The sequence below is a fragment of the Musa acuminata genome, chromosome BXJ3-10, assembly GCF_036884655.1.
Source record: "Musa acuminata AAA Group cultivar baxijiao chromosome BXJ3-10, Cavendish_Baxijiao_AAA, whole genome shotgun sequence".
Lineage (NCBI taxonomy): Eukaryota > Viridiplantae > Streptophyta > Magnoliopsida > Zingiberales > Musaceae > Musa > Musa acuminata.
The window spans coordinates 17,349,051-17,477,500 of record NC_088358.1 but is presented as its reverse complement, the minus strand read 5'-3'; the positions used below and the strand labels follow the sequence as shown (position 1 = coordinate 17,477,500).

At 40.2% G+C, this 128,450-nt stretch overlaps 7 protein-coding genes and 1 long non-coding RNA gene across 13 annotated transcripts; 6 read left to right on the top strand and 2 right to left on the bottom strand.

Annotated features, from left to right (window-relative positions):
* The first annotated feature begins 40,559 nt into the window (after window positions 1-40,559).
* LOC103999666 (cysteine-rich repeat secretory protein 55) lies at window positions 40,560-41,532 on the top strand. The gene has a single exon (XM_009421476.3). The coding sequence runs from the start codon at window positions 40,652-40,654 to the stop codon at window positions 41,420-41,422; it is 771 nt and encodes a 256-aa protein (XP_009419751.2). The 5' UTR covers window positions 40,560-40,651; the 3' UTR covers window positions 41,423-41,532.
* A 544-nt stretch (window positions 41,533-42,076) lies between these two features.
* LOC103999665 (heat shock cognate 70 kDa protein 2) lies at window positions 42,077-45,667 on the top strand. The gene is made up of 2 exons (XM_009421475.3): window positions 42,077-42,390; window positions 43,801-45,667. Exons 1-2 carry the CDS (start codon window positions 42,177-42,179, stop codon window positions 45,531-45,533), a joined length of 1,947 nt encoding a protein of 648 aa, XP_009419750.2. The 5' UTR covers window positions 42,077-42,176; the 3' UTR covers window positions 45,534-45,667.
* Window positions 45,668-54,841: 9,174 nt separating this feature from the next.
* On the top strand, window positions 54,842-57,311 carry LOC103999664 (glucan endo-1,3-beta-glucosidase). The gene is made up of 3 exons (XM_065171937.1): window positions 54,842-55,998; window positions 56,783-57,050; window positions 57,134-57,311. Exons 1-3 carry the CDS (start codon window positions 54,904-54,906, stop codon window positions 57,157-57,159), a joined length of 1,389 nt encoding a protein of 462 aa, XP_065028009.1. The 5' UTR covers window positions 54,842-54,903; the 3' UTR covers window positions 57,160-57,311.
* Window positions 57,312-63,097: 5,786 nt separating this feature from the next.
* On the top strand, window positions 63,098-64,316 carry LOC135651109 (uncharacterized). Of its 3 annotated transcripts, XR_010501735.1 has the most exons (4): window positions 63,098-63,172; window positions 63,541-63,858; window positions 64,008-64,064; window positions 64,128-64,316. It is a non-coding gene; the product is annotated as an uncharacterized LOC135651109 (long non-coding RNA). The 3 variants fall into 3 exon arrangements; XR_010501733.1 differs by lacking the exon at window positions 63,098-63,172 and having other exon boundaries at window positions 63,468-63,858; XR_010501734.1 differs by lacking the exon at window positions 63,098-63,172 and having other exon boundaries at window positions 63,469-63,858; window positions 64,142-64,316.
* Window positions 64,317-65,707: 1,391 nt separating this feature from the next.
* LOC135650866 (receptor-like cytoplasmic kinase 176) lies at window positions 65,708-68,778 on the top strand. Of its 3 annotated transcripts, none has more exons than XM_065170511.1 (6): window positions 65,708-66,057; window positions 66,566-66,888; window positions 66,978-67,113; window positions 67,216-67,358; window positions 67,440-67,563; window positions 68,206-68,778. In XM_065170511.1, exons 1-6 carry the CDS (start codon window positions 65,994-65,996, stop codon window positions 68,652-68,654), a joined length of 1,239 nt encoding a protein of 412 aa, XP_065026583.1. In that variant the 5' UTR covers window positions 65,708-65,993; the 3' UTR covers window positions 68,655-68,778. The 3 variants fall into 3 exon arrangements, with proteins under 3 accessions (XP_065026583.1, XP_065026584.1, XP_065026582.1); XM_065170512.1 differs by having other exon boundaries at window positions 66,563-66,888; window positions 67,216-67,343; XM_065170510.1 differs by having other exon boundaries at window positions 65,709-66,057; window positions 66,563-66,888.
* A 957-nt stretch (window positions 68,779-69,735) lies between these two features.
* On the top strand, window positions 69,736-76,256 carry LOC103999661 (kinetochore protein SPC25 homolog). Its single transcript, XM_009421470.3, has 8 exons — window positions 69,736-69,991; window positions 70,826-70,891; window positions 72,391-72,537; window positions 73,184-73,297; window positions 73,366-73,455; window positions 73,553-73,675; window positions 74,703-74,932; window positions 75,853-76,256. The coding sequence occupies exons 1-8, from the start codon at window positions 69,823-69,825 to the stop codon at window positions 75,868-75,870; spliced, it is 957 nt and encodes a 318-aa protein (XP_009419745.2). The 5' UTR covers window positions 69,736-69,822; the 3' UTR covers window positions 75,871-76,256.
* Window positions 76,257-80,126: 3,870 nt separating this feature from the next.
* Window positions 80,127-82,095, bottom strand: LOC103999659 (phosphate metabolism protein 8). 2 transcript variants are annotated; one of them, XM_009421468.3, is made up of 8 exons: window positions 81,956-82,095; window positions 81,702-81,768; window positions 81,537-81,602; window positions 81,319-81,416; window positions 81,102-81,227; window positions 80,731-81,006; window positions 80,580-80,645; window positions 80,127-80,482 (listed from the first exon to the last, which is right to left on the bottom strand). In XM_009421468.3, the coding sequence occupies exons 2-8, from the start codon at window positions 81,760-81,762 to the stop codon at window positions 80,327-80,329; spliced, it is 849 nt and encodes a 282-aa protein (XP_009419743.1). In that variant the 5' UTR covers window positions 81,763-81,768; window positions 81,956-82,095; the 3' UTR covers window positions 80,127-80,326. The 2 variants fall into 2 exon arrangements, with proteins under 2 accessions (XP_009419743.1, XP_018674305.1); XM_018818760.2 differs by lacking the exon at window positions 81,956-82,095 and adding an exon at window positions 81,861-81,933.
* Window positions 82,096-92,991: 10,896 nt separating this feature from the next.
* Window positions 92,992-94,622, bottom strand: LOC135651028 (probable WRKY transcription factor 49). The gene is made up of 3 exons (XM_065170796.1): window positions 94,295-94,622; window positions 94,062-94,205; window positions 92,992-93,514 (listed from the first exon to the last, which is right to left on the bottom strand). Exons 1-3 carry the CDS (start codon window positions 94,561-94,563, stop codon window positions 92,992-92,994), a joined length of 936 nt encoding a protein of 311 aa, XP_065026868.1. The 5' UTR covers window positions 94,564-94,622.
* Window positions 94,623-128,450: the final 33,828 nt, after the last annotated feature.

Sequence of the window (128,450 nt, the reverse complement as noted above, 5' to 3'; positions counted from 1 at the left end):
TATCGAGGAAAAGATAGCCGAGGAGTAGGATCCTTTCTTTTTTAATTAGCTTTGATTTATATTTTGAAATATTGATGTTGAGATTTTGATAATTTAATAATGCATGATGATGTCTTTGTTGAATCTTGAATTTTGATGATTGATTCAAATGATACTGTTTATGATTTGATCTACATTTTGAGTGACGCAGGAAGCTTCGATCAAGGAAAGATAATTAAAAACAAGAAGAATCATGTTGGGCCAAAGTGGAACATGTCAGAAGATTAGATGTCAAGTCGGAGGATAGGTCAACGTATCGGTAGAAAGCTTCGGGCCATAGGTTCGAGTATCGAGCCAAGAAGAGCAGAAGTTGTACCAAAGAAATCGGAGTTGCGAAGGTCAACTGGCCGATTGGGCAATAAGCCGCAAGAGAGGACGATACACCGAAGAATCGGACGATGCGTCGATGAACCAATGACATGTCGAACAACATTTGATTCAAGCTTTGTAATAATTGTTTAGATCGAATTAGGTTTTAAGTGTGCAGGATTAACTATGATAATGACCAAGTCATAAACCAAAATGAAGTCCCGGAGTTAAGAACGAGATTTCATTGGGAGTTCGAGAGTTTGTCGGAAGTTCTATCGGAATTGACCAAGAAGTCTAGGGGCTTGCCAAATAAGCTCATCGAAACTCACCAAGAAGATCGTCGTGAAGTCTAGGAGCTTGCCGGGAGTCCACTGGAACACTGCTGAGAGATCGTCGGAAGTTTGTCGGAAGATCGTTGGAAGCTCGCTGGAAGAAACCTAGACTTACCAGACTTATTTAGCTTAGTGTATGCCTTAAAATTCATATTTAACACATAATTGGGTTGAAATTAGGCCAACTTAATTATGGGCCAATTGGGCCCAAGTTTGGGCTGTGTTGGGCCAAGTGAAAAGGTCCAAATAATGACCCAACAAGTAGAACCGTTGTGGCACAATCTTCGAGACTATGTCAAGTGGTGGTATTACCGGTCTGGGCGGTGGTACCACTCAGACATAGTCTCCGAGAGACTGTAAGGTGGTGGTACTGCCAAACTGGGTGTTGGTACCGGCCAACGTCAGTGCTACAGGCGATGGTACCACCCAACATAGGCGGTGGTACCGCCAGGACCCGAGAAACCCGGGATGAGACCTTTTTTGGCTCCAATTTTAAAGCTATTTGAGGTCTATAAATACCCCAGCTATTCTTGCATGGATTAGTAAGAATTGAGCACAAAATTGATTTAAAAAAAGAGGGAAAGAATATTTAAAAAATTAGAAAACTCTCTTAGGATTTAGGATCACTTTTCCCTAGTATTTAGAAGTTTGTCTAAAGGGAGAAGTGAGGTCTAAGAAAGAGAGGCTTGTAAGGGTTGTCTCCTAAACCTGTGAAAAGGAGAAAGAGAATAAAAGGGTAGTTGATCTTCGCTCGTTCAAAGAAGATCATTAGCGGATGCCGGTGGCCTCGATAGAAGAGGAATCAGGAGTGGATGTAGGTCACGATGACCGAACTAGTATAAAATATAGTTTGCATTTCTGCTTTACTATTTGTATTTATTGCAAACTATTATACTTCCTCGTTACTTTAGCTGCATACTCTTACGAATGTGTTTCATTTTAATATCTTTCTGAAATCGATTTTAATCGTACGAAGTTTTTTGAACCGATGTAATTTTATCCGCTACACTAATATACACCCCCCCCCCCCCTCTTAGTGTCGATTTGATCCTAATAGTTGGTATCAGAGCTACGTCTTTCTCATTTGGTTTAATACCCCAGAGAAATGATTCTTTTCGGCTTTAAAGAGGGTCACTGTATCATTCGTCCTCCTATGTTCAATAGGACGGACTACACATATTGAAAAACTTGAATGAGAGTTTTCTTATTTTCCTTGGATTTAAATTTATAGAGTATTGTGTAAAATAACTTTCAAAAGTATTCTCATTGAATGAATGATTGGAATGAGTTGGAGAAGAAAACTTTCTCTTTAAATGTCAAGGCTATTAATGCCTTGTTTTATGCTTTAGATAAAAATGAGTTCAATCAAGTGTCTATTTATAAAACAGTTTTCGATATTTTTCATACTCTTGAAATCACATACGAAGGCACTAGTAGAGTTAAAGATTCAAAGATTAATATTTTGATGCATGATTTTGAATTATTTCGAATAAAGCCAAGTGAAACTATCATTGACATGTACACCCATTTTTCAGATGTCATTAATAGTTTAAAATCTCTTGGTAAAAGTTTTTCAAATTTTAAACTTGTGAATAATGTTTTATGTTCTCTTTCTAAAAATCAGGAATCAAAAGTAACTATCATACAAGAGGTAAAGACTTAAATAATATACCACTGAAAGAATTTATTGGGTCTTTAATGACCTATAAAATGACTTATATGACACTTGACAAACTTGAGAACAACATTTCAAAGAACATGAAGGATTTGACACTTAGAACAAATGAAGACCACTTGAGCGAAAACTCAAGTGATGATGACTTTGAACTCTTAACTATAAAGCTTAAAAAATTTATAAAATAAGAATCAAAGAATAAAAATGAACCTAAAAAAAAGAAGCTACAAAAGAAGAAGAAAACATTCAAGGTGGCTTGGGATGAATCGAGTTCATCCGAAAATGAAGAAAAAACCAACAAAGGCGATGTGGTAAACTATGCCTTAATGGCTTTCGACAACGAGGTAACCAAAACCCCTTTGCTTTATTTTAAAATTACTTAATACATTTCATGAGTTATTTTTAAATCAGTTTAGAAAAATTATATATAAATTATTAATAAAAATAAAAAATAAAAAAATTGGGATCATGCTGATAATTTTGAAAATGATAATGACAATTGAATGTTTTATGAAAATACAATAAAATGTCATATTTAAATATAATAATTAATCCTATGTATGTTTTTCTAAAAAAATAATGTGTATCTAAATTGATGATTTTTTATTTTGATTGAAAATGCTTTATGAAATCATGTTTGTTGATTATACTTAATGAATTTATATTTTGAAATTATGCATGATGATTATTATTGTGATTAATGGCTTATCGATCTTTGCCATAATGAAAGTTCTTTTTCATTTTTAAACATTGATGCATGTTTTGATTTGACATAAAAAATTTTGGGCATGCTTGTAAGAAAGTAAACTGCATAAATTGAGACAACTAAAAAGGGAATGCATTTTCAAAATTTCTCTATCACTCTCTTATCGATTTTTTAAAAAGAGATTAATGAATCTATTTATATTTTGAATTTCTGAAAGTGATTTTGATTATTTGAATTTGAATAAGTTTTTACCTATATCGTAATTTTGATTCCTTGGAATTATAGGTTGAAATCTTTTATGAATCAAGATGTCTTATTATGTGTTCTCATATCATTTAAGAGAAGATTTTTTTTATGAATCATGATTTTTTGAGTTATAACTTGAGATCTTTCATTAATATATAAATCATGATCTTGACAACTTGAGATTCTCATGAATCAAGATTGTTTAATATGTTTCTTTTTTTTTTTGCTATCTAAAAGAATCATAATTTATCTCTTGATATTCATAATTTATCTTTATGAATTGTATACCTCATCACCAAGTTAATTTTTCTCGATATATTTCATGTGATAATTTGAAAATAATGTAATGGGAAAAGTTTTGCACATTAAGGGAGATAGTTTTGCTAGCTTGGATAAATTGGTGTAAAACTTACTTAATATGCTTTCAAACACTTGCATTGTTGAATGATTCTCCTTTTTGCCTATGACAAAGGGGGAGAAAATAAATGATGCATGTTTGGTACTAACAATCATGAAGCAATAAATGCTTAAAAAAATTAATTTAATGTTTGGTATCATAAATGCTTTAGTATCATGCATAAGAGAAATGATGAATGTTTGGTATCATGATCAAAATGTTGATTTAATACATAAAGTGATAAATGCTTAAAAATTTTAATTTCTTAATATCATGTATGATATGCTCATAGTGGTGATTGATTTATTTTTGGTATCATACATGAAGCAATGATGAAAAGTAATGGTTTGAAGTTATACATGCTATATATTGAAAACTTGAAACCATGTTTTAGTATCATGCATACCCAAGTAATATTGATTTAAAAATTTATTGATTTAGTATCATGCCCAACGTGATAATGATGATGACTTGACATTTCTTACTAGAACACTTTATGGGTTAAGATTTATTTTTTTTATCCAAATCATGATCTTGATTTCTTGATATTTGATACATGAGATTTTTTTATGAATCAAGATCTTATTTTTGAACTCCCATGTTTCTTTTTGTTATTTACTAAAAGGGAAAAGAATTATAGCATTGTATTCTTCCCTTCTATTTCATAATGACATAGAGGGAGCAAATCTTGCTAGCTTGCTAGCTTGCTATCTTGCATTCTTTTTCAAAAACTTGCCAGCCTTTATACTTCAAAGAGAAGTAAAACTTGACAATTCGTTATCCTACGAAATGATGAAAATTTACTAAATTGTAAATTTTTGTTGATGACAAAGGGGGAGAAGGTATGATAATGATTTAAATCATGCATGATATGATGCACTTTGATATTTTGAAATTATGATTATATATGCAATACTCATGATTTTAGTATGATGTATTACATATGATGTGAATCATGATTGCTTTGACTTGAATTCAACTTGATTCTATTAATATGACATATTGATAGGGGGAGTTAAAGTTAACTCCATAATTAATTGGTTATCATCATTAAAAAAGGGGAGATTATTGAATCTCAGATTTTAATGATGAAACCAATTGATATTGTTTATGATTTGATCTATATTTTGAGTGACGCAGGAAGTTTCGATCAAGGAGAGACCATTAAAATTAGGAAGAATTATATTGGGCCGGAGTGGAACATGTCAGAAGATTGAACGTCAAGCTGGAGGGCCGGTCGATATATCGGTAAAAGACTTCGGGTCATTAGTTCAGGCATTGGGCTAAGAAGAGTGAAAATTACGCTAAGGAAATTGGAGTTATGGAGGTCAACTGGTCGATTGGGCAATAGGCCGCAAGAGAGGATGATGCGCCGAAGAATTGCACGAAGCATCGATGAACCAATGACATGTCGGACAACATTTGATTCAAGCTTTGTAATAATTTTCTAGATTGAAATAGGTTTTAAGTGTGTAGGATTAACTATGATAGCGATCAAGGCATAAAGCAAAATGAAGTCCCAAAGTCAAGAACGAGATTTCGTTGGGAGTTCGAGAGTTCGTCGGAAGTCCGAACGTTCATCGAAAGTTCTATCGGAATTGACTGAGAAGTCCAGGAGCTTGCCAAAGAAGCTTATCAAAACTCACTAAGAAGATCGTTGTGAAGTCTAGGAGCTTGCCGGGAGTCCGTTGGAACACTACCGAGAGATCATCGGAAGTTCGCCGGAAGTTCACCGAAAGAAACCTAGACTTACCAGACTTTTTTAGCTTAGTATATGCCTTAAAATTCATAGTTAACCATAATTGAGTTCGAATTGGGCCAACTCAATTAGGGGTCAATTGGACCCAAGTTTCGACTATGTTGGGCTAAGTGAAAAGACTCAAACAGTGACCCAATAGGTGGAACCATCGTGGCATAGTCTCCGAGACTGTGTCAGGCGGTAGTACTACCTAGACACAGTCTCCGAGAGACTGTCAGGCGGTGGTACCGCCTAGTGGCAAGGTGCCAAGCTATCACGACCTTAGCTGGTTTTGCCTAAGGCGTGCGGCACCCTCGCGCGTCCGTCCGCAAAGGTTAGCCTCCCCGAAGCCTCCCATTGTCCCTTAGGACCAACAAAAGAGAGAACAGGTTAAAGAGAACGCCTCAATCGGGATCCACAAGCAAACATGTCCGGAAAACACTTCATAGACTATGCAAATTACAAACAGACTTTACAAGCTCTGAACAGTGGCACAACAAAGGGTAAAATGGTCCATTACAGACCGAAAAGCTCTCGCACGTGTCCACATGACACAACCTTTATTTACAAGCCTAAAGAGGCCACCAACCCAACTAACATGGGACTATTTAGCCTTCGGCCGCCCCTCTACCTGCTATACAAGGCATGAACATGCCAAAAGACAACGGACAGACATAAGCATTATATCCAACATCTTGTTTAGAAGTTTGTCCGTTACATTCTCCCCCACTTATCCCTTCGACGTCCTCGTCAAAGCCTTTGTGAACACTGCAACTCTTCGCCTTTGTTGAGTCTTCAATCTTCCGCTCCAGCTGCAATGCGCCTCCTGGCTCCCAGCTGTTCTCCGCTGCTGTTTCTGAGTAGTCGAACCTTTGATCCGCCATGCTGCTTCAACTCGCCAATGACTCTGACTCTGGTGTGGGGTTGGCTGAGTTGTATTGATCCTCGTTGATTCTTGCGAATCCACCAAATGAAGGAAAAGACCATCCTTACTGCGCCAGTCTCTCAAAATTTCCACATGCTGCTTGAACTGGGTGGATGCTTGTTGGAGCTTTAACGAGCATCGCCTCGCAAACTTCTGAAGTTTTGGGTCCTTCCTCCACAAAATCTGCTCATTGACTCTTCTTTCAGTTAGTTGTCACATCCAAGTAGGTTCGCATCACTTCCGCTTTCGATTGACATTTCGTTGGGAAATGAGGCGGACAATCTACTCTCAGTAGCACTGATCACCGTTGGTGAGGATTTGACAACTATTGTCTTCCATTATCTTCGAAGGGTCTTTGAACTTGTGCAGCGCTCCTCTGCTGGATAGATAAGAGAATTGGGGTACTCGGTTTCGCCCATTCTCTTAAGAGTTGAGAAGGCAAAAGTTACTTGACTTCGCCCGCCTCCTCGAGGTTGTACTTCATGCATCGAGCTGGTTACTGGCCTTCTCCTGCTCTTTGCTCACACTTCTGAAGCACTTGAAGTGTTTACACTCCTTGCGTTGAGTTAGCTACTATGATTCACCTTCTCAATGCCATCGAACTTCTGGAATGCGGGAAGTTTTCACCCCAACTTGGAGTAATTCTCTGATAGATGAGGTCACATCTGGGATTGTACCGTCTTCTCCATCAACCCTACCGCCTACTCTACTGAGTAACAAAGGTACAGCACCATATACTGCCTGCTTCGTTCCTTGGTCGTGCACTCTTGCATGACCCGAAGTCCTTCACTTACGGCTATCTTGATGAGAAACTTGTTGACACCGGTCTTACGAAGTTTCTTGGCCTCTGCCCTTCAGCCTTGTCTCGGTACTTGGAGATTGCCTCTGCATGCTCCACCTCCTCGGCCCCTTTCACGACCAAGTGCTCTCCCTCCGTGAGAGTAAGGGATCAATGACTTGCACGGAAGTCCCGCCTCTGCGGTACCATGGCGCTGCCATGCCCATGGCCCTACTATCCGTCGCCTCGCCTCTGTATCCCTTTTCTTCACAATCAGTAGAGATGTCTCCGTGGCACTCCTCTGAGTCCACCTCCATTCTAACTGATGCTTGATTTTAGGTAGCTAAGTCCCTTTGGACTCGTCGTCGCTTCCTCGCCCCTTTCGACCCCCTGCTTCAATACCTCTATGTTCTCCAAGCAGTCTGTTTGGTCGATGGAAAGACAGACTGCAACTCCCATGCATGGCCTCTGCCATCACGTTGTAGAGTTTGCACCGATTCTGTTCTCCTTAGCTTCCTTGGTAGCAACGTTCGCTTACTTGACCTTGTCCTCTGACTTGTCGGGCTCCCTTAAGCGAATATGAGCTCTGGAGCAGTCCAACTCTCCAGCTGCTTCGATCATACCTCTGCATGATCAAGTCCCTCTCATGGAACTCACTAGTACTTGCATTCGAACTTTTCCCTTGGTGGAACCCAGCCCCCATATGCTGATGACCAAGGTTTTCATCCGATGCAAAATTCGGTGCACGCCCGGAAGACCCGCCTCTGTGGTACCATAGCCTTCACTCCTTGAATCCATAGCCCTTCCTGCCGTCGTGTTGTTCACCAAAGCGGAGCTCCCAGTAGCTCCCGATCATACCTCCATATGATCTCATCCCTCACGAGACAATGTCGTGTGTGTCGCATTGCCACGAACTGTTCCACCACGATCCGCTGCACCATGTCGCCTCCTGGTGACATCTCCATTGCATTCTGATCTTTGTGGAATAAACTCGAATTGTGAACCCTCCATGTGTGGCCTCTGCCAATACATCGTAGGGTCTCCTCCACCTTCGATTTTGTTCGTTCCTTTGGCAATCGACCTTCATCCACCCACTCTTGGGTCACACCTAGATGAAGCACCGCTCTAGGACAGTCCGTCGCCTAGTAGCTCTCGAAGTCCACCGACTTCACTGTAATCTGTGCACCATTGTCTGGATCCTGGGCCTCTGCCCCTACCAGCACAATCTCCACTGCGCACTGCTTCCTTCATAGCAACTCAAATGGCAACACTGTGCCATATTCTTCAAGAGTACCCGCCTCTGCGTCCTCTTGCCCCATGCTAAGGCCCTTCTGAACCCAACTTCGCCTCCGCAAATTGAGTCGCCTTAGTTCCTCCATCAAATGCTTCTCCGAGTTAAGGTGCATGTGCCGTGAAGCTCCCTTCGTCTTTGGCACCATGCAAGATGAGTTCGCTCCGTCAGAAAGAAGGACCCATGGAACAACATGATCCTACTCTTGCCTCTGCAAGAGTTCATGTCCTTGACCTCTGTCTAAGGAAAGCACTGTGCCTCAGCTCCATGTTCCAACTTCTATGCTGGCTCCCTTCATGCGGCTTGGGTACTTCGCCAAGTTACACCCAAGTTGCTCCGCTCCTCGTTTTTGCATTGAGTCGATGGTGGCCCTCGCGCCCACCATTCCACGGGTCAGCCCTCCCTTGAGTCCGATCTCCACATCGACTCCAAGTGTACCTTCATAAGTTGCTTTAGGTCGCACCCCCACTTGATCTCGCAATGCATCCACCAATGCATTCTCTCGATGAGATCATGCGACAACTCCTCGCCGCTTGCTCAGTCCACCGAGCTTCGTGGAGTTGTTGTTTGTTGAGGTACTCCTCCTTAACATGTGAGGTCCGTCTCACATGATTCTCCCTCTGGAGAGCCGGGACTTATCCCTCCTGGATAACTACCCCGTTGGAGCAACATCTCTCTTCGTTTTTGGAGACCACCATCCCCTTGGACTACTCCGATCTGCTGAACAAACTGTGCATTGTTCTGGCTCCTGCAAACGCACTTGCTAGATTGCGACTCCACGTCCATACAGCCCCCGCTGCACCCCTCAAGGCCTAGCAACATGCTGAACTCATTGCACACTTCAGCCTCCTACGGACGTATCCTTCACATGCCGAAGAGAAAGTTTCAATGGTCCATGGCACCGAGTCTCGGTTGCCTTGGGATGGCCACGAACATTCCATCGTCCGCATACAAGCCCATGCATGAGTACCAAATTCTTCGAGTTAGCAATTCCCCTCACCTCTGTGAGCTTTGCATAACTCTTTTGGTCGTTGAGCACCTCATTCCACCTTGGATGGTCTCATTCTTGCCAAGCGCCTCGCTTGCCTAGAGCACCATCAAGTATAGTTGTCAACGTTGAGCCGTAGCTCAAACTCAGCCATCCCAACCTTTGTGCGCTCCACATTCTTCCAAGCTTGCCTGTTCTCGTGGTGCCTCTTGCGCGAAGGGTTGGCCATTCCTCTGAATGCCAATCTCAAATGCCCGCTCCTCTGAGCGACTCCTTTTCCCTACATCACCATGCCCGTTTTCCCCCAAACGGTCGCGCATGTGCTGACTGCCCTCAACGCAGCCCAGCTAGGTCCCCCACGTTTGCATGTCAAGTGTTTCTATGAGTGCTTGTCCCGCTCTGATACCATAATGTCACGACCTTAGTTGGTTTTGCCTAAGGCGTGCGGCACCCTCGCGCGTCCGTCCGCAAAGGTCAGCCTCCCCGAAGCCTCCCATTGTCCCTTAGGACCAACAAAAGAGAGAACGGGTTAAAGAGAACGCCTCAATCAGGATCCACAAGCAAACATGTCCGGAAAACACTTCATAGACTATGCAAATTACAAACAGACTTTACAAGCTCTGAACAGTGGCACAACAAAGGGTAAAATGGTCCATTACAGACCGAAAAGCTCTCGCACGTGTCCACATGACACAACCTTTATTTACAAGCCTAAAGAGGCCACCAACCCAACTAACATGGGACTATTTAGCCTTCGGCTGCCCCTCTACCTGCTGTACAAGGCATGAACATGCCAAAAGACAACAGACAGACATATGCATTATATCCAACATCTTGTTTAGAAGTTTGTCCGTTACAAGGCGGTGGTACCGTCTAGTGTTAATGCTACAAGCGGTGATACCGCCAAGACCTGGGAAACCTAGGATGAGACTTTTTTTGGCTCCAATTTTGAAATAATTTTGGGTCTATAAATACCCCAACTATTCTTGTATAGATTAGCAAGAATTGAGCACAAAATTGAGTTAAAAAAGGGGGAAAGAATACTTCAAAATTTGAGAAACTCTCTTAAGATTTAGGATCATTTCTTCCTAGTATTTAGAAGTTTGTCTAAAGGGAGAAGTGAGGTCTAAGAAAGAGAGGCTTATAAGGGTTATCTCTTAAACCCGTGAAAAGAAGAAAGAGTGTAAAAGGGTAGTTAATCTTCGCCCGATGAAAAAAGTTTGTTAGTGGATGCCCGTGGCCTCGACGGAAGATGAATCGAGAGTGGATGTAGGTCACGACGACCGAACCACTATAAAATCTAGTTTGCATTTTTGCTTTGCTATTTACATTTATTGTAAACTGTTATATTTCCCTATTACTTAAGTTGCACAATCTTATGAACTTGTTTCATGTTAACATCTTTTTGAAATAGGTTTTAATCATATGAAGTTTTTTGAACTACCGTAATTTTATCCACTATACTAATTCACACCCCCCCCCCCCTCCCCTCTTAGTGCTAACTCGATCCTAACAATTTAAATTTCGAAATTTCATGATTAGGAAATAATAATAATTGATTTGTGATGTTAGAATGATTATTTGATTTATATTGATCTCTTAAGCTTAAGTGAATTTTAATATTGATTTAATTATTAAAAATTTTTATTTTTGAATTAGCATAATAGTTCTAATTTATTTAATTAGATATATCTATGTTCTTACAAGTATATGTGAAATTCTATAATGTAATTAGTTTTAAATTTAAGATCATGAATTTAAATTTTTATTTAATGGATTTGAGTCATTCTTTAATAATTTTAAATATTAAAATTTAATTTGATTAGAAGAGTCTAATTAGGGTCCGACTTGAGTTAGGTCAATCTATCATATCAGATCGACTCAGCCCATGTGGTCATGCACGACCTAGCCCATGTGGCTAAGGATAACTTAGCTCGTGTGACTTGGCATGACCCAACCCATTTGGCAAGGTACAACCCAACCACGTGGTCAGGCATTAGCCAGCTCATGCAGCTAGGTACGACCCAATCCATGTTATCATATACGACCTCAACTCATATGTCTAGGTACGGCCAACTCGCGAGCCAAGCATGACCTAGTTTAGTGGTAAGGCTCAACCTAACTTATAAGTGAGGCTTAGCCTAGTCCATGAAGTTAAGCCTACCTAACTATGCGATTGGAATTAGACACATCGTTGCTCATCTATCTAGCCCGTTGTACCTCAACTCAACCTATTACTTAGAACATGCATGTGCAGCACTTGAGACCCGTCCAAGACTCAAGTGGGCTGGTTCAGTCTAGGCTAGCACTATACGATATAGTCTAATTTCTTTTTTCTTTATTGGTTCAAGCTCGTTAATTAACTAAATCAGACAGGTTTGATCGGTAAAGTCGGTTTAGGGTGATTACAAACTAACTCGACTAGTTCAAACCTACTTAACTTAATCCAGATCAATCAAATCTAAGTTAGACTATGATTCCAGATTTGTTCTATAAAGATTTGAGATTATTAGGATCAGGAGTCGGCACTAAGAGGGGGGGTGAATTAGTGCAACGATAAAATATCATCGATTTAAAAACTTTCGTATGATAAAAACTAATTTCGACGTAAACCGATTTCGAAAGTTTAATAACTTGGAAGCGTATGAAAGCATAGTGACTAAGTAAAGTAGTTTGCAGTTTGTAAATGATAAGAATAAAATGCAAACCAGAGAACACAATAATTTTAGAGTAGTTCGGTCAATGTGACCTACATCCACTTTCGGCGAACTCCTCCGATGAGATCACCGGCGTCCACTAGAGGCCTTCCTTCAATAGGCGAAGGCCAATCATCTTATATATCCCTCTTCTCCTTTTACCGGGTTTAGGAGATAACCCTTACAAGAACTCACTTACTCCTCTCTCAAACTAGTCTAACACTTAGAAGAGGGAGAGGAGATCACACAAGATTTTAGCAGTATTTTTTTCTTTTTAAACTCTTTGTGCTTGTGTGCTTTATCCAGGGATAAGAGGGGTATTTATAGGCTTCAAGTTGATTCAAACTTAGAACTTAAAACTTTCCCATCCTGGGTTCCCCGGGCACAGGCGGTACTACCGCTTGTGCTGGGCGGTACCACCGCCCAGTATCAGTCGACACTGACAATGTTCTAGGTGATACCACCACCCAGGTTTGGTGGTACCATCGCTTGGGGGGCAGTTCTAGGTGGTACCACTACCCAGACTGGCAGTACCACCACCTGGCACCCTACTAGGGGTGGTAAAATCGCCCAAATTGGCGGTATCACCGCCTGACACAGTCCCGAAGACTGTGCCACGACGGTGAGACTTCTTGGGGCACTATTTGGGTTTCTTATTGGACCCAACACTGTTCTTACATGGGTCTAGCTAGCCCCTAATTGGGTTGGCCCAAATCCAAGCCCAATTACGTGCTAACTACGAAATCCTAAGACATTTGCTAAACAAAACAAGTCCCTATGTCTATTCTTCCGATGAGCTTTCGATGAACTTCCGGCGAACTCCTGGACTTTACAATGATCTTCTTGGCAAGTTCCGACGAGCTTCTCTGGCAAGCTCCGAGACTTCTCATATGGTTCCTTTAGAACTTCCGACGAATGTCCGGACTTCCGACAAACTCTCGAACCCCCAACGTAATCACGTCCTTGACTCCGAGACTTCATTTTGCTTCATGCCTTGCTATCGTAGTTAATCCTACACATGTAAAAACACACTTCGATCTAGACAATTAATATTAATCATTAATCAAGTTGTCCGGCATGTCATTGGTCCCTGACGCTTCGTCCGATTCTTCGGCGCATCGTCCTCTCTTGTGGCCTATTGCCCAATCGGCCAGTTGACTCCACAACTCCGATATCCTTAGCGTAATATCCACTCTTCTTGGCCCGATGCCCGAATCCACAGCTCGAAGCCTTCTATCGATACGTCGACCGATCCACCGGCCCGACGTCCAATCTTCTGACATGTTCCTCTAGCTTAACATGATTTTTCCTGCATTAATTGTCTCATTATGATCGAAGCATCCTGCATCACTCAAAATGCAGATTAAAACATAAATACATATCAATTGGTGTAATCATCAAAATACGACTTTCAATAATCTCTCACTTTTTGATGATGATAACCTTAACTCCTGTAGTTTAAACAAACTTCCCCTATCAATATGCCTTATTGATAGAAACTCTTGGATTCAAAAATCCAAGCAAACATGTCATGATCAAATCATGCATGACATCAACATACTTCTCCCCCAACAAAAAGGAGAAGTTCCAACTATTATGTGTTTGAGATATAAATTCAAATCATTGCATGAAAAACATAATATCAAGTTTTATCATCATGCAATTTGAAGCTAAAAAATTTAGCAAGTATTACATCATGCTTAGAACATTCAAACTATCAAGTTTTAGATATGCAAGTTTTACAACATACAAGCTAGCAAATTTAAAGATATGCAAATTGACATATTTGCTTTTCTTTGCGATGTGCAAGATAGCATTTCTTTATAATGTTCAAGATAGCAAGTTCTACATCATGCTAGCTAGCAAATTAGAGATGTTCAAGAAAGCAACTCTTGCTTCTTGAAATGTGCAAGTTGCAAGCTAGCAAATTTTTGCTTCCTTTATAATATTTGAGCTAGCAATTTTGCTTCCATTGTAAAGTGCAAGTTAGCATGTTTTACATCTTGATATATGTAAAATAGCACTTTTGGTATACACATTTATAATATGCAAGCTATCAAATTTTGCACATAAAAAATTTAGCAAAATTTTACATCTTTTGAGATGTGTAAGATGGTCTATTTTGCCTCTTTTTGAAATGTGTAACTTGGCAAACATTGCTTCTCTTGAGATTTGCAAAATAGCACTTCTTGCTTCCTTTTTGAGATTAGCAAGCTAGCAAGTTTGCCTCTTTTCGAATTGTGCAAGCTGGCAAATTTACTTTCTAGCAAGTTTTGCTCCCCTTTTATCATTGTCAAAAAGAAGAGAAGACTCTTTATATTAATTTTTAAATTATGATAAAGGTAAATAGCATAGATGAAAATTTAAGTCATTAATGTCAAAACAATTATTTTATCATGAATATTTCATCATTGCATGCATCATTATCATACGTTAAAGTATTGCATGCATAATACCAAATCATCATTTATAATTACATCAATATTCCAATCATTATTTCAATCTACACATCATGAGAACAATAAATTTGCACTATAGACAATCTCATGTTTTATCATTCAAGCTAGCATATATTTTTGTTCTCTTTTGCAATGTGCGAGCTAACAATTTCATTTTTCTTTTATAACAGTGATTCAATCATATCATGCGATAAACAAATCATAATTACAAAGGAGTATTAAATCATAAAAAAAATTAATTTATGCATAAAATGTTCCAATCATCAAGGTACATTTTCTCAAATTGTGGGTATCGAAATATCAAGAGAAAACAACTTACGATTCATTTTGAAAAATATTCACTTTGATAAAACGAGAGAATCATGATTAACAATCTTGATTTACATAAAGTTTCAAAAACATAATTATCAAAATCAAGAATACTAAAAGACCATGAACCATTCCCACAAATCTCCTTTTAAATAGAAAACAATCTTGAATCATTCAATAGAAAATTTAAATTATAATTGCAAGAAATCAAGATAAAACTCATTAAAATTCAAATCATCAAAATCTCAACATTACTTTCAAGAGATTCAAAAAGACACAAACAACTTTATCAATCTCTTAGTAAAAAATTGATAAGATAGAGAAAAATAAAATTTCTAGAAAAATACGTTTCTCTTTTTACTTGTTTCAATTCATGTGATTTGTTTCATATAAGCAGGCTTAAGTTTTTCATATAAAAACAATGTATCATGGTTTAAAATCAAAAGATAAAATCTCATAATAAAAATCATCAAGATCAATAAATCACAAAAATCATCATGTATAACTTTAAAATCTCATGCATAAAATCATCAATCATGGTATCAAACATTTAATATTTTCATTACATCATTATGCATCATTAAATACACAATCGCCAAGACTTACACTATTTTATATGAGCATGCCTTTTTCATCAAAACATGCATCCTTTTTCAAAACCAAAATATCCACTTTCATTATCGTAAAAGTCAATAATCCATAAATTGTAAAATTCATCATACATAATTTTAAATTATAAAACCATTAAGCATGATATCAAATCTTCGTTACATTATTTCATCAAGCATGATTTCATAAAATATTTTTAATCAAAATTATTTTATTTATTTTATTAAGCATGTAATTTTTATTATCATTTTCGAAATTACTAGCATGATCCCAATTTTTCTATTTTTATTATATTTTTAAACATGTAATTTTTAAGAAAATTAATTCTAAACTAAGTTTAAAAAAATGCATCATGAAAAGTATTATGTAATTTCGAAATAAATCAAAGGGGTTTCGATTACCTCATCGTTGAAAGCGGTTAAGGCGTAGTTTATCATCTTGCCTTTGTTGATTTTCTCCTTACCTTCAGAGGAGCTTGATTCATCTCAATTTGTGTTCTTCTTGCGTTCAAAGCAAGTAGTTGCGATTTTTTTATTTTTTTATTTTTGTTTCATTAGCTTTTTAAATTTCTTTGTAAGTTCAAGTTTACCATCACTTGAGCTTATGCTCGAGTGCTCTTCATGTGTTCTATGTCTCAAATCATTCCTGTTCTTTGAAAGGTGGTTCTCAAGTTCTTCACATGCATTGCACATCATTTCATAGGCCATTAATGACCCGATAAGTTCTTCGAGAGGGAAATGGTTCAAATCTTTTGATTTTTGTAAAGCCGTTACTTTTGAATCCAAGTTTTAGAAAGTGAGCGTAAAACTTTACTAATAAGTATAAAATTTGAAAAATATTTGCCAAGAGCTTTTAAACCATTGACGACATCCGTAAAATGGGTGTACATGTCAACAATGGTTTCACTCGGCTTCATTTGAAAAAGCTCAAAATCATGTATTAAAAAATTAATTTTTGAATATTTAACTTTGCTAGTCCCTTCATGTGTGACTTCTAATGTGTGCCAAATCTCGAAAGTCATTTCGCAATTAGAAACCTGATTAAACTCGTTTTTGTCTAATGTACAAAATAGGGCATTCATAGCCTTTGCATTTAGAGAAAAAACATTCTTCTCTAAATCATTCCAATCGTTCATTGGAATAGAAGACCTTCAAAAACCAAATTCGACTATGTGCTATAAATCGAGCTTCAATTAAAGCAAGAAAACTCTCATTCAAGTTTTCCAATAAGTGTAGTCCATCCTATTGAAAAAGGGAGGACAAATAAGAGAGTGACTCTTTTGGAAGCCGTAAAAAGCTATTTCTCTTGGGTGTTAAACCAATTGAGAAATCACGAGGCTCTGATAACAATTGTTAAGATCAAGAGTCGACATTAAGAGGGGGGGTAAATTAGTGCAGCGGTAAAATATCGTCGGTTTAAAAATTTTCGTAGGATAAAATTGATTTCGATGTAAACTAATTTCGAAAGCTTAATAACTTAGAAGCATATAAAAGCGTAGTGACTAAGTAAAGTAGTTTGCAGTATGTAAATAGCAAGAATAAAATACAAACTAGAGAACACAGCAATTTTAGAGTGGTTCGGTCAATGTGACCTACATCCACTTTCGGCGAACTCCTTCGACGAGATCACCGGCGTCCACTAGAGGCCTTCCTTCAATAGGCGAAGGCCAATCATCTTATACATCCCTCTTCTCCTTTTACCGGGTTTAGGAGACAACCCTTACAAACACTCACTTACTCCTCTCTTAAACTAGTCTAATACTTAGAAGAGGGAGAGGAGATCACATAAGATTTTAGCAGTGTTTCTTTCTTTTTAAACTCTCTGTGCTTGTGTGCTTTATCCAGGGATAAGAGGGGTCTTTATAGGCTTCAAGTTGATTCAAACTTAGAACTTAAAACTTTCCCATCCTGGGTTCCCCGGGCACGAGCGGCACTACCGCTTGTGCTGGGTGGTACCACCGCCTAGTGTTAGTCGACACTGACAATGTTCTAGGTGGTACCACCACCCAGGTCTGGTGGTACCATCGCCTGGGGGGCAGTTCTGGGTGGTACCACTACCCAGACTGGCAGTACCACCACCTGGCACCCTACTAGGGGCGGTACAATCGCCCAAACTGGCGGTATCACTGCCTCACACAGTCCCGAAGACTGTGCCATGACGGTGAGACTTCTTGGGGCACTGTTTCGGCTTCTTATTGGGCCCAACACAGTTCTTACATGGGCCTAGCTAGCCCCTAATTGGGTTGGCCCAAATCTAAGCCCAATTATGTGCTAACTATGAAATCCTAAGACATTTACTAAGCAAAACAAGTCCCTATGTCTATTCTTCCGGGGAGCTTCCAGCGAACTTTCGGTGAACTCCTGGACTTCACGATGATCTTCTTGGTGAGTTTCGATGAGCGTCTCTAGCAAGCTCTGAGACTTCTTGGCTGGTTCCTCCAGAACTTCCGACGAACTTCCGACAAACTTCCAACGAACTTCCGACGAATGTCCGGACTTCCGACGAACTCTTGAACTCCCAACGTAATCGCGTCCTTGGCTCTGGGACTTCATTTTGCTTCATGCCTTGCTATCATAGTTAATCCTGCACATGTAAAAACATACTTCGATCTAGACAATTAATACTAAGCATTAATCAAGTTGTTCGGCATGTTATTGGTCCCTCGACGCTTCGTCCGATTCTTCGACGCATCCTCCTCTCTTGCAGCATATTGTCCAATCGGCCAGTTGACTCCACAACTCTGATATCCTTGGCTAATATCTGCTTTTCTTGGCTCAAAGCCCGAATCCATGGCCCGAAGCTTTCTGTTGATATGTCGACCGATCCATCGGCCCGACGTCCGATCTTCTGACATGTTCCTCTTACCCAACATGATTTTTTCTGCTTTAATTGTCTCATTCTGATCGAAGCATCCTACGTCACTCAAAACACTGATTAAAACATAAACACATATCAATTGGTTTCATCATCAAAATACGATTTTCAATAAAGGTTAGTTTCATTAGTCATAATCAAATTGAGTTTGGTTTAAGTTAATTGAGCTATTCCAATTAGAGTTTTGGTTGATTGAGGACTATTGAGAGATTGATGTTTCATGCCTTTATGATTTGATGAATTTAAAGGATTTATCTGGAGATATCATTTGAAAATGATTATTAGTTTTCTATTTTTCTCAATTTTATGATATTGATATGATTGTTATCATGTAGTAGATATAACTATACTAGTAGTTCATATTGGAAGTGTAACATGTGAAAGGAGCTGCGGGCCCATCACAGTGTGGAGCCACCAATGAACACAGTCTAATAGATTTACATCAAGTATGGTCTCTCATAATATTTAATTGTATTGATTTCTTGATGCATGCATGAGTGAATGAATGAGTATAAATAAATAATCATAGATGTTTTTATATCCCTGCCGAGGGCAAGTATGACGATTCCCTTCTGTGATTAGCGGGCTATCAGACGTGATGGTTAGACGGTTCCTCCATCCGTTGTTGGGAGGAACATGCCCCCACTTAGGCGGGTGAGGGATACTACTCCATCCGCTATTGAAAGTGCGATATGGATTATCTCCATCTGTTATTAGGAGGAATCCATCCCATGGAATATGCCTCTCCATCCGTTATTGGGAGAGTGATGTTGACTCTCGTATTTTGATGATGAAACTACTTGATATATGTTTATGATTTAATCTGCGTTTTGAGTGATGCAGGATGCTTTGATTAGGATGAGATAATTAAAGCAGGAAAATCATGTTGTGCCGGAGGAACATGTCAGAAGATTGGACGTCGGGCCGGTAGATCGGTCGACGTATCGACAGAAGGCTTCGGGCCGTGGACTTGGGCATCGGGCCAAGAAGAGCAGGTATTGTACCAAGGATATCGGAGTTACGGAGTCAACTGGCCGATTGGGCAATAGGCTGCAGGAGAGGACGATGCGCCGAAGAATCGGATGAAGCGTCGAGGGACCAATGACATGCCGGACAACTCAGCAAAGGTAAGGAGTTGCAGTGTCAGCAACATAGCCAGCCGCCGCTCCCCCTAGCTCGGGCGAGAACGATCGCCGCCACTCCCCCTTGCTCTGCCCCCTTTTGATCGAGAAACAGGGCAATCCTCTTGCTGTTGCGAACGCCGGTTGCCACCACCGTCGCCACTGCTGCCCAGCCAGCGACAACGCCACTCGCCGCCCAGCCTGCCACGACTGCTGCTGCCATCCACTGCAGCCTTCACCTCAACCCCCTCGATCTGCACAGTTGCTGCAGCCCCCTTGCTCTGCATCTTTGCTGCAGCCGCCGGTTGCCACCACTGCAGCCTCAACCCCGGCCGCTTCAACGCCACCTCCCTCTTGTTCTGCCTCCGCTGCTGCAGTTGTTGGTTGGCATCACCGCAGCCTCAACCCGGCTACTCGGCGATTGCTTCCTTGGGTCACAGCAGTCACAACCGTCGCCTTTCAGCCTCGGCACTCTCATCTCACATAGTGACAAAAACACAGGGCAGCAACTCTTCCTCCATCACAGCCACTACAGCGGCGAGTCCTTGCCGGCGTTGCCCCCAACCACATCACCATCACTACCTCCCAGCCCTCAGCAGCAGCGATCCCTCCACGCAGCGACTGCAACAAGCATCGTTGCCTCTCACCAGCGCCTCCTTCCGCAGTGTGACAGAAACAGAGCAACGCTGCATTCCATCCGCGCCGTCGTAGCCATCGCAGCGGTGAGCCCTTAGCGGTGCTGCCCTAGCCGCACCACCATCGCTGCCTCCAAGCCCTCAGCAACAGCGATCCCTCTACGCAGCGACCGCAACAAGCATCGCTGCTTCCCTCGCTGTCACGGACAAACTTCGAAACAGGATGTTTGATGTAATGCTTATGTATGTCTGTGTCTTTTGGCATGTTCATGCCTTGTACAACATATAGAGGGGCGGCCGAAGGCTTAATAGTCCCATTTTAGTTGGGTTGGTGGTTTCTTTAGGCTTGTAAATAAAGGTTGTGTTATGTGGACACATGCGAGAGCTTTTTCATTCTGTAATGGACCATTTTACCCTTTGTTGTGCCACTGTTCAGAGCTTGTAAAGTCTGATTGTAATTTGCATTGTCTATGAAGTGTTTTTCGGAGATGTTTGCTTGTGGATCCCGATTGAGGCGTTCTCTCTAACCCGTTCTCTCTTTTGGTGGTCCTAAGGGACAATGGGAGGCTTCGGGGAGGCTGACCTTTGCGGACGGACACGCAAGGGTGCCGCACGACTTAGGCAAATCCAGCTAAGTCCGTGACAGATGGTATCAGAGCGGGACAAGCACTGATAGAAACACTTGACATGCAAACGTGGGGGACCTAGCGGGGCTGCGTTGAGGGCAGTCAGCACACGCGCGACCGTTTGGGGGGAAAACGGGCATGGAGATGTAGGGAAAAGGAGTCGCTCGGAGGAGCGAGCATCTGAGATTGACATTCAGAGGAATGGCCAACCCTTCGCGCAAGAGGCACCACGAGAACAGACAAGCTTGGAAGAATATGGAGCGCACAAAGGTTGGGATGGTTGAGTTTGAGCTATGGCTCAACGTTGACAACTATACTTGATGGTGCTCAAGGCAAGCAAGGCGCTTGGTAAAGGATGAGACCATCCAAGGTGGAATGAGTTGCTCAACGACCAAAAGAGTTATGCAAAGCTCACAAAGGTGAGGGGAATTGCTAACTCGAAGAATTTGGTACTCATGTATGGGCTTGTATGCGGACGATGGAATGTTCGTGGCCATCCCAAGGCGATCGAAACTCGGCGCCATGGAGCATTGATACTTTCTCTTCGGCATGTGAAGGATACGTCCGTAGGAGGCTGAAGTGTGCAATGAGTTCAGCATATTGCTAGGCCTTGAAGGGTGCAGTGGGGGCTGTATTGACGGGGAGTCGCAATCTAGCAAGTGCGTTTGCAGAAGGCAGAACAATGCACAGTTTGTTCAGCAGATCGGAGTAGTCCAAGGGGATGGTGGTCTCCGAAACGAAGAGAGATATTGCTCCAATGGGACAGTTATCCAGGAGGGATAAGTCCCGGCTCTCCAGAGGGAGAATCATGTGAGATGAACCTCACATGTTGAGGAGGAGTACCTCAACAAACAACAACTCCACGAAGCTCGATGGACTGAGCAAGCGGCGAGGAGTCGTCGCATGATCTCGCTTGAGAGAATGCATTAGTGGATGCATTGCGAGATCAAGTGGGGGAGCGACCCAAAGCAACTTAAATGAAGGCACACTTGGAGTCGATGTGGAGATCGGACTCAAGGGAGGGCTGACCCGTGGAATGGTGGGCGTGAGGGCCACCATCGACTCAATGCAAAAACGAGGAGCGGAGCAACTTGGGTGTAACTTGGCGAAGTACCCAAGCCGCATGAAGGGAGCCAGCATAGAAGTTGGAACATGGAGCAGAGACACAATGCTTTCCTTAGACAGAGGTCAAAGACATGAACTCTTGTAGAGGCAAGAGTATGATCATATTGTTCCATGGGTCCTTCATTCTGACGGAGCGGACTCATCTTGCATGGTGCCAAAGACGAAGGGAGCTTCTGGGCACATGCACCTTATCTCGGAGGAGCATTTGATGGAGGAACTAAGGCGACTCAATTTGCGGAGGCGAAGTTGGGTTCAGAAGGCCTTAGCACGAGGCAAGAGGACACAGAGGCGGGTACTCTTGAAGAATATGCCACAGTATTGCCATTCAAGTTGCCATGAAGGAAGCAGTGTGCAGCGGAGATTGTGCTGGTAGGGGCAGAGGCCCAGGATCCAGACAATGGTGCACAAATTATAGTGAAGTCGGTGGACTTCGGGAGCTACTAGGTGACGGACTGTCCTAGAGCGGTGCTTCATCTAGGTGTGACCCAAGAGTGAGGGGATGAAGGTCGATTGCCAAAGGAGCGAACAAAATCGAATGTGGAAGAGACCCTGTGATGTATTGGCAGAGGCAACACATGGAGGGTTCACAATTCGAGTTTATTCCACAAGGATTAGAATGCAATGGAGATGTCACCAGGAGGCGACAGGGTGCAGCGGATCGTGGTGGAACAGTTCATGGCAATGCGATACACACGACATAGTCCCGGGAGGGACTAGATCATATGAAGGTATGATCGGGAGCTACTGGGAGCTCCACTTCGGTGAACAACACGATGGCAAGAAGGGCTATGGATTCAAGGAGTGAAGGCCATGGTACTGTAGAGGCGGGTCTTCCGTGCGTGCATCGAATTTTGCATCGGATGAAAACCTTGGTCATCAGCATATGGGGGCTGGGTTCCACCAAGGGAAAAGTTCGAATGCAAGTACCAGTGAGTTCCATGGGAGGAACTTGATCATGCAGAGGTATGATCGAAGCAGCTGGAGAGTTGGACTGCTCCAGAGCTCATATTCGCTTAAGGGAGCCCGGCAAGTCAGAGGACAAGACCGAGTAAGCGAACGTTGCTACCAAGGAAGCTAAGGAGAACAGAATTGGTGCAAACCCTACAACGTGATGGCGGAGGCCATGCATGGGAGTTGCAATCTGTCTTTCCATCGACCAAACAGACTGCTTGGAGAACACAGAGGTGTTGAAGCAGGGGGTCGAAAGGGGCAAGGAAGCGACGACGAGTCCAGAGGGACTTAGCTACCCAAAATCAAGCATCAGTTAGAATGGAGGTGGACTCAGAGGAGTGCCACAGAGATATATCTACTAATCATGAAGAAAATGGATGCAGATGCGAGGCGACGGATAGTAGGGCCATGGGCATGGTAGCGCCATGGTACCGTAGAGGCGGGACTTCCGTGAAAGTCATTGATCCCTTGCTCTATGGAGGGAGAGTGCTTGGTCGTGAAAGGGGCCGAGGAGGTGGAGAATACAGAGGCAATCTCCAAATACCGAGACAAGGCTGAAGGGCAGAGGCCGAAGAACTTCGTAAGATCGGTGTCAATGTGCTTCTCATCAAAGATAGCCGAAAGTGAAGGACTTCGGGTCATGCAAGAGTGCATAACCAAGGAATGAAGCAGGCAGTATGCGGTGCTGTACCTTTGCTACTCAGAGGAGTAGGCGGCAGGGTTGATGGATAAGACGGTACAATCCCAGAGGCGACCAAACCTATGAGAGAATTACTCCAAGTTGGGGTGAAAACTTTTCGCATTCCAGAAGTTCGATGGCATTGAGAAGGTGAATCACAATAGCTAACTCAACGCAAAGAGTGCAAACACTTCAAAGTGCTTCAGAAGTGTGAGCAAAGAGCAGGCGAAGTCCAGTAACCAGCTCGATGCATGAAGTACAACCTCGAGGAGGCGGGCGAAGTCAAGTAACCTTTGCCTTCTCAACTCTCAAGAGAATAGGTGAAACCGAGTACCCCAATTCTTTTATCTATCCAGCAGAGGAGCTCTGCATATGTTCAAAGACCCTTCGAAGATAATGGAAGACAATAGTTGTCAAATCCTCACCGATGGTGATCAGTGTTACTGAGAGTAGATTGTCCGCTTCATTTCCCAACGAAATGCTAATCGAAAGCAGAAGTGATGCGAACCTACTTGGATATGACAACTAAGTGAAAGAAGAGTCAATGAGCAAATTTTGTGGAGGAAGGACCCAAAACTTCAGAAGTTTACGAGACGATGCTCGTTAAAGCTCCAACAAGCATCCACCCAATTCAAGCAACATGTGGAATTTTGAGAGACTGGCGCAGTAAGGATGGTCTTTTCCTTCATCTGGCGGATCCGCAGGAATCAACATGGATCAACACAACTCAGCCAACCTCACGCCAGAGTTAAGAGTCATTGGTGAGTTGAAGCAGCATGGCAGATTAAATGTTCGACTACTCAAAAATAACAGCGGAGAGCAGCTGGGAGCCAGGAGGCGCATTGCAGCTGGAGCAGAAGATTGAAGACTCAGCACGACTTAGGCAAATCCAGCTAAGTCCGTGACAACGCGGCGACCGCAGCTACATCCCCGCATCCTCGCAGCAACCCTTCATTCCCATAGTGTTGCCACTGACTGCATTACAACAGCAGCACCGAATAGGGCAGTGATTGATGCCCTTGACCAACACCAAAAATAGGAGTTGAGATTACAGATTTGCAGTCTTACAAAATGGCCATCGATAACTCAGTGAAAGCACAAATGGAAGCATTGGAAATTAGAATTGAGAACCAGTTACAAAAAGTACTTAATGATTTCAAAAAGGACTTTCTGGGGAGCCTTAGTAAATTTCAACAAGGTGAGAGCTCAAGTTCTACATTGCACAGATCTGGAAATACTAGAAAAGGGCCCCAAGATTGTGACACAATCTACTCATACATGAAGGTGGATGGACAGCTCTCAAAAATTTGTCAAACTTCTATAGTGTTGGAATATCAGAGTAGGTTTGAAATATTATCAAATCAAGCTAGAGATTGGTCGGAACGATAACTTTTGGATACATTTATTGAAGGTCTTATTCCAGAGATCCGGTGTGAAGTTAAGGCTCATTAACCTCGCACTATGATAGCTGTGATCTCATTCGCACATCTACATAAGAAAAAAATCAACAGGGAAAATCATGGAAACAGAAGTGACAACCACCAGATGATCAATATGCCACCCACCATATCTATTCCCAACCAAAGCCTTGGCACCCGAGGACTAACCCAAGAAGAACTCAAGAAAAATTCAGCAAAGGGTTTGTACTATGATGAAAAGTGGAGTATGGAGCACCAATGTAATCAAGGGTAGCATATGATGATTGAGCCAATTGGAGAGGAACCGAAAGCAGAAGAGTTGGACTCCGATCATGAAGGTATAAATTCTAATGAAGACGTTGAACCTACCGTACATACAATGCATATATTAGCCGACTACTCTAACCCGCAAACTATGGAAGTTGCCGGAACTCTAGAGCATCAGCCTATTATAGTTTTGATTGATACTGGTAGCACTAACAATTCTATGGACAGTGAGACTGTTGACCGATTGGCCCACCACATTGAAGACTATGATAGATTCGAAGTAAAGATCATTGATGGATAGATTTTCACTTGTGATAGCAAAGGTTCAAAGATAAAATTGATTATACAGGGCCAGAAGTTTCATGCAACGATTACTATACTGAAAGATCAACCTGTTGCTTACACTCTCAAAAAGTGGAGACCATACTTACTTGATCAACAAGTTGTGATGCGTTGCAGATAGTTTATGGCTAAAGTGCTGAAAGAGAAGCTCCCCGAGATTGATGCTGCTTAGCCTTGAGGACAAGGCTGATTTGAAGAGGGAGGAACTGTTAGGAACCTTTTTCTGAGCTTTTGAATAATGTTTATTGAGTTTGTTTAGTCCAGTTGTTTATTGAGTCAGTTTAGTTCAGTTAGAGTCAAGTAGAGGTTTATTTAATATTTATTTATTATTAGAGTTCAAGTCCTGATGGACCTTGGGTGGAACTCTATAAATAGGGATGTAACTACTTCTTTTCGGTAATCTATGAAAAATACTATTGTCTTTGGACAAACCCTAGGAGGCCGATCCCCTTGAAGTGATCAAGGAGGGCCGATCCCCTCGAAGAGATTAAGGAGGGCTGATCCTCTCGAAGCGATCAAGGAGGGCCGATCCCCTCGAAGTGATCATTATCATTCCCTTTTCTCTCATTTCTTCCACGATAAGACCTTAGGGTCTTATCATTTGGTATCAGAGCATTCTCATTTCTTCCATTTCTTCTACGATAAGATCTTAGGGTCTTATCAGAGAGTTTTCTTAATTTCTATGAATTTGGATTTATGGAATATCATTGAAAACGATTTTTAACTTCCCTCTAAACCGATGAACGAATGGTCAGATTTTGAGAAGAAGTATTTTTCTTTAAACGCAAAGGCTATGAATGCCTTATTTTGCGCTTTGGACAAAAATGAGTTCAATCAGATTTCTACGTGCGAAACGGCTTTTGATATTTGGCGAACACTTGAAATCACGCACGAGGGAACTAGTAGAGTCAAAGACTCGAAAGTTAACATTTTATTGCATGATTTTGAGCTTTTTCGAATACAACCAAGCGAGATTATAGGCGACATGTACACCCGTTTCATGGACGTCGTCAATAGTTTAAGAGCTCTTGGAAAATGTTTTTCGGATTTTAAACTTGTAAACAAGATTTTGCGTTCTCTTTCTAAGAAGTGGGATTCAAAAGTAATTGCAATACAAGAAGCTAAAAACCTAAACAACTTACCACTTGAAGAACTAATTGGTTCATTGATGACATATGAAATGGTGCACAATGCACATGATGAACATGATGAACAAAATCACCTTCCAAAGAACAGGAAGGATTTGGAACTCCGAACAAATGAATACCACTTGAGCGATGACTCAAGTGATGAGGACAATGATGAACTTGAACTTCGAACACTAAATCTTACTAAGTTTATTAAACAAAAATCTAAAATAAACAATAAACTTGAACGAAGGAAGAGGCCAAAGAAGAAGAACACAAAGTGGGATGAATCGAGCTCCTCCGAAGACGAGGAGAAAATCAAGAAAGGCGAGGTGGCAAACTACGCCTTAACCACTTTCAATGATGAGGTAATCGAAATCCCCTTAATTTATTTTGAAATTACTTGATGCTTTCATGATGTATTTTCTTTTTTAGTTTAGAATTAATGTTTAAGAAAAAAAAATTATGATCATGCTAGTAATTTCGAAAATGATAATATTGCATATTTTATAAACAAACAAAATGATTTTGATTGAAAATATGAAATCATGGTTAAAAAGTAATAATGTGTATCACGTTGATGTCCATTGTTATTTCTCGATTTTGAGTATATTAAATCATGTTTAATTTGAAGTTATGATTAATGAGTATATATTTTTGAAATTATGTATGATGATTCTTGATAATTATGGATTATCAATTTTCATGATAATAACAGTGGCTTTAAAATTTGATGCACGTTTTGATTTGACATAAATGAAAAGGCATGCTAACATAAAATCGATCACGTAAGATGAAACATTAAAAAAGGGGGAAAAATATATTATCAATGAAATCATGAATCTCTTTATATTATAAATTTTGTGAGCCATAAAAATGATTTTGATGATTTAAATTTGAAATGAGTTTTATCAAAATCATGATCATGATTTGTCAAATTGAATGAATTGAAAATGAATGATGATTTTTCTCTTGAAAGATTGTGACCTGTATTCCTTATATTCATGATATGATGCAATTCTTTGTATTCATGAAAGGTTTATCTCATCACCCAATTATTTTCTTCTTCATATTCCTTATGTGATGATATGAATACATGAAATATTCATTAATTTATTTTGATGTATACAAATGAAAGGTTATGATCATGCATGGTAGGATATAATTTAACAAAATTGATACCATCATGATATGAAACATTTATGATTTGCAATGATGCACGCAATACTTGAGCTTTTTAATTATGATGTAATGTATTGCATATGATGTGAGTCATGATTTAAAATGCTATGAGTTGTTGCTAAAATGAAATATTATAAATGTTGATTTAATGTCATGAATGCTGTAAATGATGAATGTTTGGTATCATGATCAAAATGAAGTGATAAATATTTTGAAAATAAATGTTTGTATCATGTTAGATGGTTTGACATATTATGCACGATAAGCTATAAATATGATTGAAACAATAATTGAAATAATAGGAATGATGATTTGGAATCATATAATAATGAGTTTGCATGTTCGAATTTGAAAATATAATGATGCACAAATAAGATTGAAACCTACCTTTGTCATGATTTAGAAATTAATGTAAAGGGTCTTCTCTTCTTTTTGCCAATGACATAGGGGGAGAAAGAGTTGCTAATGTGCATATCTCAAAGAGAAAATTGCCAGCTTGCGTGTCTTAAAATGTTAAAAAAATTTTGCTAGTTTGTATATTGTAAACTTGCTATCGTACTACCATGATGATGAGCATGTCTTATCTTCATGATTGTATTTGAAAATCAATAGCACAGCCTTGTTCGAATGCATGAAAGTGTTAATTTCATTTTCGGATTCTCTTAACAATTGGATTTTCGAATTATCCTCTTCCAGACTTAATAAGCATATGTCATATCAAGTTTAATTCATATCATTGATTTTTGACATATGGAATCAACTAGCAAATACATCTCTCATACACTTATTATGTGAATAATATTTTGTTTTGAGAAATGGATTTGATGAAATGATTCCTGCTTATAAATTCCTTCTTGAAAAAGGAAGTCATTTTTACGTACAAAGATTTGATTCACATACATATCTTGATACTTGTAAAAATGAAGCGTGCTTTAATATCTTATCAATTTTAACTTCATTCGAGTAAGCTCAGAAATAGCTTTCCTCCTTCATGCAAAAAGATTATAACAAATAAAAAGAAAGAAGTATTCAAAGCAATCTACGTATCATGCCTTCCTTTATATGCTTGATTTCCTATCACTTACTATTGGAAAATAACATGAACCCAGTAAAGGCATGAACAATTATCGTACTTATGCTCAAAATTTGCTTATATTATTCTCCTGGTATCACAACTACCATGCTTTTTGTTGATGACAAAGGGGGAGAAATATATGAATTGATGCTATGAACACTGATGCTATGATTATGCCAAGCTTGTATTATCAAGAGATATATGAATTAATATGATTGCCATATTTGCAATGCTTGCATCATCAAGAGATATATGAATTGATGTTATGATTGCCAAATTTGCATTATGCCATGTTTGCATCATGCGTTAAGATATTAAGAACTTGTATCGTAATTTTACGCGTTGATATCTTACCATGTGATGAAATGCTACAATTGATAAACACTTGAAATGTTCGCGTTATGATATCAAAAGCTTACATCGCAATTTTACATGTTGATATTTGATAATAGCAAACTTGCATGATGATAAAACTTGATATTATGTTTTTCATGCAATGAGTTGAACCAATATCACAAACACTTGATTGTGGTACTTCTCCTTTTTGTTGATGACAAAGGGGGAGAAGTATGCTGATGACATGAAATGTTATGCATAAGTTCATGATGATGTGTTGCAAGTATTCATGATGAATATTGCAATGACTTGAATTTAGTTTGAATTCAAGGTTCTATCAATGTGGCATATTGATAGGGGGAGTTTGTTTAAACTCCGGGAGTTAAGTTTAACTCCGTCATCAAGTGGTTGTCATCATCAAAAAGGGAGAGATTGTTGAATCTCGTATTTTGATGATGAAACTACTTGATATATGTTTATGATTTAATCTACATTTTGAGTGACGCAGGATGCTTTGATCAGGATGAGATAATTAAAGCAGGAAAATCATGTTGTGCCGGAGGAACATGTCAGAAGATTGGACGTAGGGCCGGTGGATCGATCGACGTATCGACAGAAGGCTTCGGGTCGTGGACTCGAGCATCGGGCCAAGAAGAGCGAGTATTGTACCAAGGATATCGGAGTTGTGGAGTCAACTGGCCGATTGGGCAATAGGCTGCAGGAGAGGACGATGCGCTGAAGAATTAGACGAAGCGTCGAGGGACCAATGACATGCCGGACAACTTGGTTAATTGCTTAGGATTAATTATCTCGATCGAAGTTTTATTTTAAGTGTGTAGGATTAACTAAGATAGAAGAAAGACATGCAGCAAGAGTTGCGCTGGAGTCAAGACAATGATCACGTTGGGAGTTCGAGAGTTCGACGGAAGTTCGGACAGTCGTCGGAGGTTCTACGGGAACAAATCCGAGAAGTCCATGAGATTGCCAAAGAAGCTCGTCGGAACTTGCCAAGTGGATCGTCGCAAGTCCAGGAGTTTGCCGGAAGTCCGCAGGAGCATCACCGAGGGTTCATCGGATGATCGACGAAAGTTCGCCGGAAGCTCACCGGAAGAAGCGATTGACGCACCGAAGCAAGTTGCAGTAAATGTCTTAGGAAAAATCGTAGTTAGCACTTTGATTAAGTTGGAAATGGGAGGTGATCCCATTAACTTAATCTTGGGGCAATTGGGCCCCTGAAAAACCCGAATTGGGCCGAATGGATCAACCCATTCGGACCCTAATTTCTGTCAGGCGGTTTAACCGCCCAAGGCAGGAGGTTGCACCGCCTGGGCTCAGTCTCCGAGCGAGACTGGGAGGTGCAACCGCTCCAGCCAAGCGGTGGCACCGCTTGGGGCTCAGTCTCCGAGCGAGATTGGGCGGTGCAACCTCCCCTGACAGGAGGTGGCACCGCCTGAGCTCAATCTTCGAGCTCTGCCAAGCGGTGCAACTGCCTCAGTAAGGAGGTGCAACCGCCTGAGCTCGGTCTTCGAGCTCTGTCAGGAGGTGCAACCACCCCTGACAGGAGGTAGCACCGCCCAGAGGCTCAGTCTTCGAGCTCTGTCAAGCGATGCAACCGCTCCAGTCAGGAGGTGCAACCGCCTGATCTCGGAATTCCGAGAATTGACAGTTTTGAGCTCCAAATTTGAATTGGGTTGGGGCCTATAAATACCTCACCCATTCAGCATTGAAAGGACATGAACTAACACTGAAATCTTGATCCTTTTCTGTGATTCTTAGAGCTCAAAATTGTTGTAAAGGCCAAAAGTTCTTCTCCCTCTGTTCTTCCAAGTTCTGAGTTGTAAAGAGAGGAGAGAAAATTCTGTAAGGGTTGTCTCCTAAGCCCATCAAAAGGAGTGAATCTGTAAAAGGATGGTTGGCCTTCGCCTATTGAAGGAAGGCCTCTAGTTGACGTCGGTGACCTCGTTGGTGGAGGAAGCCAAAAGTGGAGTAGGTCAAGATTGACCGAACCACTCTAAATCTTAGTTTGCATTTACTTTGAGCATCTTATCTTTACTGCAAACCTCCTTAATAGCTTATTGCCTTCTGTGTTTTTACGAATGTGTTTCAAAGTTCAGTGCTTTCCGAATCGGGATTTAAAACGCAAATCAGTTTTATCATATGAACGTATATTTCAGTTTGCGCTTACGTTCTGATTTCCATTATAACTGCAAGCTACCTTTATATCTTTGCTTTAACTGCATCTCGCCTTATCTCAAGTTAAAGTGGTTTACGAATCAGCTTTTATACCGAAATCACTTTTATCGTACGAACGTCGTATTTCAGTTTGCGCTTATATTCTGATTTCCATCATAACTGCAAACTGCGTTCATATCTTTGCTGCATCTCTCCTAGTCAAAAGTTGAAGTGATTTACGAATCAACTTTCTTACCAAAATCACTTCTATCGAACGAAAGCAGTTTTCGATTTTAATCGCATAAGGTTTTCCGCTGCACTAATTCACCCCCCCCCCCCCCCCCCCCTCCCTCTTAGTGCTCTTGATCCTAACAAGTGCACCATCGGGTGATGTACGCCTTTGTTATTATGTATATATTGTATGTGGCTAATGCATGATTTTATTTATTATGTAAGAAATTATCATCATTTTTCTTATGCATAATTTTATGATGAATCGATATATTATCATTTATTATTGAATTATTGATATTTATTTTTATTTTATGAATATTAAAGATTATTTTTATTTATTTTTAGGTTCCTACCAGAATGTGTAGTTGCTGATATGTTTTTATCTTATATTTATTTTTAGAGTAATCTACTACTTTGTAATAGATCTGAAGCTTGAGTATAAGAGACTTATGACTATACCAAAAAGATGTAGTCCTTTTTCTAATTAATAGAATATTTACTATTGTAAGGATAAGGATTTGAATTCAAAGATGAAAGAAAAAAAGAAAAAGAGGGAGTTTATTATGTAAATTGTGAATAATAAATTACTGATTTATTATTCTTTTTATAAATCTAGGTCATGACACTTCTCCCCTTCTCCTCCTCAACCGACAAGTATAGAGATTTAGGCAACGACTTAAGGAGCATCTTCGTATCCTCTACCATGTGGATCACCGCTAGAGAGGAGGATGCTTGATTTCCTTCATCCTCTCTCACAGATCTGCAGGAATTCAAGGATATACGATCTCCCTAGGTAACACAACTATCTCATATGTGGTTTTCAGTTTCACGGGTTTTGCATACTAATCTTCGCACGACGTTGAATATATTTTGGAAATTTTGAGATTTTTATTTTATGTTCTTCCGATGTGCTTGTGATATCACTCCTATATTTTCCTACACCGCCTCCATCATATAGATGGGTATTTAGCATATTAGTTTGTTTGGTTATCTCGATGTCCCTCTCGAGCAACCTATGACTAGGATTATTTATAGTTTGTAATGAAAGATGAATCAACCTTATTATCATGATATCATCATGATTCGATTCTCATTGCATATATCCATGAACATCATAGTATATGCAACATGCAACATAATATGAGAAAATATTAATAAATAATAATAAGCAAAAAAGAGTGCCTATTGTGTCACACGTGTCCTCACTCACGTGATTGGCTTGCAAGGCACCCATGATTAGCACAATAGAGAAAAGAGAGGAAGGAGGATTTTAGAAAGTTGAATGAACAGTTACAAGTCTGCAAACAACTACTCACCAGTTGTCGAGCGCGAAGGCAAGTTCCTACTAAGTTAATATGCAAACTTGTGAAGATTGTTTAACACTCGACACTACCCTAAAGCCCCATCCCCTCTAGTGCCACCCGGGGGGTTCTAGGGTGCTAAGACGACTGATGCTTTATATACAATTGTGGTCTACAGAAAATAGGGTGTGGCATAAAAAAATGAAACCATTTTAGGGTAATTTTGCCCAATGCAGTGAGTGGTCGCACTGTAGCACTATAACCTATTCGAGCTTATATTTTTATAAACAAAAATATATAAAACCAAGGTAAAATATATTGTTAAGCATCTATATAAGTATGCAAAAGTGACGAACGGTTCGTTGAGCGAAGTTATTGCGGGTGCACGACGAACATTCATGACACATGTGCAATTATGCAATAGGGTTAAGCAAATAAGCATAGGGGCACATGAAGGGTTGTAGAGCCAAGTGCGATGACATAATAGGGTTAGATGAATATGTGCAAGAGCACGCAAAGGGTTGCACAACAAGGTGCTGTGGTGCAATAAGGTTAGGCAAACAAGCACGGGAGCATACGAAAGGCCATAAGGCTAGGTGTAGTGGTGTGACAGGATCATGCGAATAGGCGCTGGGGCGCATAAAAGGCCACAGGGCTAGATGCACTAGCATATGTCACTAATACCACTGTTGTACAGTGGCACAAGGGTCCAATCAATGCACGTTTAGAGCATGCGACTCCATCGATGAGCGAGAGAAATTGAGCGGATCATGATACAAGTGTACACACCATACCGCTTACAACAAAGACGAGTCATGGAAAAATGGCATGTTGATGTATGGCCATTATATAAATCATGAAAGATTAAATCATGATCATAGTGATGATTCGTCTAATACTAGAGAACAAGGATGGTGCCATGTGTCGTGGGCTATGCCGATGATGCCAAATGTCCCACTTTACTCGAAGCATTTTGGAGCTAAATGGATGGTCAAATAGGTAGAACATTATCTTCACCTCCTATAAATACCCATCAACTATTTCAGTGATGTTAGGAATGAGTCGGTACTAAGAGGGGAGGAGGGGGTGAATTAGTGCAACAAATAAAATTACATCGGTTTAAAATTTTTTCATACGATAAAAATCGATCTCGGAAATACTTAACTTGAAAGCATACGGAAGTAAAGTGAAAGTAAGAATTCCATTTACAATAAAAGTAAATAGCAAGAAATAAATACAAACCAAATTTTTATAGTGGTTCGATCGTCGTGACCTACATCCACTCCGTTGATTCCTCTTCCGTCAAGGTTACCGGCATCCACTAACGATCTTCTTTCAATGGGCGAAGATCAACTACCCTTTTACACCTTCTCCTTTTCAAGGTTTAGGAGACAACCTTTACACCCCTCTTTTATAAGGTTTCCCTTACACATCTCCCTTAGAACTCTCTCTAAGCTTTATGAGGAGGGAACTCAACTTTCTAATAGGGTTTACAATTTTAGCATCACAGAGTTTTGGTCAACTTTCTTGCATCTCCATACATGAATAGTTAGGGTATTTATAGACACCAAATGACTTCAAAACTTGGAGCCAAAATTTAAATCCCTGAAATTTTGGGGTACGAGCGGTACCACCGCCTGCACTAGGCGGTACCACTGCCTACAGCCTGACACTAGATGATACCACCACCTGACAATCTCTCGGAGACTGTCTCTAGGTGGTACCATCGATAGACTGGCGGTACCACCACTTGACGTAGTCTCAAAGACTGTGCCATGATGGTTCTACCTGTTGGGTCATTGTTTGGGCCTTTCACTTGGCCCAAAATAGCCCAAATTTTGGCCCAATTGACCCATAATTGAGTTAGTCTAATTATATTCTAAATTAACTTAATTAGACTTTAAACTAACTCGATCTATTCATAATCGATTATAAGCGAATCATATGCTGTCCGGCATGTCATTAGTTCTTCCGGCGCTTCGTTCGATCTTTCAGTGCATCTTCCTCTCCTTCGGCATATTGCCTAATCAGCATGTTGTCTTCTCGCAACTTTTGATATCCTTGGCGCAATGTCCGATCTTCTTGGCCCGATGTCTGAATTCACAGACCGAAGCCTTCTACCGATACGTCGACCGATCTTTCGGCTCGACATCCAATCTTCTGACATATTTGCTCTGACCCAACATCTGATTCCTCCTGATTTAATCGATTTACCTCTTTTGATCAAAGCTAATCCTACGTTACTTAAACGCACATCAGATAAATACTATCAATTGGTTTCATCATCAAAATCCGAGATTCAACAATCTCTTCCTTTTTTATGATGACAACCAATTAATGACGGAGTTAACCTTAACTCCCCCTATCAATATGCATATGTAAGATGAACTTTGAATTCAAAATAAATTCAAGTCAAAGCAAATTTAATCATGAATATGTGCAACACGTCATCATAAAATCATGCATAATCAAATTTTCAATACATCATTCCATGCATGATTGTCATCATAACTTCTCCCCTTTTGTCATCAACAAAAAGAAGTGCAACTAGTAAATTTTTAGACATAATTTCAAATCATTACGTAATAAACATAATCTCAAGTTTTATCATCATGCAAGTTAGTAATTTTTTTTCTTCTCTTTTAAGAAGTACAATTTTTGCTTCTTTTGCAATGTTTGAACTAACAATTTTTGCTTCCTTTGCAAAGTGCAAGCTAGCAAAATTTAACATCATTTTACAACATACAAGTAGCAATGATTTTGAGTTTTACAAGTTTGTAAATTTTGCTAGATATGCAAGTTAGCATGTTTGCTTTTCTTTACGATATTCAAACTAGCAAGTTTTTCTATCTTTGAAATGTGCAAGCCAACAAATTTATCTCCCCCTTTGTCATTGTCAAAAAGAAAGGAAGAATATAATTTTATAATTCTTTTTTCTTTACATCAATTTTCATATCATGACAAAGATAAATTATCATTCTTAATTCAATATGTTTGTGCATCAATATAGTTTTAAATTAAAACATGCATAATTTCAAAACCTTACATTTCATCCTTGATGCATGATAAAAATAAATCAATCATCACTATGGCATATCATACATGATACTCAAGCATTCATGTGATATATCATTTTGGGCATAACATTCATGATGTTAAGACTTTAAAATTTTTACATTTATCACTTCATGCATTAAATCAACAATTTGATCATGATACCAAATATTCATCATTTATTTTCTCTCCCTTTGTCATCAATGAAAGGAGAATCATTCAACAATGCAAATGTTTGAAAGCATGTCAAGTAAGTTTTACACCAATTTATCCAAGCTAGCAAAAATGAGACATTAAGCAAAATCTTTGCATGAAAAATGAGAAGCTAGCATTTTTGCTTAAGAGCTTTTTGGTTCTTTTTAAGATAGTGCAAGTTTCTTTCTTTGTTTGTCATAAAAAGATAAAAAGATGACGAAGAAGAGTAAGAGAGAAATTCATTTAAGAACCAATCATAATATTACATGCAACATCATAAATATTTCAAATCATCATGGTATCAAAATATTCTCTTTAATGAAAAGTAAGAAATCATTCGGGAATAAAACGTGAGAGATGTTGATTCATATAAAGAAACTATCAAGTTTTGATTCTGAGAGTTCAAGGTCGATGATATAGATAAAGATTTTTCTATAGCAAATAGAGTCATGGGAGAACACATAAAGGATCTCGATTCATGTATAATAATTCTCATGATTCATTTAGTAAATCTTCTCTTTAAATAAAATACCAAGAAAAATCATAGGAGTTAAAAGAAGAGATCTTGATTAAAAAAATCTTAGGTAATTCCAAGAAATCAAGATCATGATTTGGATAAAACTCATTCAAATTCAAATCATCAAATTATCAAAATTACTTCCAAGAGATTCAAAATATGGCATAAATAACTTCATCAATCTCTTAGTGAAAAATTGATAAGATGGAGAAAAAAAAATTTTCAATGATGCATTCCCATTTTAGTTGTTTCAATTCATGTGATTGATTTCATATAAGCATGCCCAAATTTTTATGCCAAAAAGAAAACATGCATCAACCTAAAAAGAACTTTCATTATGTCAAAGATCGATAATCCATAAATCACAAGAATCATCATGCATAATTTTAAAATATAAACTCATTAAACACGATATCAAACCTCTTAATATTTTTATGAAAACATCAAGCATGGTTTCCTTGAACATGAGGTATCTTCAATCAAAATCGAAAAGCAATACGAAAATCAACATGATTACACATACATAAAATTATAATTAGATCTAACATTTTGTTCCTTTATCATAAAACATATAATTTTCATGATCATTTTTAAAATAACTAGAAAAAGAAGCATGATATATTTTTTTATAATTTTTTTTTATTTTTTATTTACTAACTAATTTAAAAACAACTCATGAAAAAGTATCAAATAATTTCAAAATAAAGTAAATGAGTTTCGTTTGAGTTGTTTGCCTCATCGTCGAGAGTCACTAAAATGAAGTTCGTCACTCCGTCTTCATCAATTTACTCCTCGTCTTCTGATGCACTCATTTCATCCCAAGTCACCTTGAGTATCATCTTCTTCTTTTTTAAGTTCATTTTAAATTTTTAATTATTATTTAATAAATCTTTTAAATTTTATAGTGATAAGTTCAAGTTCATCATCACTTAAGCTTTTACTCGAGTGGTCTTCATTTGTTGTAAGTGAAAAATCCTTCCTATTTTTTAAAAGATAGTTCTCATGTTTATCATATTCATCATATATCATACAACTCATTTCATAAGTCATTAAGGACCCGATAAATTCTTCGAGAGGAAAATTATTCAAATTCTTTTATTATTGTATTATTGTTATTTTCAAATCCTAATTTTTAGAAAGTGATCGTAAAAGTTTACTAACAAGTTCAAAATTCGAAAAACTTTTACTAAGGGTTTTTAGACTATTGACGACATCCATAAAACGGGTGTATATGTCTCCAATAGTCTCACTTGGTTTCATACAAAATAATTCAAAATCACGCATCAAAATATTTATTTTAGAATATTTGACTCTATTAGTGCCTTCGTGTGTGATTTTGAGTATGTGCCAAATGTCAAAAGCCATTTCAAAAGTAGAAACTCGATTGAATTTATTTTTATTTAAAGCGCAAAATAGAGCATTCATAACTCTAGCATTTAAAGAAAATGTTTTCTTCTCCGAATCATTACATTTGTTCATTAGAGTAGAAGACTTTTGAAAATCACTTTCGATAATATTTCATAAATTTAAATCCAAGGAAAGCAAGAAAACTCTCATTCGAGTTTTCCAATAAGTGTAGCCCGTCCTATTGAACATAGAAGGATGAACAATAGAAAAACCCTCTTGAAAGCCAAAAAGAATCATTTCTCTTGGGTGTTAAACCAAATGAGAAAAACCGTGGCTCTAATACCAACTATTAGGAATGAGTCGGCACTAAGAGGGGGGGGGTGAATTAGTACAGCGGATAAAATTACATCGATTTGAAATTTCTTCATATAATAAAAATCGATCTCGGAAATGCTTAACTTAAAATCATGCAGAAGTGTAGTACAAGTAAGAATTTCATTTGCAATAAAGGTAAATAGCAAGAAATAAATGCAAACTAAATTTTTATAGTGGTTCGATCGTCGTGACCTATATCCACTCCGCCAATTCCTCTTCCGTCAAGGCTACCGACATCTACTAACGATCTTCATTCAATAGGCAAAGATCAACTACCTTTTTATACCTTCTCCTTTTCACATGTTTAGGAGACAGCCTTTACACCCCTCTTTTACAAGGTTTCTCTTACACATCTCCCTTAGAACTCTCTCTAAGCTTTAGGAGGAGGGAACTCAACTTTCTAATAGGGTTTTGCTTAACTTTCTTGCTTCTCCGTATAGGAATACTTGAGGTATTTATAGACCCCAAATGACTTCAAAACTTGGAGCCAAAATTCAAATCCTCGAAATTTCTAGGTACAGGTCGTACCACCTAGAAGACTGTGTCTGGGCGGTACCATCACCTGTAGCTTAATACTAGGCGGTACCACCACCTAGAAGACTGTGTCTGGGTGGTACCACCGCCTGACATAATCTCGGAGACTGTGCCATGATGGTTCCACTTGTTGAGTCACTATTTGGGCCTTTCGCTTGGCCCAAAATGGCCCAAACTTTAGCCCAATTGACCCCTAATTGAGTTGGTATAATTATATTCTAAATCAACTCAATTAGACTATAAACTAACTCGATCTAGATATAATCGATTACAAGCGAATCCTATGTTATCTGGCATATCATTGGTTCTTCCGACGATTCGTCTGATCCTTTGATGCATCATCCTCTCCTTCGGCGTATTGCTTAATCAGCATGTTGTCTTCTTGCAACTTCTGATCTCCTTGGCATAATGTCCGATCTTCTTAGCCCGATGCTCGAATTCACGAACCGAAGCCTTCTACCAATACGTTGACCGATTCTCCGACTCGACGTCTAATTCTTTGACATGTTTGCTCCGGCCCAACGTCTGATTCCTCCTGCTTTAATCTATTTGCCTCTTCTGATCGAAGCTAGTCCTGCATCACTTAAATGCACATCAGATAAATACTATCAATTAGTTTCATCATCAAAATTCGAGATTCAATAAGTGATTTCTTACCTACACTTGCAATCGAAGACTTTACAAACGAACTCCCAAAGTATCCTAGCAATCTACCTTAAAAGGTCTACGATGCCTTCCTGAGCTTCCTCCTCCAACACACTAGACTCAGATATGATATCATCCTCATCATCTCTCTTAGTGTTGGTAACAAAGGTTAAAAGTCGAGTTGGCTCCTCAACCCACCCCCCGCGCCCACCTCATAAGCAAAAGTGAATCCATTGTATGATATATCTTTTGCCACCTAGTGCAAAGTCCTTCGACTCAAACTTGATAATGAAAGCTTCTAACCTAAATATTCTCTAGGAGATCTATTATATTTCGATCAAGTTGCCTATTTGGTCGGGTGACCAACGTTATGCATCATGTCACGTGTTTTGCATTAACACAAATACATTTTTATTGAAATTTTCAAGTGTTAGAAGTTCTCAACTGCCCATATTGTGCTCAATTTCTAACACTTTCTTGTGATGTTTGTCGATAAGTGTGTGAAAACATATATTTTATCATCGGTAAGTGTGTGAAAACATATATTTTATCATCGCTAACCCATTTATTTGCCAGCTATATAATCTATGCTTTAGAGAATCTACATACTTCCTCTGTGCCCAACCTGGTTATCAAGATAAGAGTGCTCTGAACTCCTGTAAAGGTTGAAAAGGAAGATTTTTTATATTGTATTAGACACCGGATAATCAATTTCGATTTTACGCGAATTAACGACGGGATGGTCGGCAAGTGAGGCCACCACTTGCAATCGGTGCTTAATGCATTCGTCTGTGGCCAATCGTATATATCGACAGTGAGACTTATCTAGAAATGAAGTGCGGGAGACTGCACAAGAAGTCATCCTCAATAATGCAGCACAAATCACAACCACCGAAGTCTGACTTCTGTCCACCACTTCCGGTAATGCGTCCTAATGTGTGGTCAAGAAAAACTGCAAGTGGAGCAAAATATATAGCCCACAAAGCAGTAACGCAAACACACACAAAGCTTCTGATCTAACGATGGCATTGCTTCGCCATCTGCTCCTCCTCTCCCTCTTGCTTCCTTTCTCCTCCTCTGACGATTCCATCGGCTATTACTGCGACAAGAGCTTCAATGGCGGCCATATCCAGGCGGACATCAACGGCGTGCTGTCGGATCTTGTTGCGAAGGCCTCCGTTGGAGGCTTTGCCACCTCGTCCAATGGCAAAGGTGGCAGTGCAATCTACGGCCTTGCACAATGCAGAGGAGATGTCAGCTCGGAGGACTGCTCGACGTGCCTCAAGGACGCCGCAAAGGCGCTCCCGGAGGCCTGTCCGAGCCAAGCCGACGCGCGGATCTGGTATGACTACTGCTTCCTTCGCTACGACGACGAGAATTTCATCGGGCAATCCGACTCCGGCTACGCCATCATTCTCTACAACGTGGAGAACGCGACGGATCCGGATGCCTTCGACAAAAAGGTGGGCGAGGCGATGAGGACGGCGAGGGCACAGGCGGTGGCGCCGGGAAGCGGAGGGCTGGGGAGGGTGAAGACCAAGTTCTCGCCCTACATCACTATCTACGGCCTGGCGCAGTGCACCCGCGACATCCAGACGCTGGCGTGCGCCCAGTGCTTGTCGTCGGCCGTGGAGAACTTCGCTAACTACTGCGTCCACCGGAAGGGCTGCCGCGTGCTCTACAGCAGTTGCATGGTGCGCTACGAGATCTATCCCTTCTTCTTCCCTGTTGACCCTGGCAGCAGCAGCATGAGCAAAGTTGGCAGCTACTTCACGGCCATCTTGTCACCATAGGAGCCTCTATTAATGCTGTGCACTGAGGTGAACTATGAAGCTGTGACCCTGCGCATCAATGTTTTTCTATTAACTAATAAATGAATATATAGCATATATTAACTATACAATTTCGATATCTATTTTTTTATGGATACGCATCTCAATTCCGATTAATGAAAACATAATTTCTATTTAGGCGAATCGAGTGCATAAGAACAAAATAATTTATAGGCACCCCACCTACATATTGACTCGAAGAGTTAAGCAGGTTAAAACGGGAAGACAACCTGCACCATAAAGGAAGCGTTTAATAACTGTGGGAAACAGGACAGACAGGGCCCAACAATGAGGTCAGCAAGCCGGGCCCAGTTGCGGGACCCGCGGACAGTAATCACTGGGATGGTCCCTGTACGTGGTTGCATGCTGCGCAGTTGGCAGGTGGGCTCCACTCAACGTGGCCTCGTCGCGCTTGTTTTACCGGGACACCCCGCGAAATGCCAGACAAATTTTAAGCCGTTCGATTCGGCCGGCCTGACGGCGGAGATCGTTCAGAACATTCCAGTGAAATGCCAGACAAATCTGAAGCCGTCCGATTGAGCCGGCCTGACGGCGGAGATCGTTCAGAACATTCCAGAACCCAAGCTTCCCCGAGCACATCGTTTTATGCTCTCCGCTCCTCTCAAACATCGTAGTGGCGGATCCGAGCTTTTCCTTGCAGCTTCGACGTTCTTCCGCCCCTTGATTTCGTCGTCGATCTCCGTTCCAACCCTCCATGGCCGGAAAGGGCGAGGGTCCGGCGATCGGGATCGATCTCGGCACCACCTACTCCTGCGTCGGCGTGTGGCAGCACGATCGGGTCGAGATCATCGCCAACGACCAGGGTAACCGCACCACCCCCTCCTATGTCGCCTTCACCGACACCGAGCGCCTCATCGGCGACGCCGCCAAGAACCAGGTCGCCATGAACCCAACCAACACCGTTTTCGGTAAACTCTCCTTCAGATCCGTTGTTGATGCTTGCTACGAGAGTTGTTATCGTTCAGATATTGCGTTTTCTTATGAGTTCCTGTTTTAACTTGGGAGATCTGTTCTGTACAGCAGATCTGTTGTTGCATTGCGCAGTAGCTGTCGCTCCTCATATTTTAACCAATCATGATGCAGATCTGTCACTATTAGTGTCTAATTTGTTAGGATATGTTTGATCTGCTGAGATCTGAGTAGTTTGTTGTTTATATTTGTTGTCGCACTTTCGTTTGTCTACGATTTTCTTCAGGGCTGGCGATTGCTCTTAGCATAGTTTATCATGGATATGTTATTATCCCTGTTGCTCTGTGTCAACATAAATCATAAGTGACGAAAACAAAGCCCTAGAAACTCATCTTCCGTTTAATGCGTATTTGTTTTGCTTATCTTTTCACTGTTTTATCGATATGTGACCCTACAAGGGTGGCATCTCTGTGTTCCTGACTAGATTTATATCTCAATTGGCACAGCGATAGTGGGTGTAGTACTTAATTATCTCATGCATAATCCCAAAAGATGTGCAAGTAAAATTTGATATCAAGTGATAACCTGGATGAAGAATGAAAACAGTGTTGGACTTTAATTTCGTAGTTGTTGCCATTTGGTCATTTTTTATACAAGGATTTGTCATTTTGCCCAGTGATTTTCCTAGCTCCACTTGGATTTGACATTCCAGATGACATTTGTTTTTTGTCTATGAATTAATGTTTTTTGAATTACCACAAATACTTTGTGATTTGTTGGATCTGATTAATTAGTAATAAGATGGTAGGCCTTGAGGCAATGGTGAAGTTGCTGCATGGTCACCTGAGCATGCTGATCATGGAAACAGAAGCTATCTAAGGCTGTAGCTCTGATCCTTTTCTGAGACCTAGTGGCAAGAGACCTCTCTTAATGCTAGACATGACCCTGGTTCGGTTCAACCCAAAACCAAACCAGCTTGGCGGTTCGTCGGTTTGTTCGTTTTTGGTTCCCATCTTTAGGGGACTGGAATTGGCGGTTCCAAATTTTTTAAAAAACTTACTGTTTTAAATTATTTTTAATTAAAAATTAAAAGTAAAAAAAAAAAGAACTGGAGATTTGAATCAGAGTTGCAACCATCGGAACCAGAACTGAAACTGGAATGGGAAACGGGCCCTATGCGGTTCGGTTTCGTTCCCAAAATTTCTGAATTGGAACCGTCAGTTCCGGTTAGTCAGGTCTACTTAATACTGTGTTCTTAGTCTCTCTTGTCCCCTGGTTTACTTGCATGCCATACTTGTAGAGATCATGCCACATTCCGTGACCATTGCCTTTTCATCAAATGAAATATTTGCTTTATTATTATTTTTTTCAGGATGTACTAATTATTGTGTACTTTATATGTCTTTCAGATGCAAAGCGTCTTATCGGAAGGCGATACAGTGATGCTTCTGTCCAAAGCGATATCAAGCTCTGGCCCTTTAAGGTTGTTCCTGGTCCTGGTGACAAGCCCATGATAATTGTTCAGTACAGGGGGGAGGACAAACAGTTTTCTGCGGAAGAGATTTCTTCTATGGTCTTGATAAAAATGAAAGAAATCGCCGAAGCCTACCTGGGTTCCACCATAAAGAATGCCGTTGTTACTGTTCCTGCTTACTTTAATGACTCCCAGCGCCAGGCAACCAAAGACGCTGGTGTCATTGCTGGTCTTAATGTAATGAGGATTATCAACGAGCCAACAGCTGCTGCTATTGCCTATGGTCTCGACAAGAAGGCTAGTAGTGTTGGGGAGAAGAATGTCCTCATCTTTGACCTTGGTGGTGGCACTTTTGATGTCTCTCTTCTGACCATTGAAGAGGGTATTTTTGAGGTGAAGGCTACCGCTGGTGACACCCACCTCGGCGGTGAGGATTTTGACAATCGTATGGTCAACCATTTTGTCCAAGAATTCAAGAGAAAGAACAAGAAAGATATAAGTGGAAACCCTAGGGCTCTCAGGAGGTTGAGGACAGCATGCGAAAGAGCGAAGAGGACCTTGTCTTCCACTGCTCAAACTACAATCGAGATTGATTCCTTGTACGAGGGCATTGATTTCTACTCCACCATTACTAGAGCGAGGTTTGAAGAGCTTAACATGGACCTGTTCAGGAAGTGCATGGAACCTGTCGAGAAGTGCCTGAGGGATGCAAAGATGGACAAGAGCAGTGTCCACGATGTTGTCCTTGTTGGTGGGTCCACCAGAATTCCAAAGGTTCAGCAACTCTTGCAGGACTTCTTCAATGGGAAGGAGTTGTGCAAAAGTATTAATCCGGATGAGGCCGTTGCTTATGGTGCTGCTGTTCAGGCTGCCATACTCAGTGGGGAGGGCAATGAGAAGGTGCAGGACCTACTTCTTTTGGATGTCACACCGCTCTCTCTTGGTCTGGAGACAGCTGGAGGAGTAATGACTGTTTTAATCCCGAGGAACACCACTATCCCTACAAAGAAGGAGCAGGTCTTCTCGACGTATTCTGATAACCAGCCTGGTGTCTTGATCCAGGTTTACGAGGGTGAGAGGACTAGGACGAGAGATAACAATCTCCTAGGCAAATTTGAGCTCTCTGGTATTCCACCTGCTCCAAGGGGTGTTCCTCAGATCACAGTTTGTTTTGACATTGATGCCAATGGTATCTTGAACGTGTCTGCCGAGGACAAGACTACTGGGCAGAAGAATAAGATTACCATCACCAACGACAAAGGTAGGCTGAGCAAGGAGGAGATTGAAAACATGGTTCAGGAAGCAGAGAAGTACAAAGCAGAGGATGAGGAGCACAAGAAGAAGGTCGAGGCCAAGAATGCTTTGGAAAACTATGCGTACAACATGAGAAACACCATCAAGGATGACAAGATTGCTTCTAAGCTGGCTGCTGCTGATAGAAAGAAGATCGAGGATGCAATCGAACAGGCCATTCAGTGGCTCGATGGCAACCAGTTGGCAGAGGCAGACGAGTTTGAGGACAAAATGAAGGAGCTTGAGAGCATTTGCAATCCGATCATTGCTAAGATGTACCAGGGGGCTGGCGCAGACATGGCTGGTGAAATGGACGATGACGTTCCTTCTGCTGGTGGCAGCGGTGCCGGGCCGAAGATTGAAGAGGTTGACTAAGTATTATCACCTGGTGTTCCTGGTTTGGTTTGATTTCCTATTTAGGTCTACTTGCCTTGGTACGATGAGCTATGCACTTTAATTTCTTGTTTGCATGTACTTATATTATGCTGTTATGGTCATTTTGCTTCTGACGTTGGCTTCTCTCTAACCTAACTTCTCTAACCTAACTTCTATTTGTGGGGTTTATTTGAGTCAGATCAGGCATATTTTGGCTCGTGCATTCTAGTGAATACTTTTTAAATTATTTTGATACACTGTGAGTTGCTTGGCATCTAGAACAACTGAAGTAGCAAAAACTGAACAAGGGATTGAAAAGGAGAAGGTCCAGCATTCTGAGGGTGTAGAACCAAGAATAAGACATGGCCAGCATTGAAGCTGCAGCGGCACCTAGGTGACCTAAGGTATCTCCGAGAGATGATGGCGCAGTTGCTGATGATAGGTGGAACAAGCGGGAGGCCAAGTGCAGTCACCCAAGCGGCTGGGAGGCGAAGGCGTTGACGGGGTCTTTGAGCAGCAAAATGAACGCCCAGATAACCGGAGGGAGCGCGAGCAGCGTGTCTTGCTCCTTCCCTACCCGTTGATTAGTATTCCTCCCACCTTTCAACGTTCAGATGGCAGGCTGTGGAGAAGCAGCAGCAGCTGTTGGTTCAGGAGCAGGTCACGTGTCAGCCGCATGACGGCATGGTATCACACTAGAGGTGAATTCTACCCTCCTCCATTGTGAATTATATTTCTTTTTTTCCCATTTTGATCCTGTGTTTCCTTTCAGCTCAAGCAGTCCGGTGACCGAACGTTCCGTGTTCTCATGTATGTATCAACAATGATTTCGGAATGTACTAAGCGGATGCCAAGTAGTAGTAATACCAGTGACATTTCGGATACACTGAGCAGTAGCCTCAAAACGCTTGTCATCCTCCGCCATCGCATCATGCGGAGAGAAACGTAGCTCCGTACGCATCGCTGATAGCAGCGACATGGTGCACAGACCTTGAGACGCATAATAAGTGGACCAAGAAGGATTCCTGCAGCGAAACTGAATGAGATATATGATGCTATCATATCAATATCACACTCGGCGAAGAACTCATGTGACTGCGGCTGTAATATCATACGCAGCTGTGAGCATTTTTGTCTCGTCTGTGTCATGGCCCAACATGTCCTTGAAGGAAAATAAAAATCTGGAGACCTCATTCGTTAGGTTATTAGGTTCGGGTCCTTTTCTTATGTTTGTTTTGCCAACAGGGTCGATATTTGCTCCTCCCGAGAAAAGAAAAAAAATAAAAGCCAGCACACAGATCTACCTCGCACCACTAACGCAATCAATGAGCACACCACACAGATCTAGCACAAATATTTGTAGTGATGATAAGACGATATATATATATATATATATATATATATATATAACAAAAAAAAAAAGGAAAAGAAGCAGACATATGAACCCTGCTACTATGGGAGAGACCAAGAAACCAAATAAATTATGTGATAAGAAATTAAATTTCACAATTTAGAAATTGGTGAAAAAGGGTCGGAACTAAAATATTTGTAATTTATGTAGATGAGCAGCCGAGTTAGAAATAGATTATCAAGATCCTCAAGTGGGGTTCACCCCGCAACTATCTCACTGCCTTCATGGCAGATATATACGGGAAGGCATCATCATAAGCATCAGCTACAGGCTCCAAAATCAACAGGAGGTATACCTGAATACCAAGCCAAAAACAAAAAAATTTGAGTCTCACATCTAAATTTAAACATCATCTGGACAACTGGCTTTTGCAACCTGATTAAACAAACATCCCAAAAATGAAGCACAGAGCACAGAAGATGAAAGCTGGTCCAGATAACATTGCCACACAAGAACCTGAAAAGGTAACGAAGGATAGAGTGATAAAAGACGGCCGTTACCTGCTACCGCTTGACCCATTGGAAGCTCTTCCTTGCTTTCGCCTTCCCAGGCTTCTTCCGTTCAACTACACGTGGGTCTCGTTTTAAGTAACCGGCTGGATGAAGCACACAGATGAAAAGGTTGGATCAGCGAGCGGAGTGTTTGGATCCATATACGAGCGACACTACACTTTCTTCTTCCTGTTCCATATGCTCTTCCCTTCTCATTCACCTGTCTACCCAAGCTTTTGCAGTCTCCTCCTGTTTCTTCCGCTCGATTTCAGCTCTTGTTGATGTCGCATTCATTGTTGCAATAGCTTTATCTTCTATTTCACTAAGAGGTGGCAACCCATTGATACCTCTGACGTCATTCAATAGAATCAAACTGTCAATCATATCCTCTGTGATTCCTGATGCTGCAATGAGATCACCAAATGCCCGATTCGGACCTGCCATTTAGTAAATTCAACAGCAGGTCAGCAGTAAAATACCGTTGCATAGTTAGTGAGAAATGCAAAGTGTTCGATCAATGTCTCCTTATAAGCACGGGACTCTTCTCTTATTTGTTTCATCTGTCTCAACTCTAAAAAGCACTAAGATGTGAAGATCTCACTCACATATGTATAGAGATGGAAATGCAGCTACAGTTGAAGGGTGGATGTGAGTTTGTTAAGTAATTTTCCAAAGGATTGTAAGAATATATGCTTGAGATATTGTAGCTCTCACATATTTTTTTGAAAAGGAAGTGAAAATTTTGTTCAAGTTCTTCAGAAAGAACCAGTTTTTCAAAGTAAATATCGGTGGAAGAGATGGGACGAAGTGAGAGCAAGAAACTAATTAGGATAATATTCCAATTCTTGCAAGAAGAAATTTTGAATCTTTCCCCTAAGGTCACAACAAAGAAATTACTGGTCTACATCCAAGCGTTGGCTATCGAGGTCCGCATAGATAGATAAAGTAGAATGATCAAATTCAGATATCATGTTTGGAAACCGTGACTGTCATGTTCATGTTGAAGTATACCGAATAACATTACATACGACAAGAACAGGGAAAACTATATTCACCTAAATGCATTATATTATTACGGAAACGTTGATCTATCCAAACTATATAAAAATATCCTTATATAAAATTAAAGCTGTTTGAAGGTGTATCGATGGAATTGGTGCTTTTCTTTATGATAAAGGAATGTATTGAAGGATGAAGGTGCTTTTCTTTATGATAAAGGAATGTATTGAAGGAATTGGTTAGCTGTGAACATTTCTTCATGACCAAGGAATATATTAAAGGAATTGGTTAGCAATTATAAACACTTAATTTCGAAATTTTCTATATATGAAGGAGGATTGTTTCATGTAGTAGTATTTATTTTGGTGTTTAGAATTTAGAAAGAACTTTAGAAACTGATGATATTTTACAGAAGCTCTCTTGGAGTTTTCATTTAAACTCTGTATCTCTTGAATGCTTCCTTGAATGATGAGTCTTTTATTTTCAGTTATGTCTCCTTGTTTAATTTTCTTATGATAGTGAACTTTCTATATCCCTTTGTATTGAACTGGGTGGTGAGTTGTTTTTCAATTTTATTGAGTTTATACATTTTCCATCTGAAAAAACTGTACTATCGGTTTTCTTTTGAGTTCTATTCTACTTTACCCTCATTCTGCATCACGTCGGTATTAGTTTGGTATCAGATCTAAAGGCTAAAGATCATGGCAAGACGGAATGAAAAAGATATAGTTGGTGAAGGTAGCGACCATGAAGATGATGCCGAGTCGTTGAGGCAGTAGCTACGAAGATTATTACGTAGTCTACAAGAAAAGAATGAAATAATCGAAGAACTTTAAAATAGACAAAACCAACATGAAAATGATATCCATGAATATACTTCTAATGAAGATACACCTCCTCTCCCAAGGGAGTCGAGAAGATGTCGGACAAAAAATAGAGTCCAAGACGAGTGGCAAAATAAATATAATCCCAAATTGGAGATTCTAGAGTTTGAAGATAAAATAAATGTTGATGACTTTATCGACTGGCTTAATACAATAGAAAGAATTTTTAATTTTCATGAATCACTAGAACAAAAGAAGGTCAAACTTGTGGCACTAAAACTTAGACGGAATATATCTTTTTTGTGAAAAAATCTGAAGAAATAAAGAGAACATGAGGGGAAGAGTAAGATCATGAGAAAAAATTAAAAGGGAGCTGAAGAGAAAATATTTACTTAGACAATTATCGGCAAGAGATCTTTATCAAAATCCATTATTTTAAACAAAAAGATCTTAGTGTAAAAGAATACATTACATAATTCGATAACCTAATGTTAAAAGGAGAGCTTGTGGAACTAGAAGAGCAAACCATTGCAAGATTCTTAGGAGGTCTAAAGTATGAGATTGCTAAAGTTGTTCAACTCCAGTCTTTAAATGATGTGAGTAAGCTGGTATTAAAAGTTGAAAAGCAATAGAAGTTTAAAAAGAGTTCTCGGTACAACTCAAAAAAAGGCTATACAAAAGGAGGAAGTTCCAAGCCTACTGTCCAAAGCAAGGTGATATCGAAGGTGCAAGAAAAGGGTGAAGAATCTACTGGCAGCAAAAAAACATATAATTCTTCTACCCCAAGTGGTCGAAAATACTTCAAATGTCGTGGTTTTGGGCATATTGCTTCAGATTGTCCAAATATGAGGATTGTAACTTTGGTTGAAGATCATAGTGATGGAGAAGAAGATGAAGCTGATGACGAACCAAAATACGATGATGATAAGGAAGAGATTACTTATTCATATTATGGTTTATCTATTGTATTGCAATGTAACTTTCAAGTATCTTATGTGGCCAAGGATGAAAGTTGGGTAAGAAAAACGTGTTTCACACTAAATGCACTTCTCTTGGCAAGGTGTGCTTGGTGATCATCAACAGTGACAGTTTTGAGAATGTGATATCTTTGAAGATGGTACAGAAGTTAAAGTTGGATATAATCCCTTATCCACATCCGTATCAATTATGTTAGTTGCAAAAAGGAAATGACATCAAGGTAACTAAAAGATGTTTAGTTTCATTTTCTAGTGGCAAATATTATAAAGACGAAATATGGTGTGATGTTGCTCCTATGGATGCTTGTCATTTGCTGTTGGGAAGACCTTGGCATTATGATAGAAGGGTATTGCTATAAACATACTTATTCTTTTAAGATGAATGAAAAGAAAATTGTCTTAGCTCCATTACAATCTTCCGAAATCGGTGCACCAAAAAAGAAAGTTAGTGCTTTTATGTTTTATGGTGAATGCAAATGTGAATTAGACAAGGGTGGTCATATTTTAGCCTAATGGTAGTAAAGGAGAACAAATAACATAATGAGACACCGACAATCATGAAACCAATCATAGAGGAATTTCGAGATGTTATACCGGACGAGATTCCACATGACATTCCACCTTTGAGAGACATCCAACATCATATTGATTTTATTCCGGAGGTAGTTCTACCTAATAAGGCAGTGTATAGAATGAGTCCCAAGGAGCATGAAGAACTTTAAATACAAGTTGATGAATTAGTAAAAAGAGGGTTAATTCAGGAGAGCATAAGTCTGCGGTTCTAGCCTTGTTGGTGGTGCCTAAGAAGGATGGTTCTTGGAGAATATGTATGGATAGTCGTATTATCAACAAAATCATAGTGGATTATCGTTTTCCCATTCCAAGGTTAGATGATTTACTTGATTAATTATGTGGTGCTTCTATTTTCTCTAAAATTGATTTGAGGAGTGGCTATCACCAAATAAGAATGAGGCCTGAAGATGAGTGGAAAACAGTATTTAAAACTAGAGAAGGCTTATATGAATGGTTGGTTATACCATTTGGGTTATATAATTCTCCTAGCACTTTCATAAGATTTATGAATCACATACTTAAGCCATGCATTGGAATATTTGTTATAGTTTACTTTGATGATATATTGGTGTACAGTAAGAGCGAAGAAGAGCATATGAATCATTTGAAAGAGATCTTTCTTATTTTGAGGCAGCAAAAGCTTTATGCTAACCTAAATATGTGTGATTTCTTTACTTCTAGTGTTATATTTTTAGGATATGTTGTCTCAAAAGATAAAATCATGATGGATCAAAGTAAGGTAGAACCTATTCTCAATTGGCCAACACTTGCTTCATTGCATGATGTGAGGAGTTTCCATAGCTAAACTTCTTTTTACAGAAGATTCATCAAGAGTTTCAGCTCTCTTATCGCTCCAATCACCGAATGTCTGAAATGTGATAAATTCAAATAGACTAATGAGGCTAATGATGATTTTGAGCTTTTAAAAAGAAAGGTGACCGAAGCTCCTATCTTAGTTCTACCAAATTTTGACAATATGTTTGAGATTGAATGTGATACCTCTAATGTGGGAATTGGTGCTATTTTGAGTCAAGACGGAAAGCCGATTGTATTTTTTAGTGAGAAGCTGAATGATACAAGAAGGAAATATTCTACCTATGATAAGGAGTTACATGCCATATATCGAGCTTTATCTCATTGGAGTCAATACCTTCTTGTCAAACCATTTATACTATATTCAGATCATGAAGCATTAAAGTTCATAAATTACCAACACAAGCTAAACAAGAGGCATGCAGCTTGGGTGGAGTTTTTACAATCTTATAACTTTACAATTAAGCACAAATCTAGTGTTCAAAATGTGGTTGTTGACGTATTGAGCAGAAAACATTCTTTATTATCAGCAATGGAAGTCAAAGTTGTTCGATTTGAGATATTTAAAGATCTATATGAGAATGATGTGGATTTTGGCTCAATATGGTAGAATTGTAAATCAGGTTCTTTTCAACAATTTTCTATCCTTGATGATTTTCTTTTTCAAGCTAGTACTTTATGTATTCCATCTTGTTCTTTGAGACAAGTAATTCTAGCTGAAGCTCATGGTGGTGTTTCGGGTGGACATTTCGGTAGAGATAAGACTTTAGCTCTTATTCAATCAAACTTCTATTGGTCTAAGATGTTTATAGATGTGGAAAGACATATAAAGCAATACCGAGTATGTCATTTGGCAAAAATAAGAAGTAAAAATTCTGGATTGTACATTCCATTGTCTGTGCCAAATGCTCCATAGGAGAAAGTGAGTCTTGATTTTGTTTTGGGACTGTCGAAAATTCAAAGGAACAAGGATTCTATTATGGTTGTTGTTGACAGATTTTCGAAAATGTCTCACTTTATTCCTTACAATAAATCGAATGATACATCTCATATTACTGATTTATATTTTAAGAAAATTATTAAATTGTATGGTATTCCAAGAACTATGGTGTCTAATCGAGATTCAAATTTAAGCAGGTACTTCTTTGAAATTTAAGCAGCTCGCATCATCCACAAACCGATGGGTAAACTGAGGTAATGAAAAGAAGCTTGAAAATTTTGCTTAGAAGCTATGTTGACAAGAATATTAAGCAGTGAGATCTCATTCTTCCACAAATCGAGTTTTCCTATAATCGTTCTATCCATCATAGTATCAGTAAGAGTTCTTTTGAGGTTGTTTATGGTGCTAATCCTTTGGACTTAATCCCTCACTCTACAATAAAGCAATTTAGTGGAGATGCTGATGAACGAGCTAAGCAAATAAAGAAGCTACATGAGAGTGTGAAAGCAACCATTGAGAAGCAAAATGAGAGGTACATACATACTGCCAATAAACACAGAAAACAATGGAGTTTAATGTAGGTGATTTAGTCTGGATTCATCTAATGAAGGAGAGGTTTCCACCAAACAAATTTGAAAAACTAAAACCAAAGGCTGATGGTCCATTCAAGGTACTTAAGAGAATTGAAAAAAATACTTATGAGATTAAGCTACTTGAAGATTACGAAGTATTCCCAACATTTAATGTGGTTGATTTAAATCCTTTTTATAATCATGTTGATGAATCAAACAAGGACTTGAGGACAAGTCTTTTTCAACCGGGGGAGATTGACACGGGAGTGTCTAAATTACTACAATCTGATCATATGAACCTTGATTATGATATGATATTTTTTTCAGCCAATAATGATGCCTCATAATCTCAACCCACTTAAATATGACAGCTCATCAGCATATTCCCTATACAAAGTTAAAGCTGTTTCAATGTACTTTTCTTCATGACAAAGGAATACATTAAAGGAGTTGGTTAGCAGCTGTGAACATTTCTTCATGACCAATGAATGCATTAAAGGATTTGGCTAGCAGTTATAAACACTTAATTTTGAAATTTCCTATGCATGAAGGGTTATTTTATGTACTAGTATTTATTTTGGTGTTTAGGACTTATAAAGAACTTTAGAAACTGATAATATTTCCTTGAGTAGTGAGTCTTTTATTTTTAATTTTGTATCCTTGTTTAATTTTCTTAGAGTGGTGCACTTTCTATATCCCTTTGTGATTTTAAACTAGGTGGTGAGCTATTTTTTTATTTTATTGAGTTCATACATTTTCCATCCGAAAAAACTATACTATTTATTTTCTTTCGAGTTATATTCTATTTTACCCTCATTCTAGATCACGTCGGTATATCGCTGGAAAAGAGTCGAGAGTATGGCATAAAAGAAAAGAATATACATGTATGAAATAAATCATATGAATTAAAACAACTAAAAATTAGAAAGGTTTCTTTTTGAAAAATTTATTTTTCTGACTTTATTGATTTTTCAAAAAAAAATTAACGAATCTATTTTTATTACTTTTGTGAATCTCTTGAAAATGATCTTGATTTGATGATTTAAATGAGTTTTATCTTGATTTTTTAAAATATGTAAATTGAGATTTTTTATGCTTAAATCAACATTTTATATGCATAAATTAATATCTTGTTCTCTTGCAAGATTGAATGAATTCTATCTTTTTTATGATCTCCAAAGAATTCTTTATGTTATTTATTTAAGAGAAGATTTGTTAAAATGAATCACGGTTTCAAAATGAGGTAAAATTGGCATAAGAGGGAAGAGACAAGGATGAAAGAGAGGCAGAGATCGAATGGGAGGAGTGGACGGAGGGAGGCAGGAATGGGAGGAGGCTAGGGTTAGGATTAGAAACCGATGGGGAAGTCGTAGGGAGACTAAGCGGGAGAGCATCTTTTGCGCTTAGGGTTTTTAAGCGTTTCGAGCACAACCCTCGAGCCACCACATTTCTGCCAGGCACATATTGGGCCGGATGCAGGCCACCATTCATGATGGGCCTATATATCCATTCCGGCCCAATAATTAACCTAGCTAAATCCGTGGTAGTGGACGGGACCTCATCCCCCATCGGCCGTCCACGTGGACAATCAAGGCAACCCGAAGCATCACGTTCCGATCCCTTGTCGAAGTCTTCGCCACGTCACAGCGCCCGACATGAGTCCACCATTTCACACATTAAAAATACTTAAAAGCAACCCAATTTATTACTATATCGGCTGCCCTCTTCGCCTTCCTCTGCACAACCAATTTCCATCCCACCCCCTCAACAATGGCCGCCGCCGGAGGCCTTCTCACCGCTCTAGCGAGCCCCACAAAGCTCCTCCTTGCCCTCTTCCTTGTTCTCCACCTCGTCCCTTTCTCCTCCATCACGGCCGCCGCTGCCATTTCCATCGGCGTCAACTACGGTGCCTACGCCAACAACCTTCCCCCGCCGGCCCAAGTCGCCGCCTTCCTCAAGGACCGTACCTTCATCGACCGCGTCAAGCTTTTCGACGCCAACCCCGACATGATCCGCGCCTTCGCTGGCACCGGCATCTCCCTGATGATCACCGTCCCCAATGGGGACATCGCCTCCCTCGCCTCCCGCTCGTCCGCCCCTTCCCCCGCCGCCTCCGCTTGGGTCGCCTCCCATGTCGCTCCCTTCTACCCCGCCACCAACATCTCCCTCGTCGCCGTCGGTAACGAGGTCCTCGCCACCGCCGACCGCAACCTTATCGCCCACCTCGTACCGGCTATGCGCTCGCTCTACGCAGCCCTCTCGGCCGCCGGCTTTCACCAGATCCGGGTTTCCACCCCCCACTCTCTCGGCATCCTCTCCACCTCCGAACCGCCCTCCATCGGCCGCTTCCGCCGTGGCTATGACCGCGCCATTTTCGCCCCGATGCTCGACTTCCACCGCCGCACGCGCACCCCGTTCGTGGTGAACCCCTACCCCTACTTCGGCTACACGGCGCGCACCCTCAACTACGCCCTGTTCCGGCCCAACTCGGGGGTGTTCGACCCTGCCACAGGGGTGAACTACACCAACATGTTCGTGGCGCAGCTGGACGCGGTGCACGCCGCGATGCGTCGGCTTGGTTACGGCGACGTGGAGATCGCCGTGGGGGAGACGGGTTGGCCGTCGGCTGGGGAGCCAGGGCAGCTCGGGGTGAGCGTGGAGGACGCCATCTCCTACAACATGAACTTGATACGCTTGGTGAACTCCGGCAATGGGACGCCGATGATGCCGGACCGGCGGTTCGAGACGTACGTCTTCGCGCTGTTCAACGAGAACCTGAAGCCGGGACCGACGGCGGAGCGCCACTTCGGGCTTTTCAACGCCGACTTCTCGGCGGTCTACGACGTCGGCCTCATGCGCGGCCAGGTGAGCCCCCTCTTGCCTTTCATCCCTCGTTGTTAGTCCTCGTTTCCTACTTACTTACGATCTTGCCACTCAATTCGATATATATATATATCTCGATTGCCCTGTGGGGGCAATGCTAAGTAGCACGGCTATGTCAGCCACCTTACAAACTAGTGGTGTAGGCAAAAACGCGTAGGCATTCTTGCCGTGTAACGTGTAATCGTCTTTGTGGGAAGCTTTCGTGGGCGACTCGTCCTCGTCTGTCGAGAGAGTTACATAAACATCTTGCCATTTTGTGGTGACCGATGGTTTCCTTCTGCCCCTTCTCTTTATCTGTACCTCGTCTTTTGAACTTGAACCACGTCTTGTTTCCTGCTCTGAATCTAATCCACAATGCCTGAGAAATCCACGGATGTGGCAGACCAACATCATCTACATCTTGTGTGTGTGTTTCAAGACTGGCATTGTTCTTTCATTTACGTCTACATGCCGTATGCTTTCAAGATGTTACACTTTGATAGGACGATTCCTTGTGTTGTTTCCTGTGATCTTCGTTGTGACGGCCATCATTGTTCTTAAGTCGTCAGCTGTCCGTCTTTTATTTCGACTTGCCTTGTCGTCCATCGAGTAAGTGTATGGATTTGGACCCCTACAAAACGGCGTGTTCTTCACACCTGTCAGAGTGGAGACCAATCCGTGAAGCATTCATGGCTTTGCTTGAGAATTTACCTTTCTTTTACTGCTACTTTCCGTAGCATGGTTGGCCATTCGAAGCGTGCAATTGACGATGGTGGCGCTTTTACAGGCGCCGGCGCCCGCTGGTGGATCGGGGAGGAGGTGGTGCGTGGCGAGGGCGGACGCGAGCACCGCGGCGCTGCAGGCCAACATCGACTATGCGTGCGGCAGCGGCGGGGCGAACTGCAGGCCCATACAAGACGGCGGCGCGTGTTTCTACCCCAACACGCCGTTGTCCCACGCCTCCTACGCCATGAACGCCTACTACCAAGCCGCCGGGCGCCACGACTTCGACTGCGACTTTGGCCACACCGGCGTCCTCACCTCCACTGACCCCAGTAAGTATTCGTGCCCATTTTGCTATTTCTTTCTCCTTCGTCTGAACTGGCAGTGCTGATCTTTACTTTATTGGTTGTGGCAGGTCGTGGGAACTGCAAGTATCAGTAGTGACAAGTTACAGTGTTTACATGCTAGCCAGCAACTCCTACCTTTAATCTATAGCTATCAGGCATCATTGCAGGGATATTTATGTTTACTGGTCATCCTAGTTGTAATCTAATTCGTGCATCAGATTATGAGATACTACCAGTTGTCCACCACAGATTACACACGTCGATGGTTTAAAGCGGGCTTGGGTTCATACGACGATTACATACTGCCGGTCGTTCGTTGCCTGTTCTTTGGAGCCAGGCTTTAATCGGACGGCCGCTTTGCGCTTTAATTGTACCGCCCAATCGATCACTGGCTTTCATCCGAGAGAGAGGCGATGAGCTGTTTCCGTCTTTTCGTCCTCGTCGTGTTGTAGCCTCTAGTAGATCGGACGGTCGGTCTTTGTTCGCTTTAATTGTCCCGCCCAGTTGATCGCGGACGCTCATCCGTCAAAAGCGCTACTTCCATTTTCGTAATCCTCGACTTGCCATCGCCTCTTCCTCCTCTTTTTCGGTGGTGTGGTGGCCTCTCGCGGTCGTCGTGGATACAAGCGCTCGTATCCAATCTCCGGACGCAAGAGAAGAGCTTTTGGATAAGCCAGGAAGGATGGTCTTCGTCGGCGGCAACTGGAAATACGTAATCATTGCTTATATCACTTGATATGGATAGTACTTACGATAAGACTCGGTTGATGTCAGCCGACGTCTTACGCCTCGATCAGCGCGACTGCACTCGGTCAACTGAACCGGAACACTGGTCGAGACGCATTAACACCTACTCAGGCTCGGTTCTACACGCCACGCCAAACCCCATGTCAGACGCTATCAGCCTGCCTCCTGCAGGCGGGCACATCAAACAACAGTAAGCTTCCCTATAAATACCCTCTCGTTCATCAGAGAAAGAGGGGGGAGACAAACACTTCTTCTTCTGAAACCCCCTCCACATCATCTAACTTGATCGTCGGAGGGGTCGGGTCGAGCTTCCGACCCGACCTGTGTGCAGGTACAAGGGCGAGGTTGCATCTTCCCAACACCGCGGAAAAGCTTCACTCCCCACGCAACGTCCCGCCCGGACTACTCTAACCGACCACCTCAGTTGTCTCGAGGAACGTCGCGCAGGATCCCCGCGCATTTGGACCCGAACCAAGCCACGTCGGCCCCGAGGCCACAGCATAAAGTTGTTTACACTAACATTTTGGCGCTAGAAGGAGAGCCCAGAATGTCGGGTGATCACCCGAGTGGCTCAGATGAGCCCACGGCCGAGAGGTCACACCCGACCGAAGCCTCAGGGGAACATCCCCTGCACAGAGACCATCGTGACGAACACCCCGCCACGACCTCCGAATGATACTGGTGAACATTCAACGACCCGGGCTTATCGCCACCCGACGGTGCCCCAGCCGACTCAACGCCCGTATCACCCGAGGCCTTTCAGGACCTCGCCCGTCAAGTCCGAGCTCTGATAGAAATGGTGCAAACCATTATCCCGCTCGTTTCTCATCCGGTGCACCCGCCCGCGATCGAACCACTACGACAACGCAAGGCGCCCGTTCGGGCCCACATGACACTACCGGAGCCCCCCACTTCACCTCGGGTCCGACCGGCCCCACTCGGGGATCCAGTGATGATAAACCCGAGCGGTCGCCCGGACCTCGAGGTACTCTCTTCGGACTCCCTGCGGGCCCAATTGCGCTTCGTCAGCCAGCGACTCGACGAGGTGCAGGAAGAGGTTCACAGGTCCAAGGGAGAGCTCGAGGAGGACGCACACCGAGGGTCTCCCTTCTCACCCGAGATACGGGATCTGACAGTCCCCCCGGACTTTCAGCTCCCATCTCTGGACGCTTACCATGGCTCCACTGACCCAGCGGACCATGTAGCTGCTTTTCGCGCCCAAATGGCGCTATATGGAACCTCTGATGCCCCGATGTGCAGAGCGTTTCCTACCACTCTAAGAGGGCCGGCCCACGCGTGGTATGGCGGCTTGAAGACCGGAATGATCGCTTCCTTCGGCCAGCTCGCCAATGACTTCGAGCTCCACTTCGTAGCCTATGCACGACCAAAGCCCTCCGCGACACTACTCCTCGGACTCAAACAAAGGGAGGATGAACCCCTCTCACATTTTGTGGATCGCTTTGCCACGCAAATCCGGGGCTTGCCGGACACTCACCCCTCTCTGTTAGTGCAGGCGTTTGTGATAGGCCTGCGACCTTCCAGATTCCTCTGGTCCCTCACGGAGCGACCTCCCACTACGGTGCCAGAGATGCTCCAGCGGGCTAACCGATACATCGCAGCCGAGGCCTGGGCGGCCGTGAGAAGAAGGGACGACCTCCGACCGCGGGCTCCATAAGAGAGGCTAAGCACCCGCGGTGGCTACCCGATGTAGTCCTCATGAAAAGAAATCTAAGCCCTGCCTCAGTCTCTTCTGAGCGAAGGTTCAGTATCTACCTGACCCCCTCTCGGCTCGCGGTTGGCCCCAGCTTAAACCCCTCTGACTCTACACGGCTCGACCGTAGACTACTTGAGTCTACCTCAGCACGGCTTGCCCACCTGAGCCGTATCCCTCGGCCACTGCCCGCCTATGTCGTGATACTCGGCCGCATGGTGCCCGAAACCACGCTTGCGCGGTCTGCCCGCTTGCGTCGTGCTACTCGGTCGCATGACCCTCGAGACCACGCCTACGCGGTCTGCCTGCCTACGTCGTGATCCTCAGCCGCATGATGCCCGAGACCACACCTGCACGGCCTGCCCGCCTGCATCGTGCTCCTCGGCCCCACGCTCCCCGAGACACTTGCGCGGCCAGCCCGCCTGTGTCGTGCTCCTTGGCTCCATGTTCCCGAGACACACCTGCGCAGCCAGCCCGCCTGCGTCGTGCTCCTTGGCTCCATGCTTTCCGAGATCATGCCTGCGCGGCCAGCCCGCTTGCGCCGAGTCCCTCGGCCGTAGTCGGCCTGAGTCCACCTCAGCGCGACCTGCCCGCCTGAGCCGTGTCCCTCGGCCGTAATCGGCCCGAGTTCACCTCAGCGCGGCCTGCCCGCCTGAGCCGTGTCCCTCGATCGCAGCCTGCCTGCGTCGAGCTCCTCGGCCGTAGTCGGCCCGGGTCCACACCTGCGTGACCAGCCCGCCTGCGTCGTGCTCCTCAGCCCCTTGGCCCGAGACACACCTGCGCGGCCTGCCCGCCTGCGTCGTGCTCCTCGACCGCATGATGCCCGAGACCACACCTGCGCGGCCAGCCCACCTGCGTCGTGCTCCTCGGCTCCATGCTCCTCGAGACCACACCTGCGCGGCCAACCCGCCTGTGTCGTGCTCCTCGGCTCCATGTTCCCGAGACACACCTGCGCGGCCAACCCGCTTGCGTCGTGCTCCTCGGCTCCATCTCCCCAAGACACACCTGCGCGGCCAGCCCGCCTGCGTTGTGCTCCTCGGCTCCATCTCCCCGAGACACACCTGCGCGGCCAGCCCGCCTGCGTCGTGCTCCTCGGCTCCATGTTCCCGAGACACACTTGTGTGGCCAGCCTGCTTGCGTCGTGCTCCTCGGCTCCATCTCCCCGAGACACACCTGCGCGGCCAGCCCGCCTGCGTCGTGCTCCTCGGCTTCATCTTCCCGAGACACACCTGCGCGGCCAGCCTGCCTGCGTCGTGCTCCTCGGCTCCTCGGCCCCTTGATCCGAGACACACCTGCGTGGCTAGCCCGCCTACGTCGTGCTCCTCGACGTTATGCTCCCCGAGACCGCGCCTGCACGGCCAGCCCGTCTGAAAGCTAAAGCCATGCCTCGGACTCCCATTACAACGTCCGACGCATAGCTTCTTTCTGGGGCGGAATATGATATGGATAGTAATTACGATAAGACTCGGCTGACGTCAACCGACGCCTCACGCCCCGATCGGCGTGACTACACTCGGTCAACTGAACCGGAACACTGGCCGAGGCGCATTAACACCTACTCAGGCTCGGTTCTACATGCCACGCCAACCCCCATGTCAGACGCTATCAGCCTGCCTCCTGCAGGCGGGCACATCAAACAGCAGTAAGCTTCCCTATAAATACCCTCTCGTTCATCAGAGAAAGAGGGAGGGAGACAAACACTTCTTCTTCTGAAACCCCCTCCACATCATCTAACTTGATCGTCGGAGGGGTCGAGCCGAGCTTCCGACCCGACCTGTGTGCAGGTACAAGGGCGATGTTGCATCTTCCCAACACCGCAGAAAAGCTTCACTCCCCACGCAACGTCCCGCCCGGACCACCGTGACCGGCCACCTCAGCTGTCTCGAGGAACACCGCGCAGGATCCCTGCGCATTCGGACCCGAACCAAGCCGCGTCGGCCCCGAGGCAACGGCATAAAGTTGTTTACGCTAACACCACTAAAACTTTCTTAGTCGATCGGTTATTGCGTGCACCTTTCTTCTTCTTCTTCTTCTGCAGATCCCAATGATTGTTGTCGATCACCAACTTGAAATATCAGATCTCACCGATCCTCGTGATTTATAGGTATTTTTGATGACCTAAATCGTAATATTTCGTTTCTCGTTTTTTGATTTATCTTCCGAGCCATTTAATCGTCTAATTCGGGGCAAAAGAAACGGCGACGGAACCAGTGGCATTGCTGCTACTGCAACTATATTTTTGTAGAATAGTAATACATTCCATGTGATTCATTTGATATTTTCTCATCTTGGTATTGTGTTACCACTCCTGAATCCGTTTCAATAGATGAAGTAGAAGAAGGGTTCTCTGCCAATAGCCCCTTGACATAAAATAATAAGGGAAGTTCAATGAATGTTCTCCTGAGTAGAAGAAAAGGAAACGATTTTGATAGATATCAACCAATACTAATCACCTCCTGCAACTTCGGAGGTCATAAAAACCTTATGTATCCGAGTAGTATTCATTTCTGTTTGGTAGCCCTAAACAGGATGGAGCCTCTGTATAGCAAAGTAGGATGGAGCCTCTGTAGCAGGTGTCATACTGTCTTTGAATTGTTCTATCTATCTTACACTTACAGAGCAGATTTTGGACTGGACAAATATAGTTTTGTGCCTCATGAGCCAGTCTAGCAATTGGAGCTGGAAAAGTTGCTGCTCCAGTGCAGGCTCAGGAGGTAAGTTCAATGGACACGACTCTATGTCACCTGTAAAGTTTCCGTAGATGGAAATCAATGATAGAGATGCATGTCTTGGAAAATGAATAGTTGCAGAGCATGTAATCATCTTAATCGATGTGTTTTCCTTGGAGATCATGTTTGATGTATGGTGTTCTATTAGCATTTGCCGACTGCAAATCATAAATTCCACAGTCATCAATCAAATTTGTCTGGTCCATATGTGGCCCAAAATAGTTTGGCATGCTATTTATCAAGTCGATTCGGAAAAATATCATATATATATATATATATATATATTTATCAAGACCTTTTAATTTGGTGTTGGATAATTTTTTTGGTTATTTGAATACCCAGATTTGTTGCTAGGTGATTATGCTGCACATTGCATATTGATCCTGAACAGTATCAGTTTGTTCTTCCATACTTGTGTATACTTGTCACAGGAATGAGATGGCTTAAGCTTCGTCAACTTTGAGATCACCATACCAAGATGATCATGTTGGTGTTGCTCAGCTCGGTGTTGATTGTCAACTAGGTTCTTATAAAGAAAATATGCTGATCACCATAGTCCATAACGTATGGCAAGAAAAGCATGCATTATATCTTTATTGAAGCTATATGCTTTGTGTAATTGTCACATCTAGTCTTCATACAAGTACACTGCTCCTTTTTCTAGACATGAAATTGGCATGTATAATGCTCATAGTTGGTATTTCAGCCCCTACCTGGTGGCACTGATTGTGTTTGGCATTGACAAAGTAGTACAGGGGCATGCCAACACATTATTAAGATGACACAGTGCTTATACCAGTCAGCATTCCTTTATGTAATTAGCTCCATTGATTCTCAAGTCCATTCTGAATTAAGGAAGTGAGTTAGTTCAGATAAATGCGAGTGCTGAAGTTGCAGAATCAAACAGGGCATATGTGGAGGTAAATCTTTATCATCATTTGTATTGCCTTTTATTATTTTCTCGGCCATCATTGTCACTATCTGGAAGCATGAAAGTGAGTTTGTTTCTCTGGATTGAATAATGCGGATGCAATTCATAATTTAGATGTCTCTCTTCTCATTGTTTGTTCTATGATGGTTCGATTTACAATAAATTCGACCTATATTTGCAGTGACCAATAAGTTTATAGACAACCTTGACAGAGACTTCATTTCCTGTTTTCCTTGTAAACCAGTTCGTGGGAGGCTCACAAACAAGTCTGCATGTCTAAACATGTATCGCAATTAGATATCGTCTCCTCCCCTTCATTGAAACCTTGCTAAGATTCGAGCTCTTTGGCTTTGACAGGAAGACCTCGAGATCGGGATATCGCCCCACCTTATCTCAACACCACGTCGTTTGAAAGGGGCGGTGCATGGTGTTCCGATGACGACAAATTCCAAGAAAATTTATGTCGGCAGACGGCGAGCCAAGGGAGTCAACCGTGGCTGCTTGCGTCGGCCGCCGAACTGCTGCAGTAACATGGAGGGAAGGGTTCTCTCTGTCGTGTGGACAGAGCTCGGCCTCTGAAGAAAGTCCAACCTCCCTCGGGTGTTATCTGCAGGCACCTGCCCACCATTTCTATTATTCATGCATTCAACCTCCGGAAGTCTTCATCGTTCTCAGGTACCCACTTTGTCTCGACATAAATGATTCATCACAAAGGACTCGGGTATCTTTCTGCTGAAAGATGATAAAAATGATATATTCATGTCAATTCGGCATCGGATAAAGCTCAAATCTTTGTCTTCAGTGCTCTGTTGCTGCATGATCAGGACTGCCAATGTAGACAACCTGGTGGATGCAATGATCAATCAGGACGTGGTCATCTGGTAAGTGGGAAGCTGCTCTTAATTATGTTAGCCTTAATTACCTTCACATCGTGCAATCTTCAGGTCATTCTCACAAGGTGGGCCTGATTAATGGATTCATTTAAGGCGACACAGCTTTAGGCAAAGCCACTGCTGCCGGTAATATTCCTCTTTCTGTCTGTCTGACCACCGGACCGGAGTTGAATTACTTGTTGAACATCATTGCATCTTGAGAATCAAATTTTCAAGAAAATAGATGGTTCTTTAAGCTGATTCCTTCTTGATTACTCCTTCATGTCATAAGCATCGTTCCAATATTTTAAGGAATATTCTTCTGTGCAGCTGAAGGATCCATATGGTTGTGCTCCACTCCATGTGTTGTAGAGTCCAAATCTATCCGATATATTGATCGTATAGTTTCCTTAGATCACCAGAATTTAGTTGCATGCTAAATTCTGCTTGGTGGAATATGGATTGGTATTGATAAATGAATTCCGGAGATCCCACACAAATAAGCTTTTATGGCTACTCACCGATGCACTCCAATAATACGAAAATATATATTATCACCGTTAAACAACTACATAAACTATAATTAATTTGTCGACGAGTAGGTCGTATCACTGATTATATTACTATTGCTTCAAGATGTGGAAATGGCCCGGAAGGAAATGTCATTGTCCTACACACATTTATATTGCACCATTAGATCAGCTCCATGAGAAATTATTATTCCTCATCCATTTATATTGATTTCTTATAACTGAGTCATTTAGAATAATTATTATTTTATTTTATAAAAATATTTGGATGAATTCTTAGAAAAAACACAGAGTTATTGATCGCATAAAAAGATCATTTTGCTTTCGTAATATTAAAAAATTCTTGTTTGACTCTTAGTTTTAGTTACGTTTAATCACTCGATTCATCGACTCTTGCTTACTCATTGAAACTTATCATAGTTGATTGTACCTCTTATGCAAAGTAGAAGATAAAAGGATCTCTCTTTTTTTGACATAATGGTTGTACAATGGTCATAGTCGACCTTTTTTTTTTTTACATGATGGTTGACATGATGTCATAATCGATCTTTCTTTTTTTTATATCATCGTTGATATGATGGTTGTACAATGGTCATAGTCGATCTTTTTTTTTTTTTTTTTTTACACGAGGGTCATGATCGATCATGACGAGGATCAACAAACAGGGGTGTCAAGCATAAAGCGACCATACGCATAACAAAAGAGACGATCAGTCGAGCAAAGATATGAGTATAGTAAATATGGTGGAGGACAATCGTCCACATAGTTGAAATAATTATTTTAAAAAATAAAGGTATTATATGAGAAATTTTCTAACTTAAAGATATTTTACCGAAAAAATCCAAAGTTAAAAGTGTTTTTCATAAATTCATCCAAAATCTTTTACACTCAAATCCCAACTTTGACCACATAAAATATAGAAATAAAATCAGAAGTGCCTCATAATTATAATAATATAAATAATAATATAATAACAATAATTTGTATTGTTTGACTGATTGTTAATTGGGTCCCACTGCCCTCTGTCAGTTTACTGACCTGTTTCGTCGCTGCCTCGAAGTCAACCGTAACGAAGGTCTTCAAGAAAAGAGTAATAAAAGAGCCACCTTTCACGTTCCCCTTCCCTGGCCTTTTATGACGTCCCCTTCCCTGGCCATTCGATCCAAGCTCGCTCCTTTTCGCTGTCGATATGTTCTTCCATCTGGAGTTCCGGCGAGCTGGATCGGAGGGGGCATCTGATTCTTGTTGTTTTTGATACAAGAGAGAAGAAAAGGGTGTTTCATCGGCGGACCCGGTGGTTACTCCCTCGCTGATTTGGCCTCAGTAAATTCTACTTCCTGGATTGCTAATTTGAGGAGCGAGAGGGAGAGGAAGCCGATCCCTGTCGTCTCGGTTCGGGAATTCTTCTATGGGTAATTGCTGGGGTGCGAAGGTCAAGGCGGAGAGCCATTCCCATGTTGTCTTCGCTTCAGGTACTGGAAATTTCATCTTTTTAGCAAACTTTTTAGTTCGACCAGAGCTCCAGAACAAGTGTGGGAGTGGAAAGTTTTGGACTTTAGAGCGCTTTCAATAGGATTTGGATTCTTTAAGTTGTTAACGGTGAGCTCTACGGGGCCGCTTTAAGCTGGATACGATGAGTTCTGAGTGGATTAAGTGGAAAGTTAGGGTTCTTTGTTCGACGCTGAGCCAATCTAGTGAATCAGGGATTATTTGATGATATATTTTGGTAGGTAAGAGAAGCAACAGTTCTCTTCTAATTTTAGACTGAAGTTGTTTGCTTCTCACGGTGTGAAGTTGGGTTCAGTTCTATGCTTTCATGAATCAAATTTGCTGGTTTGACAGATTTTCCAATCGTGATGTTGCCAAAGTCAATGCCAAACTCGGCAATCATATTACTCGATTAAATTCATTGGCTGATTGTGAATGTGATATGGAATTTCTTGTGAATCTTACATATCATTGTGTTTGGATTGCTAGTAGGGAACTCTAAACATGGCAAGAGGAAGGGAAATGTGTCAAGTGGTTCTAGCAGCAGGATGTCTGCCTCCTTCATGCCTCTAACCCCACGGAGCGAGGGTGAGATCTTGTCGTCGTCCAATCTGAAGAGCTTCATCTTCAATGAACTCAGAATTGCCACCAGAAACTTCCGGCCAGACAGTGTGTTGGGAGAGGGAGGCTTTGGTTCAGTGTTCAAGGGATGGATTGATGAGCACACATTTGCAGCAGTCAAGCCTGGGACCGGATTAGTTATCGCCGTGAAGAAACTCAACCAGGACGGCTTCCAGGGTCATCGGGAGTGGCTGGTGAGTATCAATTCCTGGAAGGTTTGACTTTGATGCTTTTACTTTTTGAATATTCTATAGCTTAAGAGCAACTTCTTTAAATCTTGTAGACAGAGGTCAATTACCTGAGCCAGCTGTCTCATCCTAACCTCGTGAAGCTTATCGGATACTGCCTGGAGGATGAACAAAGGCTTCTTGTGTATGAGTTTATGCCTCGCGGAAGCTTGGAGAATCATCTCTTCAGGAGTAAGTTATCTGTGGTGGTCTACACACCCTGCATTTGATATTCATTATACTAGATGCATTCTTCATGCCTAATGAAGATTGTCTATTTTGATGGTGATGCAGGGAGTTCATACTATCAGGCACTCTCTTGGAATCTCCGAATGAAGATTGCGCTCGGAGCTGCTAAAGGACTCGCTTTTCTTCATAGTGACAAGGCGAAAGTCATTTATCGTGATTTTAAAGCTTCCAATGTGCTTCTTGATTCAGTATATAATCATTTTGCCTTCTTTTTCTTTCCGATGGACATGCATTCGATTTGAGAATTAATCTTCTGGCCCTATATGCAGAACTATAACGCAAAGCTTTCGGATTTTGGATTGGCAAAGGATGGTCCCTCTGATGATAAAAGCCACGTCTCTACAAGGGTCATGGGCACATATGGATATGCTGCTCCCGAGTACCTTGCAACAGGTAATTTGGCTGAATAATCTTTCTCCCATGGCATGGAATACTTTTTGCTTATCATCTGTCTGTTGAAAATATTTACATATCTCCCTCATCTGCTTAGCATTCTTGTCGGACTAATTTCCATCACTTTGTTTATTTTTCAATGATTGTAGGATCAATGAAGCTAATTAATTGTATTCTCTTTGTCTACTTCCTCGGATAGTTATCTTGTGTAGTTGATTAGTCAGGAATTGCTTCATTTGCTGTCATCGCTGCTACTTTGCCATTCCTATCCCACATTAATGGGCTAAATATTTCTAATTATGAATGCCTTTTACATTTAAGAATTCAATTCTTTGGGGTTATCTCTTTTGCAAAGAGCAATCTTTCAAATTGCACATAAGTTAATGATTAAATAGAAGCTGCCAACCGATGACTGGACTTGAGATTAAATATGAAATTAGAACCTCGGGATTTTTTTCTAATTTATCGACAAAGTCAAATGGTAGATTGAAACTTGAACTATCAAATGATGTTTGAGTTTTCGTTACATGGATGTTTTTATCATTTTTGTGAAAGATTTCCATCTGCATTGTGTAAGTTGGTAGCATGTAAACTAAGCCTTGATACTTGCTGACTCATTCATTCATATCCTAATTTTCACAGGTCATTTGACTTGCAAGAGCGATGTTTATAGCTTTGGTGTCGTTCTTCTTGAGATGTTGACCGGGCAGCGTGCCATTGACAAGAAACGCCCTGTCACAGAGCACAATCTAGTGGAGTGGGCAAAGCTTTATCTCACAAGCAAGCGAAAGACCATCCGCATGTTAGATTCCAGATTGCAAGGGCAGTACTCACCGGCAGGAGCCCAGAAAGCGGCTGCTCTCGCACTCCAGTGCCTGTCCATGCAAGCAAAGCAAAGGCCACCCATGGATCAAGTGGTGACTGCATTAGAACAGCTTCAGGACGCTAAAGACATCAGCAATAACCCTCAGACGACTGATCCAAAGTCAGCCAACGGCCATCCACGTTTGCCTCTTCGGAGAAGTTCACAGAGAGTTGGAGATGGAAAGGTTGCTCATCCAAGACCCTTAGCTTCCCCTTCTCTAGACTAGTCAAGTGTAGCTATCAAGGAGGAGTAGCAAGCTATGTATCTGTTTCATATGTTGTTGTGCATAGATTCGCTCTCATGTTTTCAGTGTCAAAATGGGGGATTGGAATAAAATGCATCATTCTCTCCTTCGAGGCTATAAAGTTGACCTTAGGGAGCTTGGGATCACCTTCATGCTCTTCTTCCAAAGGTCAAATGTTGTGTTCTTCAGCATATTAATCCCTTCATTGTTTCTAATTGCATTGCCATGCTGAGAAAACCAGCATGCTTCATTATCATGTTCTCATATAACAAAATAACTGATATATTAATATGTTGGACTCAACTATTGATTCAAAATATCTAATCTGAGTTAACGACAATAGACAAATCAACTCTTTATAATCATCTCTCGCTTAAGGCTTGATGTAACAGTTAAGTTAATGATGAAACCTTTTTTTAATGATAGTTTCACATTATAATATGTCTTTGTGTGAAGTATAGTCCTTTCATACTCGAATCCCTTCCCATACCTAATATTATTTTATAGTATGAATTATTGGCTAAGATGCTTAAGTTCAATTGAATATATTCACTATCATATACATTTTTTCTTTAATTAATTAATATGACCAATAATTTCTTTTGGATTGTTTCCTAAAAAATACTCTATTACTCAAGAAGTATCTCTTTTTTTGTTTTCTCCAAATAATATCTATAATTTAAAAATACCCAAAATATCCCTCAAAAGTTTTTTCGGTAAATTGTTTCCCCATTTTTTAAAATCAGTTTTCAACCATTATAGTGTTTTCATTTGGATCGTTTATAGTATTTTTCAATAACATTTATAATATTTTATTGATATATTAAAAACAAGATTAACGTTATTGAAAAATACTACAAATGACATCATATCAATTGTCATTATTATAGATTATTAAAATATTATATTTTTAGATTTATAGTTAGTTTAATTGAGATTAAAAATCTACCTAGATCATTATTTATAGATTATTAAAATATTATGTATACTTTATCGGGTCGGGTATCTGGGATCCGATCCGTTTGCAGCCTTCTGCCCCAGCAAAAAAGGCTGCTCTTGGAACGTGGCAGCGCGACTCGAAATTTGAACGGCAAACCGACTCGAAGAGGGAGAGAGGAGCCAAAACCGCTTCGTTCTCGTTGCCGAAGCGATGCAGCGGAGGACGGAGGAGTCGATCCACGGGAGGATGGCGGAGCAGCGGCTCGCCTGCATCCGGGAGATCGAAATCCAGCGCCAGAGGGCTGACCTCGCCGCGAGTTCCTTCCGCCATTCCCTCCTCTCCGTCCGCTCCTTGGCCGGGCAAAACCTAGCTGATCGAGGTCCATTCCCCCCTTCCTCCGCTCTGCTCGCATCGGCATCCGAGAGACGACGCTTTCTTTCGATTTATTTGGTTTATCGTTTCGTCATTACCTCGTTAAATCCTGATCTATTTTCTTTCTTCGCGAATTCCTGGATCAGTCTACCACGAGAGGCTCAGTGCTATTGAGGAAGGGATCTGCCGTAGTTTTTAGATTGAAGCAATTATGCTTTCAGTCATTTGTTTCAATCATTAGGGTTTTGGTAATCTCTGCCAAGAATATTGCCATTAGGGTTTTCAAAGTAGGTTACGCTAATGTGGCTGTTTTGTACGCAGTCATGGTTGGGTTGTTGAAGATTGATCCTTATACATCATATTGACCATGAAGTTGATTGCATCTCGTTAATTTTGCCTCTTTTTCCTGGAGAGGGGGAATAACATTATGAGTTTCAAGGGATTAATTTTATTTGTTGTGGTTTATGTGGCTAAACTAATTCATAAAAGGAGTAGCCAAACCAGCAAATTCTCTGCACAAAGGCTTGGCAAAAGACAAGTGACGTGAACTAACTAGTTGGTATTTGCGACAAGCAGCATAGAATATAAAAGGGAAGAATGATAATTGTTCTATCTAAGTTCATAAAGATGTTTCAAGTAATTGCCAATAGAAATACATCTTAGTTTATGATCAATAAGAATATAATTTGCAAGTTGCAATCTAATCTTATTTTCATTTTTTATGCTATTTTTTTCCAGATAAATGGAGGGTGAGCATCTATGTAGAGTATAATATCTTTCATCCATGGGTCCCAGTAATCCATCTTTAAAATTGTTATTAATTTATTTTTGTTTAGTGCAGAAAAACTTGGCAGGCTGAAAGATAGCCTCAAGGAATTGGAGGCTGATTTGGTTGAAGCTCTTTCAGGTATACTCTTTCTCACGTACAAGTCTCTTCTTCTATTATTCTTTTAAATTGTATAAACATATGCTCAAATCAAATTGGTATGCGATGCATTTCTTTTGCAGCATTCCTCATATTTTATTTCTAGAAGTGGAGAAAAACTTATTCCCATTTTTTTAAGACCAGCTACATGGATCCCATCCTTCCCCACCAAGTGTCAAGGGAGACATACCTTAATCATCTTACTGCATGTGCATGATGCCAATATTTTTGCGACAGTTATGAGTCTCTTCTTATTTGTTAGTGTAAATTACCATAATATATGCATAGTGGCTGGATAAGATCCATGTAGCAGACACCAAATAGTTGGAGCTATAATGCATATTATTCTTGTTGTTGTTGTGCTTGTTAGCGAGTGAGATGGTGGAACTCCTGACTTGGCCAATTAACATGAGCACCATAACCTTGAAACGTAACCGACTTTTTATGTGTGAAAACAAACACAAAAATATGTAAGAAACAAAATAGATCTTATAAGAGCTTAAATCGTTAGGGCTATGGTATGAAAAAAACTATTTAACTGAACTAATCACCCTTGAAAAAGTTTTAGGGTGGTGCCTTGCAGACATGATGTATGGGACTTAAACATATGGGCCTCATTACATGTATGGCAGAGGTGATCCAGTCCATCTTAATATTAGAGCCTGTCATTACGAGATCAGATCTGCTTCTAACCACATAAGTGCCAGAAGAAAGTATCATACTACCTGAAAATTTCTTGAAGTTTCTGTTTGGTTTCCGTTCTCTAGATGCTTGGTGAAAAGTTGATATCTATTCAATGACAAATTACCTGAAAAAAATGGAATTTATAAAACTTCAGAAGCTGTTGCATTATTCAAATCTGTTTATGTTTCATGTCCAAATAAAATTTATAGCATGTTCCAGGCTCTTATTCCCATTAAAGAAGGGATGACTCTGATTTACCAGGTTTGATTTATCTTGCCAGTTTTGCAGTCCAAGGTAGATCCTAATCAATCTGAAATTTGCGTATTTTTTGAGATTGCCATAGTTACTTTTCTTCTTATATTTTTACTAAAGTGGAAGCTTTAATTTGAAAGGTTCTGCTTGATCAATATTAAATTTGAAACCTATATTCTAGTTTCTTATCTAAACCCATGTTTGCAAAGTTATGTATGTGCCAGGAATGACTCCTATAGACTGTTGCTACTTTCTTTCCCCAAAATCATGCTTTATATCCGTGTTAGGATGAAAAGAGTTTTATCCATGGTATACTGTCTTTAAACCAGAGGCTGCTACTCCAAGGAACAATGAGATGGTTTACAAGAAATGTTTAGAAACTTTTACAATGGCTTCTCCAGAAATATTGAGTTTATGTTTGATCACCTTTAGTATGATTTGCAAATTTAAACTCTTTCCCATTATGAAGTACAAGTTGGTGTGTCTTTGTGTGTGTGTGTGCACATGCTATAATACAGTTAGTGACATGTGATTTATTTTTGTAGTGAAGACTGGTAAAGAGTCCAAGTCCACATTTCTTGCTGAAGCCCTTTCTAGCACAGCATCTAGAACCGAGCAGCTGAAGAAGACAATTCTAGATCTAAGGAGAAAGAGAGACAAACATTCTGCAGTTATATCAGAACAACTACTTGGTATATAGCAGACCTGCTTCACTATTCCTCCTGTTGATAGAGTAACGTTTCTACAGCTTGATTCTTTAGCTATTAAGCAAGCTGTTAGCTTTATCAAACCTGCTTCACTATTACCATAATTTCTTGTACAATGTTGGTCTTATTCTGTAACTGATTAGTTTAGCTTGCAATGCAAAGCCGAACAAATCATGGTTTCATTTTGGACCAGTATTTAAAAAAGACCTGACGGTACTGAGCCAAATGCCAGCTGATAATGTGTAATATATGAAACAAAAATCTTGATACAATATATTCATCTTAGTTAATTTAATACATAATGTTGTAATAAATGTACCATGTATCACAACATATAATATTTTCTTGTCCTCATGAATGGTATGTTTCCTCTAGATAGTTTCTTTATGTATAAAACAATGTGCCTTCAAACGAGGAACCACCCTTTATAATTCTGTTTTAACTTTTCCGTTGGTTCAGTTTCATTTCATGCTCTAACTTGAGATATCCTCAAATGGAACCATTCTGATCCATGTGCACGTCTTTTCGTAGTTACTATAAGGAGATTGGTGTGGACATGTTACTATGATTGATATGATTGGGAATTGGTTAATTGGTCATTGACATATGATTAAATATTTTTCTTTTCTAGCTCTGGAAGCTTTAGAAGCAAAGAGTAGTCAATATATTCTTGAAAGACAAAAAACAGAGGAGGCCATTGAGTGGTACAATAGGATTCTTGGTTTCCGAGCTGAATGTGGAGAAGGTAAGTATGAAATTTGTTAATCTTTGTCCAGGAGTTTATCTCCCTAACCATTGTTTTGTACGATCAAGGGGTCAAGTTTATCTTTGACAAAATTGATCGGAAGAACCCAAATGAGGAATACTCGTTCAGCATAAGGCTTGATAACGACGCTTACAACTGTAAGTTCAAAGTTCACGTTGGCATAAGTTCAAATCCTCAAATATTTTATTTTCATTCTTCTTGATTTATACACGGAATTCTTTTGGTGATCTTCAGTACTGGACTGCAACACAATATTGGAAGGTATTCCTGAATTGATCATGGACTTAAATAAAACAAACGGCTTATTCAAGTTTGCAAGAATCATGAGAGAGAAGTTCCAGGTTGCTGCATCAAATGGTAAATTTTGCAATGACAATTTTAACTAGAACCACTGAACTGATCAAGTTCCTATTTGAAATCATTTCTGATGTAGTCAGATTCAGATGATTCTTTTCAGTATGACATTAAATTGCTTCTGATTAACCTAATCGAGTATTTTCTGTGTTCCTTTTTCTTCTTTTATCTGTCAAGTTGTAGTTCCTTTAGCTGGTATCATATTGACAACATTTGTTTTTTCTATGATTTAATTGCCTGAATCTTTAACATTTTTTTGTCACACATCAGCCAGTTGATATTCACATGCAATAGAGGAAAATATCTGTTCTTTGCTTGCCTTCACTGTGACTATTCTTTTGAGGTGAACTGGCAGCTTGTGCCAATCACAAATCATTTCCTTGATTGAAACTAATGATGCTTAATTGGAGAAACCTGTCATATACTTTCAATTTTCAGGTTCATGGTTGTGCTATTATCATGTTGTTTTAAATGCATTTTGCTTATTACTTCCTATATAATTTGCCTTCTCTACTTGAATTGTTTTGTATCTAGTGATAGTTCTGCTCAAGTTGAGCACAGGTGTGCTAATTGCTAATCCACATGTTAGGTTTGAAAAACGGTTTGCCAAAAAATTCAATGTTAAATCTCTTCTTTAATAATCATCTGGTTTTCAAATTTTAACTCTAGGAGACAGAATCAGACCTTGAAGTTCATAAAAGGATTCTGAGTGACATTAGACGTATTCAAATAACAGAGCGAGCTTCATGCTCAGTTGCAGATCTGGGAGAATGACAATGCTCTGCACTCTAGTTCAATGCTTATGCACAACTTTGTAGGCAGAATTGCTTAGCAATCCAATCCTCATTTCTTGTGCTTGCATATATATTTCAAGAATTCTATTGTGATGTTGCTGAGCAAATGTAGGGCTTCTGCTGACTGTGGACATTTTTGCTAAGAATTTTCCCGGCAGTTTTGTCTTGTCTGTAAGCATTTGAATTTGATGCTTCCTTAATTGCATCTGATGGAACATTTTTTTATTACCTTACAGGAATGTTACCTACATCCATGTCTGTATATCCAGACTCATCTTCAGTTACAGTATCATCTGCACCACCAGCTTCTGTGGATAGTAAAAGTGAAACATCAGTGATGCAAAATTATCTTCGTGTTAAAGTTAATGATCATCAATATGATCCTCATAAAAAGGTCAACACAGGCCAACCTGCAATTCAGTCACCCAGATCTGTGTCAGCTTTGCGTCGCTCCCCACGTTTTCTGGTGATGTGTTGCAAACTTGTTTCACAATCAGCCTAGAACTGCAAAAAGACTAGATTTTAAGTGGCAAAACTCTTTCTTCATGTTAGCAAGTGACTTGGCATTTAGCAACAAATCATCTTGTGCCTCTCTGCTTAGCTTGTATACTAGAGAATTAACAATTTTTTGTTTTGGTTCTGGACACACATGCATCTTGGAATATGATACTTGAACGTTTTGTTTCCCCTTTTTGTATGACTTGCCAATTTTGAAAGGAAAATTGAAAACTCTTTTCTTTTGATAAAATGAAAATATGTAGAATGCTTATTTAAATGTACCTAACCTAGAATTTATTTATTTTTACTAGAGATCCTAGATATTTTAGTGTCCGGCATACAAATGCCAGACATTCTACTTCTTAGTGTTAGTGGTGAACGAGCATTTATTAAATTGCATGAATATGGTATGTAGAACGTTTCTTCAGCTTTGGCTTCTTGCTAGCTAATTATACAATTGGATATGCATAGATAAATGATTTTTTTTCAGAATCTTTGGTGCAGTTATTTTATTTTGATACAATTTGAAGTAGATACTATATCGTTAGCTCCTTAATTTAGCATATGTTTAGGCTGTTGTTTTAGTCTTAATTTCTTAGTTTTGATCAATATCAGAAGTTTGCTAATGCATCCCTCTCTCCTTTTTGACTTCTGTTGTGCAACTCACTTGCAATATAAAATGTTCAAATAACAAAGTTTGTTTGTCGTAAAATATTCGACCTTTTTGTGAGAGTTGCTTTAACCTTGTCTCCCTTTCCCAGGGCTCATTGATAACTAGTGCAATTTAATGTCCTCTGTTATTTATATAGCTGTTGTTACTTTACCAAACAACTGATATGTTGTTGCTGTTAATATATTTTTTTAATTGCTAGGATTGGTGTTTTGCAGGGAAGAAGGATTAATTGAGTTTGTACTTGATCAGAGAGATTATTTAATCTGTTTGTTATGTGCAATGGGATGTGCATATCAAAGAGATGAATATGTAAGAATGAACTTTCTTTAGCAACTTGTCTTGGTTATACATCATCTCTGGTGATGGCTTTTTGCCATACTTTTCTTTTGTTCCACTGGCAAGTTTATTTGTATGATCAGAGAACAGAAGTCCTTTTTTTTTTTTTTTTTAATGTATGCTGAATAGCTTTTTTATGCATCCAACAAAAAGATGAGGTGAGAAAATGTGATCCTAAATATGAGGGGGGTGAAAAGTCAAGTGAAAAGAATGTTAGATTGGACATGAAAGAGGAGGATATGCATGGATTGTTTGGATCTGTACAAGTTTATTTATTTATTGGCTCAAAAAGCTTGTCTAAATTAGTAGTTTGATTGCATGATAATGTGGCCATGACAAGATATTTGCTCCTATAATTTGATCAGACAATACATATATTTGCTCCTCTTAAAATGTGATATTGATGGATATAGTGGTTAGATTAGGTGGATGATACCAATTCTGCGGTGGTGGTTCTTTCGTACGCAAATGATGATGATGATGATGATGATGATTATAAAGATTTTTGAATTATTATTCGTAACAAGGGATGTCGTTTTTGCGGTCAACATTTAATCAAATGGAAAATCGTTGTGTGGATGCGGTACTCACTATCCCCCCCTTTAATCAAAATAATTGTGACAAAGGTGATGTAGGAATTATGCAATCATAAGTCACTTGAACTTTTTTTTTTTTTTTATCATGTTGTGATTAGGATCACGGAAAGAAATGGAGTGCATCTACGCACAGTTTATGTAGTGACCTCGATATGTTGTTGTTATATTTTGTTCGCTAGAAAGTGCGTTGCTTTCTTCTTTTATCTGAGAGAGACACACAATTACTCGTGCGATCAAAAATTGACTGCGACGAGAATCATGATATACTAAAAAATATATTGATTTAGCTATCATTAGAATCTCTCGAGTCAGATTAGTAACTATTTTAGGGATCATAAATTAGGGTTCAAACTATTATATTTAAAATTTCTAGTGAATTAGAATTTACATTAGAGATATAGGCGAGAAGAGAAAATCCTTCGTAAATTAGAATTTATTTGTGTAAAGGCATAATGAATCGATATTTTGGCGACAAAAGATACTCTAGAAGGGTTAGAGAGAAGAGAGAGTTCTTCTCAGTTTAACACCTAACTCAAAGGAGAATACTTCCTTGTATTAACTTTTCTCATATAGTAAAGAATTTTATTTTCTTGTATTAGTTTTTTTATATTATAAAAATTTTAATTTTCTCTAGGAAGAGAGTGAGAGTGTTGAATTAATATAAATCTTATATTAGGTTTTCTGCAATTTTTTTTTAAAAAAAAATCTTCTCTTTCTCTCCACTAGTTGTTGTTAAAATTGGTGATCAGTCTATCTTACCCCATCATAGATATATGAATCTTAGACATCTCGAAGCTATGTATGTAATGAATGGTCTTTCATACGTTCAAACCAACAAATAAATATCCTATTTATTATTATATGAAATTCTTAAATTCTTATATCATTCCCTCCTCGTCTGAAACATATGTTTACTTCAGATTTATAACAACAAACCTCTGTGGCTTCTTTTGTACGTACCATAGACGAATGTATTTCATGTGTTAATAATATCAATCAATATAACAAAAATGTAAAATGCTCCATAAACGTAAGATAAAGAAGATATTGAATTATTATTATTATTATTATTATTATTAATTTATATAAATAAATGGAGTAGCTGAGAGCAATGAACGGATGCGTGTCATGCAACGTGTTTCAGCAAATGTGCATGCTGCCTCACGTGCGCAAGAAAGCAGCAGTCGCTCTTCGATTTGCCGGTGTTGACGTACCACCGAGAAGGTAGTAATAATGGCATGTGCATTGGCCAAAATTTGCATGCTGCGTATGGCCCTTAACGTCGAGTCGGCGATAAATCGCTGTCGTATGGGCACCCATTCATCCAATGCAAAAACCTTCGTCTCAGCTTTTCCTTCCTAATTCTTTTTTTTCTTTATTTTTATTTTTACTTTTTTAGGGTGCTAAGTACCTGAAGAAGTCTCTGTTTTTTCTCGGACGAATTTTTATTTTTATTTGATATCCATTTTTTTTAATATTATAATTTTTTTTATTTCTATAAAATAATGTTCGCTCATATATCTTATCTATAGGATGGGATGCATCGACAAATTGATCTATTTAATTAGACGAGTATATTTATGGATTGATCCATAAAAACTATTTTGTTTAGAGAGAAGAAGGATATTTAGGATATTAGAAAAAATTAAGACACCACATATGAAATCAGGACATCACCTGAAAAATCTAATTTTTTTTTAAATTATCACCATTATGAGATTATAGTGATTTAGATATATTTCAATTTTAATTTTAATGATGCAAAATATTTATATTTATTTATTTATTTATCCTGGTAGTCATTGCTCCTTACAACAAGTCTCACTTGAGTTTTGTGGCATCTAAACATGCCATTTAAACCCAGCAACAAATATTTCATCATCAGTTCAAATTGTGAGCAGAAGCTTGTTTTTCATCAGCAGAATATCAAATTACACTAAGCTAGTTTTGGTTTAATTCCCCATCCTTAAGCTTTATTCTAACATTTTATTCAACATGATACATCATGATTGGATATTTCTCTTCACTCTCATGCTTTTTTGCATTCCTCCTCCTTTGCAATATAGCCTTCTTGTCTGCCCCTTCCTTATTACTTGTGATTACAAAAGGTAGAAATTGGTCATGGAAATTGAGAATATTATAACTAGAATTCTCATGTATATATATGAAGATGCTACAGTTCTTGACAATGTTTTATCCTACAGGCCTATAAAGGAGAAGTGCCAAAGTCAAATAAAGTCTGTAGCTAATGTTAAGAGAGAAGGTTAAGAACTGGTTTTGTATAGTGCAAGCATATAAAAGATTAAATGGCCTGAGTGAAACCAGCAAGTTATCCCATTTAGCATAGTGGAAGCATGGGCAAGAGAACCTTACAGCAAATTTGGGGACCTTGTGGTTGTCAGACATCAGATGAGGAGCCATTCCAAATGAAGCTTTGTCCATTCATAGGATGTCACTCCTCATCTGTCGTGAGATAAGAATGTATTATTTATCTGTTGTGAAGGAGACAGCTTTAGGTGATTGAAAGTTACTTCCATGGTCAGCATTTTTTTGGTGATTTGGAGGCTTGCAGAAAAGCCTTGACACAGCACAACCCATCAACCATGCGAAGACTCCAAGCTGGGTTGACTACTTGGGTTGACCTTCTCCTTTATGTGTTGGTTTCTGTGAAAAATAATTTATAGTTTCTATCATCCCTATACTTTCTTTTACATTATTCCCACCGTCACATTGTCCGACATACTGAAACTTATTACTCTTCTTGTTCGTATGTCATTGTTGTCTGTGAACTCTGGATGTCATGGAAGAGACTTTGGCGGCAGAAAGGGACCTCAATTAATGATTAAGAATGATGACCTTTGGTAAATCTATCGATTAGGTAACTAAGACTACAAGCAGTCTCCTTTTTTTGGGGTACAGCATGATGTGATATGTTTACTTTGAGAACTCCCCTGATGGAAGAAGGTTAATGGCTGGACTTAGTCGACGACCACAAAGAAAGAACACATGACGATGAAACGTTGACCCGTAGAATGATTCAACCAGGAAGACTTTGACTCCACCATTATAGATCATTGTTGTTGAATTGTTCATAACAAGCTCCCCTTCTTCTTGATTGAATGATCTGATGTTGTTTTCAGCTTATTATTGGAAGGCGCAGAATTATCACCGTAATGAACATAGTAAGATCAAATTATGAACGGTCAAAAACAAACCACCAAAGCATAAATAAAATTTAATACTTTTTTTTTTTAAATCTATTCGTCTGTCTGTCTATCGAGAAAAAATCAAAATTTTTATAACGTGAGATCGAATTATAAATATTTCACTGTCGTAAACCTTACGAAATAATCGATGACAATCGCTATTGTCGAAAGAAAAATATCAAAAATATCAACAGTCAATCACAAGCTAAAAATTTTGCACTTGTTAATCAAACTTAGTATATTTATAGATTAATCAAACTCTATTTTTAAATTTTTTTCTTACAAATAAATCTGATTCTTTCTTATATTATAAAAAAAATATATATATAGTTATAAATTGAATGGTAGAGATACAAAAAAGAAAGGTGAATGATAATTATTTCTTGATGCCCACATTACAACATTGGACCAATCGTGGGAACAATTACATGAACCAGACAAAAGACAGACCCACAGCTACGAACGAATCCCTTACCATGTCATTTTGTGTGCTGATCTAGCGGCGCCCCCACAAGTCCAGTACACTCCCTCCGGTCCACCGATCCCGACGATTAGGCAGTCACAGATGTCTCCATCGCAACCTTCCCCGAGTGCCGGATGCTGCCTGATTTCTCTGCCTTCTCCCACAGCTCCGGCAGCGCCTCCCTGATGTTGTGGATGCTCTCCAAAGCATGGTCCGCGCCTTTCACTCTGTGTGAAGTCCCCACCTGCATTCACCCACCGATGAGAGACTCGTGGGACAGACATGGACATGAACTCGATCGCAGGGTTCCCACCCAGTCAGTGCATGCCGAAGAGACCTACCAGTACGGTCTGCAGACCGATGCGTTTTCCTGATCGAATGTTCCGTGCACTGTCATCGAAGAAAACCTGCAACGCTCGCTCCGTCAGTGAGTCTCCCCTTCGTGCTAAAGAAGCGTAATGGAGGTCAATAAGATGGGCGATGGCATCGTACACTTCTTTGGGGGTCGATGTTTGCGAGCCTCAGCGCGTGCTCCATGGCTTCCACGGACGGCTTGCACAGCACCGGCGTCTTGGGTAGTTCGATTCCGCTAGTGTCAGGCTTCGAGAAGTGGTCGACGATGTCGAAGATTTCGCTCGGGGTTTGTGTGCCGCAGGAAGAGGACGGTGGATTCAGAGTCTCGAAGCATATGACCCCTTCGAAGCAGTCTTCCAGCCCCAGCCTCTTGAGCACCTCAGCAGCGTGGACCTCGTCGCCGTTCGTGAACACCTGTTTTGCAGATTGATATGGCAGAAATGAGACCTCAAGCGACGGAGAGACACGGCGTTCGTGGTTTTGTCCTGTGCATCGTTCGGGAAACTTACGACTTTGCGCATCGGAAGGCTCAGCAAGAGCTGCCTAAGAACAGGGTCTGGCTTCAACTTGTTGTACGGCAATCTTCCATGAACGAAGCTGTGGTAATCGTCATAGTCGAAGTCGTAGCCGACGGCCTGAGCAACAAGAACAACGCAACGATGGGTTTCAGTGCAGGAGCCGAAGTAATCACCGGTAAGAACAGAGATGAGCAACTTGTCGAGGTACCCTTAGACCAGCCATTGTCGTGCCGTAGTTCTTGTATAGGACATCGCACAGCTCCGATATCTTGCTTTCCTCGATCCCAAGTTTCTCGTGCATGTAATCTAGAGAACAATGGAAACGATCGTATCAGGAAAACGATGGAACCATGGAAAAGTCAACGGGCCAAAACACAGCGGAAGGAAAAAGGCCAAAGGAGACCGTCGTCGTCGTCGTCGTCGTACCTCCAATGTTCTTACGGCACTCGGTTGCGATGCCAGAACTCAATGGGTAGAGAGTGTCATCGAGATCTGCAAGCACAACCGACGACAGGGAATCAACATTCTGCAATCACCGCAGCGACGAAGAAGCCACGGATGCAACGCGAAAGGCCAAAGCCGAGAACTTACCGAAGAGAAGGCAATCGTATGTAGCCCTCTGAGCCTGCCGGTAGTGGTCATCGAATTCCATCTTGGTCTATCGAAACAAGCAAAAACACAAGCACAAAGTAAGCGACGATCGAAACGATCACCGAAAGAAGCAAAATTTTTTTGACGACTCGTCTCAACCGGCAGATCGAAGGAAGAAATCAAAGAAAGCAAGCTCCTTTTTCGTAGAACGGGTCGGCCGACCGTATTCCAGAGGCCAAGGAAGCGGAGCTCACCGGAATCAGAAGGCCGACGACGTCGAGAGACAATGCAGGGCAGAACACGGGGCGGAGAAACGGAAGGAAGGGTGAAGAAAGCAAGATTTGGTGTCCTCTACGAAACAGAGCGTTGGAAACAGAGGGCGAAGGGGGAAGAAGAAAGGTCGGGGTGCGTCGGCTTAAATAAGGCGACGCGTCGCCCCTCTAAACCGTAATTAGGAGGCTTGACGACACGTTTACGGGGTCAATAATAGCGAGTTTACTAAGAATAAGAAGCACAATTAAACCGAGGGAACTCGGAAACAGCGTGGCTGCTTCACCCGTCCGTCCATGTGTCCGTCGCTGATTGGGTCGGTGGTAGCTTCTAGATACCGACCACGCGGATGTCGCGTTCCCACCGGGGCGCGGACGGACGGAACTACCCCCTACTGCTACATGGATAAATCTGGACCGTGGGAGGGAGGTTGGGCGGTGGAGATGGGAGGCTTCGCGTGCGGGTCACGTTGTTGCAGTGGCTCCAAGAGAGACGTGTGGAAGGGGGAGAGGGTGGCGTGAGCTATTTTTTAGGCATTAAGCGATGCTTTTTTTTTTTATTTTTTTTTCTTCTATTTTATTTTCTAGGCATTAATTTTAGTACCATAAATAATCTCTCTATTTATTTATATTGATAAAAAGGAATGTCAATATCTCAGAGAATTGATTTATTGAGTACGATATTTTATCCCACTTTAAAAAGGCCAAAATCTTCACTGTTTTTTTTTAATTCCGAAAATAATTAATAAAAAAAAGATAATTAAAAGATGTTTGGAAATTTAAGTGCCATTTATTTTATTTATTTTATTTATTTATTTTGATCCTCTGAAAGAGACCGAAGGGGATCAAAATCTGGTGGTGTGCTGCAAAAGTGGGCGGGGGGGGGGGGGGGGTTGAATAATAGTTTTATTTCATAGTTAATTGGTGAATTAAAGAGGAGAAGTTGCTGCAGCCAATGGAAGATTGGACATGTAAAAGAGCTCATCATCTTTGTAGCTGTCAGTCATGACAAGAATGCATGAGATTGCAGGTAACAGTCACCTTCTGTGATCTGTCACTTGGTATTCGTCTTAGGGGAGGGAGAAGAGGCAGCTGAAACCTGCAGACTTCAATTGCTGCACTCATAATGACATCGATTAGACGACCACATCTGTGGCCACACTGCTCTTCACGTGATATTTTTTTTTGTGTGATACACAGACAACCACGTTTTCCTGAGATGAAGATGTTATGCTTGCGAGTGCCACAATAATTGGGTGACGGGAACAGAAAAGCCATCCGAGTTGATGGCCGATGAACTCCTTCGGAATAAAGCTTCCTCCCCTACCGTTGCCTATTGTCCGGTGGTACTCACTGACAGCATCTCTTTCCTTCAAAATTCATGCCTATCCAATGAGCTGCGATGAGATGGGGCCATTCAAATAATTCAGTCCCAGAACGAAGATTTAGTGGGAGAAATGATGCTGCTGCTGCTGCTGCTGCTGCACAGGAGTTCTAACATGGAGGAAACTGGTTTTAAGCCACTGCAACAAGTGCAGTGGAGTCGGCTCCCACATCCAAAGGTGTTGTTGCTGCACGTGAAATGGTCACATGATGAGTACAGAGGTAGAGATAAGATCAAGACACAGCATCAATTATTTGTTTGCGTCTCATCAACGAGGGATTACTTTTAAGATGCAGTTCCTGTGATGCGTTTCACATGATAAGGTCAGAGAACACTAAAGAATGCTGCACCTTTCTGCAACTATTTCAGAAAGCGGTCTGTCTCCGGTAGGTTAGGATGAACAGATCAGTAGTATGAAATGAAGACTTGCTTGCATCGATGGCCTTTTTCTTTATTCAACAACAAGTGTGTACAAGTAGATTTCTTCATGCATGGCCTTTTGTTTTCGGCAGAAGCGACCACAAGCTTTTGGAGTATGAAACAAGCAGAAGCTCATGGTTTTACAGTCTAAGATTGGCTACATTATTTGCCTTGACATTTGGTTGTCCAAGTCATAATTTGCCTCTGCAAGTTTACTAGTTTCTGCAAAATTCATGTGAAAAAAATTGAATTCGGTCTGGGAAAAGGTTGGAAGCTTCCTAGTTGGAACAAAAGCCATTTAATGCATCTTGGATACAATTCCAAGCTATATGTAATGCTTGAACTGCTGGTACTACATCACATTAAAGCATGATAGCTTAGTATTTGCCAAATACATGGGATGGATTTGTTTACATCTAAACATGCATTTCACAGGCCAATTATTTGAAAGTGACCAACCTGTCCTGATATGAACTCATAATTGTTGCTTGTGCAATCATGAAGACCTTGAGATGTCACACCAGAAACCTGGAAGACCGACCTTGTAGGTCACCTCCAGATCTAGTGGCCGGTGCAGTGCAGGTCATGAACACACAAGAACACACAGATTGCTCGGTTTTTATCCGATGCAAGTAAGTCTTGGGATGTCCTTGGAAAAGCTAAATGAGAATTGCATGTGTTCCATATTTGTTTGAGCTAAATAAATGCTCATCAGATTACAGGAACATCAACGGTCACAATTCACATTATGCATCAAAATAACTGGCAGAAAATAGTATGGTTTTAATGCACAAAAGAACTAATCAAAAGCTTTTTCTAGCGGTTGCACTTTTTTCTCCTCTTTTGTCCTTTTTCTTTAGCAGAATATATGGACAAGAATAAAGAAAATGTATCATTCAATCATTGGTGGCAGAGCACAGTGGATAAGAGACCTTCAAACAAAGGAAAGTCTCCAATAATCAGGTCAAGACTTTCTCCCCCAACAACATATGGTGGGGGGAGATTTCCAGTCTTCAGCAAAAAAACACAAACATCAACTCATTATTGAGACTCTGATCTGTACAATTACAATATGTTATATCTAATGAAGACACTGATCTGTGCATTTCCTTAATCTACATGAACAAAGAAAAATCTGATAAAAGTATTTCAAAAGCATGCATCAGAGACATGGTGCCAGCCCACACATGATCCTTCATCTTCCAATACCACATCCTTTGGAGGATCCATGTAATCTCCTCTTAAAGATCATGAATGAACCTGTCATTGCTTGTTATTTTTACTTGACTCGATCTGGACCAAGTCCTGCTGATGTGGGAAGTCCTCGTCCAGTAGCAGCTCAGGAATGAAGACAACCCGATGCTTGTGCTTCTTTGTCAATCTCCTCACCAATAATGGCTTCCTGTCTTATATAAGCTCTGGTCAATTCAAACATATCATCTCTCTCTAGGATAAGGAGAAGAGCCCAACCTTGTCACTCAAATCATAAACTACAACTCGAGTATGAGTCATCTCGATCACTTTCATCTCTTTAAGATGAGGACATGAGCCCAACCTTGCCACTCAAACCACATACTGCAACTCAAGCATGAGTCATCTTGATCACTTTCATCTCTCTAAGATAAGGAGAAGAGCCCAATCTTGCCACTCAAACCACAAACTGCAACTCGAGTATGAGTCATCTTGATCACTTTCATCTCTCTAAGATAAGGAGAAGCGTCCAACCTCAGTCACTCAAACCACAAACTACAACTTGAGTATGAATCATCTTGGTCACTTTCTCAAGTCATTGTCGGCTCCAGTGTTGAGTCTTCTCCAACATAACCTGGGAGAGCATAAGTTATACAGATAATTATATTTGTTGATCTCATAATATTCAAGATAGTATAAAGCTCAATCAGTAATTGAAGCAATTGAGATTATATATTCTGATTTCTATGTATTCATACATCAAAGTGTACTATTATGATGTCAATTATACCAAATCAATATCCACAAATCAAAGAGACCACTTGAGATAGCACCTCAGCTCATCTCTCCATCAAAATCGCAACACATAACAGACAACAACAATAAAAATCTTAATATCTCAAACTATTTGAGATTGACTATATAAATCTGTTGTTATTACTGAGCTATATAAAAAGTCAAAAAATACTTGTTTGCAAAATTCACAAATGTAAATTTTCAAGGAAAAAAAGAGAATATATTAACTTTTTATATTGTCCCACGAAAGTCAGGACGGTGCCGACCAAGTACAGCGTTGTCCTGTGAAAGTCGGGATGACACTGACCAAGTACCATGTCGTCTCGATCTTTGCGGATGGTGCCACTCGAGTACAACGCCGTCCCTCGAAAGTCGAGATAGCATTGACCAAGTACAACGTCGTCCCGCGAAGATCGGAACGATGCCGACCGAGTACGACACCATCGTTTGACGCTATGGCATGGAGAACATCCCACATAGGCTCCAGGAGCAAGCCGACGGCCAGATAGGTCGACAATCATGAATACGACAAGTACGACTGGTCCCCTGATGGAAGGATAAAAACCCGTCGCGGGGTTGGCAAAAGGGGATTTGTTCTGAGCTCATTTTCTACCTAGTGCTAACAAAATCTTCAGAGAGGTCGAAGTCGGGATCCCCCTTTTCGACCCCGACCTAAGTGCGGGGACCGGTGATAGAGTGAGAGGCGGCCAACCAAGGGAAGTTCCTGAACCTTGAAGCTAGAGCCCAAGCCCGACCTCAATGGACGATGATCCCCACTGCCCGAGCGCCAACTGATGAGGATATAAAGAGGAATAACCTTTGTATATGAACAAATACTAGAAGACCATAATATGCAGCGGAATAAAATGGAAACACAATCAAACAGAATACCAAGATATACGTGGAAAACCCCTTCAATGTGAAGGGTAAAAACCACGGGGCAAACTAGAGATAATCCACTATGAGAATAATGAATATACAAATCTCAATCTCTTGCCCAAAACCCTAGCAACAACCATAAGAAAATAACTGGGATTTAAGGATCACGTCACTGCCCACAATATCTAAAACCTCCCCAAGTAATCACAGCAAGAGTCTACTGTAGATTTGATCTAACTTGAGATGAGAACACTCCTAGATGATTGAGAACAGTCTCTCTGCGTTGTCCTTGTCTTCTTCCCTTTCTTTCTCTTCCTTTTCTGCCTTGTTCTCCTTCTTCTCTTTGGAATCTCATGGCTGCCAAGATTTGCCTCGTTGCTGCCTTTTTATAGCCTCTTTTCTGCATCTAAAACGCAGCCCCCACACCCCCATTATATTGATCTAGGGTTAGGTCAAAGGGGTGTGGGTTGTGGGCTGAGAAAGCCCACGATGGGCTGAACCCACTTTGGGCTGCCAGCCCAACAACCTCCCCCTTCAGCCCATAAGGGAGGCTGTCCCATGACTCCTCAATATGAAGTCATGCCGACCAACTGTCGGCATATCTCCTATCTTTCTTTTGGTAAGGTCTTCGTCAATATGTCTGCTCCGTTGTCATCTGTATAAATTTTCTGAAGCTGCAACTGCTTCTCTTCAAATACATTTCGAATCCAGTGGTATCTGACATCTATATGCTTTGACTTGGAATGAAACATTGGGTTCTTACACAAATGGATGACACTCTGGCTATCACAATGCACCACATAATTTTTCTGTTTCAGCCTCAATTCTTGTAAGAATTCTTTCATCCATAACATTTCTTTGCATACCTTTGTAGCAGCAATATATTCTGCTTCTGTGGTAGAGAGAGCAATACACCTTTGCAACCTGGATTGCCATGACACAGCTCCCCCTTAAAAAGTAAGTACATAACTTGAAGTAGACTTCCTCGTATCTATATCTCTTGCCATATCTGCATCTGTGTAACCTGTTAACACAGGTGGTCCACCTCCAAAGCTTAAACAAACCTTATAGCTCCCTTTGAGATATCTAAAAATCCACTTCATTGCTGCCCAGTGCTCTTTGCTTGGATTTGCAAGAAATCTGCTAGTAATACCCACTGCATATGCGATGTCTGGCCTCGTACATACCATTGCATACATTAAACTTCCAACTGCTGAAGCATAAGGAACATTTTGCATTTTCTCCTTCTCCTTATCACTTGACGGACTCTGTTCTGAGCATAACTTGAAGTGACCTGCAAGAGGAGAACCAACTGGTTTTGCATTGCTCATACTGAATCTTTCCAATACCTTCTCGATGTATTTCTTCCGTGACAACCAAATCTTCTTGTTTTTCCTGTCACGAGAAATCTGCATGCCTAGTATTTGCTTTGCTGGCCCCATGTCCTTCATTGCAAAAGACTCACTCAGTTCCTTCTTCAACCTGTCAATTTTAGACATATCTTTCCCAAGAATAAGCATGTCATCAACATAAAGTAAGAGAATAATAAAATCCTCACCAAACCATATGATGTACACACAATGATCTGAAGCCGTTCTTTTGTATCCATTTTCTGTCATAAATGAATCAAACTTTCTGTACCACTGTCTTGGAGCTTGCTTTAGCCCATACAAGCTCTTCTTCAACTTACAGACAAAATTATCTTTACCTTTGACTTTGAAGCCTTCTGGTTGCTCCATATAAATTTCCTTCTCCAAATCACCATGAAGGAAAGCTGTCTTCACATCTAACTGCTCAACCTCCAAGTCCTGGCTAGCAGCAATACCAAGAGCAACACGAATAGAAGACATTTTAACAACAGGAGAAAATATCTCTTCAAAGTCAATACCTTTCTTTTGACCAAAGCCTTTCACAACCAATCTAGCTTTGTACTTTGGTTGAGAACAATATTCTTGAGTCTTCAACCTAAAAACCCACTTGTTCTTCAAGGCCTTCATTCCATTTGGTAGCAACACCAAATCATAAGTGTGGTTCTTTTGAAGAGCATCCATCTCTTCCTACATAGCAACTAACCACTTCTCTTTCTGCTCACTCTTAACTGCTTCCTGGTAACTCTCTGGTTCACCTGCATCAGTAAGCATCACATACTCATCTGTAGAGTATCTTCTGGAAGGTTGACGTTGTCTAGAAAATCTTCTCAACTGAGGTTCTGCGGGAACTTGCTCTCCTACTTCTTCTTGCTCAACATGTCCTGCAGGTAAATCAACATCAGGCTCTACATTATTTTCCTGCACATCTCCCCCATCACCTTGATATACTGGAGGAATAACTGGGTCACAATCTGCTAATCCTTCTGCAGAAGTTTTGGCTGGTGCCTTCTTCTTCAAATCCTCAAAGGTTTGATCCTCAAAGAAGACCACATCTTTGCTCCTGAACACCTTCTGCTTTTCTGGATCCCAAAGCCTGTAACCAAACTGATCATGTGAGTAACCAAGAAAAATACATTCTTTAGACTTACCATCCAGCTTGGACCTCTCATTATCTGGAACATGTGCAAATGCACGACAACCAAACACTCTCAAATGCTTGTAGGAAACATCTTTCCCTGACCATACATGCTCTGCAACATCACCGTCTAGGGCTGTATATGGTGATAAGTTGATCACATCAACTGCAGTCCTCAAAGCCTCATCCCAAAACCTTTTGGGCAGCTTGGCCTGTGAAAGCATACATCTGATCTTTTCCATGATGGTGCGGTTCATCCTCTCTGCAATTGCATTATGCTGAGGTGTACCAGGAACTGTCATCTCATGTTGGATCCCATGTGACCTGCAATAGTCGTTAAACAATCCTGTATACTCACCACCATTATCTGATCTTATGCATTTCAATTTCCTTTCTGTCTCCCTTTCAACCCTGGCATGAAACTCTTTGAAGACATTAATAACCTGATATTTGGTCTTCAAAGCATAAGCCCAAACTTTCCTGGAAAAATCATCTATAAAAGTGACAAAATAAAGTCCACCACTTATACCATGAACATCAACAGATCCACCAGGAGTTTTTGTCCTCAAAGGACCATATACATATGTATAAACACGGTCTAAGGCATGCATTTTTCTAGACAAAGCAACACTAGCAAATGAAACTCTATGTTGTTTACCAGCCAAACAATCAATACAAGGGTTCAGATGTATACCTCTGAGATCTGGTAATATCTCTCTCTTGGAAAGAGCTTGCAGCCCCTTCTCGCTCATGTGTCCCAATCGCCTATGCCACAACTCCATACTGAAGTCTTTCTCTGTAGCATTTAACTACTCACCATAAGCTTTAGCCTGCAACCTGTACAAAGTATGACATTTCTTTCCACTAGCTATAACAAGAGAACCCTTATTGAGCTTCCATTGCCCTCTGTGAAATCTGCTTTCATACTCTTCATCATCTAGTCTTCTAATTAAAATTAAATTCAGCCTCAAGTCAACCACATGCCTTACATCCTTAAGTATCAACTTGCAGCCAAGGTTGGTCTTTAAATGGATATCACCCATGCCAATGATGTCTGCTGTGCCATAGTTGCCCATCTTGACAACACCAAAGTTTCCAGACCTGTATGTAGCAAAAAACTCTCTCCGAGGTGTAGCATGATAAGAAGCACCTGTGTCAATCACCCACTCAAGATCCTGACACACACAAGAAAAAATATCATCAGAAGGAGACAAAATCAAATAATCACCACCCTGCACTGTAGCTGTAGTATTATCCTTTGACTCTGTAGACTCCACTTCTTTTCCCTTTTCATTATTCTTCTTAGGTTACTTACATTGGTTCTTGTAATGTCCTTTCTCACCACAGTTATAGCAAACAATATCTTTTCTTGATCTTGACTTGCTCCTACCCATACATGAACTGCTTCTAGACTTTGATCTTCCTCTGTTCTCTGAGATAAGTGCCTGTGAATCATTCTGAGATGTTGCCGAACTCTTTCTTCTCAACTCCTCATTCAACAAACTGCTTGTTACTTGACTCATAGTAACAATACCATCTGGCGCAGAATTACTAAGGGAAACCACTAGTGTCTCCCAACTTTCTGGTAATGAACTGAGAAGTAACAATGCATGCAACTCATCATCAAGAGACATTTTCATAGAGGATAACTGGTTAGTAATACTCTGCATTTCATTCAAATGCTCAACAATAGAAGCACCCTCTCTATATTTTAGGTTCACAAGTTTTCTGATCAAAAAAACTTTGTTACCAGTTGTTTTTCTTTCATAGAGACTTTCCAATTTTTTCCAAAGAGAATATGCAGAAATTTCAGTAGAAACATGGTGAAAGACACTATCATCAAGCCACTGTCTAATAAACCCAATTGTTTTTCGATCTAACCTCTTCCACTCATCATCTGTCATAGTTGTAGGTTTTGCACTATCCCCTTGCAAAGGTCCATACAAATCTTTGCAATACAAGAGATCTTCCATTCTTGGTTTCTATATCATCCAATTATTTCCATTCAAACTAATCATGCGAGAAATATTACTGGCCTTCATGTTCAAATACAAAAATTAAATCACCAAAACCCCGCTCTGATACTAGTTGATGGGGATATAAAGAGGAATAACCTTTGTATATGAACAAATACTAGAAGACCATTATACGCAGCGGAATAAAATGGAAACACGATCAAACAGAACACTAAGATATACGTGGAAAACCCCTTCAATGTGAAGGGTAAAAACCACGGGGCAAACTAGAGATAATCCACTATGAGAATAATGAATATACAAATCTCAATCTCTTGCTCAAAACCCTAGCAACAACCACAAGAGAATAACTGGGATTCAAGGATCACGTCACTGCCCACAATATCTAAAACCTCCCCAAGTAATCACAGCAAGAGTCTACTGTAAATTTGATCTAACCTGAGATGAGAACACTACTAGATGATTGAGAACAGTCTCTCTGCGTTGTCATTGTCTTCTTCCCTTTCTTTCTCTTCCTTTTCTGCCTTGTTCTCCTTCTTCTCTTTGGAATTTCGTGGCTGCCAAGATCTGCCTCGTTGCTGCCTTTTTATAGCCTCTTTTCTGCATCTTTTCTGCATCTAAAATGCAGCCCCCGCACCCCCTTTATATTGATCTAGGGTTAGGTCAAAGGGGTGTGGGTTGTGGGCTGATAAAGCCCACGATGGGCTGAACCCACTTTGGGCTGCCAGCCCAACACCAACATGGATGATCTTGCACACCCGAGACTGAACCAAGCCGTACAGACTCCCTCTGCCACGACTTAAAGGAATACTATCACTAAGAAACTAAAATTCCCCGACACAAAAGTAAATTGACATATATGAAGGCATATCATCTAAGTCAAGAGCTGCATTATTGGTGTCTACTTCATATTTGCAAGCTCATGCAGGTATCAGCAGTTCCAAGTTGTCTTCCTATTCATACTGTAAACAAACTTGAACTTTCATGACGAGGGAGAGATACAGAACAGGAACAACAGAGGTGGCATATTCAGGAAGGGAACAGAGTTGTATTGTTGTGTGTATCAGTGTGAGCAGGTTTTGTTGGATCAAGCTGACTGAGACCTTACACAAAGCCCACTCCAAGTGTTGCTCAAGTTGGCTCTTTCTTGAATTAGATCAAACTAATTCATGATCTTGTTTTAGTTAATCTCAAAATCCTGGTTTCAACCCTCTATAAATGAAGGATAATGTATTATATTAAATATTCAAGAGGAAACAAGAGATGAGATAGAACTTGAGAGATTGGAAGTAACTGATGATGAATAGACACATTTGGTTTTCGAGTATCGCTATTGTTCTCCTCTATCATCTCATTAATATAGGGTTTGTGGAAGTCTATCACACTTTTTTGGAAAATTATCTGACAGATGTGAGTTCTCTTAATGATTAATTTATCTGATATGTGCCCCTTGTTCTCCTCATGGGTTTCTCTCACCCATGCACCTGTTCCATGTGCTCACCTAAACTAGATTGCCAAGATCTATGCTTGTCGGATGGTAGGTGGATTTGGCCCTCAGCACCCAAACAGTTGACAATCTTTCACAAGAGATGACAAAAGTTCGGATTCATCTCACACGTTTGAAGCTTTTCTTATGTCATCCCTTTGTTCATCCTGTAAACTGTTCTTGCAAGCGTCGTTCTTCGTCATATGATGACAAACTCCGCTATTAGCATAAGGTGCATCAGCATGGCATTCTGATATTAGTCTATGCAAATACATATCTTTAACAGATGCGGTTAACTACACATCTTACACTTCCTTTATTTGTCTTTTTTGTCAGCTCACATGATGCTAAACCCTCTGCGCATGTACTGCTACCAACTTGGCACTCACATTATGGTAGAAAGAACATCCAGGTCAAGGAAGGCCGAGCCGGTGGTCCATGACAGGGAAGAGTAGGATGGAGAAGATGCCGGAGACGAAGGACAAGGGTCATATGATGAGGTGGTGGAGTTGCATGGCTTTCTCACCAGTAAGGGCACAACATCTTCCAGCAGTCCTTCTGAGCTCTGCAACACATCGTCCAGTAGTCCATGCTGCAGAACATCCTCCACCGTAACTTGACCTGCAGAAGGTGGGCCTACTACTGTCCCATCCACCGCAGGTTGCGACTGCCGAATCGCCGGTGGGCTCTGTCTTGCAGGCTCCGCCGCAGTGGACTGGCATTTGAGCTTCTTTGCTACATGGAGACCGGTGTCGGAGTAATCCTGAGGCCGAGTGAAGAGGAGATGGGAGTAGGTGTAGTGAAGGTGAAGGCCCTCGTACGTGACGATGAGCAGTTCTGGATCTTCCATGGACCTCTCCACTTGCTTCTTGGCATTGCATCTCGGGTTGGTGCATCTGTAGTAACTCCTGCCACCAATTCAAGCAAATCACAGGCCACCATCAGAAGTAATATCTTTAAATCTTAGAGCAGGTTGACGGTAATAACAACAGTCGATAGGCAGAGCGGTGCATGTGTAGCTTATGCTGCACTTTGAATTCTGCGGATTCCAATTCAAGAAAGGTGGTGGGGTGGTGCAGGTTGTTAATGTGCTTTGGAGGGCAACAGAGGAAGACTCATACACCGGCTCCTGATTCATGGAAGGTGAGGTGATTGCAGAGGTAGTTCTCAGGTGCTGAAGAAGGAAAAGAAGCATCTTAAAGGTTGGAAAGCTTTTCTTCTTGTTGGCTGCTGTCAGATGTGACCTGCGAAAAGATGCCTCGAGTTTTTTGTGCAGATTTGACGATGGTAGGTGGTAAGGACGTGTCTGTCACTGTCTCTCACAAATTTAGTTATCTTCTGGTGGAAGATTGACGTTGATTTTGGTTGGAAGAAGTCTAGTTTAGAACGGAGGTGGAAGAAGTTAGCTGAATCAAGTGATGGCAGGTAAGAATTGGTGGTGGCATAGCAACAAACCTCGGATTGGGACTGTTCTTGATAGATTTCTGCCCGTATTTCCTCCATTTGTAGCCATCATCATCAAGCCCATTGCCGCAGGTCTTGATTCTGAACACATACTTGTGCTCCATCTTGCCCAGGCCCTTGTCCGGTGAACAAACACTGCAAGAAAATGACTAGATATCATCTCACTGAAACAAGATAATTCTGGAGCAGAATGAAGACGAAGAAGAAATGGCTTGGGAAAGTACATGGGTCGAGCACTGCACCGGCCACTGGAGTCACCACTCTGGAAGGTGAGCGACAGTGCACTTTCGATGTCACTGATGGTTGGGCCTGAGTAGGCTGCAGAGATGAGCTTGTTGATGATCGATTCCTGTTGTGCAACAGACTGGGACTCTGCAACCTCGGAAGAGATGAACTGGGAGCTCGTATCCTCCTGCAGCTCCCTCATGATCTCCACTTGAGAGTAATCGAAATCATCAAACCAACTGGTCTCTGCTTCTGCAACTTCCTCCATCAGAAATGAAGTGAAGAGGAGTGATAGGAGGGAGATACAGAATGAGACAGGGGGAGGAGATAAGGACTTGTGGCCTTGTATCTTGTATCATGCAATGCTCCGGCTTTTAAAGGTATCATCAGTCCACAGATTTACCATCTCCAACAGCCAGCACTCCGTTTACCGTAGCCTTTGTCTTCTTTTCTTCCCATTGTTACTATTTGACTCTGATGAGGGTCCACCTGATCTACGACTGACGTTTACAGATGCAATGGTCAACCAGGATGGATCATTCAACTCCATCTCCTTTGCCATCTCTATGTGAACTCTCTCATCTCTCCATGTATATGTTCTTGAAACTGTACGTGGATGAAACGTGAATGTTACCTGTCACAGGAACTGGCAATGCATGTGAGTTGGAGTAAGATTTGTTTTACGTGTGGGTTGACTTTGGAAGGAGGGGAAAGGGAGGTAGAAATGAGATGTCCCAAGAAGAAAACAAGCGAAATTAATGATTAGGGAGATGGGGGAGAGAGAGAAGACAAGGGGGTTGACCTGCAGGCATGGGCAGCCAGGTTGTACCAAGGAGTGGTAGGAGATGAGGCAGAGTCAGCGGCAACGTGGTCGTACCAAGGAGAGATATATCGGACCACAAGAGTGTTCGAGGCGGAGGGGGGGAAACAAGTCAACGGGCGGCGGGGCCCTTGGCGTGGAGACGGATCACGTTGCTGCTTAGGGTTTTGTCCGGTTGCTTCACGCGACACCTATGAAGCGGCTTGGATTTGTCTCCCGGCATCTCATACACGAGCTGTAACTGCGACACACTCTCCTTCGCCTGGTGAGCCCGTCCCCCGTCTCTGCCAACGCAGGGAACAGGGTTTTCGAGCCGCGGGAATTGGCCTGACAAGGTGGGACCCGCACTCCGCGTCAGTGACTCAGTCAGTTGCCTGATTCGTGGGGAACGGCAGGCCAAGCAACACATTCTCAGTGGATTGTGTGAATTTGCATGGTCTGGGCCTTCACGTTATGTCCACAGCCCATCTCAGGGACAGCGTACAATGTGTATGGAATCAAGAGCAGAATAAATCACCATCTGCAGTTGAGCACCAAGGTTGCTGAAGCAATGAAGTCAAGAATCTCCATGCACACTTGGAGTGACGGCACTCTGCTGCGGTACGATATATGATCATTTCATTCGACGAGGATACGATAGACACGAGTTGGCAGCCACGTAAGAACGCAGTCGCCACTGGTGTGAGGAGAAAGGGAGATCTGGGAAATATCGTTGGGAAAAGCCAAACGGAATCGTCACCTCTCTGTCTCTCTACTTCTTTGTCAAGTGGTCGAGGTGAGGAAGGAGGAGAAGCCTTGGGGTTTCTTTGGGCACCATGGATTGCGATGTGTAACTGTTGCTGTTGTTGTGGGATTACACTTTGCTTCACTCCTCTCACCCTCTCCATGTGCACGCTTCATGCATGCAATGACCAGTCATCTCTACCACCCTCGTGAGATGCTTAGCCTATTTAAACCCCAGCTCTTGACAAGATATATCCCACCGGTTCTCTTCTTGCCGGCTCATTCTTTTACGAGCTATTCTTCCCACACTCAGCAACTTGTAGAGAATGGGTTTCTGTTGCCTCTCTGAGTAGTTCTATTGTGCCTAACAGATAGTAGAATTAAATGAAAATTATAATCAAATAAAATATTAATATTTATTTAAATTCTTTTAATATGAATGATAAAAATTATGAGATAAATCAGAGAAAATCTACTATAAGAATAATAAATATACAAATCTCAAAATATCTTATCCAAAAAACAAGCAACAATCACAAGAGAATAACTAAAATATGTCACAGTGCACAATATCCAAAATCTCTTCAAATAATCACAGCAAGAGTTCACTATAAATTTGATCTAACCTGAGGTAATAATACTACTTGGATGCTTGAAAACAATCTATGCGTTGTCTGTCTTCTTTCTTTTTCTTTTTCTCTTATTTTTCTGTCCTTTTCTTGAATCACGTTGATGCAATTTTTTAGCCCTATTCGCAGCCATTGTAACCCTCTTTTTTTCTTTCTTAGCCATCACATCTATGAGTTAGGGTTTAGGTTAGAGAAAAGTGGGTCGTGGGTTACTAAAGCCCCCTATAAGCTAAACTAATGGATTGTTTACCTAACAATCTTCCCTTTCAGCCCATAAGGAAGGCTATCCCATAACTCCTCAATGCGAAGCCATGCCGACCAACTGTTAGCACATCTCATGTCTTTCTTTCAGTAAGGTTTTTATCAATAAGTCTACTTTATTCATATGTATGAATTTTCTGAAGTTGCAACTGTTTATCTTCAAGTACATTTCGAATCCAATGGTATTTGATATATATATATATATATATATATATATATATATATATATATATATATATATATATATATATATATATATATATATATATATATATATATATATATATATATATATATATATATATATATATATATATATATATATATATATATATATATATATATATACTTGAAATGAAAAGTTAGGTTCTTATACAAATAGATGGCACTATGACTGTAATGTACAATATAGTTTTCTTGTTTCAACTCCAATTCTTATAAGAATTCTTTCATCCATAATATTTCTTTGCAAATATTTATAGCAACGATATATTTTGCGTATGTGGTGGAGAGAGCAATACACCTTTGCAATCTAAATTGCCATGACATGACTCCCTCTGCAAAAGTAAGTACAAAATCTGATGTAGACTTCCTCGTATCAATATCTTTTACGATATCTATATCTATGTAACCTACCAACACAGGTGGTCCACCTCCAAAACTTAAACAAACCTTAGAGCTTCTTTTGAGATATCTAAAAATCCACTTCACTACTGTACAGTGCCCTTTGCCTGGATTTACAAGAAATCTGCTAGTAACACCTATTGTATATGTGATGTCCGGCCTCATACATACTATCGAATACATTAAACTTCTAACTACTGAACCATAAGAAACCTTTTATATTTTCTCCTTCTCATCACTTGATAGACTCTGCTTTAAGTATAACTTGAAGTGACTTGAAAGAGGAGAATCAATTGGCTTTGTATTGCTTATACTAAACCTTTCCAATACCTTCTCGATGTATTTCTCCTATGACAACTAAATCTTCTTTTTTTTTTTGTCATGAGAAATCTACATACCTAGTATTTGCTTTGTTGGTCCCGTGTCCTTCGTTGCAAAGGGCACACTCAATTCCTTATTCACCCTATCAATTGTATACATATCCTTCATAAGGATGAGTATATTATCAACATGAAGTAAGAAAATAATAAAATCCTCACCAAACCGTTTAATATATACACAATAATCTAAAGTTATTTATTTTATCCATTTTCAATTATAAATGAATCAAACTTTCTGTATCACTATCTTGGACCTTGTTTAAACCCATAGAAGCTCTTTCTCAACTTGTAGACAAAATTTTCTTTACCTTTGACTTTGAAGCTATCTGGTTGCTCTATATTGTTAAATCTCAGATTTTGATGATGAAATCAATTAATAGTTTGTGATCTAATCTATATTTTGAGTGACGCGGGACTAGCTTCGATCAAGGAGAGTCAAATTGATTAAAGTAGGAGGAATCAAATGTTTGGCTAAATGATCGGACATTGCACCAAGGAGATCGGAAGTTGCGGGAGTCAACATGTCGATTGAGCAATACACCGAAGGATCGGACGATGCACCGAAAAGCTAGGAGAACCAATGACATGCCAGACAATATATGATTTGTGCTTTATAATAATTTATTTAGATCGAGTTAGTTTAGGTCTAATTGAGTCAATATTGGGATGAAACAATGCTAACTCAATTAGGGGCCCATTGGGCTTGAGTTTGGGATATTTTGGTCTAAGTAAGGCCCATACAACAACCCTTAGTAGGCCCAGGTGGTGGCACCGCCTGGGACTCAATCTCTTAGGTTGTTTGGGCAGTGGTACCACCTAGACATAATCTTCAAAACTATATTAGGTGATGATACCACCCAGTTTTAGACTGATAGGTGGTAGCACCACTAGTTGTCAGTCTATCAGGCGGTGGTATCACACAGTACTGGTGGTGGTACCACTAGTACCCAAAAAACCTAGGATGAGATTGTTTTGGCTCCAAATTTAAATCCATTTTGAGACCTATAAAAACCCCACTCATCCTTGCTTAGTAAACACATGAACTGAGAACATAAATTGGGGAAAACACTGTTGTAATATGAGAGTTCCCCTTCTCTTCTCTAAGAGTATAATTTATGTTTAAGGGAGAGTTGAGTGGTTGTAAAGGTTATCTCCTAAACTTATAAAAAAGAGAAAAGGATTATAAAAGGATAGTTGGTCTTCGTCCATTGAAATAAGACTATTAGTGGATGTTGATGGCCTCAACGGAGGAGGAATTAAGAGTGGCCGTAAGTCATGATGATTGAACTACTATAAATCTGGTGTGATCTCTTCTTTGTCATTTCTATTCTGCTTTCTCTTTATATTGTTTATTGATTTGGCTGCATAGTCTATTTTATACTCTTTTTATGTTAAACGTATTTACGGATTTAATCGAAACAAAGTTTTTCGAATCGACATCGTTTTTATGATAACACTAATTCACCCACCCCCCCGCCCTCTTAGTGTCATCACGATCCTAACAATTGGTATCAAAGCCAATTTCTCTCTGTTTGGTTTAACACCCAAGAGAGATAGCTTTTTTTGGCTTTCAAGAGAGTCACTCTATCATTTGTCCTTCTACGTTTAATAGGATGGACTATATGTATTAGAAAACTAAAATGAGAAATTTTTTGTTTTCTATGGATTTTAGTTTATGGAATGTTATTGAACTTAACTTTCAAAAATCTTCTAAACTAATGAACGAATGGAATGATTTGGAGAAGAAGATTTTTTCTTTAAATGCTAAAGCTATGAATGCTTAATTTTGTGCTTTGGATAAAAATGAGTTTAATCATATTTCGACTTATGAAACTACACATGACATTTGACACACTTTTGAAGTCATACGAAGGCACAATAGGGTTAAAGATTCTAAAGTTAATCTTTTGATGCATAGTTTTGAATTATTTCGAATGAAACAAAGCGAGACCATTAAAGACATATATACCCATTTTACGGATGTCATCAATGATCTAAAAGCACTTAGTAAAAGTTTTTTTAATTTTGAACTTGTTAACAAGATATTAAAATCCCTTCCAAAAAGTTGGGATCCTAAAGTAACTGTAATACAAGAATCAAAGGACCTAAATGACTTTCCGCTTGAAGAACTTATCAAGTCTTTAATGACCTATGAAATGACATATATTGCATATGATGAACTTGAAAATAACTTTTCAAAGAAAAAAAGGACTTGGCACTAAGAACAAAAGAAGACCACTCAAGCAAAAGCTCAAGTGATGATAACATAGAAATCCTCACAAGTAAATTTAAAAAATTCATAAAATATGAAACTAAGAATAAAAATGAACTTAAAAAGAAGAAGTTGCCAAAGAACTATCGAATTTCAGATTTTAATAATAAAATCAATTAATGTGTTAGTCATCTAATCTACGTTTTAAGTAATGTAGGACTAGCTTCGATTAAGGAGAGGCAAATTGATTAAAGTAGAAGGAATCAGACATTGGGTCGGAGTGAACATGTTGGAAGATTGAACGTCGAGCTAGAGGATCGGTCGACTTGTCGGCAGAAGGCTTGTGCCGTGAATTCGAGTATCGGGTCGAATGATCGGACATTACGTTAAGGAGATCAGAAGTTGCAGGAGTCAACATACCGATTAGGCAATATGCTAAAGTAGAGGATGATGTGCCAAAGGATCGGACGAGCGCCAGATAAACCAATGACATGCCAGACAAAGAATTCATGCTTTGTAATCATTTGTCTAAGATTGAAGTAGTTTAGAGGGCTAATTGAGTTAACTTTTGGTGTAATCATGCTAATTCAATTAGGGGCCAATTGGTCCTTAATTGGGATTAATTTGGGCTAATTGGAAGGCTCATTCAGTGACCCAAAAGTTGGGTCACGTGGAGGAACCGCTTGTGAGTTGGAAAACTCAAAAAACCTAATCTTCGAGGTTATCAAGTCGTGGTACCGCTAGACTGGGCGATGGAATCGCCTAGTGTAAGGCTGTAGGCGATGGTACCGCCCATACCCCGAAATCTCGGAGATTTAAATTTTAGGCTCCAAATTTGAATCCATTTGGGGCCTATAAATACCCCACTCTTTCCTTCTTGGTATAGCAAGAATTAAGCATGAAATTGAGTTGAAAAGGGAGGAAAAAAATTGGAAACTCCCTTAGGATTTAGAGTCCCTTCTTCTTATTATTTAGAAAGTTCTTCTAAAGGGAGAAGTGAGGTCTAAGAAAGAGAGGTTATAAGGGTTGTCTCCTAAACCCATGAAAATGAGAAAGAGTGTAAAAGGATAGTTGATTTTCGCCCATTGAAGGAAGATTGTTAGTCGATATCGGTGGCCTCGACAAAAGAGGAATCGACAGAGTGGATGTAGGTTACGATGACCGAACCACTATAAAAATCTGGTTTGCATTTCTATTTATGCAATTTACCTTACTACAAGCTTCCTTACTTGCTTTACTTTCTCATTACTCTTATGAACGCTTTCAAGTTTAATATCTTTCCGAAATAGGTTTAATCGAAACAAAGATTTTTGAACCGATGATGTTTTTATCCACTGTACTAATTTAATCCCCCCCCCTCTCTTAGTGCCGACTCATTCCTAATAGTTGGTATCAAAGCCACGTGTTTTCTCATTTGGTTTAACAACTAAGAAAAATGACTCTTTTCGACTTTCAAGAGGGTTTTTCTATTGTTCGTTCTCTTATGTTCAATGGGACAAACTACACTTATTAGAAAACTCGGATGAGAGTTTTTTTGCTTTCCTTGAACCTTGATTTATGGAATATTATTGAAAACGGATTTGAAATGTCTTCTCTTCTAATGAACGATTGCAATGAGTTGGCTAAAAAGACTTTCTCTTTAAATGTCAAGGTTATGAATATCTTGTTTTGTGCTTTAGATAAAAATGAGTTCAATCGAGTATCTATTTGTGAAACCACTTTCAATATTTGACACACTCTTAAAACCACACACGAAGGCACTAGTAGAGTAAAAGATTCTAAGATAAATCTTTTGATGAATAATTTTGAATTGTTTCGTATGAAACCAAGTGAAACTATTAGAGATATATACACCCATTTTACGGATGCCGTCAATGGTTTAAAAGTACTTGGTAAAAGTTTTTTGAATCTTGAACTTGTTAATAAAGTTTTACGATCTCTTTTTAAAAATTGGGATTTGAAAGCAACGACAATACAAAAATCAAATGACTTAAATCATTTTCCGATTGAATAATTTATCGGGTCTTTGATGACATATGAAATGACTTGTATTGAACATGAGAACTACCTTCCACAGAACATGAAGGATTTGACACTTCAAACAATATAATACCACTTGAGTGATGACTCAAGTGATAATGATGATGACCTTGAACTCCTCATAATAAATGACTTGTATTATGACTTGTATTGAACATGAGAACTACCTTCCACAGAACAGGAAGGATTTGACACTTCAAACAATATAATACCACTTGAGTGATGACTCAAGTGATGATGATGATGACCTTGAACTCCTCATAATAAAGCTTAAAAAAATTCTTAAAACAAGAATCAAAGAACAAAAATGAACCTAAAAAGAAGAAGGAAATACTCAAGGTGCTTGAGACGAATCAAGTTCATCCGAAGATGAAGAACAAACCAACAAAGGCGAGGGGCAAACTACGCCTTAACGACTTTCGATGACGAGATAACCAAAACTCCTTTGTTTTATTTTAAAATTATTTGATACTTTTCATGAGTCATTTTTAATTAGTTAGTAAAAATTAAAAATAAAAATAAAATATTGGGATCATGCTAGTAATTTTGAAAATGATAATGACAATTGTATGTTTTATAAAAATACAATAAAATGTTAGATATAAATCTAATGCTTGTACACCAAATAAGATTAATCTTACGTATGTTCTTAAGAAGTAATAATGTATATTTTGATGATTTCTGTATAGCTTTTCGATTTTGATTAAAGATGCCTTATATTTAATGAAACTACGCTTGATGATCTAATAATGCATAATGATTATGTTTAATGAGTTTATATTTTGAAATTATGCATGATGATTCTTGTGATTTATGGATTATCGATCTTTGCGGTAATAAAAATTCTTTTTCGGTTTTAAATGTTGATGCATATTTTTATTTGGTATAAAAATTTGGGCATGCTTATATGAAATCAATTATATGAATTGAAATACTAAAAAGAGGAAATATTTCTCCTTGAAATTTTATTTTCTCTACTTTATCGATTTTAAAAAAAAAGAGATTAATGAATCTATTTATGTTATTTTATAAATCTCTTGAACTATTAAAGTGATTTTGATGGCTTAGATTTGAATGAGTTATTAATTCAAATCACGATCTTGATTTCTCAATATTTGATACTCGAAATATTTATATGAATTGAGATCATTTTCTCCTTGTTTCTTTTTGCTATTCACTAAAGAGAATATTTATCAACATGAATCATGTCTTTTGGTATTCATATGATCTTATCTTTCATAATATGATTTTTATAATTCCTTGTATTCATGAAGTATATCTCATCATTAATTTTTTCTTGTTATCCTTCATGTGATGATATGGAATTATGCAATACTCATGATATTATGTTGATGCATACAAATGAGAAGTTATGATAATGCATGGTAGGATGTAATGTAATTTGATAAATTGATATCATCATGATGTGAAATATTTATGATTTGGAATGATGCATGCAATACTTATGATTTTATTATGATGATATATATGATGTATTGCATATGATGTGAATCACTTGCTTTGACTTGAATTCAATTTGAATTTAAAGTTTATCTCATTTATGACATATTGAAATAAGAATGACATTTTATCTTTGTCATAATTTAAAAATTGATATAAAGAGAAATAAATTACACTATTGTATTATTATTCCCCTCTTTTTGCCAATGACAAGGGGGAGAAAGAATTGTTAGTGTGCACATCTCAAAAGAGAAAAATTACTAGCTGGCATATTTCAAAAGAAAGAAAAAATTGCTAACTTACACGTCATATAGAGAGGCAAAACTTGCTAGCTTGCTCATCTCAAAAGAGAAGTAAGAAGTGCTATCTTGCACATCTCAAGAGAGGCAATACTCATGATACATGAATATCTCAAAAATTTGCTAGCTTGCATATTCTAATATGATGTAAAATTTACTAGCTTGCATATTCTAAAATAGTGTAAAACTTACTAAATTTACTAGCTTGCACATTGTAAAGGGAGCAAAAATTACTAGCTTGCACTTCTCAAAAGAGAAGAAAGAACTCACTAGCTTATATATTCTAAGGTGATAAATTTTTTTACTAAATTGCTAAGCTTTCATAGTTGCACTTCTTTTTATTGATGACAAACGAGGAGAAGTCATGATGACAATTGGGATAATGTTCTTGGATATTTTGATTATGCATGAGTTTATGTTGCAAGCAATGATATGATTAATTGAGTCTTTCAATATTCATGATGCATGCAATGGTGAAATACTTATAATTTTTTGAATTCAAAGATTCTACCAATATGACATATTGATAGGGAGAGTTTAGTTTAAACTCTGTCATCAATTAGTTGTCTTCATAAAAAAGTAGAGATTGTTGAATCTTAGATTTGATAATAAAATCAATTGATGTGTTAGTCATCTAATCTATGTTTTGAGTAATGTAAGACTAGCTTCGATCAAGGAGAGGCAAATTGATTAAAGTAGGAGGAATCAGATATTGGGCCGAAGTGAACATGTCAAAAGATTGGATGTTGGGTCAGAGGATCGGTCGACGTGTCGACAGAAGGCTCGTGCTGTGAATTCGGGCATCGGGCCGAAGGATCGGATATTGCACCAAGGAGATCGAAAGTTGCGAGAGTCAACATGCCGATTAGGTAATACACCGAAGTAGAGAATGATGCGTCGAAGGATCGGATGAGCACTAGATGAACCAATGATATGTCAAATAAAGGATTCATGCTTTGTAATCATTTGTCTAAGATCGAAGTAGTTTAAGGGGCTAATTAAGTTAGCTTTTGGTGTAATTATACTAACTCAATTAGGGGCCAATTGGGCCTTAATTGGGATTGATTTGTGCTCATTAGGAAGCCCATTCAGTGACCTAAAAGTTGGGTCAAGCGGTGGAACCGCCTGTGAGTTGGAAAACTCGAAAAACCTGATCTCCGAGGTACTAGTCATATGTGCCCAACAAGCCAATCACGTGAGTGATGGCATCTGTGACTTGACACGCAATCGTTTTGCTTATTATATTTTGACATTTATCACTTTATATTGACTATTGCATATATGCATGTATATATTATGATGTCCTTGGATCTGTGTAATGGAAATCAGATCATGATGAGATCACGATAATGAGACCGATTCGCCTTGAAACATAGATCCTAAATAATTCCGGTCATAGGTTACTCAAGAGGGACATCGAGATAACTGGACAGACTGGTGTGTTGTATACCCATCCATATGATGGATGTAGCTGGTCTCATAACTACTTATGTGGGGATACTAGGGATATAATACAAGTGCTCATTGGGGAATGAGTTCACTGATTGATGCACTTACGAAATATTGGATGATTGATGATGCCTTATTATCAAACAGCGATTTCGTAGTCCTAGTGGTGTATCTGACCCTTAGACTTGAGACACCAAGGATGTCCTGTATGAGTGCTACATTCTTTGATACCAGACTTATAGGTTTGGATGTCTCAAATCTAGTACAGCCGGTCATCGAGAGTGTTAGTCAACCTTACGAGGGCTATTGAGTGTCGATAGAGGATCATCCACTCTCGGTATCATGAGAGGAATATCTCATGTATTCTTGCTCAGATAAATCCCTAGCCATGGCCATTTAGATTGAGAGAGAAAAAGTTCTATAGGAGAATCTGATTAGAGCGAGACTCGAGTAGAAACCATATGGGTCTGATAGCACTATGCTTGACATACGGTCTCTGGGGTATTAGATGGATAAGTGACTATAAGTACATGGTAACTGAGGATAGACAGGTCCAATGGATTGGATTCCCATGTATCATTTGGGGGCTGCGGCGTAGTGGCCTAGTACATCCGTAGTCGATGTGTAATCACATCAAATATTTAAGTTAGGAATTGATTTTCTTTCCTTGTTATTATAATTTAAGGAAATCTTAATCTACTTCCTTGTTTGTTGATATGAATTAAGGAAATAACTAGTAAGTATTCCAAATATGATGATATCATATTTGTTAGTATATTAAATGGAAATAATTTATATTAAATAAATACAAAAATTAAAATTTATTTCCCTTAATAGAGGCTCACCTCCTCCTATTTAAAGGGAGGGATTTCTCTCCTTCGTTCCTCACCTAGTCGAGCCTGGCAGCGGGAGGAACGAGGAGTTATACCCTGTTAACAAGAGAACGAGGAGTTACACCCTGTTGACAAGAGGTAGGTTTCCCTGCCTTTCTTAAATTTAAAAGTTTTAGTTTTTATTTTGATTCTTTGAATGTTGAAAGCTTGTAGTTTGAAAAATATTTATCAATTCTTTAAATGTTAAATTTTTTATTATTACATTAAAGTAATCACCGGTATAATATTGACCCATGATTAAGTTTTTATTGTAGATTTAAAGATGTTAAAAATTTATATGTTTTATATGATATTTCTTGATATTACTGTTTATCTTTAATCTTATCTGGATTAAAATATTATTAGATTAAAATATATTATCTAAAATCTTTTGTGATATTCATTAATTTGAAATTTAAAATATGCTATTCTGAATGATTTAGAATTTGACTAGAATATGTTGAAATTTTATATGTATTGAAAGCATGATTTTTATGTGAATTTAGAAAGTTATTTCATTATATTAAAGTTTATGTCTTTTAATGTATTATGATTTTCATTTAAATTAGAATGTTATTTCCTTGTTTTAAAGTTTATCTCCTTGTCTATCATTCAATGCGTTATTATGTTTTTTGTTTATATTGCTAATGAATATATGTTGCGGTATGAAATTATATATTATTTGGATTGAAATTGCTCACAGGCCAGGCCCAACCCATAGGTCAGGCCACAACCTATTGGCTAGGCCTAATCAGTAGACCAGGCCCAGCCCGTAGGCCAAGCCCAACCCACGGATCAGGCCTTGGCCCGTAGGCTAACCCAGCCTAACCATCATGGGCGGTCACATGCGATGCACATGACCAGTCCATGGGCTAAGGCTGGGCCAGCTTTGTGTGATGCATGCCCAGTCATGTATAATGCACATGACTAGTAAATGAGCTGGCTTAATCTAGCTCAATATTATTGTTGGATTTGAGCCCAAGTATTGATTGAACTAAACTAGGCTTGATTAGTCTAGATCAATTCAGGGTGATTCCAAATTGATTGACTTATTCAAGTTAGTTTAACCTAAATTAAACCTAATCTAATCCAAATTATACTAGTCTAGGGTGGTTCCAGACCAGTTAAATAAGGATTAGAGATCGGTTCAGTTAGGTCCTAGTAAATTGAGTTCAATTGGGTCAATTGAACTAGAGTTCAAGTCAATTGAGGGCTAATTTGTATTATTTGGTATTGATGATATTTGAAAGAAATGTTTAAATGTGTTATTTCATCCCTATATGGACATGACTAGTGTGAGATTATGTTATTTCCCTGCTAAGGGCAGGTAGGGCGATTCCCTTCGGGGATTAGCAGGCCGTCAGACGTGGCGGTTGGACGGTTCCTCCATCCGCTGTTGGGAGGAACGTGTCCCCACTTTGACAGGTGTGGGATACCACTCCATCCGCTGTTGGGAGTGTGATATGAGTTTGCCTCCATCCGTTGTTGGGAGAACACAAACTCATCCCGTAGGATAAAGCCTCTCCATCCGCTGTTGGGGGAGTGCTCCTTCGGGTATTTGATATACGCCAATGGGATGATTGATTGAATTTTGGTCATGTATTTATCTTGATTTGACTTTTGGGGTTCCTACTCAGCGTTGCTGAATTTTCTTTGTTTTTGATTTTCAGAGCAGCCTTCCTCTAGTACTAAATCGGATTCCAATGGAGAGCGGACCTTCCTCTACCGCTAGGTAGAGCCACTAGGATGACTCTTGAAGTTAACATCACTATGTTTACTTTTCTATTTGTAATTTGATGAATAAATGAATTGTAATAAATGGTTATAGATGATGAATAAAGTGATGTTTATTTATTTGGCCTGTGTGGAAATAAAAAAAAAAAATTTAGGATGTGACACGATGAGTTTAGTGAATTATTATGGAGATAATAATTCACTGAGCCAAAAGGAGTTCTGATAGGTATGACTCACGACCAGCTCAATATTTGGCTTAGAGGGTCACACACATATGGTAGGCATTACGATGAGTAGAGGTTCGAATACGAGATATCCGTTAGAGCCCCTATCTTATTAGATATCCAATAAGCCATTGAATTATTGGATCCCATGGAAGAGATCCAATAAAAGCCCATAAGAGATTATTGGATAGAGATCCACTAATCTAAGAGACTTGGGTAGTTGGATGAAGATCCAATACATAATAGGGGAGGATCCATTATGGTTAAGATTGATAGGGGACCTCTATAAATAGGAGGGATTCAGTGGTTCATAGGTCAGAGCCTTTGCTTACCTCTCTTATTCTCCTCTCCCTCTCCACCTCAAAGTAGGCCTAGAGTTTTGAGGAGCGTCGTCGCAGCCCTGCTGTATGGATTACCGCTAGAGAGGAGGGCGCTTGACCTCATTCACCCTCTCCTAGAGATCTGCAAGGATTTAGGGATATACGATCTACTTAGGTAACACAATCTTTACTATACACAGTTTTCTATTTTGCGGATTTACGCACTAATCTTCGCACGACAACGAACATCTTTTTGGGAAACTAGGGATTTTGTTTTTTGTTCTTTCGCTACGCATGTGATGTCGCCCCCAAGATTTCCCAACACAAGGCTGTCAAGCGATGGTATCGCCAGTGTGTGTAGTGGTACCATAGAGTGATAGTATGTCAGATGGTGGTACCGCCCAGTGTCAGGATGCAAGCGGTGGTACCGCCCATACCTCGAAATCTCAAGGATTTAAATTTTGGGCTCCAAATTTAAATCTATTTGGGGCTTATAAATACCCCACTCTTTCCTACTTGGTATAGTAAGAATTAAGTATAAAATTAAGTTGAAAAAGGGGAAAAGAAAAATTAGAAACTCTCTTAGGATTTAGAGTCCCTTCTTCATAGTATTTAGAAGGTTCTTCTAAAGAGAGAAGTGAGGTCTAAGAAAGAAAGGCTGTAAGGGTTGTCTCCTAAACCCATAAAAAAGAGAAATAATGTAAAATGGTAGTTGATCTTCACCCATTGTAGGAAGATTATTAGTGGATGCCGATGGTCTCGATGGAAGAGGAATCAGCGGGGTGGATGTAGGTCACAACGATCAAACCACTATAAAATTTTGGTTTGCATTTTTATTTATGCAATTTACCTTACTTCAAACTTTCTTACTTACTTTACTTTCTCATTATACTCTTACAAACAATTTCAAATTTAATATCTTTCCGAAACGGGTTTAATCGAAATGAAGATTTTTGAACCGACAACGTTTTTATCTAGTGCACTAATTCACCCCCCCTCCCAGTGCCGACTCGTTCCTAACAATAATAAGAAAGTATTCAAGGTGACTTGGGATGAAACAAATACATCTGAAGATGAGGAGCAAACCGATAAAGATGAAGTGGCGAACTTCTCTTTGATGGCTCTCGACGATGAGGTAAACAACTCAAATGAATCTTCTTTATCTTACGATGAATTATTCAATACCTTTAATGATTTGTTTAATGATTTTAAATTAATTAGTAAAAAGTATAAATTGTTAAAAAAATGAGCATGTTTCTCTTGCTAGTGAATTTAAAAAATTAATTGCATTAAATGTGAAGGGTTAGACTTAGTTAAGAATGAAAATGTATTACTAAAACAAACGTTAAAAAAATTTAAAATTGGTAGCAAATCATTAAACATGATTATTGCCAATAAGGGTTATGTACATAGAAAAGTAGGAATCGATTTTGTAAGTAGCAACACTCAACAAAAATCGACTTTATTTGTTAAAGGACTTACATTATATGTTTTCCATGAAAATAAATATAATTTTTATGGTAGGTATGGACACTTTACATATAAAAATTCATTCAAGAAGTATGGCTTGCATAAATTAGTTTGGGTTCCTAAAGGAACCATAAATGATCTTATGCCAAAAATCAAGATAGATAAATCTAATCATAAGGGACCCAAAACTAAATCGGTACCTAGAACAAACTCACCCTTCTTGTAGATATCTTTAAAATTAAAACTAGGAGCAAAAGATGATATTTTGATTGTGGATGCTCAAGGCCTGTGACTAGAGATTCAACACACTTCACAAAGCTTACTAGCTGAAACAAAATGATTTTGAAAATGTTTTATGTTTAAATCATTCTTGATGATTTAATTATTTAATTATGCATAATGGTTTGAAGTAATGATTATTTTTATGATTTATGGTTTATTAATCTTGATGATTTCTATGATGAAATTTATTCTTTCGGTTTTAAACAATGATGAATGTTTTGATTTGGCGTAAAAAACTTGGGCAAGCTTGTATGAAATCAAATCACTTAAATTGAAACAAAAATGGGAGAATGCTTTTTTTCTTGAAAATGTCTCTAAAGCTTTTTTATTTTTAAATAAGTGATTCCTAGTGATGAATCTATTTTATATTATCTCTTGAATTAAGAAAGTGATTTTAATGATTTGATGATTTGAATTTGAATGAGTTTTATGTATATTATGATCTTGAATTCTCATAATTATAACTTAAGATTTTCTTTTATGAATCAAGATTTTTTACTCTTTATTCTTGTATGATTCTTAGATTTTATTTAAGAGGAGATTTTTTATATAAATTATGAAATTTCTTATTCATGAATAAATATATTTTACCATTCTATTCTCCTATGTTTATTTTTGCTATTTACAAAAGAATATATTTGTTAAAATGAATTATATCTTCCGGTGTTCAAATTATCTTTGTTATTATATCTTTCATGTCATGATTTATTTATGATACTTCCTTGTATTCATAAATTATATACCTCATCATATTTGATTTAAATTTATCTTTATCATGAAGTAAAAATTGATGCAAAGGAAAAATAATTATAAAATTATATTCTTTTCTCTTTTTTTTATAATGACAAAGCGGGAGATAAAATTGCTAGCTTGAATGTTCTAAAATGATGTAAAACTTGTTAGCTTATATATTTCAAGGAGAAAAACTTGCTAGCTTACACATTTCAAGGAGTAGAATTTGCTAGCTTGCACATCTCAATAGAAGCAAAAGTGCAAACTTGCACATCTCAAGAAGAAAAATTTACAAACTTGCACAACTTAAAATTGTTGCTAGCTTATATATCTCAAAAACTTACTAGATGCACTTCTACTTTTTGTTGATGATAAAGGGGGAGAAGATATAATGATGAGTTAAATCATGCATGGTAGGATATACTTTTATATTTTAAAATATTACATAATTTTCTGAATTTAAATGTTCTATCAATATGATATATTGATAGGGGGAGTTTAGTTAAACTATGTTATCAATTAGTTATCATCATCAAAAAGGGGGAGATTATTAAATCTTGGATTTTGATGATGAAATCAATTGATGAGTTTATGATCTAATCTGCATTTTGAGTAATGCAGGACTAGCTTCGATCAAGGAGAGACAAATTAATTAAAGTACGAGGAATCAGACGTTGGGCCAAAGTTGAACATATTAGAAGATTGGATGTCGGGTCGGATGATCGGTCAACGTGCCGACAGAAGGTCTTCATGCTATGAGTTTGAGCATCGGGTCAAAGGATCATATATTGCGCCAAGGAGATCGGAAGTTAAGGGAGTTAATATACGGATTGGGCAATACGTCGAAGGAGAGGACGTTGCGTCGAAGAATCGGACGATGTGTCGGAAGAAGTAATGATATGCCGAACAACATATGATTTGTGCTTTGTAATAATTTGTCTAGATCGAGTTAGTTTAGGTCTAATTGAATTGGTATTTGGATGAAACAATGCCAACTCAATCAGGGGCCCATTGGACCTGAGTTGAGGCTATTTAGGGCCAAGTGACATCGAAACATTGGAGAATAGAATCATAATTGTTTTGGGCCATAGACATCACTTTCAATTGCTTCCTATAACTCTTTGGTTTACCTGCATTTGTAAGCAACATATACTCATCTATAGGGTATCTTCTGGAATGTTGACATTGCCTAGAAGATCTTCTTGCTAGTCATAGGTGTCTTGCAAGTCAATCACGTGAGTGATGACACGTGTGACATGACACGCAATCTTTTTGCTTACTATTATTATGATATTTTCTCACTTTATATTGCTTATTGTATAAATATATTGTGATGTCCATAGATCTATGCAATGAGAATTGGATCGTGATGAGATCACGATAATGAGACTAATTCACCTTTAAACACAGACCCTAAATAATCTCGATTATAGGTTACTCGAGAGGGATATTGAGATAACCGAACAGACTAGTATATTATATACCCGTTCATATGATGGAGGCAGCTGGTATCATAGTTGCTCATGTGGGGACACTAGGGATACAGTTCAAGTGCTCATTGGAGAATAAGTTCACTAATTGATTCATTCATGGAATGATAGATGGTTGATGATGTCTTATTGTCAAATAACGATTCTGTAGTCTAAGTGGTGTATTTGATCCTTAGACTTGAGATGCCAAGGATGTCCTATATGAGTACTCCACTCTTTAATATCAGACTTATATGCCTAGAAGTTTCAAATCTAGCACAATCGGTCATCGGGAGCGGTAGGAAACCTTATGAGGGTTAGTGAGTGTCAATCGAGAATCATCTGCTCTTGGTGTCATGAGAGGAATATCTCATATGTTCTCACTAAGACAAATCCCCGGCTAGGGTTATTTAGATTAAGAGAGAAATAGTTCTTCAGGAGAATCCGATTAGAGCGAGACTCCAGTAGAAACCGTATGAGCCCGATAGCACCATGTTCAGTATATAGTCTCTAGGGTATTAGATAGATGAGGGACTATAAATACACGGTAACTAAGAACAGATAGGTCCAATGGATTGGATTTCCCTATATCGTTTGGGGACTGTAGCATAGTGGCTCAGTATGTCCACAATTGATGAGTTTAGTGAATTATTATAGAGATAATAATTCACTAAGTCAGAAAGAATTCTGATAGGTATGACTCACGGTTAGCTCGATATTGGGCTTAGATGGTCACACAAATATGGTAGATATTGCGCCTAGTAAAGGTTCAGATATAAGATATCCGTTGGAGCTCCCATCTTATTAGATATCCAATAAGCCCCAGAATTATTAGATCCTATAGATGAGATCCAATAAGAGCCAATGAGTGATTATTGGGTAAAGACCCACCGATCTAAGTAGCATAGTTAGTTGGATGAAGATCCAATACCCAAAGGGCCATGAGCTAGGTTCTTTTTAGCTACCTCCTCCTATTCTCCTCTCTCCCTCTCCTCCTCATACTACAGCCTCTATTTGTGGCATATGGACAACAAGAAGGGGCAGCCCCTTCTTGATTGTGTGGTGCACTCCATATTCACAGCTTTTGTCATGTGGATCACCACTATAAAGGAGAACTGTTGACCTCATTCATCCTCTTTCATAGATTTATAAGTTTTCAAGGATATACGATCTCCCTAGGTAACACATCCTTTTCATATGTGTAGTTTTTCGATTTTACGAGTTTTTGCACACTAATTTTTGTACGACAATGAAACCTTATTTTTCTATGAGAATTCTGGGATTTTATTTTCTATTCTTCTGCTGTACATATGATTTCACCCCAGATTTTTCAATAGTAGTATTAGAGCCAGGTTACTCATGCAAAAGATTGGTTTTAAACTATATGTGTTATATTCAATCATGTTGAAATTATTTTATGCAATTGTTGTGATTTTTTATTATAGTTTTTAAATCTATGCCGCACCTTTTCTTACTGTTAAGAGGCATTTTAGAGAGGGCTTTTGATGTCAAATTTGTTAACACAAATGGGGAAGAAAGGGCAGCAATTGTTACTGCCCCTTGGATTAGCCCAAGGCTGCTTGCAACCTTGGTCGAGAGCTCCAATTTATTTCTCTCGGCCTAACCAAAAGTAGCAGGAATGAGAGCAACAAGGCTACTCTCAACTTGCTACATGGCAACCTTTATAGCCATGTTTCCTAGTAGCAAGGGACACCATAGGCAGCTAGGGTTTCCTAGCCGCCCAAGTGCCCCTGGCGATCAGGACTCTTGGCCACATGGGGCAAGTTGGCAGCCAGTTTTCCTAGTCGCCCAAGGTTGCCTTGCAACCAGGGTTTCCTAGTTGCAAGGGACTCCTTGGTGGCTAGGGTTTTCTAGCTACACAAAGTAGCCTTATGACCTAGGATTCCTAGTCATAAGGGAGTCCTTAGTGGCTAAGATTTCCTAGCCACTTAAGAAGCTACCTACCATTTTGGGGGCACCCTACTGTCACGGACTTAGCTGGTTTTTCCTAAGTCGTGCGGCACCCTTGCGTGTCCGTCCGCAAAGGTCAGCCTCCCCGAAGCCTCCCATTGTCCCTTAGGACCAACAAAAGAGAGAATGGGTTAGAGAGAACGCCTCAATCAGGATCCACAAGCAAACATCTCCGAAAAACACTTCATAGACAATGCAAATTATAAACAGACTTTACAAGCTCTGAACAGTTGCACAACAAAGGGTAAAATGGTCCATTACAGACCAAAAATCTCTCGCACATGTCCACATGACACAACCTTTATTTACAAGCCTAAAGAGGCCACCAACCCAACTAAAATGAGACTATTAAGCCTTCGACCATCCTTCTACATGTTGTACAAGGCATGAACATGCCAAAAGACATGGACATACATAAGCATTACATCAAATATCATGTTTAGAATTTTGTCCGTGACATTCTCCCCCACTTATTCCTTCGACGTCCTTGTTGAAGCCTTTGTCGACACTGCAACTCCTCACCTTTGCTGAGTCTTCAATCTTCTGCTCCAGCTACAATGTGCCTCTTGGCTCCTAGCTGCTCTCCGCTGTTGTTTTTGAGTAGTCGAACCTTTGATCCGTCATGCTACTTCAACTCACCAATGACTCTGACTCTGGTGTGGGGTTGGCTGAGTTGTGTTGATCCTTGTTGATTCCTGCATATCCCCCAAATGAAGGAAAAGACCTCATGCTGCTTGAACTAGGTGGATGCTTGTTGGAGCTTTAACGAGCATCATCTCGCAAACTTCTGAAGTTTTGGGTCCTTCCTCCACAAAATTTGCTCATTGACTCTTCTTTCACTTAGTTGTCACATCCGAGTAGGTTCGCATCACTTCCGCTTTCGATTGGCATTTCGTTGGGAAATGAAGTAGACAATCTACTCTCAGTAACACTGATCACCGTTGGTGAGGATTTGACAACTATTATCTTCCATTATCTTTGAAGGGTCTTTGAACTTATGCAGAGCTCCTCTGCTGGATAGATAAGAGAATTGGGGTACTCGGTTTCGCCCATTCTCTTAAGAGTTGAGAAGGCAAAGGTTACTTGACTTCCCCCGCCTCCTCGAGGTTATACTCCATGCATCGAGCTGGTTACTGGCCTTCGCCTACTCTTTGCTCACACTTCTGAAGCACTTGAAGTGTTTACACTCCTTGCGTTGAGTTAGTTATTATGATTCACCTTCTCAATGCCATCGAACTTCTGGAATGCAGAAAGTTTTCACCCCAACTTGGAGTAATTCTCTCATAGGTTTGGTCGCCTCTGGGATTGTACCGTCTTCTCCATCAACCCTGCCGCCTACTCCACTGAGTAGCAAAGGTACAGCACTGTGTACTGCCTGCTTCGTTCCTTGGTTATGCACTCTTGCATGACCCGAAGTCCTTCACTTTCGGCTATCTTGATGAGAAGCTCATTGACACCAATCTTACGAAGTTCCTCGGTCTCTGCCCTTCAGCTTTGTCTCGGTACTTGGAGATTGCCTCTGCATGCTCCACCTCCTCGGCCCCTTTCATGACCAAGCGCTCTCCCTCCATGAGAGCAAGGGATCAATGACTTTCACGGAAGTCCCGCCTCTGCGGTACCATGGCGCTGCTATGCCCATGGCCCTACCATGCCCATGGCCCTACTATCCGTCGCCTCGCATCTGCATCCCTTTTCTTCACGATCAGTAGATATGTCTCCATGGCACTCCTCTAAGTCCACCTCCATTCTAACTGATGCTTGATTTTGGGTAGCTAAGTCCCTCTGAACTCGTCGTCGCTTCCTCGCCCCTTTCGACCCCCTACTTCAACACCTCTGTGTTCTCCAAGCAGCTCTCCTTTGGTCGATGGAAAGACAGACTGCAACTCCCATGCATGGCCTCTGCCATCGCATTATAGGGTTTGCACCGATTCTGTTCTCCTTAGCTTCCTTGGTAGCAACGTTCGCTTACTCGATCTTGTCCTCTAACTTGTCGGGCTCCCTTAAGCGAATATGAGCTCTGGAGCAGTCCAACTCTCCAGCTGCTTCGATCATACCTCTGCATGATCAAGTCCCTCCCATGGAACTCACTGGTACTTGCATTCGAACTTTTCCCTTGGTGGAACCCAGCCCCCATATGCTGATGACCAATGTTTTCATCCGATGCAAAATTCGATGCACGCACAGAAGACCCGCCTCTGTGGTATCATGGCCTTCACTCCTTGAATCCATAGCCCTTCTTGCCGTCGTGTTGTTCACCGAAGTGGAGCTTCCAGTAGCTCCCGATCATGCCTCCGTATGATCTAGTCCCTCACAGGACTATGTCGTGTGTATCACATTGCCACGAACTGTTCCACCACGATCCGCTGCACCATGTCGCCTCCTGGTGATATCTCTATTGCATTTTGATCCTTGTGGGTTGAACTCGAATTGTGAACCCTCCATATGTGGCCTCTGCTAATACATCGCAGGGTCTCTTCCACCTTCGATTTTGTTCGCTCCTTTGGCAATCGACCTTCATCCACCCACTCTTGGGTCACACCTAGATGAAGCACCGCTCTAGGACAGTCCGTCGCCTAGTAGCCCCCCGAAGTCCACCGACTTCACTGTAATTTGTGCATCATTGTCTGGATCCTGGGCCTCTGCCCCTACCAGCATAATCTCCGCTGCGCACCGCTTCCTTCATGGCAACTTGAATGGCAATATTGTGGCAATTCTTTAAGAGTACCCACCTTTGAGTCCTCTTGCCCCGTGCTAAGGCCTTCTGAACCCAATTTCGCCTCCGCAAATTGAGTCGCCTTAGTTCCTCCATCAAATGCTTCTCCGAGATAAGGTGCATATGCCCAGAAGCTCCCTTCATCTTTGGCACCATGCAAGATGAGTCCACTCCATTAGAATGAAGGACCCATAGAACAACATGATCCTACTCTTGCCTCTGTAAGAGTTTATGTCCTTGACCTCTGTCTATGGAAAGCACAGTGCCTTTGCTCCATGTTCCAACTTCTATGCTGGCTCCCTTCATGCGGCTTGAGTACTTCGCCAAGTTACACCCAAGTTGCTCCGCTCCTCGTTTTTGCATTGAGTTGATGGTGGTCCTCGTGCCTACCATTCCATGGGTCAGCCCTCCATTGAGTCCGATCTCCACATCGACTCCAAGTGTGCCTTCATTTAAGTTGATTTGGGTCGCTCCCCCACTTGATCTTGCAATGCATCCACCAATGCATTCTCTCAAGTGAGATCATGCGACGACTCCTCGCCGCTTGCTTAGTCCATTGAGCTTCGTGGAGTCGTTGTTTGTTGAGGTACTCCTCCTCAACATGTGAGGTTCGTCCCACATGATTCTCCCTCTAGAGAGCCGAGACTTATCCCTCTTGGATAACTGTCCCATTGGAGCAATATCTCTCTTCGTTTCGGAGACCACCATCCCCTTGGACTACTCCGATCTGCTGAACAAACTGTGCATTGTTCTGCCTCCTGCAAACGCACTTGCTAGATTGCGACTCCATGCTAATACAGCCCCCGCTGCACCACTCAAGACCTAGCAACATGCTGAACTCATTGCACACTTCAGCCTCCTACGGACGTATCCTTCACATGCCGAAGAGAAAGTTGTTAGGATCAAGAGCACTAAGAGGGGGGGGGGGTGAATTAGTCCAGCGGAAATTTTTCAGCGATTAAAACGAAAGCTGTGTTCGTTCGATAAAAACGATTTCGATGTGAAAGCCGATTCTAAGATTACTTTAACTTAAGATTAAGCGAGATGATGTTAAAGTAGATCTACAAAGGCAGTTTGCAGTTTATGATGGAAAGCAGAATACAAGCGCAAACTAAAATGCGACATTCGTACGATAAAAGTCGATTTACGTCTAAACGCAGATTTAGAAAGTTCTGAACTTAGAAACTTATTCGTAAGATCGCAGAAGGCAGTAAACAGTTATGATTGAAATCAAAATGTAAACATAAACTGAAATATGATGATCGTACGAGAAAAGCCGATTTACGTCTAAACGCAGATTCGGAAAATTCTGAACTTAGAAACTCGTTCGTAAAATCGCAGAAGGCAATAAGCTATTGAGAAGTTTGCAGTGAAGGTAAAATGATCAAAGGAAATGCAAACCGAGATTTAGAGTGGTTCGGTCAATCTTGACCTACTCCACTTTTGGCTTCCTCCACCGACGAGGTCACCGACGTCAACTAGAGGCCTTCCTTCAATAGGCGAAGGCCAACCACCCTTTTACAGATTCACTCCTTTTGACGGGCTTAGGAGACAACCCTTACAGAAGTTTTCTCTCCTCTCTTTACAACTCAAACTTTGAAGAACAGAAGGAGGAGAACTTTTGGTCTTTACAACAGTTTTGAGCTCTAAAAATCACAGAAAGATATCAAGATTTCGAGTGTGTGTTCTACCTTTCAGTGCTGAATGGGTGGGGTATTTATAGGCCCCAACCCAGTTCAAATTTGGAGCTCAAAGCTGTCAATTCCCGGAATTCCGGGATCAGGCAGTTGCACCTCATGACTGGGGCAGTTGCACCGCCTGGCAGAGCTCGAAGACTGAGCCTCTGGGCGGTGCCACCTCTGTCAGGGGCGGTTGCACCTCTCTGCCAGAGCTCGAAGACCGAGCTCAAGAGGTTGCACCTCTTGACTAGGGCGGTTGCACCGCCTGGCAGGGCTCGAAACTTGAGCTCAGGCGGTGCCACCTCTTGTCAGGAGAGGTTGCACCGCCCAGTCTCGCTCGAAGACTGAGCCCAGGCGGTTGCACCTCCTGGCTGGGGCGGTTGCACCGCCCAGTCTCCCTGGGAGACTTAGCCCAGGCGGTGCTACCTCCTGGCTTGGGCGGTTGCACCTCCCACAGCAACTAGGGTCCGAATGGGTTGATCCATTCGGCCCAATTTGGGTTTTTCAGGGGCCCAATTGCCCCAAGATTAAGCTAATGGGATCACCTCCCATTTTCAACTTAATCATTCGTGCTAACTACGATAAATCCTAAGACAATTTCTGCAGCTTGCTCCGGTGCGTCAATCGCTTCTTCCGGCGAGTTTCCGGCGAACTTCCGTCGATCATCCGATGAACCCTCGGTGATGCTCCTGCAGACTTCCGGCAAACTCCTGGACTTGCGACGATCCACTTGGCAAGTTCCGACGAGCTTCTTTGGCAAGCTTCTGGACTTCTCGGATTTGTTCCCGCAAAACCTTCGACGAATGTCCGAACTTCCGTCGAGCTCTCGAACTCCCAACGTGATCATTGTCATGACTCCCGCGCAACTCCTGCTGCATGTCTTACTTTCATCGTAGTTAATCCTGTACACTTATCTCAACATATAGATTAGACAACAAATGGCCATTGACTTCATCATCAAAATCCGAGATTCAACAATCTCCCCCTTTTTTATGATGACAATCAATTGATAATAGAGTTAACCTTAACTCCCCCTGTCTATATGTCATACTTGAGATAAGTCATTCTTGAATTTAAAACCTTATAAATTCAAGAGACATATTCCCATCATGATTCCTATCATGATGTATCTCTTTGAAGATGATGTCAATGCTTGACATTCATTTTCAAATTTTACATTATAAGTTTGAATGATGGTAATAGTAGCAATTCATCATATTGTAAGATATCAACATGTAAAGCTGTGAAGTAAGATTTTGATATCATTACATGATGCACACATTTCTTATATTTTAGCAAGTGTTGTATTTCTATATATGGCATCTTTTCATATATCTCTTGATGATGCAAGCATGGCATAATTATAGCATCAGTGTTTATAGCATCAATTCATATATTTCTCCCCCTTTGGCATCAACAAAAAGCATGGTAGATGTGATACCAAGAGAACAATATAAGCAAGTTATCAAGCATATAAAGGAAGACATGATAAGTATAATGCTTTGAATACTTCTTCTCCTTGTATGTTCTAATTCTTTGTGCATGAAGGAGGAAAGTCATTTTATCAAATCCATTTCGAAAAAAAAAATATTTTTCATAAGAGTGTGTTTGATTTTTGTCATTCCAGCTGTTAAGCGAGTCCGAAAATGAGATGAATTCTTTCATGCATTCGGACAAGATTATGCTACAAAAACCAAAACATTTCAACACATGGCAATCAAGTGATTTGATCATTCAATAAAGTCCGAAAAGTAATTTTAAGAATTCGGACACATCAACATTCCTAATTTTCTTTTTATAAAATCAAATTGTTCTTCACTTAGAGGTTTTATAAAAATATCGGCTAGTTGATGTTTAGTATCAATGACAATGACTTATCAACTGCATTGGTACATCACTTTTTCAAATTATATTTATCATGGAAATCAAAGCATCATGTTTTCAAAACTTTTCGTTTCAATATAAAATCTGAGATAACCATTTAGTTTATATTTACCACAAGGCACAGGGCATATATTTACCACGATAGATGTTTACAACTCTACATATGCTCAAAATAAATCAGGTAACCATATCAAGGATCAAGTCAAAGCACATCATGGTGAGTATTATAAGGAGTTTACAATAACAACAGATGATTGTATTCATACAAGCTCATTCATGAGGTGGAAAATTAAAGTGCCTAAACAAGGAGTCAAATTGACGATGAATTTGCTACAGCTCAGATAGGATTTGATCTTGTCGTTGTTCAAGCCGTTCTTGTCTTTGTTCGAATCGGTCCATCCGAATCCCAATATCTTCGACAGATGATGTATGAGTTTGCTCAAAAGGATGTGTTTCCTCAAAGGGACAGATCGGAGGAGATTGGGTACCCCTAAATACTGGTGTTTCCGGTTTTGGTTCAGGTTGAGGGGGATCAGTTCTTCTTGGCATTCTAACCCAGTTACCGTTTCTATAAACACATCTTAATCGGCGAAGTAGATTTTTATTAATTATGCTAAATCTATCTACTTTTATTACTTCTTCTTCCGGTGATATTAGAATATCGTAGGCTTTCATTATTCTAGTTATTATACTACCATATGGGAGCATCATGTCTTTCTTAGATAGTTCTAACATGTTTTGTTGGATAAGATAACCAAGACAGATGTCATGTCCTTTCATGATCAAATACATAGTTCCTAATTCTAATTGGCTTACTTCATCATGATGGTATTGTTTAGGGAGAATGATGCTAGTTAGGATATGATGAAGTACCTTAGTGTTTAGAGGCAGTAGATGTTCACAACTTTTAGGAACAAATGCTAAATTGGGATTGGCAAAAATTGTTCCTAGGGCTTCAACGTATGTTGTTCCAACAGTTTCATCATCCCATGATCCTCTAAAGTAAATGTTAGGATCGAGAGCACTAAGAGGGGGGGGGTGAATTAGTGCAGCGGAAATCTTTTAGCGATTAAAAACAAAAAGCTGCGTTCGTTCGATAAAAATCAGTTTTGAAGCAAAAGCCGATTCTAAGATAACTTATGATTAAGTGCAGTTTACGTCTAAACGTAGTTTACGTCTAAACACAATTTACGTTTAAATGCAGTTTGCGTCTAAACGTAGTTTTACGTCTAAACGCAGATTTACGTTTAAACGCAGATTTACGTTTAAACGCAGATTTACGTCTAAACGCAGATTTACGTCCAAACTCAGTTTACGTCTAAAACGTAGTTTTACGTTTAAACGCAGATTTACGTCTAAACGCAGATTTACGTCTAAATGCAGATTTACGTCTAAACTCAGATTACGTCTAAAACGTCTAAACATAGTTTGACAGTTTTACGTCTAAACGCAATTTTACGTCTAGACGCAGTTTCAAAGGGATCTGAACTTAGAAACTCGTTCGTAAAAGCGCAGAAGACAGTTTTGCAAAATCAAGGCGTAAACGTAAACTGCAATGTAAATATCGCATGAAAACACTGGTTTACGTCTGAAAACAGATTTGGAAAGATCAGCACTTAGAAACTTGTTCGTGAAGATGCAGAAGACAGTTTTGCAGAATCAAAACGTAAACGTAAACTGTAATGTACGAAAACACCGATTTACGTCTGAATGCAGATTCTGAAAGAACAGCACTTAGAACTTGTTCGTAGAAGCGCAGAAAGCAGTAGTTATGAAGGAGGTTTGCAGTAATGATAAAGTGCTCAAAATAAACGCAAACCAGAGATTTAGAGTGGTTCGGTCAGTCTTGACCTACTCCACTTTTGGCTTCCTCCACCGACAAGGTCACCGACGTCAACTAGAGGCCTTCCTTCAATAGGCGAAGGCCAACTGCCCTTTTACAGTTTCTCTCCTTTTGACAGGCTCAGGAGACAACCTTTACAGACCTTTCTCTCCTCACTTTACAACTCAAGAACTTGAAGAACAGAAGGAGGAGACTTAAAGGCTTTACAACACTTTTGAGCTCTTAGAATCACAGAAAAGATCAAGATTTCGGTGTAGGTCTATTTCTTTTCAGTGCTGAATGGGTGGGGTATTTATAGGCCCCAACCCAATTCAAATTTCGAGCTCAAAACGATCAAATCCCGGAATTCCGGGATCAAGCGGTTGCACCTCTTGACTGGAGAGGTTGCACCGCCTGGCAGAGCTCGAAGACCGAGCTCAGGCGGTGCCACCTCTCTGTCAGGGAGGTTGCACCGCCCAGTCTTGCTCGAAGACTGAGCTCAGGCGGTGCCACCTCTCTGTCAGGGAGGTTGCACCGCCCAGTCTTGCTCGAAGACTGAGCTCAGGCGGTGCCACCTCCCGGCTGGGGAGGTTGCACCGCCCAGTCTCGCTGGGAGGCTTAGCCCAGGCGGTGCCACCTCCTGGCCTAGGCGGTTGCACCTCCTGGTGCAATCAGGGTCCAAATGGTTAGTTCCATTCGGCCCAATTTCAGTCTTTCAGAGGCCCAATTGCCCCAAGATTAAGCCAAAGGGATCACCTCCCATTTTCCAACTTAATCAACGTGCTAACTACGATTAAATCTAAGACAATTTCTGCAGCTTTGCTTCGGTGCGTCAATCGCTTCTTCCGGCGAGTTTCCGGCGAACTTCCGTCGATCATCCGATGAACCCTCGGTGATGCTCCTGCGGACTTCCGGCAAACTCCTGGACTTTACGACGATCCACTTGGCAAGTTTCGATGAGCTTCGCTTGGCAAGCTTCTGGACTTCTCGGATCTGTTCTCGCAGAACCTCCGACGACCGTCCGAACTTCCGTCGAACTCTCGAACTTCCAATGTGATCATGAACTTGACTCCGGCGCAACTCCTGCTGCTTGTCTAACTTTCATCGTAGATAATCCTGCACACTTATCTCAACACATAGATTAGACAACAAATGACAATTGACTTCATCATCAAAATCTGAGATTCAACAATCTCCCCCTTTTTGATGATGACAATCAATTGATAATTGAGTTATCCTTAACTCCCCCTGTCTATATGCCATAGTTGAGATAAGTCAATCTTGAATTCAAGACCTAAGAATTCAAGTGACGTATTGATAAGTTAGATCAGTTAAACTTATCAATACTCCCATCATGATACTCATCATGATGTATCTCTTCAAAGATGATGTCAAGGCTTGACATACATCAACAAGTTTGTATGATTGTGTTTATAACTATTCATCATGTAGTTTAAACATTATCATATAAAGCTATGAAACACTATTACATGATGCACACATTTGAAGTATTCTAGCAAGTTTTGCATTTTCTTCACATGATCAATTTAGGGCATAATGCAAACTTCAGCACATGTTTATAACTATTCATCATGTAGTTTAAATATTATCATATAAAGCTGTGAAACACTATTACATGATGCACACATTTGAAGTATTCTAGCAAGTTTTGCATTTTCTTCACATGATCAATTTAGGGCATAATGCAAACTTCAGCACATGTTCATATGTTCATATATTTCTTGATGATGCATGGATGGCGTAATCATAGCAGTGTTTATCAATTCATATATTTCTCCCTCTTTGTCATCAACAAAAGCATAGTAATTATGATACCAGGAAAATAAATATTAGCAAGCTTATAGAGGAATTTTTCGTAGATTGCTTTAAAAACTTCTTCCCCCTTTATAAAGATTGCTTTAAAAGCTTATAGAGGAATTTTGGAGTACATACATATCACTTCATCAAATTTATTCATGAAAGTGTACGAGAAAATCTGTTTTATAGCATTCGAATAAATAAGATGCATTCGGACAAGATTTTGTTGCAGATTTTCACATAGAAACATGGCAATCAAGTGATGCAATATAGTCCGAAGAATAATTTTAGCAAGTTTATCTATTCGGACATATCAACATTCCTAATTCTCTTCTTATGAAATCAAAGCACAAGGTTTTCAAAACATTTTAGTTTCAAAGCACAACATTCTTAATTTGGACACATCACATACCAAACAGTAATGATACCATAAAAATCTGAGATAACTTTTACCACAAGGCACAAGATATAAGTTTATCACGATAGATGTTTACATCAGAAGTAACATAAGAAGTTTACAACAACAACAGGTGTTCAACAAGTTCATTGATGAGGTGGAAAATTAAAGTGCCTAAACAAGGAGTCAAATTGACTATGAATTTGCTGCAGCTCAGATAGGATTTGATCTTGTCGTTGTTTCATCCGTTCTTGTCTCTGTTCGAATCGATCCATACGAATCCCAATTTCTTCGATGGATGTATGAGTTTGCTCAACTGGATATGTTTCCTCAAAGGGAAGGATCGGAGGAGATTGGGTACCCCTAAATACTGGTGTTTCCGGTTCTGGTTCAGGTTGAGGGTGATCAGTCCTTCTAGGGATTCTAACCCAATTACCGTTTCTATAGTAACATCTTAGTCGGTGAAGTAGATTTTTGTTTATTATGCTGAATCGATCTACTTTCATTACTTCTTCTTCTGGTGGTATTAGAATGTCGTAAGCTTTTATTATTCTAGTGATTATACCACCATATGGGAGCATCATATCTTTCTTAGATAATTCTAACATGTTTTGTTGAATAAGATAACCAAGACAGATGTCATGTCCCTTCATGATTAAGTATATAGTTCCTAATTCTAATTGACTTATTTCATCATGATGGTATTGTTTAGGAAGAATTATACTAGTCATGATATGATGGAGTATCTTAGTGTTCAAAGGCAATAGATGTTCACAACTTTTAGGAACTAATGCTATGTTAGGATTGGCAAAGATTGTTCTTAAGGCTTCAACATAGGATGTTCCAATACTTTCATCATCCCATGATCCTCTAAAGTAAAGTCCTATGCTTTTTATGGGTATGCCTATCATATCACAAATGAATCTATCAGTGATTGAGATGTGTTGTCCTAAAAGATAGGTGGACATCCTTTCTTCATCATCTATTTGTATGTTATTGTAAAATAATCTAACTAGCCTAGGATAGATGGGTTCGTTAATCTGCAAGATCGGAAGTAGATCTAGGTTTGCAAACCATTGGATAGTCTCTAAGTCTCTTAGTTCATTTAGATCTACGTATTTTCCCTTATTGATACATCTAAGTTCGAAAGATGGAAATTTTTCAGCATGGTATTTTGAATCGAAAAGAGTGAAATCAAACTCTTCTACTAATCTCCTCTTTCCCTTGTCCCTTGAGGATCTTCTAGATCCCATAACAACTGCTGTTTTGAGGGATGATGATGAGCAAGAGTAAATGAAGAACAAAACAGAATTTAAGGGCTTCTTAGAGAGTACCTTGGTGAAATCTTCAAGAGAAGGAAGGATTCTTGATGTTTTGCTCCGAAATGGGAGGTATTTGGAAAGCTTAGAGGAGTGAAATGAGGATGGAGGAGACTTGGAGGAGTAGAGGAGGGAATGGGAGTGAGTTGGGGTCGGTTTCACCGTCGGCCCTAGCGTGGGTTAAAAAGGCAGAGTTGCGGGCGGTTGCACCTCTGGCTAGAGCGGTGCAACCGCTGGCAACCCGTGGTAGCTGGAGGTGCCACCTCTTGCTGGAGAGGTGCCACCGCCTGCAGCCAGTGAGCACCTAATGTGATTTGATCAGGGAGCCTTTGCCATGCATATGTCATACGTATGTTGATAGTTTGTTTGGTATCCCTTTTAAGATCATGACATATTTAGTTTCTTCATGATACAAGAATTAATTCGTAGATGATATTGTTGATGGATTCGAAGATCAAGGGGATATGTGAATTTGGATATCATAAGGTTGTATCCAAATCGTATTTGTGATTTCATAACTTCCACTTGTTACTTAAGCGTTACGAGTTCCTTTTTGACTCTTGGTTTATGACTATCGAGAGTCAAGGAGCAGAATATTATTTCTTGCTCCGGCCTAAAATTTTAATATTTTTATAGGAAGGGATGATTTTTAGGAACCCATTTGCTTTTGGGTGCCTTAAGGATAGATCTGCATTGTTTATCATGTTGCATAGAGTTTATCATGGTTCCTTTAGGAACCCAAATCAATTTGTTTGGACTTATTTTCTTGAATGGACAACAATGTGTCTTGTGTCCAAATTTGCAACAAAAGTTGCATTTGTTTTGATGTTGAACATGTAAGATAGAGCCTTTTATGAAGGTGGTTGGATTTTGGTGAGAACTTCTCATGAATCCAATTCCACTTCTTTTGGGAACGTGACCCTTATTTGTAAGGATCATGTTTAATGACTTGCTACCAACCTCAAATTTCTTCAAGGTATCCTTGAGTAGCAGGTTTTCTTTTTGGAAAGTTTCTAAATCATGACATTTGGTACATGAATTTAAACTATCATGACTTTCAACTTTTAACTTGTCAAACTAACAAGTAAGACTATCATGCACCTTTTTCAGCTATTTATATTTTCTACTGATACTCTTGCATTCGTCAAATAAGTCATTGAAAACATTTAATAATTCATCAAAAGATAAATCAGCATTTAATGAATTCGTTACCTCCTCTCCAATAGCCATTAAGGCGTAATGAGCAACTTGCTCGGTGTTGGACTCCTCTTCCTCAGATGCGCTCGAATCATCCCATGTTGCTTTGTGTGCTTTCTTCTTTGTTGTTCTCTTTTTGGCTTGGGGACAATCACTCTTGTAGTGTTCCGGCTTTTTGCACTCATAGCAAATAACTTGATCCTTCTTGGGTTCAAGTTTATTTTTAGTATCATTCTTAAACTTATTTCTTTTAATGAATTTTTTAAATTTTCTAGTTAGAAGTGCCAAGTCGTCGTCACAGTCCTCATCACTTGAGTTTTCTCTCAAGTGATCTTCAGAAGTTTTGAGTGCCATATCCTTCCTGTTCTTTGGAAGGATGTCTTCTTGCTCTTCATGAGCTTTACAAGTCATTTCGTAGGTCATTAATGACCCGATTAATTCTTCAAGAGGGAAATTTCGCAGATCTTTTGCCTCTTGAATAGCCGTGACTTTAGGATCCCAACTCTTAGGAAGGGATCTTAGTATCTTATTAACAAGCTCAAAATCCGAAAAGCTCTTTTCGAGTCTTTTTAGACCGTTAACGACATCCGTGAAACGGGTAAACATGTCGCCAATGGTTTCACTCGGTTTCATCCGAAAAAGTTCGAAAGAATGTAACAGCAAATTGATTTTTGACTCCTTTACTCTACTTGTGCCCTCATGGGTCACTTCGAGTGTGTGCTAAATATCAAATGCAGTTTCACAAGTTGAAACACGGTTGAACTCGTTTTTGTCAAGTGCACAAAATAAGGCATTCATAGCCTTTGCATTAAGAGTGAAAGCCTTCTTCTCCAATTCATTCCAATCGATCATTGGAAGAGAAGACTTTGAAAAACCATTTTCGACAAGGTTCCACAGTTCAAAATCCATAGAAATAAGAAAGATCCTCATTCGGGTCTTCCAGTAGGTGTAGTCCGTCCCACTGAACATGGGTGGACGAGTAATAGAATGCCCCTCTTGGTTTCTGGCATATGCCATTTCTCTTTGGGTTTTAATCCGTTAGAGAGTTAACCTTGCTCTGATACCAATTGTTAGGATCGAGAGCACTAAGAGGGGGGGGGGGTGAATTAGTGCAGCGGAAATCTTTTAGCGATTAAAAACAAAAAGCTACGTTCGTTCGATAAAAATCAGTTTTGAAGCAAAAGCCGATTCTAAGATAACTTATGATTAAGTACAGTTTACGTCTAAATGTAGTTTACGTCTAAATACAATTTACGTTTAAATGCAGTTTGCGTCTAAACGCAGTTTTACGTCTAAACGCAGATTTACGTTTAAACGCAGATTTACGTCTAAACGCAGATTTACGTCCAAACTC

What these genes read in the sequence shown, in the direction of transcription:
- LOC103999661 (XM_009421470.3), top strand. Translation starts at nt 69,823, where the DNA reads ATGCAGCGGAGGACGGAGGAGTCGATCCACGGGAGGATGGCGGAGCAG. An exon ending in TGATAACGACGCTTACAACT is followed by an intron (nt 73,456 to 73,552) that starts GTAAGTTCAAAG and finishes GGTGATCTTCAG; the next exon opens with TACTGGACTGCAACACAATA. An exon ending in CCAGGTTGCTGCATCAAATG is followed by an intron (nt 73,676 to 74,702) that starts GTAAATTTTGCA and finishes ATTACCTTACAG; the next exon opens with GAATGTTACCTACATCCATG.
- LOC103999666 (XM_009421476.3), top strand. Translation starts at nt 40,652, where the DNA reads ATGGCATTGCTTCGCCATCTGCTCCTCCTCTCCCTCTTGCTTCCTTTC.
- LOC135650866 (XM_065170510.1), top strand. Translation starts at nt 65,994, where the DNA reads ATGGGTAATTGCTGGGGTGCGAAGGTCAAGGCGGAGAGCCATTCCCAT. An exon ending in CCAATGTGCTTCTTGATTCA is followed by an intron (nt 67,359 to 67,439) that starts GTATATAATCAT and finishes CCCTATATGCAG; the next exon opens with AACTATAACGCAAAGCTTTC. An exon ending in TCCCGAGTACCTTGCAACAG is followed by an intron (nt 67,564 to 68,205) that starts GTAATTTGGCTG and finishes TAATTTTCACAG; the next exon opens with GTCATTTGACTTGCAAGAGC.
- LOC103999664 (XM_065171937.1), top strand. Translation starts at nt 54,904, where the DNA reads ATGGCCGCCGCCGGAGGCCTTCTCACCGCTCTAGCGAGCCCCACAAAG. An exon ending in TCGGCCTCATGCGCGGCCAG is followed by an intron (nt 55,999 to 56,782) that starts GTGAGCCCCCTC and finishes GCGCTTTTACAG; the next exon opens with GCGCCGGCGCCCGCTGGTGG. An exon ending in CCTCACCTCCACTGACCCCA is followed by an intron (nt 57,051 to 57,133) that starts GTAAGTATTCGT and finishes TGGTTGTGGCAG; the next exon opens with GTCGTGGGAACTGCAAGTAT.
- LOC103999665 (XM_009421475.3), top strand. Translation starts at nt 42,177, where the DNA reads ATGGCCGGAAAGGGCGAGGGTCCGGCGATCGGGATCGATCTCGGCACC. An exon ending in CCCAACCAACACCGTTTTCG is followed by an intron (nt 42,391 to 43,800) that starts GTAAACTCTCCT and finishes TATGTCTTTCAG; the next exon opens with ATGCAAAGCGTCTTATCGGA.
- LOC135651028 (XM_065170796.1), bottom strand. Translation starts at nt 94,563, where the DNA reads ATGGAGGAAGTTGCAGAAGCAGAGACCAGTTGGTTTGATGATTTCGAT. An exon ending in CGGTGCAGTGCTCGACCCAT is followed by an intron (nt 94,206 to 94,294) that starts GTACTTTCCCAA and finishes ATTTTCTTGCAG; the next exon opens with TGTTTGTTCACCGGACAAGG. An exon ending in AAGAACAGTCCCAATCCGAG is followed by an intron (nt 93,515 to 94,061) that starts GTTTGTTGCTAT and finishes AATTGGTGGCAG; the next exon opens with GAGTTACTACAGATGCACCA.
- LOC103999659 (XM_009421468.3), bottom strand. Translation starts at nt 81,762, where the DNA reads ATGGAATTCGATGACCACTACCGGCAGGCTCAGAGGGCTACATACGAT. An exon ending in GTGCCGTAAGAACATTGGAG is followed by an intron (nt 81,417 to 81,536) that starts GTACGACGACGA and finishes ATTGTTCTCTAG; the next exon opens with ATTACATGCACGAGAAACTT. An exon ending in ACATCGACCCCCAAAGAAGT is followed by an intron (nt 80,646 to 80,730) that starts GTACGATGCCAT and finishes CGAGCGTTGCAG; the next exon opens with GTTTTCTTCGATGACAGTGC.